The sequence below is a fragment of the Lynx rufus genome, unplaced genomic scaffold (assembly GCF_022079265.1).
Source record: "Lynx rufus isolate CCGP_SWC_20201006 ecotype Redwood Valley unplaced genomic scaffold, mLynRuf1.p SCAF_8, whole genome shotgun sequence".
NCBI lineage: Eukaryota > Metazoa > Chordata > Mammalia > Carnivora > Felidae > Lynx > Lynx rufus.
This window is the reverse complement of record NW_025814896.1, coordinates 68953368-69097546: the sequence shown is the minus strand read 5'-3', so window position 1 is coordinate 69097546 and position 144179 is coordinate 68953368. Positions and strand designations below refer to the sequence as shown.

Here is a 144179-nt window from a genome sequence, read left to right as displayed (position 1 = left end):
CTAATGCTCAACATAATGTTTTTGAGATTCACCCATATCATTACATGTTTTGGTAATTATTTTTTTATTGTATAGAATTTTCCATTATTTGAGTATACTGTGATTTGTTCATCCATCCTTTTGCTGATGGACTTTGGGCTTTGTGTGCGTGTGTGGGGGTGGGGGAATGTATGCATAGAGAGTTCCTAAGAACATTTTTGTATGGACTTTTTATGAACATGTGTTTGCTTATCTTGAGGAAATACTTAGAATGGAATTGCTGGGTTCTAATAAATCTGTATGTTTAACTTTATAAAAAAAAACTGTCAAATAGTTCTCTAAAATAGTTTTCATTGTATACTCTCACCAGAAATATGAGAGTGCCCAGGTGCTTCATATCATGCCAACATTATCAATCTTTTAAATTTGAGCTATTTTGGTGACTATGAGACAGTATCTTATTTCAGTCCCTATTTGCATTTCCCTTGTGCCTGATGATGATGGGCATTTTTCAAATGCTTATGGGTCTATCTTTGCTTTTTGAAATTCATTCAAGTCTCATGGTCTTTTTAAAATTCACTTGTTCTCCTTTGTGTTATTGATTCATATGTGTTCATTAAATGTTTTGAATGTAAGTATTTTGCAAAATACATGTTCTGAAAATATTTTTCCCAGTCTGTGATTTGACTTTGTTTTATTAATGGCAGCTTTTGATAAAGTTCTTATTTTGAAAAGATTCACCCTTCCCTTATTATTTTTCTTTTTTTAATTAGTGCTTTTGTGCCCAGTACATTTTGCATATTGCCGAATAAGAAGTTATTCTAATAAGAAGCTCCTCCTAGATGCTTTATTTTTTTTAGCTTTTATGTGTAGGTCTATGAATCATCTTAAATTATTGCATGTAGTTTGACTTTGGGGTTGAGGTTCATTTTCATCCTCCAGATTCTTAATACTATCTTTTTTTTTATTATCGTTTATTCTCAAGTTAGCTAACATACAGTGTAGTCTTGGCTTTTGGAGAAGATTCCTGTTATTGATCACTTACATAAAACACTCAGTGCTCATCCCCACAACGGCCCTCTTCAATGTCCATTGCCCATTTCCCCACCCCCAACCCCCCACCCCAAGAAGTCCAACTTTCATTCTCTGCAGATGGTACTCTACATTAATACTGTTTGTTCAACTTCTTTCTCCATTGAGATGCATTGATACCTTTACTGACAATCAGTGGACCACCTATGTGTTGATTTATTTCTGGATTTCCTATTTTACTCCATTGTTCCATCTACTATTAAGCCACTACCACACAGTCTTAATGTAGCTTTACAGGATATGTTGAAACCAGGTATATAAGTCCTCTGACTTTATCTTTTCCAAGATATTTAGGCTATGCCAAGTCTAATTTCCTCATACAGTTCAGATTTGGCCTATCAATTTCTATAAGGAAATATCTGGGATTTTTATTGGACTGCATTAAACTTTTAAAACACATGCAGGAGAATTGAATCTTGATAATCATAAGTATTCAAATTAATATTGTATACTTCTCTCCTTAGGTCTTTAAAAATGTACCCTAAGTGTCATTTTGTTTCATTATAATAATCTTGTATTTTATATGTGCCATTTATTTCTAAGTACTTTATGGTTTTTGGTACAATATGTATGGTATTATTTCATTTTTCCCCTATTAATTCTAGTTTTAGAACAGATACCTTAGGATTTATACATAACCACTATGTTGCTTCTAAATAAAGGCAGTTTGCTTTTTAATTGCCTGTAAGCCTTTTGCTTTTTCTTCTTGCCTTAAAGCTCTTGTTGAAATGTCCTGTACAGTGTTGGTTAGGAATTACAGGGACACATCTTTGCCTTGTTCCTGATATAAGGAGAAAAAACATTGAATATTTTACCATAAACTAAGATGTTATTTGTGGGGCTTTCATAGATATTTTGCTTTTCAGTCTGAAGATGTTTCATTCTAATCCTAATTTACTGAGAAAAATTTTTTAATCGAACCGATGCATAAATTTCTTCAAATTTTTTTTCTGTATCTTGTGATTTTTCTCTTTTACTCTGTTACTGTGGTAAATTACATTGATGAAATTTCAAATATTACAGCAGCCTTCATATCTGAAACATACTCTAATTGGTCCTTATGTGTTAACTTTTTACAAAATAGAGTATTATTGGGTTTGATTTGTGAATGTTTTCAGAGATTTGTGTCTGCATTCCAGAGAAATGTTTGGTCTGTAATTTTCTTAAAATCTTGGTCGCTTTTATGTCAAGCATATGCTGGTTTTATCAAGTAGCATTCTGTTTTCTTGTATTTTGATTTATATAAAACCTGTATTATTTCTTGGGTATTTGATAGCATTACCAACGAAGATAAATTAATGTTTGAATTCATGAGTAACTTGTTAATTATTGAGTTTCTTACGTTCATTTAATGATACTCTCACTCTGACCCCTAACAGAAATTATCAGGGTAATTCAGTTGGCAAATTATAATGTTTTTAATTATAAGATATCTACTATGGCTGTCTTCAACTATTGTTTATTTGCAATTGCTTTTTAATGTTCTACATCATTTTCTGAACTTCCCTATATAAAATTCTTCATGGTAAGGGCTTGTCTTCTATGACTGGTAATAATCAAGATTCCTAGCATATTGCCACGGTGTCTTGAGTACTTGGTAAATTCTTACTCATTTGATCTTCTATCAAGACTCTAAGGAAAAATGTCCTTTATTTGTCTTTAATTAATTCTTTGAAGTATCAAGAGAGTCCCCTTAGTTCCATTATTATTAAATTTGCTGATTATCAAATCTCTGTTCCTCATTAAAATTGATTTTTATCATATCCATTACTCATTCCACAATAAAAATATGATGTATCACCAACTTCTATAAGCACATTCCTTAACTTTTGCAAATTTAAAATTATTGTTTATTCATTTTTTCCATCCATTTACTTCTAAAACAACCATCTCTATATCATCCATTTTATTCCTTATTGGATTACTTGCAGAAAACTATATTTAAGATAATTTTCAGAAATAGAATAGAACATAAATGTTAAAAAGACACCTTGAGAAAGTAAGTTACTCAATTATACATAAAGAACTGTACATAAAAAAAAAACACACACACACACAAAATTCCATCCCCTTACTAGGAATGATTCAGAAATGGTTGTGTGATTCATTTCTGGCCAATGGGATGTGGAGGATGTGGGCAGAAGTTTAGTGAAGAGTCATTTTAACCATTAAAGGATAGCTTTGGGGGAGCCTGTACCTTTACTAATGTAAAGAAGAAAAAATGTATATCTTCCTCTTCATCTAAGTTTCTCTAAGACCATTAGAGGAGCTGTCTTACATTGAAATTGCTACTGTGATTAGCAGATGGGAGTAATAACTAGAACCTGGACACCTGATAATAATGAATTTCTCAGCCAACTAATCTTGAACCCTGCTCTATCCCTCAACTTGATCTTTTGAATTAATTAATTATATTACTATTTAAGCCTCTTGTAGCTAGAAATATCCCCAATGTTACATTTATGATTCAGAACATATAATGAAAATGTACATGGTGTATGCATGTGCATGTATATCTTTTGGATTTAGGGGACATCACTTTTTGAAGTGGCAACATTTATGCACAAGTAGAGTGGACAACACTGGAAAAATGTATGTGACATAGCAGAAATAGGTTTCAGAAAAATTAGGAAAGATCTTTACAGACTTTAGAAATTGTGGTTTGAGTATCGTATTTAGGGAGGAAGCAAGACTGAAAAAGATGAAGGAGAAAACTGGCTCAGAGGAAGTGGGTAGATAATATCACACTGATTTTAATATGGATATGAGCTGCAGATTAATTATTTTAAGTACAAACTTGAGACTTCTGTTTCCATGGTTTATATAATTTCCTATGTGGCCAAAGCCAAGAAAAAAATGACTGAGTGGATGTGGTATTATATCAATAATTGCTATTTACTTAAATAGAACATACAAGCTGAACTTATTTAAGTCATCAATAATTGCTATTTAGTTCTCATTTTTATCTTTATTTTTATTCTCAGTGTCATATGGCTCTGAGTGTTGTAGAATTTTGATGAGCAGTAAAATCCTATCTCAGGAAATTTGACAACAAGGAAAGCCTTTTTATTAACCTACTGTAATAAAGATTTGGAAGGTAAGCAGAACAATATATGTATTATGTAATTGGCCTATTTAATCAACCTTAGTCATATTCACAATTTTCAAAAATAAAAACATCTTGTTTCCAAAGCTTGTCTAGGATTTTGAAGAAAATAATCTGGAATGTATTCTACTTTATGGCCACTGCAGCTAAACCACAGAAACTCATACGTTTTCAGTTTGGTAGAACTAAATTTCTCAAGTGTGATAGCCATAACCATACTCAATCTGCTCTTCTCTGTAATGTCATTTTGCTTTGTCTAATTTTTCTTAGTGCTTATTTCAATGATAAAGTTTCGGAGGTGGAAACTATGTGGCCATTCATATTGCTACTTTTCCTTTAAGGCTATAAGATTCTTTATTTTTTGGGGGCGCCTGGGTGGCTCGGTCGGTTAAGTGTCCGACTTCGGCTCAGGTCATGATCTCACGGTCAGTGAGTTCGAGCCCCACGTCGGGCTCTGTGCTGACCCCTCAGAGCCTGGAGCCTGTTTCAGATTCTGTTTCTCCCTCTCTCTCTGCCCCTCCCCTGTTCATGCTCTGTCTCTCTCTGTCTCAAAAATAAATAAACGTTAAGAAAAAGACTTTATTTTTTCAAAAGGAGTCAATCATGGCGAAGGGTTTTTTGAGTAACAAAACCTGGACAATGGGTCTATACCCATTGTTTGTTTTCCAAGAACAACATGACACAGGCAGATCATCTCAGAGTTTTGCAAGTCCAGAAATTGCCATTTCTGCTTCTTCCCAGCCCCTCACTTGGTGGAGGTATGGGAAGCTTTCTGTTGCTGCTACCAATTTCACTTGTCATCTGTCACCTCTTTGTGTGTGATAGAATGGAATTACCAGCAAGCAAAAATGTTGCAGTTGAGGCCACCTTATCCTAATCTTCCCAGTATTTATCTCTGTAGGCACAAGACAACCTGCAGGGTTTTACATACTCATTTTTGAGGTATATATTACTTGATGAATTTTCACAAATATGGAATTTATAAAAAGATTTTCTACTTCAAAAATGAATGGAGGGGTAATGACAATAAAACAACCCACCACCAAATCTAAAATGGGGTCAAAGCTGACAGCTTAATATATAACAGAGCAGAGTTTATGCTTTCTGGGTCAGGAAAACAGAAAAACAGTGCGGAGAGAATTCATCTACAATTTAAAAATACTTCACTGCAAATGTGCCTTCAAATCTGTGCCAATTGTTCTTGGATCATGAGTCATTCTGTAGTTACTTTTCTAAGGGAAGGAGAAGGGCTTTCTTGTTGAAAAGGAATATCGGCTGGTTCAGTTATATAGGCGAGATGTGAAGCAGGACAAATGGTTAAATATTTCATTTTGTTTTGGGGATTTTTGTCATTATTTTGTACCTATGTTTCAGGCTATGTTTGTACCACTGTTTTCAGCTACAAAGCAGTCAAATAAATACAACATGCCTCACAGAGGGCTTTTGAAAGATTGAGCAGTGAATAGGACACTAGGCTGGAATAAGGATGTCTGGACTCATTTCCTCCTGCTATCCCAGTGCTCTTAACCTCTGTGACTCCCATGTGCTTAGTGTCTAAATAAGATTAATAACCTGGAGATTCAGGGAGAGTTTGTAGACATTCTTTGCGACCTGTGAGAGAAGACATAAAAACAAGTCAGAATTACAGCTCTGTGATGTAGAGTTTGTAGAATGTTATTAAAGCAGAGGGAAGTCATGAACCTCAAAAATAATATTTACCCTTAATTTGTGACGTAATTAAAAAAAACTCCTGTTCCTATCAAAACTGAGGGCTGCTATGTAGAGATTAGCTTCCACTTTTCAAGGTCACTCCCCAAGTGGATTCTGAACCAAAGCAGAATAGAAAGATTTCAGTAACTATGAGGTTAAAAAAAGAATACGCAAATGGAATTCAGTGAGACTAGGCACTAGGCTCCATGGAGGGCACTGAGCTGATGGAGATTGATATCTGCACTACACTGATAGAAAGCCTCAAAGTTCATACCTATCTTGGTACATGATGTACCTTGACTGCGTGGAGTGTACTCCCTGTACATGTAACAAAAAAGAGAAACCATTACAGTTCATGTATGATAATAAAAATGGCAATTACACTTAAGTACACAGCACTCTGTACCCATTGAACTGCTAAGCTTTTTGTTTTACTGTCTGTCTTGGTTTTCATAACACATGATACAGGTATTTTATCCTCTTTACAAATGGGGAAACAACTAAGGTATAGCAAAATTGAATAATTTATAGAATGTCACACTGTTAGCAAGTGCTAGAGTAGCTCTTGAATACTGAAGCCTGTTTTCCTGTCCCCAAGATGGCACATTGAGTCAGATATCCCCACTTCCACACATATGGTCCAATCATGTGGTACAGCTGAATGGACAGACAGAATACCAAACCCTGCTAATGGACTATAGCTCGGAGGGGAAACCAGAGGTCTCTGAAGGGAATAACAGTACATGACAGCCAACATAACCCCAAATAGAGCTGTGAAGCATGAGCGATATGAAGAAAAATGGCATGAAATTATGTGGAGATGTGACCAGAAATGAAGGAGAAAATAAGGAGAGGTAGAGAGAGGAAGGGAGAAAGGTCAACAGATATATAAATACATACACATATATATACATACATATGTGTGTGTATGTGTGTGTGTGTGTATATATATATATATATATATATATATATATATATATATAATTGTCAAATTGGCCAACATACAGCAATATACAGTGTGCCCTTGGTTTTGGGGATAGATTCCCATGATTCATTGCTTACATACAATACCCAGTGCTCATCCAGACAAGTGCCCTCCTCAGTGCCCATCACCCATTATCCCCTCTTCCCCCCACCCCATCAACCTTCAGTTCTCTGTATTTAAGAGTCTCTTAGGGTTTGTGATCCTCCCTCTTTGTTAGTTACAAACAGGATTAGTTTCAATTACAATCAAAACAAAAGCCAAGGAAAAGTGGCTTAAGTTTTTTTTTTTTTTAAGTTTACTTAATTATCTTGAGAGAATAAGAGAGTGTATGCATGCACCTGTGTGCACAACAAAGCGAGAGAGACAGAGACACACACAGACACACACACACACACACACACACACACGGAGAGGGAGAGGGAGAGGGAGAGGGAGAGGGAGAGGGAGAGGGAGAGGGAGAGGGAGAGGGAGAGGGAGAATCCCAAGTAGGCTTCCTGCTGTCAACACAGAACCTGATGCAGGGCCTTATCCTATGAACTGTGAGATCATGATCTGAGTTGTAATCAAGAGTTGGTCGCTTAAATGACTGAGCCACCCAGGCAACCCTAACTAAATAAGATTTTTAAGTTTTTAGTTAAATTCTAGTTAGTTAACATACAGTGTAGTATTAGTTTCAGGTGTACAATTTAGGGATTCAACACTTACAACACCTGATGCTCATCACAACAAGTGCAGTCCTTAATCCCCATCATCTATTTTACCCATCCCCCCATGCCTCCCCTCTGGTAACCATCAGTTCTCTATAGTTAAGAGTCTGTTTCTTGGTTTGCCTTTCTTTTTCCTCTATGATCTTTCATTTTATTTCTCAAATTCCACTTACGAATGAAAGCATAGAGTATTTGTCTTTCTCTGAATGACATTTCACTTAGTATAATACTCTCTTGCAATGACATGGATGGAGCTAGAGTATTATGCTAAGCAATATTTTTAATAATTTGTCATGCTGAAAGTCTGTACTTAAGTGTTCAGATTTTTTTAGAGCTGCTAACATGACCGGAGATCCAGGCTTCAACACGTGGTTACAGCTCTAAAATGATGACACAGTTTTCAGCCTTGTATCCACATATTAGACAGGAAGGGAAGGAATTTTTTTAGAGGCATATTCCACCTCCTACAAGTTAACTTCACATAGTTAAATACATTTCTAATTATGTCAAGGTGGCCAGAGCATAACCTCATAACCACAGCTAATTTCAATGAGGGCTGGAAAAATTACCTTTACCAAACATCCATGTGCCTAAAATTAGACTTTTATTACTTAGGGAGAAGAAATCAACGTTGGGAGGTAGATGGTAGATTCTGTATGAAGAAAGCATAAAAACAGTAAATACAAGGTATCAAGGAAAGAACAGAATATGAAACAACACACACCCAAGACATGCAGGGTATTACTTCACAAGTGCTCCGTGATGTTAAACAAGTTAGAAAAAACACTAATTTTCCAAAATGAGATATTCATTTCCGAAGGAGATTACAAAGGAAATTGCAGAGGTAAGAAAGACAATTGACAAGTCAAACTAATAAGGTGAAAACAAACAATGGAATGCATAGATCTGAAATAGCAGATAATAGCATGTCCAAAAGACTTCAGATAATCAGAATGTTGAGGAAATAACCAATAAATAAACAAATTGGAGAGAATGTAACAGGTACAAAAGATGACCAGTAAAAATCTAACCTGACCATAGCTTGTGTTCCTGGAGTAGAAATCCGATGGATAGAACAATACTGGGCTTGAAAAATAGGATATAAAATTTCTCTAAGATAAAATAAGTTTAGCATTTAATACTGAAATGATGTAACCTAATATAGGAAAAGAGATATAAAATAATTACCATTACTGTTCATCCTTGTTATTCTGAGTGAACTTTTCATTCATCTAGGTGGATGGAGGCATTAAAAGAAAAAAAAAAAACAATTCACTCTGAATTCATCTGAATTCAGATGAATCCACCCTAGCATTCAGTGGCAGAATATAACAGAGAAGCATCTATTTAGCTTATGAAAAATAAAGTGTGAACCAAAACAGTAAACTCTGCAAAGACAGAGCTAAAATACAATATCAGCAGAGAAACATCCTCAAACATAAAAGAACCAAGGGAATGTAACATCCATGCTTCCTTATTGAAAAAAGGAAAAAAAGGGGAAAAAAAGGAAATCCAACCCATTAAAATATGGATAGAAATTTAAAAATTTGGAATGGTAAACTGGTTAACTTATAGTCACCATTGAAACTATTTAAACACTGAGTTGAAACTAAAGAGCCATGAGAACTATGATTATAGAATGGAATGTGAATGTTAAACACTGATAATATAAAATCAATAATTTCTAAAACTTAGGGGTGAGATAAAAGTACTAAAATAAAAGTGATTACATCATTAGAGTAAAAGCTACATCGAGACCTCTAAATTAAAAAAAAAAAAACTTCATCTTTTTTTATAGAAGTATAGTTAACATACAATGATTGGGGCTCCTGGGTGGCTCAATTGGTTAAGCATCTGACTTCAACTCAGGTCATGATCTCATGGTTTGTGAGTTCAGACCCTGCATCAGTCTCAGCTCAGAGCCTGGAGCCTGCTTCATATTCTGTGTCTCCCTCTCTCTGCCCCACCCCTGCTCATGCTTTCTCTCTCTCTGCCTCTCAAAAATAAATAAAAAATGTTAAATTTGGGGAAAAAATACAATGTTAAGTTAGTTTCAGGTGTACAATACAACTATTGTATATGTTATTCAGGGTTCATTATGATAAATGTGTTCTTAATCTCCTTCACCCATTTCATCTGTATCCCCATTCATCTCCTTTGGCAATCACCAGTTCTCTGTATTTTAGAGTCTGTTTTTGTTTGTCCCTTTTCTCATTATTCATTTGTTTCTTAAATTCTACATGAGAGTGAAATCATAGAGTATTTGTTTTGGCCTTTGACTTACTTCATTTAGCATTATGCTCTCTAGATCCTTCCATATTGTTACAAATGGGAAAATTTCATTTTTATGACTAATATTCCATTGTGTATATATACCACATCTTATTTATCCATTCATCTGTGGATGGACACTGGGTTGCTTCTATATATCTGGCTATTGTAAATAATGCTGCAATAAACATAGGGTGCATATATTTTTCAAATTTGTGGTTTTATTTGTATGTATACCCAGTAGTGGAATTACTGGATCATTGGATATTTTTATTTTTAATTTTTTTAGTAACTTCTATACTGTTTTCCACAGTGGCTGCATCACTTTACATTTCCACCAACAATGCACAAGAGTTCCCTTTTCTTCACATCCTCACCAACACTTGTTACGTCTTCTTTTTTTCCTTTTTTTTTTTTTTTTTTTGGTGGTTATCAGGTATTATCTCATTGTGGTTTTGGTTTGCATTTCCCTGATAATCAATGATTGAGCATCTTTTCATGTGTCTGCCTGCTGTGTGTCTTAGCAAAAATGTGTATTCATGTGTTTGGCCCATTTTTAATTGGATTATATGGGATTTTTTGGTATGGAGTTGTAGAAGATTTTTAAAAATATATTCTGGATATTAACCCCTTATTAGATCATTTGTAAATACCTATTCCAATTCGATATATTGTCTAAAAGATGTCATCTTTGCAATCATCTTCGTAATCTCTTTTAAATCTTTTATGGTGCTTTGAAAAACACTACCTATCATGGTAAACATTGATCTCATGTTGAACATTTGATTCAGTTTCATTTCTTTTTCCCATTGTTTAAGTAAGATAAAACTTAGTTTTCATCAGAAATAGCATTCTAATCATCCTAAATACATATATCTTTATTTGCAAGGACACTGACCCCCCCCCAAAGCTGATTGTTCAATAATTTTTTATGGGTGGTAGGATTCAGGGATTTTTCTGGTAAATTAAAACATTGTTCAAATTTTTGTTCTTATAAATCATTGAAATAGGACAATAAATCATTTTCAAAAAGGAAATAGGGTGGTCAGTGAAGGTCTCCCTGATACAATAGCATTTAAGAAAATATCTGAAGTAAGAAAGCAAGAGTAAAGATACCAAAAGATTAATATACTGGACATATTTGAGGGACTTCTAGAAAGCTGGTGTGATACAGTAGATTTGACAAGGTATAGAGCAGTAGAAATTGAGATTATGTGGGATCTTATAAATCCTTATAAGACCATGGGATTTTATTCTGAGTGAGATGGGAATCAACTGGAGATATTTTAACATAGCAATTGTGCGTTCTGGCTTATATTTTAAAATGTTCCCTAGATTTCTTTATAGAGGATATAATGTAGGGCAAGACGGTAAGAAAGAGGCAAGACAAAGTGCTGCTGTGATAATTCAGGTGTGAAATATTGTAGCTTGAACCACAGTGGGTAGAGGTGGAGTAGAAGATAAAAGTTTAGATTCTGGACATACTCTAAAGGGAGATCTCATGTCAAGTGCCAATGTATTGGATCTTAAATATGAAAGAAAATGGACAATAGTAGCAAAACTTTTGGCTGGAATAACCGGAAGCATGCTTCTACTGTTTACTGAGTTAGGGAAGCGTAGAGAATGAACAAGTTTGAAGGCTTGAACGTAATAAATTCAGTTTGAGAACTTGAAAGTTTGAAAATTTTCTTTGATATGTAAGTGGGGAGGTTGAATAGCTACTTAGGTTTAGGAGGATGTCATTCATGGAAGGGTTCTGGATTAAGGCCCTACGTTTGAAAATCATCAGCCTGTGAATGCTAGTTAGAGCCTTGGGATTGAGTGAAACAACCAAGGGAGTGTCTGTAAAGAAGAGGTCCATGGAGTACAGCATTAGCAAAACAGACCAAAGTGGAGGCCCTAAGTAAGTTGTTGGGAGAACCTAGAGAGTAATTTTCAGGACATCCAAAGATTAAAGAATTTTAGGAGGAAGGAGTAAGCCACTATATCAAATGATGCAGAATACAGGGAGATGAAGACTGAGAATTGGATGTTGAATATTCGAATTTGGAGATGATGGGTGACTTTAACAAGAGATGCTTTAGCAGAATGGTGGGAAATAAAACTGGATTAGAAAGGGCACAAGAAAATAAAAGGAGAAGAATTCAATTCTAAAATATAAATATGGTTAGTTAGGTATTTGATTATTTCCCCTCCTCTTTCTCACTTGTTTCAGTTTTGAATTCTTCTCGGATGACTTATCATTTCCATTTCTTTTTTAATGTAACCTGTTTGCTTAGAATTTTACTCAAATTTATTGTCCTACATTTCTGTTGAGAATTTTATATATCCTGTCATATATTTCGTTTGTTTCCAAAGCTGTATCAATTTCACTGCTGTTTGTTCCTTTTTTTAATCACCCTATTCTTAATTAATTGTTGTGATATCTTCTCTTTTATGAGGTATCTTGTCTTGCATTCTCTCCGTGGTCTACATTTCTTCAAGTTGCTTTTTTCCCTTTTTCTATGTTTTGATTCCTAATTTACATGTGAAAAACTATCCATTGCCATGGACTTATATTTAAGAGTCAGGCCCTAAAACATTTATTACAAGTTGCCTACCTGTGAATGCTGTCAACTAAGAACATTGCTGGTAGATGATCTGGCTGCAAAATTTCGCTTACGAGTTTTGCATACATTTAGGTCTTTTTCTTTAGGGCTAGTTAGATTTCTTACAAAAATGTTTTTTTTATGTTCTTCCTTGAAGTTTTAAAAATACTGTTTTCAGAATTCTAGAGGAACCAAATTTGGAAAGAGAAATAGGGATTTCATGTAACACGTAAATTTAACTTAATTTGCCTATTTTCACAGTGGTACAGCAAATCACAGTTTTGCCTGGTAACCTCCTGCCCAAGAATTCTCTATTATTCTTTAAAAATAATTTTTTAAATGTTTTTTTATTTATGAGAGTGAGAGGCTGAGACTGAGTGGGGGAGGGACAGAGAGAAAAGGAGACAGAATCCAAAGCAAGTTCCAGGCTCTGAGCTATCAGCACAGAGTCGAGATGGGCCTCGAACTCATGAACCATGAAATCATGACCTGAGCCAAAGTCAGATGCTGAACTGACTGAGCCACACAGGCGACCCGTTCTTTAAAAATTATTGATGTTAAATTCTCATAACTTAAAATTAACCATTTTAGAGTTGACGATCCTTTGGCATTTAATTCATCTACAATATTGTATAGTAGCCACCTCTATATAGGTGCAAAACATTTGCATCACTGCAAAAAAGAAATTCTATACCCATGAAGCAGTTACTCTCTGTTTTTCCTTCTCTCCATCCTGTGACAACCAACAATCTGTTTTCTGTCTCTATGTATTTATTCTATATATTTTCTAGAAATGGAAACATACAATAAGTAACCTTTTGTGTCTGGCTTATTTCACTTAATATAATGTTTTCAAGGTTCATCCACGTTGTACTATTATCAGCACTTAATCCTTTTTTTGTGGCTGAATAATGTCCGTGTGTGTGTGTGTGTGTGTGTGTGTGTGTAATTATTTGCTGACCCATGTATGTACTGGTAAGCATTTGGGTTGATTTCACCTTTTACCTGTTGTGAATAGCACTGCACTGAAAATTCATCGTACATGTATTTGTTTTCAATTAGTTTGAGTGTATACCTAAAAATATATTTAAGAATATATATTGAGCAGTAGAATGGATGGTTATATGGCAACTCTATATTTAATTTTGTGAGCAAACGTTTTCCATGGTGGCTGAAACATCTTATGTTCCCTCTAGCAAAGTTCGAAGTTTCCAATTTTCAACATCCTTTCCGACACTTAGTTTCTTCCTGCTTCCCCACTACCCCTCTTCCCCCTCCCCCTCTTCTTTCCTCTTCCTTTTCTTGCTTTCTTTTTTTCTTCCTCTTCTTCCTCCTCCTCTTCTTCTTTTTTCATTTCCTCCTCTTTCTCCATGTTGCTTCTTTCTCTTCTTCTCATTCTTCCTCTTCTACTTTTTCCTCTTCTCCCACTTTTTCCTTTTATTTTTTCTCTTCCCCCTCCCCATCCTTCTTCTCCTTCTCCTTCTCCTCACTCTCCCCCTCTCCCTTCATCCTTCTTCTCCTTCCCATCCTCCTTCCCCCCAACCTTCTTTCCCTTCTAATCCTCCTCCTTCTTTCTCTTCTTCTTCTCCTTCTCCTTCTCCTTCTCCTTCTCCTTCTCCTTCTCCTTCTCCTCCTTTGTCTCCTTCTTCGTCTCCTTCTTCATCTCCTTCTTCTTCTCTTTCTTCTACTTCTCCTTCTGTTAGAGCCTTGCTAGTAGTCTAGTAGGTGTTGAAGGTGAAGGTGGTATCTGTTGTGGTGGTTTTAATTTGTATTTCTTAAATGACTAATCATCAGTATTTTTTATTTGCTTATTGGCCATTTGTATCTTTGGAGAAATGCTTATTTAAGTTCCCTGTCCATTTTATAATTAGATGGTTTGCATTTTCATTGCTGAATTTAAAGTGTGCATTGTAGGGCCACCTGGGTGGCTGAGTCAGTTAGCTTCTGACTCCTCTCAGGTCATGATCTCACAGTTTGTGGGTTAAAGCCCCGCATCAGGCTCTGTGTTGACAGGTCAAAGCCTGAAGCCTCCTTCAAATTCTATGTCTCCCTCTCTCTCTGCCCCTCCCCTACTTTTTCTCTTTCTCTCTCAAAACAATAAATAAACATGAAAGAGGGCATTGTATATACTTGATACTAAACCCTTATCACATATTTTATTGGTAGATATTTTTACCTAATCTGTAGGTTGTGATTTCCCTTTTTGATAAGGTCCTTTGTACATGTTTTTAATTTCAGTGAAGTCCAATTTATGTCTGTCTTTTTTTGCTTATACTTTTGGCATCAACCCATTGCCAGATCCAGGGTCGTGAATGTTTATCCCTATGTCTTCTAAGAGTTTTATGGTTTTAGCTCTTATTTTGGGACTGTTATCTATGTTGAGTTAATTTTGGTGTGTGGTGTGAGGCATGAGTCCAGTTTGTATTATCTTTTTGAGAACGTATTTCTCTGGTCTTAAGCTGAGGTTAGGATTATGTTCATCTGCTATGTGGACACTTGGAAGAGATTTGGGGGTCTAAGACTGATCAATCCACTTGTTTCAAGTACTACTTTGAGAAGTACTTGAAGTGAACTTTATCTGAACATTTTGGGACCTTTAGCACAATTTGTGCTGCCTCTTAATTTTTCTTATTGCTGTCCTGGGTCTTGGCTATTTGCATTTACTAAGTCAATTACCATTTGTCTTTCTGTTCTGGCACTTCCAAAAAGATTTTGTTATCATCTTCTGTTATTTGTGTGGTTTTTTTTTTGGTTTTATTCTTTAATTATTTTACTGTCCTTATAATGGACTTTTAGCAAGGGAAGAGATAATGAGTTATTGAATCACTATCTTTTGCTTAAAGACTCCCCATTGTGACTCCTAGTATAATGTGCCTTTTTTTTAAACCTTTAGTGGGTAGAATTTCTCTTAGATATGTGAAGAAAATTGGGGAAAAGCAAATTTCATTCTATGTTAAAGTTTCAGAGGTAAACCATATTACTTACCCCTTTGGAATCAACATTGTCTATGTCAGTTGGAAACAGTGTGCCTCAAGAATTTATAAGCCTCAGGGCACAGAGTTGCAATTTTTTTTCCCTCTACTGAATACCTTCATGGAACTTTGTTTACCTGTTAATTTGGAAAGTACATTGCACTTTTTTTTTACGTGAGAGAAACCCTTTTAATCAATGTGGTGTAGAACTTCCTGTCATAACCAAATAAAAAAAAAAAGTCAACAAAGTGGTGAAACCCCACTGGAAGTCAAATAGATAAGTTTGTTTCTCTTCTGAACTTCTATAATTCTTCTTGAAAGAAGGAGAGAGTGCTTCTATTACTTTAGAAGCCCCACTAGAATCTGGAAATTATTTTGCAAAGAAAAGGTCACTATACAGATAGTTAAACTTAAATAGTGGCATCAGATCTTACATAAAAAATTTGATAAAAACTCGGTGTTTTTACTTTCATAAAGAAATAGATTTTATAATTTTCCTAAAAGATGTGAAATGTACATAGAAGGAACCCTTAAAGAAATATGTAAATATGAAACAAGACATTGTCCTTGGGTGATATTTTTCTTCATTGTTTTTGTATTCTTCGAGATGTTCTACAATTACTATATTTGTGGGTGTGTTTGTGTGTGTATGTTAAATCAAAGCCTCAATATTATTTTTCACAGCTTGCCATCTAAAAAATATATTTCTGGCTGTTAATAGGCTCATAATAATTTTTGCTATGATAAAACACAGAAATTGGCAATAATTCAACTAAAATTTATTGAGTATATATTATGTATAAGGTACTGTGCTATGAACTGTGGCAGATATAGAAAGAAAAAAAGACATGATTCTTTTCCCTAAGAAACTAGTTCACCACTGAATTTAATACATACAATAATTGAGGTAATAAAAGGGGTTCTATGAACTATGGCACTGTTTTGAAAATTGCCAGTGCATGAGAATCACCTGGGGAAATTATTAAAGATGCCAATTCCTTATCCCTTCCCTAACAGACTAGGAATTTACATTTTAGGAAGCACCCCAACAGGCTTCTAGTAGATGATCCTTCAAAGAACAATGAAATAAATGATAATGAGATGAGCACTGATTGAAAAGATACATATATTGATATGGCTCTTTCTTTTTGCCTGTTACTAGGATTGTGTTTGGGTAACTTGTTTAACCTGTCATGTTCAAATTATGTGAATGCAATGGGGCGCCTGGGTGGCGCAGTCGGTTGGGCGTCCGACTTCAGCCAGGTCACGATCTCGCGGTCGTGAGTTCGAGCCCTGCGTCGGGCTCTGGGCCTGGAGCCTGTTTCCGATTCTGTGTCTCCCTCTCTCTCTGCCCCTCCCCCGTTCATGCTCTGTCTCTCTCTGTCCCAAAAATAAATAAACGTTGAAAAAAAATTAAAAAAAAAATTATGTGAATGCAAATTGAGACCATCATACTTACCTACGTTATAGGGATACTATAAGCAATGTAGATATTATTACTAATTTAGCTAGTCCTCTGTCAAATACATAGTAAGTGCTCTCAGGTATATAGTATGGCAATATCGTGTTGGAGAGGGAAGAAATGCTGAATCTAATGAAGATGGGGAAGTAGAGAAGCTTCATGCAGAAGGGGATTTGGATTAGGTCTTGAAGGTTGAGCAGAATTTTGATAAAGTGATAAGGAAGAAATACATTCTAGTCAGCAAAAACATGGTGGGAAAACTAGGTGTGATTGGGAAGCTCTGAGCTGTGGATGATGATGAGCAGAGAAAGCTTTGATTGTCATGGAAGACAAATGTGAAGACATACCTAGTGGGCAGGTCATAAAACACCTTGAAGATCTACCTAATGAGCTTTAAAGTACTATTAAATAGTTGTAAATTTAATGTAATTTGAGCAAGGGAGTAATTAGGGTAGATAGGGTTTTAACATGATGATTTGCTGCTCACATGGAAGGTATGTTTAAGGAACAAGAGAGTAGAGGAAGGGAGACCAGCTCACAGACCATGGCAGTAATTCAAATAAACACTTAGGAATGTCTGAACTCAAGCAGTGAAGAAGAAATGGGTGGGAGGTGGGGAGGGGGGAGGTAGACATGTACGAGGGCCATATCTGAAAGGATAGCTGGAACTCATACAGAGGAGATATGGAAATTGAAGAATAAGCAATTTAAGTTGACCAGTAGGTTTTGAAATTGGGTGAGTAGCAATACTGTGATACCATGTAGAAAACACAGAACAGAGTAAGAGAAATTGTCCAAGAAAAAATATAAAGACTTCCATTTGGAGCATGTTATATGGCTGTCCTAGTAGAACAATCCAGTGACAATATCCAAAAGGAATTTAGTAGTGCGGGGGTGAGGTTACAGCTGAAGAATTGGAGGAATAAAGAATCAAAGGTTATTCTCAGGATGGCATAAATTTGAAGATGCAGGAGTGGATGTGCTTTTTCTAAGCATCGTCATAATAATGCCAAAGATTTCATAGTGCTGTGTGCCAGGTAATGTCCTAAGCATTTGCCATACTTTAAATCATTTATGTCCATAACAGCCTGGAGAGGAAGGCACTGTTATTGTCACACTTTTACAAAGTGTGACCCAGAGGGAGTCAGTAGTTGTCAGAGGTTACACTTGTATGTACATAGTAGACTCAGGATCTGAACCCATACAGACTGGCTCCAAACTCTTTGTTCTTAACCTTGATACTCTGCTGTTCTCAGTAGAAAGAGTAGTGTGGGAAAACATACATCCAAGGCTGGAACCTTCAGGAATATTCATTTCAAGTCTGAGTGGGGAAATCACACACCCCAGCGTTAGACTGGCATGTAGGGCAGGGCAAGACAACCAGGTGGTCAAGATGCAAAGGGAAGAAGGAGAAGGGGAACAAAACTGCTGGTTGGTAGACAAATACTACACAAAGGACAAGAAAAATGACCTTACCTTTGTTTTTCTTACAAGAGAAGGGAAATATCTATGGCGATTAAAAATAATTTTTTGATCAATAGAATATGATTTTGAGAGGGGTCTTACCTTTTGTTTCCCCCTACTTTTTAACAAAGTCATATTAAAGGTCACTTGTAGCACTTAATAAAAAATATGTTGGATATAGAAGGGTAGCAAAACTAAGTCTATGAGAAAACTAATCATCTGGTTGCATGTGCTGGATATTGCAATCTACTTGGCTCTTCTCTTGCCACCTGGTTTCTCCCCAGTACCTCCCTCTATGTGTCTGTCTTTCCACAGTTTTTTGTTTTTGTTTTTCATTTTTTTTCATCGTACACTCCACCATGATATCTGTTTAATGCCTTCATCTGGTTCATATGTAAAAGATTTATCTTAGCCCAAACTTAACTAAAAGGAAAACTATTTCAAAACCTCATGAGGCTGCTTTCAGAACAATCCATATTCTGTATATGTAAACACCTTCAGTATTCAGTGCCAGAAGTCCTTTTAGGCAGTATTTGACTGCCAGTATTTGGTTACTGATTCCATTTGTCCATTGTGAGGCATGTGTGCTATAGATTTGACCCCTTGCCTAAAGTGTCTTCATTGTAACATATTGACCCAGTGCATTCTACCTTTAGGAGCTCAAATCAACTTCTTGTCCCTGGAGAAAATTTTGAATCCAAGCATGGAGTACAGGAGAAAATTGAGATTTAGACTGGTCATCAGAGCAGTCTAAAATCAGTCTTGACAAAGATCCTGTATTAATCTCAGCACTTTAGTTTTCTACGTAGTGCTGGGGCTTTTGGAGTTGCCCTGTACAAAGCAGGAGTTAGCTAAGTGTTTCTACCTCTTTAATCCTAAGTGAGTTAATTTGCATACCAGTTCCACACTTGACAACAGACCAAAGTTATTCTCAACATAATTTGTTTTATTTTATTTATCTTAAAGTTTATTTATTTTGAGAGAGAGAGAGAGAGAGCATGCATGAGAGCGAGTGAGGGAGGGGCAGAGAGAGAGGGAGAGCGCGAGTGAGATAGGGAATCCCAAGTAGGCTCAGTGCTGTCAGCCACAGAGCCCAAAGCAGGGCTTGATCTCACCAACTGTGAGATCATGACCTCAGCCAAAATCAAGAGTTGAGTGCTCAACCAACGAAGCCAACCAGGCGCCCCTCAAGGTAGTTTAAATATCCCTACTCATTTTCTCTAGGTTACATCCATTTCCAGCCTTCACATCTTTTCATCCTGTCTTAGTTCCAGCCTGCATCCACCCAAATTTGAAATTCATCCTTTACTAGATTTGATTAAAAAATCTGTCCATATCTATATTTCATGAGAACATTTTTGCTGAGGATTTATAGAAGCAGTTGTGGAAAGGCTTTTTAATTTACTCTTGTATACTGTTTCCCTTTCTTCCTTACCTACTTTCTCCTCTCAACTTACTTTTATTCTTTTTTTTCCCCTCTGGTAGAATTTTATTTGTTCCTTTCTGTAAAATCTCGGCCATTATTGACGCCTTTAGTGTCTGAGATTTTTGTCCTAAGAACAGTTTTTGCTGCTGGCCTTTCAAGAAAATACAGCATTTTCCGTAAGAGGCACTTTTATGTATAAAATTTTCTCCATCTCATCATACTCATGAGACCTATTTCTAAGTTTCTATAATATGTACCACATGACCCTGTTGTGCTCTTTAAGTTGCCCTCCAAATGAACTCCCCTTGAGTTGTCTACCTTGCCTGAGTAGCGAGTTGCTCTAGATCTTTGTCAAGTTAGTCTATTGACTAATGGTATCACCATTCTGCTTGTGTGATTGGGGAACTCAACTGACCTCAAACCCTCATTTGGTCGCATATCCCTGAGCACCCCTCTCTTCTTCTCCTTAATTCAATGTTCTGACACTTGGCACTTGACTAACCTCAGGGACCTGGTGAATTTCCAGACTTCACCTTCCCCATTTTTGTTTACCTTACTGTTTACTGAGTCCAAGTTCTGATACCATGGAAATGCTCAATAGGTATTTATCATCAATGATGAAATCATGCTACTCTTTCTGCTTCAGGAAATCCTTGGCCTGGTCACTGCAAAGTGTGTTTTTCCTAGGTTACTCTACTGCTTTGCTAAGAGGGCATCCTGGGGTATGTTTTAATGTTATGGTCCAGAACATACATTACACCCAGGCTCTGATGACATGAAATAAAATTTGGGGACAAAATCCACAGGAAATGAGAGCTAGTTTGAACCTAGATACTGTTTGTTTGTTTGTGGTTCTTTTTCTTTTTTGTTTTTGAACTAAGTTTCTTGTACTCTTGCCTTAAATATAGCAATGAAGAAAGTTGTAAGTACCTAGTTTTATGAATAAGAATATAATTACTTTAAACTGGTTTGATGCCTCTTCTCAAGAGTGCCATGCTGTATCCCAATAATTCTGTGTATTTACCTTAGGGAAATTTTTGCCAGTGTGCAGAAGGAAACATGTTCAAGAATGTTCATAGCAGGGGAAGGCAGAAAAATGGCAGTGCCCATAAGGCAGACTCTGTTAAGGGGTGGGGAATGACTGGTAGCAGTTTGAGGGACTCTGGGCTGGGAGCCTGGATTCTCTTGCCCTTACTGTTGTGGCCTCATCTTGGAGCAGTGGGTCTCTGTAGCACCTGTTGCACATGTTGTGCCTATAGCAGCTGCCGGTGGCCTCCAGTTGGCCTCTAAGCCACAGAAAGAGATGGCGGTCTCTATTACAAAAGATCAAGATGGAGAGAGTTTGTATTCAGACCATGAGCCTTGTACTTTGGATGAAGCCTAATGACCGGCAAAGAAGAAAGCTGACTTCCATGATGAAGAGGAACAGAATATACTGCTGGTGTAGGATTTGGAAGATATATGGGAGGAGAAAGTTTTACCCTTCAAACCTGGAGCTCACATTCCAGAAGCTGATAAAAAGAATGACCAAATCTCACTGCACCAAAAAATAGACAGGAACCTTGTTCTGCTGGTCAAAGAGAAGCTTGGAGATCAGGATGTTTGGATACTCCTACAGGAAGAGTGGCAACCCAGGGAGACCTTCTGAGGAACAGCTGAGTGAATACTGGCCACACTCTCAGAAAAGGACATGGAAGCCAAGTTCCTGGCAATTGTACCCTGTGGCCACTACAAGTTCAAGTTCCCTCAGGCCATGCAGGCAAAGTAGGCTCAGGGCCAAATTATTCTTTTTTTTTAAATTTTTTTAACGTTTATTTATTTTTGAGACAGAGAGAGACAGAGCATGAACAGGGAAGGGGCAGAGAGAGACGGAGACACAGAATCTGAAACAGGCTCCAGGCTCTGGGCTGTCAGCACAGAGCCCGACGCGGGGCTCAAACCCATGGACCGTGAGATCATGACCTGAGCTGAAGTCGGACGCTTAACCGACTGAGCCACCCAGGTGCCCCAGGGCCAAATTATTCTTAATCAAAGCAATGCTGTTAATTATTCCCACACCAGGAAGAAGGGCCATCATGTTAGATCCTTAAGGAGGAGCTGGGTGACTATTTGAAACTGAAATACCTGGCCCAGGTTAGGAGGTTGTTCTTGGGCCTCTGATAGACTGCGGCGCCTGACAGCAATACTTTGACAGTTCTACAACTGGGGCCTCAAGGACATTATGTGGTTGCCCCATCTTTGCAGGGAACAGCATACAACAAACTAAATTGAGAGAAATAAGTGAATTGATTCTTGGTGGAAAAGTGTTCATAGTATTGGAGGTAATGACAAAGAACTGAAAATAGCTCAAATATTTCTGTGCCAAAAAATCCATAAATAAACTGTATTTTTATACAGCGCAATATTATATAGTGAAAAATTAATGAACTACATATACATACATTTACATGGATGGAACCAGAAGTAATTTCAGTAAAGAAGTGAGTTTTAGAAAACTATATAATAAGTAAAATAAGTAAAATACTCTTTAGGCAATTAAGTATATTTTTCCCTAGTGACTTAACCAGAAAAATGAGATTTCCTGCAATTAAGAGGAAGAAGAGATGGAATTAAAGTCAATATTTTATTCTATAAGACTCTGTCACAATGAATTGTTCTTCCCTCCCAAACCTGGGAAACCAACAGTGTCAATTCTTCTTGTGGGAAACCTGTAAAACAACTGTCCACCAAGAAGAGAACACTGGAGAACGATATGGCTAACCATGACCGGGTGACTTCTCTTGGCAGTTTTTTCCTCTAGCCTTGAGCTGAAAAATTCCCTGAATTTGGGACACAATAGGGGGACAAAGAATGATCTGCAAAAACAGGAAGTTTAAGGAGGAAAAGTATACTTAAAATATACAGGAAAAAGAAAAATGCAAACCCCATCTCTGCTAAAACATTTTATTTTATTTTTTTTTTAATTTTTTTTTCCACGTTTATTTATTTTTGGGACAGAGAGAGACAGAGCATGAACGGGGGAGGGGCAGAGAGAGAGGGAGACACAGAATCGGAAACAGGCTCCAGGCTCTGAGCCATCAGCCCAGAGCCCGACGCGGGGCTCGAACTCACGGACCGTGAGATCGTGACCTGGCTGAAGTCGGACGCTTAACCGACTGCGCCACCCAGGCGCCCCTCTGCTAAAACATTTTAAAAAAAGCACCAATAATCAAAGGAATGTAAAACAAAAGTAGTTAACAAGTGGATAAAATTGGCAAAAACTAAATTAGACTGTGCATTTTAACACTGTGTATTCACCTACACTAACAGAGAACTAAACTGATACAAGGCTTTAGGAGACATGAGTTTGTAGCAATGATTTTTAAAAACATTTATTTTCTGTGACTGGTAATTCTAATTTCAAAAGTAAATGTAATTCCAAGGTTTTTTATTATTATTAGTGATGTGAAAGATTAGGAAAAGTATGATTGTCTGACAATTATAAATAGTGAAAAGGTTATGGTTGTGTATCCAGATGTTGAAATATTATGCATTATCTTTTAAAATTGCTGAAAAATATTTCAAGGCTTGAAAACGTGTTCCTAATATAATTATAAACTGCTACTATAAACAAGAAATTGAACTATAATCTTCATATGATGTCAACTATATAAATATATATGAACATATTCATGAAACAAGTTTTCCTTCAGGCGGTCACATTATTGCTGAGATTCATCTAATTTATAATTTCAAGGTTTTCCAATTTATCTAAAGTGAACAGTTCTTTAAAAAAAACTTAAATAATAAGAAAGCAATAAACTTTTTAAAATGATGTATTGCAGGCCTTAGAGGATTTTCCTTTCAACTTGTTCAGCTAAGCCTTCAGTGTGTCAGAAAGAGCACAGGCCAAGCGTCAGGAGATCTAATTTTGCCACTAACTAACAAGCTTTGTTAGAAAATCTCTTTGAGCCGATTTCTTTGTCTTTAAAGTGTCCAGCCTATCTCAGAGGGTTTTTATGAGGATCAAATGGCATAATGTATTTGTAATCTCTTTAAAAGTATAAAGTACTCTACTAATGCTGGTAAGACAAAACACTCTCTTCCCAAAAAGGGATGGGAAACTCCTAGGTAATGTTTCTCCCAACACTTGTCAGAAGATCACAAATGGTGCTATTTGAAAGGGTACAGATATGATTCACCTACCTTGTCTTGAATGAAATGAACTTCAGTCATTCAAACGGACAAAGTGGACAAAGAATCCAGGGGCAGAAATATAAAATTTAATTCTCCAGAGTCAAACTAAGTTCTGTCACTTGACTTAGTATTTTAGGATGGTAGCAAGGTGGAAAAGTCTAATATGTCTCTAACCCAAGTGGAAATAGGACATATAAAGGATAACAGAGGAGCAGGAAAATACTATGAACACCTCACTTGGGCCATCCTTACTTGAGGAAATAAACACTTCAACGTTCTTAACTTAGTCTTGATGGTTTTATGGCACCTTAAAATAATATAGTTGGAATATCATGGGCAGAGTAGGAAAAGGGATATGGTTCTGGGGAAACCTGAGAAAGCAAGGGAAGTTAAAGATATATCTAATATGAACTTGTAGATAAATTTGACTTCCATTTACAGGTGATGGAAGGAAGATTTAATCTTTAAAAAATTTTTTTAACATTTATTCATTTTTTGATAGACACAGAGTGTGAGTGGGGGAGGGGCAGAGAGAGAGGGAGACACAGAAACCGAGCAAGCTCCAGGCTCCGAACTGACAGCACAGAGTCTGACTCCAGGCTCGCACTCACGGACTGTGAGATCATGACCTGAGCCGAAGTCGGACGCCCAACCGACTGAGCCACCCAGGTGCCCCAAGGAAGATTTAATCTTAAACCTCCAAGCTAATAATTCAAAGTCTCCATTCTGTCAGTCTGTGTCACAGTTGAAAGCCAGGTGATTAATACAAGAATTGGGTGTGCTAATTATTATGGAGAGTACAGAAACTAATTCTCCGACAGCCTGGAAGTCTTACTCCCCAAAGAAGAAAGCGCTAAAATCATAAGTCAGAGTCACTGTGATACCCAATAATGTCATGGTTTAAAACTGATGTTTTTCATAATTAGGGACATCTTCATTTCATTAGATAATGTGGAAGACATTATGGAAAAATCATGTTTATTATAAAAACCAGCACAATATAAGGTTACACTTTTGCTAGTGACTTAGAAGGTGAGTGAAATTCCTTAACCTGCCTCTAAAACTGTGTTGTGTTGCTAAAGTTGTGTCATGTTTTCTTTTGAGTAGAAGGGATAAGATGATGTTTCTCATCTCCATCACATTCATCACCTAGCAAAATTGAGACAGAAATTCAGATTCCATATGTGAGAATATAGAGTCATTTTGTATAAAAGCAGAAATACTAGAAAGATATTTTTAGCATCTTATGTTCCTGAGAGGTATTTTAAGTATATTAAGTGTACCTCTGAGTATTCAAAAACCACAGACGACACATATATATCAAAGTGCATAGTTATTCTGGTATGAAGGAAAACATGAACACCTAGGAAGTTAATATAATCAAGGTGAGTTGGGACAGTATAAAGAAAAAAAATTACATGAATATGAAACCCTGATTTCACTGAAGATTAGTTTCATGAATTCATTTTTTAAAAACTGGATATTTTACTAGACTTGGTGGCACTTTACATACTGGAAATTTTGAAATCAGTAACGTTTTGAGATTAAATAAAAGAAACCATGCACTGATGATTCAGAAATAAAATAAGCCGCATATTATTGAAAATGACAAGAGAGGGGGGCACGTGAGTAGCTCAGTGGGTTGAGACTCGGACTTTGGCTCAGGCCATTATCTCACAGTTCATGAATTCGAGCCCCACATCACACTCTCTGCTGTCAGCACAGAGCCCACTTTGAATCCTCTGTGACTCTCTCTCCCTACCCCTCCCCTGTGATCACTCTCTCTCAAAAATAAATAAACATTAAAAAATTAAAAAAAAACAATGATATTTCTCCATCTCCTCTAGTGCAGATAGTTCTAAGCCAAATTAAGGAATGGAATCAAATACTTAATAATAGGTCTAGTCTTGAATCAAACAAAATCCTAAGAAGAAAAGAAACCAAAGGATTTGAAACTTTTGTATGTTAATTTGTGAAAAAAAAAGTTATTACTAAGAGGGACTTGTGAAATTTTTAAATTTCATATTGTTGTGAAAAAGAGAAGTATGTGTCTAAAAATAGAAGTCCTAAGCCGTGGCATTGGCTCTGCCTTTTGGCAGCTGGCTGGCTGGCCAAATCTCTCTGAGCCCCAATTCCATCACTATGAAATGGGCAGCAAATAATACTTCCCTGACAACTTTAAAGGGTTTTTATAAGTATCAAATACATCAAATGAAATAATCAGTTTGAAATACATTAAGCTGCAATGGGTTCTACAGAAGTAAAGTAGCACTGAGGAAATAGATTGACTTAACAATAGATAAACTTTTTAAGTACATTTTAAAATTATTTGTGAATGAAGTTTTGTAGAGATAATGCAATTTTAAATTTTAGAAGGATATGCTATTTAAAGCCATCTTGATGGAAATCAGCTTGTGAAATTAAAAAGTATATTTTCATATACTCAATTCCTTTAAAGTTGGCATATTAATACGTCTAGTCTATGCAGCATTCTGTACCATAGTAGAATTACAAATTAATACTCTGGAGAATGTTACCTTAAAAAATGAGAACCTTTATACTTAGTTTTTTGTTGTTTTTTTTAATTTTTTGAGTACAGTTGACACACAATATTACTAATATTAGTTTCAGGTGTGCAACATAGTTGATGCTCACTGGTGGTGTAGTGGTGAAGATTCAGTGCTCTGAATCAGTTGCTCATACTTTGTTCAAGAAGGTCAAAATTACTCATTTGATTTGGATCTTAGCAGTTTTTGTAAACAATAAGCTGATGAACTTTTTAGGGTATTCCAGAGGGACAAAGTAAAAGATACTTGGAAATGCCAACTTAGAACCTTTTAGCCCATGTTAAAATTCTTTTGTTGGCTGATAATTATTTTGGGAAGCTTATAGTGTGTACGCCATGTTGCTCTTATGGCCTTTTGGGTTCAAAGAAGTCTGTATTTAATAAATATTAATTTTAATAATCTTAGAGGTTAAATTATTGGTGTGAACTTCTTTAACCCCATAACAGCCCATTTCATTCTTCTAAAGAGAGTTTGTTGTGTACCTGGATGGTTTTCTCTTTTATATTTTGCTTTAAAAATTTTTTTTAAATGTTTATTGGAGAGAGAGAGAGAGAGAGAGAGAGAGAGAGAGCGCAAATGGGGGACGGGCAGAGAGAGAGGAAGACACAGAATCTGAAGCAGGCTCCAGGCCCTGAGCTGTCAGCACAGAGCCCAACACGGGACTCGAAAACACGAACCCCAAGATCATGACCTGAGCTGAAGTCAGATGCTTAACCAGCTAAGCTACCCTGGTGCCTCATCTATATTTTGTTCTTAATGAAAAATGTAATAGTAGGAAAACTTGTTACAGTTTCTAATACATAAATAAGAAATGTGGAATTCAGCTTTTTTTTTCTCATGACATTCTTTGTGTATGTGCTCACACCTGGTGAGCTTCTGGAAGATCATTCACTGAGGTTGCTCTCTGATGCCAGTCTCTAAGCTCAGCTCTTAGATTCCTCATACATTTCTTAGCCGCTGGTTGAGTTAGGATGACATATATAAATTTTTGTGTAAATTATTTGGTAGACAAGATATGTTCTAATGTGCATGATACGTCCCACGTGAAAAATAAATGCTTACACATAGCTAAAATCTGTCTGAATACACATCTACCCCCACAATCAAAATAAAATAGAAATGCTCAGGAAATACAACTTGTGCTGTGATTTTAAAACTGAAAAATTACATACAACACTATTTATTTTCACACAGTTTGGATGACCTAGCAAAAATTACTGAAAGCTGTGTGTCAGGTATTTTTTGCTTGATTTCTATATAAGTTGTTTTGGGCTTGGATGACTTACAAAAGTAAAAACTTTCACATTTCCTGCAAACAAAATTATATGACCCCCTTAGAAATATTTTTGACCTCTATGTATTTCTTCCTTCTGACTGATTGATGTTTGTACTCAAGGTAACAATCAGTAGTCTAAAAGTCAATCTTACTGTGTCTTTGGGGCACATTTTCATTGAGGAAGAGGAGAGAAAACGAAACAAATACCAAAGCAGCTGTAATGTGAGGATAAAGACACTAAAGAAAATAAAATGAGTAACATTTCATGCCAGACTTTCTCGTGCTTGGTTCTCAATGAATGTCAAACTGCAATAATGTGAAGAAAATTGTCAACTACTGGAGACTGATAGAACTAAAGAGAAACCGTGCTGGAGGAAAATTAAATGTGTACAAAAGCTGGCCAAGAAGCATAGGTAGAGAGAGTAAAATAAAAAGATGAAAAGAGGAGTAATGAAAATGTGACGTGCCAAAGGTGCTTAGGTGAGGAAAGTTTGAAAACAGATGTGGTAAGTGATTATTCAGTCTATTTGGTGTTTATTTGTTTAAAGGGTAGATTTTGAAGTATAAGAAGGAAGAACTTGATGGGAACTACTTTCACTGTCTTACTTTTTAATATATAAATGTTTTTTTCATGTATATCTGCAAGTACACATATATACATATATGTAGATGTATTTTTGATTTTTCCTTTAAAGAACAAGCAAAATACAAAAATTTTCCCTGCACATCTGAACTGTTAGCATCTGGCACATACAAAATGAATGTTCCACTAAGTACTTCTTCTATAAGGCTCCACTGATTTGAATGAACTAGCCAATTGGAGTTTGTCTCCTCTTCTCTCTGGTACATTGATTTCAGCCTGGACATATTGATCCCAGACTTTCTAGGTGGTTCACAAACAGCTCAGGTTAAATTAACTTGAGGACAGTGTTTGAAAATGCAGAATTACTCTCACTTTTTCATGCTTGTTATTAAGCATTGTTTCCAGAAGATCAATCTTTTAATTACATTGAATCTCCCTACTGGTGGCTCTCAGTAACAAGTAGTATATTGTGCAATGATTGGAAAAATAAAGAGGGGAAAAAATGCATTATAGCACATTGCCTTTCCAAAAGTAACGCCTCCAGGCTACTGAATACAGTCTGGTCTTCACCAGTATATCTAAGATTGTGGTCCTCTCATTATCAGTATACCAAAAGTTCACCTTCATGAGTTCACACTTGATAGAACTTATAATAAATATCTGCTAATATTTAGCATGTGTTGTGTAGTGGGAGTTGTCTTTAAGCATGTTAAATATTATCTACCATGAGGTTGGCTCTGTTGACCTTCCTGATTTTAGAAGTAAGGAAACTAAGGCTCAGTGATACTCAGTAATTTGCCTATGACCTTATAACAATAAGTGGCAGAGCTATGTTAAATTTAGTTCTGTCTACCCTCCAAGGTAATGATATTAATTCTGATGCTATTCTTTTTTATGTAAAATATTTTTCTTTGAATAGCTTAATGCATTGCCATATTTTTTATTCTTTGTGTTGAGTCATTATTTCTGGTATGTAGTAAGTGCAGGAATCATAGCACTTTGCAGATGGGAAAGCAGAAACAAAGAACATTCAAGTGGCTTGAATAATATACATAAGAGAGGAACAGAATTAAATATATCTATTCTCATTCTGAATGTCATTTTGTTTAAGAGATGCATTTAAAATGCTACAAATTCTTTGCAAATCCACACTTGTCAGATGGAGTCTAGTCCCTCTCTTCTTTGAACTGGTTGACTTGACCAATATGATATAGTGAAAGTAATGTTTTTGTACTTCTTTTTTTAAAAATTTATTTTAATGTTTATTTTTGAGAGAGAGACAGAGCATGAACGAGGGAGAGGCAAGAGAGAGAGGGAGGCACAGAATTCAAAATAGGCTGTAGACTCTGAGCTGTCAGCACAGAGGCCCACATGGGGCTTGAACCCACAAACTGTGAGATGATGACCTGAGCCAAAGTCAGATGCTTAACCAAATGAGCCACCCAGCCATCCCAATGTTTTTGTACTTCTCAGGCTTTGGGTTTTTCTGTTTGTTTTATTTTTTGGTTGTTTTTTTGTTTTTTGTTTTGTTTTGTTTTTTACTTCCAAGGCTTTGTATAAATCCCAGCACCTTCTGCCCAGACTCACCCCAATCACTCTGGGGAAAGCCAGCTGCCCTGGAGGAAGCTACTCTGAGATAGACATTCTGTGAAGAAGCGCAGGCTAGCCATATGGGGAGGCCACAAGGGTCAGAAAAAATAGCCCTGGCTAGATCCAGCTATTGTAGTCATCTCATCCCAGACACCAGACAAGCAAATGAAGAGGCAGTTGTGGACCTACGAGTCCAGCAGCTATAGTGTGGAAGATAATCTAAGAACCCACCCAAAGGCCAAAGCAAAGTATCTCAGGAGAGCTATCCCAGACATATCCAGTTATTTGAGCCATTCTATTTAGGCCCTAGCAGGACCAGGAGAGTATACAGTGGACAGTTGTTCCACAGAATTCTGGAATGTAATGGTGTTCTGCTATCTCACAAGTTTAATCTATCTGCTCCATAGATGAGGTGTTCTATTGTGGGCCTTAAAGGTTTAGCTCTTGAGCTATAATAGTAGCCACAGATTTCCCAGGAGGCATTATCCTGAGATACTTAGGGCTATGTCCTCAACCAGATTTGAAAATCAATTACAGGCTTTCAGTCCCCTGTGAAGTTAAATAAGGGGTACGGATTCTTCTCATCAGACTCTTTTTTTATGATTCAGGCTTTTCAAAATGTGGGGACCTTAAAAAATAGTAAGAATCAAGTGAGATGACAGACTTAGGTGTATTTTGAGAGGAGACATATGAATGCATGAATATGGAGTTCTGATGATGGAATGTGCATATTATACACTATCATATCTAACAGGAATTTTTAATGCTTTAGGTGTTAATAGTGTGCTTTGAGGTACATTTTCTCTGCATAAACCTGACCCCACTCCCTTTGAATCTTACTGCCATTTTTCAGGACTCATTTATGTTATTCAGATACTATGATGGTGAGGGATACACATTGATCCAAGAGAATCTGGGAGGTAACCCTCTCTTTAATGGAAAGTGTGAGCAGATATTGTAGGCAGGCTTGATTTCATACTTCTAAGCATCTGTCATCAAAACGTAGACTTAGGATATCACCCACAGGCTAATATCCAGTCACAGGAGCTACAGAATATATTTATCTCTTGTACATTTAATTCCTAACCTTTGAAATGTCTGAGAGCTACATTTTTCTCAGATTGGAGAAAGGGCTAAAGAGTAACTCCGTGCTATACAAAACGAAAGAAGAAAGATGTGCTGCCTTTTCACCTGTGTTATCTCTTTATGCTGATTCTAGTTCCACTCAAATATAAGCTGGGATGAAATAGCAAGTTATAAAAAGTATTACTGTCACTGGAAACAGAAAAGTAGACAATGCAGAATTTTTGAGGACATTCCCTTGGAGATTCTGACCTATATGGAGTCAAACTTTAGCTTTTCTTTTTGAGGAGTTGGTGCAGCAACTTTTGGTGTATTTCTATTACCTGATGATTATCCTCCCAAAATGTCTGGTACTTATTTATCAAAAATCTGCCTGGCTTAGGTGAAGGGTGAGCAGTACTTGTAGGATTTCAAAGTACTGAATCTACATCAGGCTTCTGAAAAGATTTTGACACGGACCATGTGCCACTGTACCTAAAACCTTATAGATTGGCTAACATCTCAAAATTTAATGATGTACTGGAATGAACTGACATGGGATCGAAGGATTCACAGATATATCAAGCACTGAGAGTAGGAAATACTGTAACTTAAGTAGAGTGGTGGGAGAAAAATGCTTCTTTGCCAAACATTAGCTTTATCCAGAGCATTTCAGTCAAAAGTTGAACTCTCACTGGCCTCTCCCAAAACTCTTTCTCTAGCCCACAAGTTAGGAATAAAACTTAAGAATACTAGGACAAAAGAGCGCCATAAGGAATCTTCTGACCGACTGGTTCTTCAAGTATAGTCTATTGTTGATCTCAAAGAGAGAAACATGTGTCCATGGGCACGAGCTGGTCTAAAATACAAGTCACTCATGTTTATTTAAAATTTTATCTCAGCTTCAATTTGAACATACATTCAAGAGCTCCAAAATAAACATAGACAATACAGACACAATTACCGATGTAGGAGATAATATTTTGAAGGTTTTTTTTTAATGTGTGATAAAAGAAATATTAACAGGTAGAATAATTGGTCACTGGAGTCTGATTTGAAAATGACTAGATTATCTCTAAGAAGTACTATAATTAAATTGTCTGATTAAAAGCTGATCTAATTCCCTTGTCCTGAGAGCAGCGACCAAAATCTCTAACATAATGTACAACACCTTGCAAGGTCTCAGACCTGTCCATATCTCCAGTCTCCATTTATATCACTATCTTTCTCTCTCTGCACGTGTACCCTCTAGCCTTCTTTTAGTCCTTATAATGGTCTATTCACTCTCCTATTCATTATCACAGCCAGTTTCACATTGTTTCAGCCACAGTAAAAATTAAACTAACCATATTTCACTATCCCCCTACAATATTGTCCCGATGTTTTGCTTCTTCCCTTTCCTGTCACCTTCCATCCTACCATTTATATTAAAATATAAGAGCAAGACAAACACTGTATTAAGAAGTATAATTCATAATATTCTAGATTAAGTGAAATCAGCATTATGTGGAAATTGCAGTCTTCAGTGCAGCCCATAAAAAGATGTTAATACTGTATTCCATGACTACTGTAGCCACTTTACGAGGGATCTATCCAAGAAATACAAAGACTGAACCCAGAAAATGTAGCAATGTCTTTTCTCTATATGTTAGAGTACAGAATGAGTTGCTAGACTACAGAATGAGTTATTTCAAACTGCAAAAAGTATTTTGCATGGCAAGGAAACACAGTAGTACAGATGATACAGAGTATAGATATAATTCCCAGTATTTAGTCTGTCAATCAGTTAGCTGGTCATAAAGTAGAGGCAAATCTCTGTGTGATATACATACTAATTTCAATCTGGCAACTCTTGCTGTTCTGGAAGATAATTTTAAGTCATACAGCAATGAATGTGTATATGGGTAGGTTCCTATGAGAAACTAACAGAATTTCATTGATGGGAGTGCTATAAAATTTATAAATAAATTTAAGTGAGGTATTTTCAGGAGTAAGTAAATAATGTAGCTAGTGACAATGGATATAGCAAAACATGTAAACATGGGGTATGTGTAATTGAAAGATTAATCCTCTCATTTTTGTCTTAATCCCATGTACATGGGACTAAACCTTTGGGGTCATTGCCAACCCTTGCTCAACCACCTTGAATTTTCAGTTCAAACTGAGCTATTTCCTTTATCTCTCTTGGTAACTAGACATCTAACATTATCTTACATGGAGTATCATGTTTATTCTTGAATCCAGATTGAAATTTTGATCTTTGAGTGTAGTTTAATTTGTCCCCTTCCTCTGAGCAAGAAATCAGGCAGGAAGTGAGTCAGTCTGTACTTGGGAGCAGAAGGGTCTCTTACATAAAATTTTTGAACATGGAGCAAAGGTGTGTGAGTGTGTATGTTGGGGAAGGTAGTGGATGATAACAATAGCTGTTACTTTGTGAGATTCTGGTCCAGAGGGTGATGAGATAAAGATGTAGGGAAGAAGATGGATGGAGAATAGGTAGGCAATGGCTGGAGATATACACTAGAAGCTAAAAACAGCCTGGGGATTCAGGCTAGTCAAGAGTAAGAGCCAGTGAAAGGTAATTGGACTTACATTGGAGACCAAGGTCCTGTGCTCAAAGCAGCTTTTTGTATGTTATGCAGTACCTTAGTAGAGGGGCTTTATTTACTTAAAATGAGTGGATTAGGTGTAAAAGCTTGGATTCTAAATGATTACCACCCTATGGACTCTGACCATAGGACGTCCATGCCCTAAACTGTCTTTCCTGGTGGTTGGATCCTGAAGTCTGCCAGTCTATCGGGACTTACCATCCACATCCTTCAATCTCCATGTCCTCAAGTTGTATTGTCAGGTCTACTGTGCTTTCATAAATTCAGACTTGTTACACATTCCTTCAGCTCCCTTCATATTATCCTTATATCAATGGCCATTGTTTTTAAGAAAATTCCAAACTTATTATATAGCTGTAGTAATTGACTGTGTAGTATTGGTTAAGGATTAGATGAATAGATCAATGCAATGGACTAGATAATCTAGAAATACATCCATAGAAATATACATAATTGGTTTTTGATAAAAATGTACATGAAATTCACTGGATAAAGGGTAACATTTTCATGAAATGGGGCTGGAGCTGTTAGATGTCAATAATACTAATACTAATAATAAAACAAATCCTGACCTGAGTCTCACACTGTACACAAAAATTAACTCAAAATGTATCATGGATCCAAATGTAAAACGCTAAACTATGCAATTATCAGGAAAACTCAGGAGAAAATCTCTGCACTAGGATTAGGCAGAAAGTTCTTGGAGTTCACATCATAGACACATTCCATAAAATGAAATATGGATAAATTAGATTTCATTGAAATTTAAAAGTGTTGTCTTGTGAAAGACTCTGTTGGAAGAATGAAGGAAGGAGAAACAGAATAGGAAAATGTACTTGCAAACCTCATATCCAGCAAAGGACTAGTATCTAGAATATACAATGAAATCTTAAAACTGAACAGTGAAAGATCAAAGGGCAAAACAAATAAGACATTTCATTGAAAAGGAAATGCAGATGGCAAAAAAAACACATGAAGAGATATTCAACATTATTAGCCATTAGGGAAATGCAAATTAAAACCACAATGAGATATCACTATATATCAAAATCGCTGAAATAAAAAAAATAACATTATGTGCTGATAAGGATGCAGAGAAACTATATCACTCTATATTGATGGTGGGATTATAAAATGACCTTGCTTTTCTTAAGAAGAGTGTTGTTAGGTTTTCGTGTAGTTTCCAAAAAAACATCATATGACACAGCATTTACACTCCTTAGGCATTTGTTTTAGAGAAATAAAAAGTTAGGTTTATACAAAAACTTGTATGTAAATTTTTATGACAGTTTGACTCAAAAATAGCCAATAACCGGAAACAACCAAGATGCCTTTCAGTAGCGAATGGTGAAACAAATTGTGGCACATCCATATCATGGAATGCGACTTGCCAACAAACGAAGATACTATTTTTACACCCAACAAATTGGATGAATCCCCAGAGAATTATGTTGAGTAAGAAATAATCCCAGAAGATTATATAGCATGAAATTCTACTTATACAGTTGTGTTGGAGCAACAAAAATTTTAGAAATGGAGAGCAGATTAGGGGTGCAATAGGGAGAAGGGAGGTAGATGTGGTTAGAAAAGGGTGAAATGAGGGAACATTGTGGTACTGTATCAATGTCATTATTGTTTGTGACATTGTACTGGGGGAGTTATCATTGGGAGATGTTACCTCTGGCAGAAATTGAGTAAATGGTACACAGGATCTCTTTGAGTTATTCCTTGTAATTACCTATGAATCTATAATGTCAAAATTAAAAAAAAATTAAAGCCTCTAAATGCAGTGTGGAGTATTATTTTAGGAAAGCAGCTGCGGGTAATAGGAGGTAGTGAACTAATGGAGGAAAATAATGGATGTTTAAGTTAAGTTAGAGGCTTTGGTATTTGAGGACTATAACAGTTTGAAAAAAAATGGGGATGGTATAATCAATAGGATTTCCTGAATGTTTGGATGTAGGAGTAAAGGTAAATAAGGTGTTATGAATGAAGTCCATCTTTGGGGTTTGAATAATTGGATAGTGCTGATGGTAATCACTATTCATTTAAGAATAGGAAAAGTATGAGAAGAAGCCAAACCAAAATACGTATATGTGTGTGTATATAAAATGCCGAAATGTGTGTACGTTTGTGTGTATAGATATATGTATATATAATGTAAGTAATATATATGAAATATATATATAAACATACAATAATAACGTCAGACTTTGGAGAATATAGTGCTGTAGTCTCTCTACTATGTCAGAAAGGAGGGTGGTGCACTACATTTACCACAAACTATCTTTAACTGCTGCTATTATTCATTCAGCTTTTTGTCACAAACTGTATTATCTAAGCAGTAGATGTTTGCAGTGGTTGTAAAAACTTTTATGTATCTCACTGCTTAAAGATCTCATTTTATTTTACATGCACTAATGAAAGTGGTGAATTATAATGTACAGAAAAGATGAGATTTTTATGTGAGTAGTCATCCTCATTTTACCTTTTTTGTTAATATGCATTTTATATATTATACTTTCATTAGATACATCTGGTATTGATTGGTGCAAACATGTTATGTTTCTGACACACCATGGACAATCACACCCTACTCATACCTCCCCACCTCAGTCCCTGCTGCTGTAGGGGAAAAGGAGATCCATCTTACTTCACCACATTTTGGCTAACTGCCCTCAAACCCATGAACAGAATATCTAGTCCCTAAACATTCCAGTTGATTTCATTGGTGTGCAATGAGAGAAGGGATGAGCATCTGGAAATTGCAGCTCTCTCTGAAAGGCATAATTTTCCATTAATTTCAGATGAGAGCTTACTGGCTCTCAACTAAAATGCACTGCTGAGTTCTTCTAACCTAAAGACAAATAAGGGTGAGGCTTTAAATTTTGAGAGTAGAGATTATTTGAATAACTGCATATTCTTGGATCAAAATCATACATATTCTGACATAATTATTTTTAAAAACATGAAATCATATTATTTGTAATGGAGAGGGGTAAACACCATTGCTTGCATTTCATATTGTATTTTCTCCCTCTGCTGGCCAAGTGCTACATCAACATTGAAATAAACAAAGAAAGATGTTTTCTTCTGCATTGTATAATTAGGCTCTAAAACTGGAAACATCTATTGAAAGGAAGTGTCATAAAATGTCTTGTATATTTTTCTCACCTTCAGTGCCCTGCAGCATTCTCTGCACTCTCCCCTAAAAACAAAACAAAAACCTTCTGCCCTCAGGAAAGATTTATATTAGTAATGTCTACTTTGGTGTAATTTTAAGCCAATAGGCCCCCTGGAAGAGTCGATTCAATTTCACGAACATTTATTGGTTCTATATGTGTCAGGTGCCCTACTAGTTGCTGGGCACATAAAAGTGAATAAAGTACTGTCCTCTATGCCTCAGGAACTCACAGTCTAGCAGGGAAGGGAGATTCATAAACACTTAAAGTTCAACATAAATGCTGCAAGAGAGAATTGTACAAAGCACTGGGAAATTACAGATGAAGAAAGAATTTGTAGCCTGAAGAGTTAGGGAAAACTACAGGAAAAACAAATAAACAAAAGTCAGACAATAGTGATCTGAAGCTTAGAGGATTTTGCCTGATATATTAGGGTTGGTTTTGGGGGATAATGAAACAGGATGGGCAAAGGCATGAGGGGATGAGGCTTCATTTAGAGATAGCAGTGACTAGGCATTTGGCATAGAGTTAGAATTTGTGGGTCAAATGGTTGGAACACAGGCCAGAAAGTTAGGGTTGGACAGCAATTTAATAACCTAGATACATATTCTAAGGAATCAAGACCTTGCCTTATGGGAAATAAGGGTTCACAGTTATTTATTTTTTAATGTTTATTTAGCTTTGAGACAGAGCGAGCGAGCACACGCACATGACAGGGGAGGGGCAGAGAGACAGTGAGACACAGAATCCAAAGCAGGTTCCAGGCTCTGAGCTGTCAGCACAGAGCCCGACACAGGGCTCTAACTCACGAGTCGTGAGTTATGACTTGAGCTGAAGTCGGACAGTTAACTGACTGAGCCACCCAGGCACCCCTGATCACAGTTATTTTTAAAGCAGACACTTAACATGATGATATTACTGTGTTTGCAGTCTTGGCTTGATTTTGTTCATTATGAAGGAATTTGCAGCATTGGTAAATAAAGAAGGAGGGATGGAGATTTTATGACAGATGTCTTTTTGAGACATGACACATCATAGTAAGTAGAAGCTGGGACTATCGGCATTAAAGGTTGAGATTCAGGTCTTGGCTACTTTTCTCCATTTATTTACATTCAGTCTTTGAACACTTAAGGAAAGGAATTCATGTCAAGTTGACAGAAGTGCAGGAGATGGAAGGCATATTATTGCAATGTAATTCCATAAATGCCTAATGTGCAAGTAAATATTAAGAAAATATGAGAGTATGCTATTTCTAATTTTCTGAAGGACACTTTTAGATTGGTTGATGCATAAGTAACATGATTTTCTTGGGACTGCAAGATCTCAATTTGCTTCTGAAGTCGTACTTTTAATTCTATGTTGTATTAGAAAAAAAACTGTAACATGCAGATAGAAATGAAGGCCAAGCATCTGAGCTGCTGCTATGTTAGTGTTGTATCCCTGAACATGGACTCACTGTCACTTAGGGTCTTGGGAAGTTTTTTGTTTTTATTCTGTCTCTGCAGCAAGAAGACCTTGTCACATTTCCAAAAAGGAAAGATATTATTTTAGTGGCTTTTCCCCCTCTCTTCTCTCTTTCTCTTTCACAGCTAGTTGAGCACATATCCATGGTTAAATTAGTAGTATTCAGAGAACCAAACAACCTGTAAAGAAAACTAACCATGCCTTCAGGAAATATTTGATACCTAAGTTGCTTTGGAGGTCAAGTTTTGCCTCTTTTCCAAGAACCAATTTTAGGCTCAAGAAAGTCAAGTGACTTTCTTCTCTCTCAGTGATCTCACCAATGAAGAGTTTGTGTTAGATGATCACTGAAGTCCCCTCCAGTTCTAAAATTCTGTATTTTTGATATCCAAACAGAGTGTCCCTGTTTGGCTCTAAGAAATTATCCCACCCTTTGTCCGCAGGTCCTAAACTGGAAAAGAAGTGCTATAGATGTCCATCAGACAATGTCACAGCAGGTGAACCCATCCCAAACACCCTGAGTCCAGACAGCAGTATCATTGGAGACCAGCAAAATGTAAGTACAAATATTTGAACGTTTAAGAACTGTTAAGTAAAACAGGTTTTATACTATTAACAAAAATCTTTATAATGACAAGAGTTTTAAAAAGGTATGAAGTTGTGCTTATTTTAATGTCAGAAATTTGACATTAAAATATTAAAAGTGGGTTAACTCAATTATTTTTGGACATGTCTGCATGTTTTGTTTTGAGGTGGTAATATTTGTATGAATAAAGAATTTAAAATGACTGACTCAAAGGGACGCCTGGGTGGCTCAGTCAGTTGGGCCTCCCACTTTGTCTCAGGTCACTCACGGTTTGTGAGTTGGAGCTCTGCATCAGGCTCTGTGCTGACAGCCCAGAACCTGGAGCCTGCTTTGAATTCTGTCTTCCTCTCGCTCTGCCTCTTCCCCACTCACACTCTGTCTCTCTCTGCCTGAAAAATAAATGAATGTTAAAAAAATATTAAAAAATAGATAACTCCTAAATTAGCACACCTTTTTAAAAGCAAATTTATTTATCTTGGCTTAATTTCAGCAAAATGACTGATTTTATAATCAAGATTTTCACATAGCTTGTGTTCAGGTAACACTAGTAATATAAAGGATAAAAAATAGCATATATTCAATGTGTATAAATTATGCTTACAACAATAAAGTGAAAGATTAAAAAAACGAAATTGTTTTTCATGTTTTAAGATTTTCCTCTATGATACGCACATTTTCTATTAAAATAAAAATATTACATTATAGTTGATGAATATAATTTTAATTAAACTGTATCAATAAGGATAGGATATTTAACTGTTGAAGTAGTAAACTTATTAACTTTTTAAATACAAATAACAAGATTTACAATTCTAGTGTTCAAACTCCATCTAAAAACAATGGAAAATATCAGTATTAGTCTTAAACTTGTTATTTCTACCCTCCATATCTATAAATTTAAGGATAATATTTATTTAATATAAAAAATGGTTTATAGCTCTCCCCCCTGTAACTATTAGGAATACCACTTCGAGTATTCAGAGCCACCAGTTAGAATATCAAAAAAAGAAGCAAGAAAACAAACACTTGGCACTGCTGAGAAATAATAATTTGGGGGCACATGGGTTGCTCAGTCAGTTAGGGTCCAAATTCGGCTCAGGTCATGATCTCATGGCTTGTGAGTTTGAGTCCTCTGTTGGGCTCTGTGCTGACAGCTTGGAGCCTGGAGCCTGCTTCAGATTCTGTCTCCATCTCTCTGCCTCTCTCCTCCTTGTGCACACACACACACACACTCTCTCTCTCCCTCTCTCAAATACAAAAAAAACATTTAAAAAAATTTAAAAGGAAATAATATTTTGTTATGGAATTTCTTATATTTATGCAGTCTCAGAGGATGTATTCAAACAGGTTTATTAATTTGATTTTTTTTTTGTTTCTTAACCTAAGCACTTGTACATTCCTGCATGGGCAGTGGCACAACCCATAAACCTTTATGGCATTTGGATGCAGTTGCCTTTTTTTTTTCCTGAATGGTGTTATTTATAAGAATTAATGTTTGGCAGAGAGGGAGGCAAACCATAAGAGACTCTTAAATACAGAGAGCAAACTGAGGGTTGATGGGGCGGGGGGGGAGGAAAAGAGGGGGAAATGGATGATGGGCATTGAGGAGGATACTTGCTGAGATGAGCACCGGGTTTTGTATGTAAGTGATGAAACACAAGAATCTACTCCCAAATCCGGGAGCACACTTGATGCACTGTTAGCTAACTTGACAATAAATTATATTTGTAAAAAACTTAAAAAATTTTAATAAATCAATTAAAAAGAAAAAAAATGGGATTAGGTTCTGCCAGACTTGAGCACTCAACTCCAAGCGATAGATGCCTCCATGTGTCTTTAATACATTTTTTGTGGTCATATGTTTATAATATGTGGACCCTGTGAAGTGTGGTGCCTGAGTCAACATCTCTAGCCAGATCTAAGAGTGGGACCCCAGCATGGTACAGGACAGTCTTGTATAATACGTGTTTATATTCTAACATTATCGTCAGTCATGCTTTCCTTAATCCTCTAGTAGCTAGATGTATTTTTGAGTGCATGACTTTGAAATTACTTCTTGAGTTGATTTTTCTGGCAGAGACCCCTCCTCTCATGTCCTCAGTTGGGTGGGAAAATTAAGGGCAAAGTGGGAGATCATTGTGCAAAGTATATAATGCTATAGGGTAAAAGGTATTGAATAATGTGATGTGACTTTTGTATTTTATACACTATTAACATATAATTTTCAAAAGAAATGCTTGTATAGATTAGAATGACTTAAATTTGTTGTTTGAAAATGGGTCATTTTACGACTGTTGAGTCTTATGACTGAAGGCAGTCAGGAAAGATATGAAAAGTTGGATCACTACAATTAAGTGATGGATGGCCATTTAAAAAATGATTAAAAGGTTAGAGAAAATTAATCATGAGAAGAAGTAATAATTAGAGAAATTAATATTCTCTGATCTGGTTGGTCAGTCAGAGAAGAAAACCCTCCAACTTTAAGTGGGGAACTATATTTTGGGTAAAATGGAACACAAGTCAATATACCCATCATGTGTATTAGCCAGAGTAAACATGATATCCTGTTTCTCATGGCAAAAACAGCCCTCCTTAGGAGTTAGTCATGGCTATGTTTTATAGTTGAAGTTTGAGTCAGTGACTGACAGTACTGAAGTTATTAAAAAGCAGAAAAAAAAACCCACGGAGTTAGAACTGGAAGGACCTTAAAGAAAACAAATAACTAGTTTCTTCAGTTTAGACATTAGGCATCTCTACTCCAATAGGCTTGAATTAATTACATTTAAGTTTATTTAATAGAGATGTATTTATATGAATTTTGTTCTAATTGGTAATTCTAAGTGAGATAGGAACCTAGTTATTTTAATTGTGCTTCTAAGTTAATGGTTTCATTTTTATAAGCTAAATGCATGAACTCCACATTTGTGGAGTTGAAAATCTTGAAATCTAATGCATCTGTTGAAGGTTGTTCTGTCTTTGTCTTTATTTTAAAGTAATTGGTACTTGCTCTCTCCTGCAGCATAAAATTTCAAAGTGCAGAAAACACTCTGCAGCTGAGATGTGAAAGGCTAGTTAAGAATTGCTCTCGGGGCGCCTGGGTGGCGCAGTCGGTTAAGCGTCCGACTTCAGCCAGGTCACGATCTCGCGGTCCGGGAGTTCGAGCCCCGCGTCAGGCTCTGGGCTGATGGCTCAGAGCCTGGAGCCTGTTTCCGATTCTGTGTCTCCCTCTCTCTCTGCCCCTCCCCCGTTCATGCTCTGTCTCTCTCTGTCCCAAAAATAAATAAACGTTGAAAAAAAAATTAAAAAAAAAAATAAAAAAAAAAAAAGAATTGCTCTCAACTCTTAAATATAGTAAGTGGCAGCAAGTATGTTTATGAGGAAATTAGAAGGGAAATTTTATAAAGCTCCAGAGCTGGTTGAGATTTTAGCACAGATGACTGATAACCCAAATATCAAAAGAAAAAAAATAACAAGATAAATAACATCTCAGGATATTATTTATCAAGAATTCAGTGACAGTTTGGTAAACAAAATATTAGGCACCAAAATTTGAGGAAGCAAGTTTGGCTTAGGTACACACCTCAGGAAGGGTCTTACTGCATTATACCTGTCTGAGGTGAAGCAGGAACTAACCATGGTTTATCTTCGCGTAAACTCCTCATTGTTGGTGTAAACCTTTGTGTATGGCTATGGGGCAGACAGAAGCTTGAGCATTTAAGATGAGAATATTTACCTCTGAACCTCACCAATTCCTTCTTCCCCTTTTCTTTCTAATCTCTGCATGGCACTTCCATTCGTCTAATACCCCACTTGCCCAGCAACTTTATTCTAACCCCCTCCTTTTCCTCACACTCGACCACCAAACAGTTGTTTTGGTAATTGTTAAAAGTTCCCTTATCCATCCTTCTTTATTTACCTCCCCTGTTTCTGCCTTAATTCAGATTGATTCATTAATCAACATTTATTGGGATCTACTCTGTCAAGCTTCATATTAGGTATCAAGCCTGCAAAGACCTATGAATCACAACATCAGCAATTGACAGTCCAAAATTCTCCAGCCTATTTAAAACAAAATATAAAAGAATTCACAGATGAAGTGAGGAAAGGAAGAAAGATTAAGATATTAGTGGATGGCTGTTGATTTCCTGAAGGATTATTAAGATGGTGTCCTAATTATATTCATTATCTCTGGAGTACTTCACCTCAAGACATCTACTAGAGTGCAAGTAGAATGCCTGTCCAAGATGTAGATCTTTTCATGGAAATCTTTTCAAATTCTTAATGGTTCCCTACCATCTAAATAATAAAGCACAGATTAGTAAGCAAGATTACTGAAAGCTCTCTGGGGTGTTGTAAAGCCGTGTTTCTCTGTCCCTAACTCTTGCCATCTCTACACTACACTTGAAATCTATACACTTTCTGCTCTAATAATGGGTAACTAAGGTTTCTCATAGTTTTTGTGCCTCTATACCTCTGAACACATTGTTCCCACTGTTAGAATGTCCATTCCTTGTCCCTTGTTGCAGACCTTTTGTGACCCAATTTATTGAGTCTTTTTCTTAGCCTTCCTTCTTTCTTCCCCACATGTTGAGAAAGGTGAACAATCTCTTTTTTGAGTTTACTTAAATATTTGTCACATTCAGGGCAATTAATTACTTTTTACCTGTCTCACTCACCTACTTGGCACATATCTTACTCATTCTTTAAAGCATTCCTAGGATTTAGGAATACACCTAGAATATAACAAACCCTTAATACAAATAGGTGGCAGTAATAATACTCAAATGAATGAGGAAATTTTATAACATGTCTCTGTTACTCTATTCTGATTTTATTTTTTTAATTTTTTAATTTTTTAATTTTTTTTTCAATATATGAAGTTTATTGTCAAATTGGTTTCCATACAACACCCAGTGCTCATCCCAAAAGGTACCCTCCTCAATACCCATCACGCACCCTACCCTCCCTCCCAACCCCATCAACCCTCAGTTTGTTCTCAGTTTTTAACAGTCTCTTATTCTTTGGCTCTCTTCCACTCTAACCTCTTTTTTTTTCCTTCCCCTCCCCCATGGGTTTCTGTTAAGTTTCTTAGGATCCACATAAGAGTGAAACCATATGGTATCTGTCTTTCTCTGTATGGCTTATTTCACTTAGCATAACACTCTCCAGTTCCATCCATGTTGCTACAAAGGGCCATATTTCATTCTTTCTCATTGCCACGTAGTACTCCATTGTGTATATAAACCACAATTTCTTTATCCATTCATCAGTTGATGGACACTTAGGCTCTTTCCATAATTTGGCTATTGTTGAGAGTGCTGCTATAATCACTGGGGTACAAGTGCCCCTATGCATCAGTACTCCTGTACCCCTTGGGTAAATTCCTAGCAGTGCTATTGCTGGGTCATAGGGTAGGTCTATTTTTAATTTTCTGAGGAACCTCCACACTCTGTTTTCCAGAGTGGCTGCACCAATTTGCATTCCCACCAACAGTGCAAGAGCGTTCCCGTTTCTCCACATCCTCACCAGCATCTATAGTCTAGGGAATTAAAAGCAAAAATGAACTACTGGGACCTTATGAAGATAAAAAGCTTCTGCACAGCAAAGGAAACAACCAACAAAACTAAAAGGCAACCAACGGAATGGGAAAAGATATTTGCAAATGACATATCGGACAAAGGGCTAGTATCCAAAATCTATAAAGAACTCACCAAACTCCACACCCGAAAAACAAATAACCCAGTGAAGAAATGGGCAGAAAACATGAATAGACACTTCTCTAAAGAAGACATCCAGATGGCCAACAGGCACATGAAAAGATGCTCAACGTCACTCCTCATCAGGGAAATACAAATCAAAACCACACTCAGATATCACCTCACGCCAGTCAGAGTGGCCAAAATGAACAAATCAGGAGTCTGTTCTGATTTTAAAAGAACAGTTCTTCCTATGTAATATTTTTGTTGAAAGCTATATATTAATGTGTACTATTAAGTTGAGCTATAATTTTGATATCTAACATTTTATATTGCCTATTAACTGTTGACAAGTATATCCAATTGAATTAGCCAAAACTGAAATATCATAAATTTCACTTCAAATGAGATATTAGGACATTAATGCAGTCTTAGTCTGAACTATATAGCACAAGAGAGTATCAAGAAGTAATATAATGTAAGAATGCCAAACAAGGCATTCTCTCTGGTACAAGGGAACCTGAATGAATGTGAAATTTCCCAGAAGGAAAATACTAGGGCCAATATCTACATTGGTAGAGTCTTCATAAGTATTTTGAAGAGAACATCTATGGATGTATCTCTCCGACCTATTCAGCCATGTTTCTGGTAAAAGAAAAAGTTCTAGACTTAATGGTAAACAAAGAAACAGGAGCACTGTGATCTAAGCACTAGCTTCAGATCAATGGAATATTATCAGTCAGGGTCTGGTCAGGTGATAGAAAACACACTAATAATTTTAAAAGAATTTAAGATAGTTTTTATATTAAATTTTCTAACAAGGTATAAAAATATTAAGTAGGTAACACAAAAACCTCTAAGTTATCATGAAATAGCTACCACCACTAGAGAATAAAGGGAAGAACTTGGAGTAATATAAAACAAATTTTTTAGAGGAAGGTCCCCATTGGGACTAAGACCCAGAACTCTTGGCATTTACCTGCTCTTATGGAAGAAATGTTGCTTTTGAGATCAAGTATTGCTGGAGTAATTGACAAGAACAACAAGCAGGGAGGGAGTAAAAGGAAGGAGTAAGTCCTTTCCCACTCCTCCAGCCTTGTTGGTTTTCTCTCTTGCTCCCTACTGGGTTAGCCTAACAGAGAGCCAGATCTCAAAGCAAAAATGTGTTTGCAGAGTCCCAGCCTGTCATCTGAAAATGGTGTTGGAGTGTGGATTTGGAACTGAAGAGTACTAATAGCCTAATAACTAGCATGAATATCTTAATGGCAACTGATGGGAGGACAGATGGGGTATGGAATGAATACATGTTACCATACCTCAAAGCCATTGACCATGGATAGGAGTACCTCTCTTTCTGCCCACTAGTTGCCCTCACTAATCCATAGCCAGTAGTGTGTCCCTGCTCTCTGCAGCCCAAACTGGGTCTGAGAATCGGGTCTAGATTCACTACGCTGTACTGATAATCAGCTGTCTGGCACCTGGTTGCCTCATAAAAACCAAGCACTTCATATTATTCTCGGACAAAGAAATAATCTTGGCTATATAGTGGTGCCAGAGGAGTGATCTGAAGAGCCAAGCGAGTCCTGAATTATTGATTTCATGTTCAACAGTTTCTCAATGAACAACCAAAAAAGAAAAGCTAACAAAGTAATCATTATCGAACTTGTTCCTATCATGCAGAAATATTAATACTAGCAACGACTGTCATCCCCTCTTATGGGTGGGAAATGGGGTGGAGACATACACACTTAAGTCCCTAAAGAAAGATTTAAAACCCTACACCAACAAAAGTCATTAAAGGATGGATAATTCTCGAACAGGAAAGAAAGGAAGGCTTTTAAACCCCATGTTCATTGAATCATTTTGTAAAAAATTACTGTTCTTTTCCATCTTTGTGTATCTCTTGTTATTTGAGGGTTAGAAGTCACCCATCTAAGAATTGAATCAATACCTGCCTTACAAGACAACTTAACCTTGAGTACTGCTAATGCTTCTACAATCCCCCTTTAAGCTAGTTAAAACTTCCAGGTAGTCAGGAAAATTAATATAAGCTTACTATCATTGAGACATGAAGAAAGCATAACAAACCTAAACAAACCAGACAAATGATATCCTACTAGTGCTTAAAAACCTACACTTAAAGTCATTAAGGCTTTTCCTATCCAACCACAACTTACCTTTCCAGGTTCATTGTACACCTTGCTTCCAAGGATTCTGATAAACCAACACTACTGTGTTATGCCATTGTGTTAAGATAAAAATGTAACATGTTATTCCTATTCCCTGGGACTGCAAGGTTTTCCTATCCCTCCTCCCTGGTGAAAATCTTTTGAACTGTCCTCAGTACTCCCACTGAATCAACTCGTCTATGAAGTTTGACATGATTTTCTCCCCTTTCTTTCTTTGTTCTCTAATAAGATCCATGTAACATTTGTATCTTTTTAATTAGAATTACACTTCTTCAATCTAGGATGCCATTGATTGCAGTGTGCCCCATTACTTTACACACCACTAAGAAATAGAAATGGTTCACATGAAACTATGGTGCTTTCAAATGCATGAAGCTTCTCAATTTCAGAGTTGATAGAGTGGAAATAAAAGGCATATTTTAGAATTAATAAAATGTGGTAGTTGTGTATAGGACTGCCTTCCTTGCTGTATTGCTAAATTGTGAGCTCTATGACAGCAGGAAAAATGACTTAATATTTTGTCCCTAATGTCAAGTGTACTGTTTGATTCTTCAGTAAATTCTTATTACAGTATGTCCCCAATTAAGATGCAAACTGTAATTGTATTGTTAGCAGTACTTTCTTAGCCTGGACTTTGTTCTGTGATCACAACCGATAATGCGTAAGGTACAAATAAGTGAGGCACTATCATAAGAACCAGACTTTCTTCTCTCATAGCTTCATGACTTTCATGCAGGGCTAGTTATATTTGCAGGGTGACTGAGCATTTATGTATGTAGTTTAATTTTAATAGACATGGGAAAGCTTCTAAATCGGCCACCTGTTGCCTGAAAACCCCACTTTCAGGTAATCCTTCTCTTGTAACAAAAGGTACAATTTCCTGAGGGGAAATCTCATTAAGCTTTATCAGGTAGAATCATTAAGGGAATTAGTTCACTAGGTCCCCCTTCAACAGCAACAAATAATAGCCAATTCAAAAATAGTTCCTGTAAAGTAGAGTCCTTCAAGTTTATTTTTAGCATTGCTCAAGAAAGGCAGATTTGGACAAGAGGTTTCAGAGCTAAGGATTACAGGAGGATACTGTGGGTGGCAGACGAGAGGCAGAAGTGGAGGCTGACCACGGAACAGCAAGGCCAAAGACATACCTTGGTAAGAGCCTGGGATCAGCTGGTATGCTACTCTGGGAGATATGTTTCTTTCTTTCCTTTAGTCCTTTTCTTTATTTCTATTAATTGCTTCTATTCTGCATTCCTGCCATTTACAACACCTATTGACCTTACTTGAATGCATATTGCTCTCTGATGTTCCTTTAGCCCTTTTCTTTCCAGTGCCTCTCTCTTCTTTTCTCTCTATATCCCCATTTCTGGAACTTCTGTGTGTTTTCTTTTCCTTCATATTAGTTTCCTAGAACAACAACTGTACTGGGGAATGAAATACATATCATCCCATGATACACATAGATCTGGAATTTTCAGCTCCTTCCTCAGCCTGAGCCCTGTTATTTTTCCCCATGTCAGCTTCAGTGCCATTGACTCTAATTTAAGTAATATGGGGAGTAAACTCTTAAGTCAAATTAGGTTCTCTGAAATATGTGATTTTTTCTTTTTTAATTCCACATACCTTTTATTTCTTTTTTGTCTTTATAGATATGACTATTTGGACTAAATATGCCCTTCCATGTCATATAATTGGCTTGAAATATTGTTTTTGCACCTGTGTGTGTTGTTTTCCTCTCCATATTTAAAGTAGTTAAATAAAAAATACCCTGTTGCTTATCTCTGGCAGCCCTATATATCAGCCAGCACCTCTCTACTTGGGGAAAAGAGTCCTGACAGATGTCTTCTATGTGGCCAGGAGGGCATACCTGTCCACATCATGAATAATGCCTTGCATTATATGACACCTTGGACCTACTCTAAATACTTTTACTTATATATTTTTTTCATTTTTACCACTTTCTTGTTTAGTTGAAATTTCTGACATTTCTGGTACCTTTTTAGTCATTCATTTTTGTCTTTTCTAGCCATCATTTCATTTCTGAATAGCATTCATATAGGTTTTTATCGCTATAATTCTGTATAATCAAACCAGCAATTCTGAGAATTTTTTTATTCTAAACTATATTTCTTTCAAAACATACTCCATTAGCCCACCTCTAAAACTTCTATTTAATCCTTGGGAATTGAATTGCTGCTAACATGTCTTGCAGAGTTATCCCCAGTAATTTTATAATCATAGCTCTCCTAATGTGATCACTGGGTAAACACTCTGACATCTTTCCTTTACTTCTTTTCTTGACAAGGCATCATCACCGTCTGGATAATTATTATTAAGTTTCTTTTGTTCTGTCTTCCCCTCAGAGATGGCTTCTCTTCACCTTCCCCACCTCCAAGTCTGACATTTCTCTTATAGAACATTTGGGAATCAACAGCTCTTACTCTGAAATTGGGAAGGCTTTGAGCACTCCTCCTTTTCATTCCTTCTCTGGGCCCTTCATTTTCTCCCTTTCTTGTGTGCTGATTATTACTAATTATTCACTGACTGTGGTAGGTAGAATTCTAGCATGGCCCCCAAGATTCTGACTAGCTTGTGTGGGGAGGGTAGGCCTATGGCCATAATGGGGTGTGACCACTCCATGCTGTGGTTAGATAATGTGGCAACAGGGATTTTATAAGTGTAATTAAGTTGTAATCAAAAGGAAGATTAGTCCGGTGTGCCTGACCCAGTCAGGTAAACTCTTAAGAGAAACAAGAAAAGTACCACCAGAGGATGTCTAGCTATCCGTGAAGGGGACATAGGGGGAGAGGGCCATATGTCAGGAAACTCTGGGCTGACGTTAGAAGACAGGAGTGACCCCCAACCAATAGTCAACAAGAAAATGGGATCTCAATCTTAAAAATGCAAGGAATTGAATTCTTATAACAACCACTTGAGCTAGGAGAAGGACCCTGAGCTCCAGGTGAGACCCAGTCTGGCTACCACCTTGATTTCAGCCCTTGTAGACCCTGAGCAGAAAACCCAGCTATCTTGTTACCAGATCTCTGACCTACAGGACAGGCTAAGTTAGTTACAGTTTTATACAACAATAAAATTTTTAAAAAACAACAAAAAATATGTTATTTCTTCTCCTTTTGCTGCCCATCCTTCATTAATGATTTCCACTTGTCCTAACTGCAATTTCTTGGAGACAAAATGCCTTAAATCTACCAACACTCAACTTTTCCCTTGGGCCTGTTCATGTTCCTCCACTTTGATCCTTACTCTGTATCTTTATTCAGCCTCTCTCTCTACACCTCTAGGAATGTGTGGATGTTTCAATTGCTAAAGTAACAGAATTAATCTGTTTCATTTTTTTGCTTTCCCTCATCAGCAACATTCCTTTGTCCTACCTCTCATTAGTAATCAGAGTTGAGTTCAAGAGTAAGCCTGTTGTGATGACATATTTAGTGATACTGTAGTGAGATTGATTGATTGATGGATTGATTTACTGATTCATTTGCTTTTTCATTCAACAGAATATCAACCTAAAATTTCAGATAATCTCCTAGGCACTGTTACAAAGATAAATGAGACACACATTTTGGTTCTAAATAATTCATGTTAGGGGTGCCTGGGTGGCTCAGTTGATTGAGCACCCAACTTCAGCTCAGGTTGTGATCTCGCGGCCTGTGAGTTCCAGCCCTGCGTCAGGCTCCGTGCTGACAGCTCAGAGTCTGGAGCCTGCTTTGGATTCTGTGTCCCTGCCTCTCTCTGACCCTCTCCCACTTGTGCTCTGTCTTGCTCTCTCTAAAATAAATAAATGTTAAAAAAATTTTTAAACAACTCATGTAACAATAAAAATAGGGTGGTTTTGAGAATCAAAGAAAATATTACATAGAACTTTAAAATGTTGCAAATTTAAAAATCTTAATGTTCATATTTGGAATAAGATACACACATATATAAGGAACAAACATCTTAGGCATTCACAAAACAAATAGCAAATCACTTTAAGAGAAAAACTGAGGAAGAATATAAATTCAACATGTTTTATTCCTAAAAATATCAATTGGTGTTTTGTTTTTCTTTGAAGAAGTTCTTCACAATATTTTAAACAGCGGTTAAATGTAGAACAATATATCAAGTGGTCAGGAATGAGTATGGGGGGGGGCAGAATAAAGGGACACAGTCTTGCCCTATAAAAGCATATAGTCTATTTTCTGCCTAGTGACTCCATTGCCTGTCCTCATGGGTGATTCTATAGAGTGTTGTACCTTATCCATGTAAGTATTTTTGTGCGTACAACAGTCCAGGCACATACCGTAAGCAGGGAATTGGTTTGGTAGTAGCACATCATTGTGTCATTTTCTGTCAACAAGCATGATTTGACTTGCACCATCCTGTGTAGGCAGAGGGTGTGTAAGTTATCATAGCCCTAGGATATGCAGTTAAGCATGAAGTTACCAGAATGGATATCAGTGAATTGGGATAAAAAACAGTACAGCCTCAACAGAAAACCAATATATTTCATATGAAGAGTATGAATTTTCCATGGAAATGAGAAAAAAGAATTCCTAAGAGAACTTATTTTCCTTGTCTATTTATTTCTGCCCTGTAGGAAGATGATAATGGGAAATATTTTAATAACATTGTAGGCTTTAACAAAGGCAGCACTATTTTTGAATGATAATACTTTTTCTAGAGTCATAAATATAATCAACGTCTCACTTTTAGAATATGTCCATCATCTTGAAACCAGTGTGGCCGTGATGTTTAAGTGACTGAGCACTGAGTGTACGTGAGAAGGCAATACAGCAGTGTTCAGTTATTTGTGCCCTGTAGTGTAAACCGGCTCATCTAACATCTGTGAAAACATGTGAAATCACTAGACAAGAAAAGGTCATTGTGTGCAGCGCATGTATCCTAGGTAACAGTTTTTATCTAAATCAACATTTCTTAATTGTTCCATGTTGGAATTGCTAATTGCTTATTCCCCTTCTAACCTAGTGTGTTAACAGCAAAAGTTAGCATAAACAGTTTCATTTAGGCGGTCCTAAAAGCTAAAAAATACACCTCAAGTATTGCTATAATAAAAATCCATGATAAATGTTTTAAAAGTCCTAGTTTATGAATCATTTGATATGACCAAGTTTCAGTATCAAAAAAATTTTTTTACAATCGCTTTAAATTGGATGTAATTAGGATCTGCTCCATTAAAAGTTAAGGCACTGCTGTTAGACTCTGCACAGTTGTCCTTCTAACTAGATTGTAGTTTGTTTAGTCAGTGAAGCTGGTTATTAATGTCTCATGAGCAAAAGGACTAAAAGTCTTCACAGAGATGTAATCAGAATGGGAGCCAAAAAGCCACAACCCTGTTAAAATAGTTGCAATCCAAAACAGAACATTATATGGAATAACTTCACAGATAAAAGTTAATGGTTGAGGGGCGCCTGGGTGGCTCAGTTGGTTAGGCATCCGACTTCAGCTCAGGTCATGATCTCACTGTTCGTGAGTTCGAGCCCCGCGTCGGGCTCTGTGCTGACAGCTCGGAAGCCTAGAGCCTGCTTCGGATTCTGTGTCTCCCTCGCTCTCTGCCCCTCCCCCACTCACGCTTTGTCTCCCTCCATCTCTCAAAAATGAATAAACGTTAAAAAAAATTTTGAAAAAAAAAAGTTAATGGTTGAACTGGGAAGGGGTCTTCTTATCAATTTTGATTTATACAGAATCATATCATTAGTGTGTACTTTGTTTTATTTTGTTTGGTATTGAAAGAGACCTTAGATTTTATGTTGTACAGAACACTGTAAAATATCCTCATATATAGTCCTGTGTATGCACATATGTGTCTACATATGTAATTATATATACACATATACATCCGTGGTTATACACACCTGAGGAAATTTCATTCTTCTCCCTATTCAAGTACTACCTATAATCAGTTTCCAGATTCATTTTCTAGGCCAAAACTTTTGTTGAATATCCAGACTTGTCTGTCTTGCATCTTACTAGACAGCTAGACATCCCACAAATATCTGAAAACACGTCAAGTCCAAAAACTAATGGCATCTTCAGGTTTACCTGTCTTCCAGTGTACCTTATATAATGAACGCTACCACCAACAACCATGTTTCTCATGACAGAAACTAAAGAGTGTCTTAGAAACGCTCACCATCAAAACCTCCATGCCTATCAATCACCAGATTCTGACAGTTTTCCCTCTGAATTCTTCTCAAATACATTATTTTTTATCTTTATTTTGAATTCCTTAATTTCAGCTCTTTCCATGTTTTAACAGACTATTTCTATAGATTCCCTGTAACCCTTCCTCCTTCTAGGCCAAGTTTCATTTAGATACTCTCCATGTGGATATGATCTTATTAAAAGCAAATCTTAAAAGTCAAAGTAATTTTTAATGACACTTTAGTATCTTCACAATAAAATTTAGCCTCATTAGGAGGGCATATATAATGCTTGCTTCACTATTACTCTTTAATAGTCCATGTTCAACTTCACCTGATAGCATTCCCTCTTGGAGAACACATTAAGGAACAATGACTAAGGAACCAGAGCCAATAGGGAACAACAAAATCTGGAAAGGACAAACTAAAAACAATTAGCAAAATAGTATATGTAAACCCAACTAAATAAAAAATTGCATGAAATAAAAATGCAGCAAATATTCCATCTATACAACAAAGAATTTAAAGGTGGATAAAAAATTAGGGTTTGATAACATGTCATCTATAAGACATATATTACATATAAAGATGGAGAATGTTTCAAAGGAAAGAATGGAAAAAATATGTCAAACACCAAAATAATTTGCATAGAATAGCCATATTGATATACATCAATATTAATATACAATATCAGATGAAGTATATCTTTTTTTAATGTTTATTTGAGATGAAGTATATCTTTTTTTTAATGTTTATTTGAGAGCGAGTGGAGAGGGACAGAGAGGGAGACACAGAATCCGAAGCAGGCTCCAGGCTCTGAACTGTCAGCACAGAGCCCACTGCGGGGCTCAAACCCATGAACTGTGAGATCATGACCTGAGCTGAAGTCAGATGCTTAACTGACTGAGCCACCCAGATGCCCCTCAAATGAAGTATATCTTAAGACTGAGTATTTCTTTTTTCTTTCTTTCTTTCTTTCTTTCTTTCTTTCTTTCTTTCTTTCTGAGAGTGTGTGCACATGTGCATAAGTGGGGGAGGGGCAGAGAGAGAGAGAGAGAGAGAGAGAGAATCTGAAACAGGCTCTACATCCAGTGCAAAGCCTAATAAGGGGATCTATGTCATAACCATGAGATCATGACCTGAACCGAAATCAGGAGTTGGTGCTTACTAGAGCCACCCAGGCATCCCAAGACAGAGTATTTCTAAAGATAAAAAGGGGCATTGTATGATAAAAGGTACAATAAGGAAGACATAATACTCTTAAATGTGTGTGCAACTAAGTGAGCTTCAAAATACATGAAGTGAAAACAAACAAAACTAAAGAGTAATAGACAGTGATATTTTAATACCATTCTCTCAGTAATGACTAAAAAATTTAACCAAGAATAAGAAGATGGAAGATACAAGTTAGATTGCCAACTAACCTGTCATAAATGACATTTGCAGGCAACTTCAACAAGAATAGGAGTATAATTTTTTTTTTTTAAAGAGAGAGTGCAAGTGGTGGAAGGGGAGAGGGAGAGAGAGAATCTCAAGTAGGCTTCCACACCCAGTTTAGGGACCAACATAGAGCTTGATCTCATGACCATGAGATCATGACCTGAGCTGAAATCAAGAACTGGACACTTAACAGACTGAGCCACCCAGGCACCCCAGGAATATAACATTTTTAAAGTGTCCATGGAATATTTTCCTAGACAGATCATATGCTTGATCATAAGCAAGTGTCAATGTGTTTCAAAAGATTGAAACATTGGGGCACTTGGGTGGCTCAGTCAGTTAAGAGTCTGACTCTTTACTTCAGCTCAGGTCATGATATCAGGGTTTGTGAGTTCAAGCCCCACATTGGGCTCTGTGTTGAGAACATGGACCCTGCTTGATATTCTGTCTCCCTCCCTTGGTATTCTGCCTGTTCCCTTGCTCTCTATATCTCTATCAAAATAAATAAAAATAAAGCTTAAAAAATTGAAATCTTAACATGTTCTCTGACCAGGATATAATTAAGTAGACATCAATTACAATCACTATAAAATAAACAAATACTGAAAAATTAATGGACTTCTAAATAAGCAAAAGAAGTATCAAGGGAAATTTAAAAATATTTAAAACTCAATAACAAGATAACCAATAGATCCAAATTTGTGGGCATGCTTCTAAACAAGAAACTTGGGGGAAATTGAGAGATTTAAATGCTTAGAGGATAAAAGAGGAGAGAAATAAACCCATGATCTGAGTTTTCACCTTAACAGGTATTTTAGTCTGCTTGGGTTGCCATAACAAAATACAATAGACAACCCCAGAATAAAGGGAAGAAAACTGACAAATAAGTTGAAAAAATATTTTAACTCTTGACTACATCAACAAAAATATTTTGTCTCTAGATTTAAATAATCCTGTCAATTGATGGTATTCATAGTTCAGTATATAGAATAAATTACTGTTCATAATAGATTCTTTCCCCCAGGTTAATCACTGATGACATATTTATAAATTATTGATTATTGTGTGTTGTACTTTAATAGAGAATTCAACCTTTTCCCCTCCTAATCATGCTGCTTAATATAAGGAATTGACAAGCACTCAGTTTTATCATTAATAGGTGTTGACCACATTTCCTCAAAACTATGTAATCAGCCTCTATATCATCTTACCAAGAGAATGGGTATTTTTAGAAACAATATCAGAGAAAGACTAAATTTGAATCTTCTTAAAGAGGAACTTAAAAGTACTCTTAACAGTTAACAAAAGCTCCAAAAGATTGATCATTGGGCAGATATTTCTCAGCTAACCCAATATTGTTTATTGTACAATAACAAAACCAAACTCACAAAAACTGTATTCATTGGAGATGATCTATAGGGAATCTCCACAAGATGTTCCAAACCAATAGGCTGCCAAGCCACAAGCCATGACTGCATAAGATGTACCATAAAAAAGAGACCCCTGCCCCATCCCCCTCAAGAACAAGATCACTGATGGTCCCATGATCCTTTCTATGGTTTTATTCTCTAATTGTACTTTTAAAAGATACTCGTATCATTCAGTCATGGTTCTCCCCAAATCTTTATGCTTGATAATTACCAGATATTTGATTCTTCAGGTACTGGCAGTGTTGAATAATACAAATCCAAATTAAAATTACAAAGTCACTGGTTATCCAAGGCAGATATTAGCATATATCTCTGTTTTAGTTTCCAAATGTTTAGTTTACCAAGTGTGATATCTCCTCAATGTCTAGAATCTTAAATTCTGCTCTTTGGGTACCATTAAACTACATATTTTAAAAATGTGATCATTCAGCAGTAAGAACAAGAAGGTCCAGCAATTCTTGAAATAAAGACTATCATATTAATATTTGACATACAATCATAAAACATGGAGATTCAGTGAAGATCTGGAATGATCTTATTCTCTTAAAATAATGGACTGTCCTCCATCCTAAGCTAAAGCATAACCAGAAGTAGGACTGGGACTAAGAAATACAATCAAAACTACATCTTGCAAAATGTATTATGATTTGCAAATAAATAAATAAATAAATAAATAAACTGTACCAAGCCATACTGTGCAACACAAAGGATCTAAGCATTTACAACTACATGGATGGAGCTAAGCTGTATTATGCTTAGCCAAATAAGTCACTCAGGGAAAGACAAATACCATATGATTTCACTCATGTGTGGAATTTAAAAAGCAAAAGACATAAACAAAGAGCAAGGGAAGGAAAAATAAGAGCAACAGAGAGGGAGGCAGACCATAAGAGACTCAAATACAGAGGACAAACTGAGGGTTGCTGGAAGGGTATTGGGTAGGAGGATGGGTTAAATGGGTGATGGGCATTAAGGAGGGCACTTTTCTGGATGAGCACTGGGTATTATATGTAAGTAATGAATCCCTAAATGCTACTACTGAAACCATTATTTCACTCTATGTTCACTAACTTGGATTTAAATAATAATAAAAAAAAGAAAACAGATGTACACAAGAGGAGAAAAAAAGAGAGATAAGCTCAAGTTACTTTTAAAACTGATTTTCAGGACCATTCTATTACAAGAAGCCTAGAGCAACACTAACTCTCCATGTTAGTGTTTTAGGTTTCAAAATTTGCAGGTTTTAAAGAGAAGTTAACTGTTTCACAAACTTGAATAGGTTACAAATCTTGACCAAGCTCTTCCCAATACTATGCTTAATAATTTCAACCTAAAATCAGCCTGATGATTTAAGTAGCCTTAACATCTCTTCCTTTTTGAGACCCTACAGAGACTCTGTGACGATAGTGTTCTCTTCTGTTCAGCAAATTTACTAAATTCAGCTTAATACGACCAAAATGTTTCCTTGGTGGTCTTTGCATGGTAATTCTAACATTGAGTAAATTTAGAATGGATTTAATAATAAAAGTAATAGAAGGGAGGAATTTTTTTGCTTAAAGATTAAGTAAATGTATAACCTCATCACAGCTTTATTGATACTCTGATCTTCATGCTGTATTGAAGAAATGGGGGGGGGATTAAACTCCCAAAATATATTGAAGTGGAATTTACCTGTATCCCTAATTGTCCACACATGAATGGTCATTGATTTTGTCTGAAAAATTGACTGTCCCTGACAGTCTATAAAAATATTTAATAAACATTCACAAAAGTTTTCCAGTTTTTCCAAGAACTTCTTAAAGTAGTTATCATGGTCCCAACTATAGTAATAAGATATCTTAATATAGATTATAAATGGACTCTAGTGTTGGTAAGTCTTTAAGATGGACTTTACCATTTGGGATCCAGAGATATAACCATAAGAAACATATGGAGAACTCTAAATTTTCACAGTATGTTATAATCATTATTAAGTTAGTTTGTGTCATACCCCAGTGAGACAGTAAATACTGCTACTCTTTAACAAATGAGAAAAGTGAGACATAATGGTCAAGTTTCATTTCTTATCTATTGTACAAATTAAGTTTTTTCTGTCCCTCAGCCATTTTAAGAGTAAGCACAGACTCTTGCAATATTGTTATTTGTTCAAAATCACAAGTGTCTAAACACAGACGACAGGTTCACAATGTTTAAAACATTAGTGCATCAGTGAGAATGATCTCAATGGGATTTTAATATGTTTTATTTATAGAGATCAATATAAACCCTAGTTGTCTATTTTAGTAGAAAATATCATATAAATAAACTGCTCAGTACACATAATGGCTCCATTAGTAGCAAAAGAGTTCATCTTCCAAGAAAACAAAAGGTCCCTCCACTAAACTACCCCAACAATTGCCAGTTAGGCTTTATAAAATGATGGTTTTTTATTATAACCTCACACAATAAAAAAAAAAACTTTTCCCTGATTTTCTTTTTTCCATTCTTGTAACAAAGCAGCAATCAGAGAAATTGGTATGGCATTGGTATGGCATACATGCAGAGCAGAACTTATTTTTTTATTTGATAAACTGTATTTACCATAAAAATATTTTATGAATTTTACACACATGGTCTCATGTAATACTTACAACCCTCCTGATAAAAGCTGGGTATATTCTAGTCTATGTATATACAAGTGGGGAAGCCTGAGACACAAAGTGCTTCTGCTACTTTCATGAAACAAGCAAGGAATAGTGGGGGTAAAAGTTCATGCCTTTCACTCTAAGTCAAATAACAGCTTCAACACATGATTGTGTCTCACGTCTAGAACTTTTTTTCCAAAATTCAGTGGCCATGGTTCTTAGTAAAACTTGTCTTGGCAAGAATAAGTTTGTGATCACAAAATATGAGTACTATATATTAGTTCAAAAGCAAAACTTTCAAAAAACTGTTGCCATATTAAAGATAAATGTCAAAACTTTTAGGCCACTATAATACCCTTTAGATGTATTAAATGCCATTCTGATGGTCTGTTTCTAAAGATAAAACTTTGATGCTAGGAATATATTTTTTCTTCTGGATTTTAGATTTCCAGAAAGGTAATATAATTCTCTTTAAAACAGCCACATGGTTTTATATTCTAATTAAACTTCTCTGTATCAAGTTTAGAAAAATGGGTCATCCTTATCATACCCGAAGCAAGAGATTATCAGATAGTTTATCACACTGCCTTAAAATATATTTTAGTTATATTATCATAACCCCTAGCAATATTAGAGAAACTCCTGGATTCGCATTTCTTTTTTTTTTTTTTTTTCAACGTTTTTTATTTATTTTTGGGACAGAGAGAGACAGAGCATGAACGGGGGAGGGGCAGAGAGAGAGGGAGACACAGAATCGGAAGCAGGCTCCAGGCTCTGAGCCATCAGCCCAGAGCCCGACGCGGGGCTCGAACCCACGGACCGCGAGATCGTGACCTGGCTGAAGTCGGACGCTTAACCGACTGCGCCACCCAGGCGCCCCTAGATTCGCATTTCTAACGTACATCTGAACCAGCTCTCCTTCATCAAACTACATGATTTTGAGTCATGAATGGGGTCCACTCTTCAAAGGCACTTATTTTGAGAGATTTTTTCGTAACTGGGATATAAAGCAACTAAGAGCGTATCATTTAGTAACTGATGTACTTGAATTATTAAACATGCCTCTTACCTGAAGTCTCCTGTAGTGTGTTCCACATTTAAATAGGGCTATAGAATTACGTTTATGTACAATAAAATAGAGTTTAGAAATTAAATACATGACTAAAATATTTTTAAATGTAAGAGGGAAAAGAATATTCTAATCAGGAAAATACATGGTGTTTTGTCTTAGTTAAAAGTTTAATAAATAAGAGCTATAACAGATGAGCAAAGAACACGTTACTCATTGAAAGAAACCTCAGAAGATGATAACACAAATAACATTTACTGAATGTGCTGGTCTTTGTGCTTAGCATTTTACATAAACTCTCTCATTTGATTCTCACACAGAGTCTGTGAGGTAGTCAGTGTTGCTATCTCTATTTTACATGTGTGAAAATACAATTAAATCTATATTAGTTTGCCAAGGCTGCTGTAACATAGCACCACAGATTGCATGGCCTAAACAAAAGAAATACATTGTTTCACAATTCTGAATGTTAGAGGTCCAACACCCAGGTATCCTCAGGATTCGGTCCTTCTGAAGGTTGTGAGTGAAGACTATATTTCAGATCACTCTCTTTAGCTTGTAGATGTCCATGTTCCCTGTATGTGTATTTCTGGGTCTATATTTCCCCCTTTTTAATAAGGACACCAGTCCTGTTGGGTTAGGACTCACCTTAATAATCTCAATTTAATTTGGTTACCTCTGTAAAGATCTTACCGTCCAAAGTGTTACATTGTCATATACTGGGGATTATGACTTTAACATGTGAATTTTGAGAGGACACAATTCAACCCATGACAGTTATTCTGTAGTTAAATTCAATAAGTATTTTTAAAGCCTACTATGTACTATGAAGTATATTCAGTATTTGGGAGAGAAATAAATAATACCATCGTATCTGGTAAGAGATAGGGATGTGTTATCCTCCTCTTCAAGATGATGTCAAGACTGACCTACCTGTCTGGACTCTGACAAGGAGCCAGAATCCAAAAAAAGCTCTGTGGAACCATGATTATATCAAAGAATTCCAACCAAGAAAGATGGGTGAGCTAAGTCAAAAAGTTTAGAAAATAGGGAGTCCAATGCCTGGAAAGACAAGAGCCAGAGTAGAGGTGGGACCCTGTGAGGACCCAGGTGAATGAGGTGGAGATCAGATAAATGAAGTTTTGATCAAGCAAGATCAAAGGGTCTTTGTAAATGAGCTTAGAATTTCATTAATTGGCAATGGTTACAAAAGTTGAATGATGACATAATTTGTTCTCCAACTAGAAACATGTTTTGGAGTAAAAGAGAGTGCTATAAAGAGGTCATTGGGGGAAAACAGGCATAAATAGACTCTGTTTTAGGTAATCAAGGAAGAATGGTCACCTTTGACAACAGAAATTTTATGATTTGGGAGGGTTAGCCCAGCTTCAGGGTTTGAATTGCTTAGAAACAAGAAAACAGTGTAATGTAACTTTATGAGCACAGTACATCCTACATATGTACAAAGAGAGCATAGAGGAGGGAATGACAAACAGTGAACATGATGACAGAAGAAGTAACATCTGAGTTAGGGTTTGATATATTAGAATTCCATCTATGAATAAAGATGAGGAAATGTTTTCAAGAAAGAGGAACTAACATGTGGAATAGCATGGAGACAGCAAACATTACAGTGAGTTGTAGGATCTTGCTTAGGTTTAACAAATATTATGGAAATACCTATCCTGTGAAAGATTCTGGTCAAAGAGAGAGGGTCAGTGGTTAACAATATGGTACTGGTGCTGACATTCTTTTGGGGGAAGATAGACAATTTGGAAAAATGGTTCATTTTTATTAATATTCAAAGGAAGATAATACTAGTTCCTTTATTGTTATCTTTTAAAATATGCTATATTCATCTTCCATTTTCATAAATGCTTAGTAATATTAGAAGAATGCATAGTATCACATCTTTAATATATGTCTAAATCAGCTCTTTTCCAACAGACAAAATAATTTTTTAAGGTTTATTCATTCTTTTTTTTTTTTGAATTTTTTTTCAACGTTTATTTATTTTTGGGACAGAGAGAGACAGAGCATGAACGGGCGAGGGGCAGAGAGAGAGGGAGACACAGAATCGGAAACAGGCTCCAGGCTCTGAGCCATCAGCCCAGAGCCTGACGTGGGGCTCGAACTCACGGAACGCGAGATTGTGACCTGGCTGAAGTCGGACGCTTAACCGACTGCGCCACCCAGGCGCCTCTAAGGTTTATTCATTCTTGAGAGCACAAGTGGGGGAAGGGTGGGGGCAGGGAGGCCCCAGAATCTGAAGCAGACTCCAGGCTCTGAGCTGTCAGCACAGAACCTGACGCAGGGCTCGAACTCATAAACTGTGAGATCATGACCTGAGCCAAAGTCAGTCGGCTAACTGACTGAGCCACCCAGGCGCTCCTAGACAAAATGGTTTTTAATAATAAACGACTGTATAATTCCAGGTATGTGTATGTGATACCTAGAAAATAAAGGAGAATAAATATGCATAAACTGTGAGAAGCTTGGGCTGACATTTTAAACAGGGTGGTCATGGTATTTGTCTAACTTTAGATTGGCTCCCTTCTCTATACTGTAACTGTTTTGATCTTTTCATCACAATGATCTGATAATTTCAGGATATCAAGAAATATGAACAAATTAAATGATTTCAAGTGCCATTGTTTCCATACAAAGTACAAAACACATCAATGTGTAGTTTTTCCTAGTCTGCCTTATGTGTTCTGCCTGGAGGTGTGTGATTTCAATTGTCCACATTTTCCTATCAGAACTGATATTCCTCATTCATATTTGATGGCAGATGACAGATTTTACTTGTTTGTTAGTAGCAGAAAACATAATTTTTCAGTAGGAAAAATGACTCATTTAGAAAATGGAAGGCATCCTTTGGCCTTTGATCAAAAATTTTTAGGGGCACAATTTATAGACTCATATCAGAATCAAGCCAATAGCCTAATCCCATGGCAAAAACTCTATTCAATTAGTTCATCTAAGTTCCTTGCTTTTTCCTTACCTTCCTCCCTTCTTTCTTTTTTCTTTCTTTTCTCTTAAGCTTCCTTTCCCTCTTTTGCTGTCTCCTTTTCAGTTGGTCAGTGTATTGGAGAGAGCAGCCGATAATAGCAAATCTAAGAAGAGATCTAAGAGAATACACAAAGTATTCATTCCACCTTGAGACAGATGTAGTCATGTTTGATACTATTTTGTACTTTTCTTCTGCTTTAAATAAAGAAGGCCCAGTGATATCAGATGAAGAAGGGCTACAATTTCTCAACATCTCTCTTTAAGAAGGGGATATGGTAGTTGGAGCTGAGGTGGTCAGGCTTCCTGTGGAGATTCTCTACATGATCTCTATGAGTGGTTTCAGGGGATTCTAAACCAATTGATGGTGCCATTGTAATTCTGAGGCAGACTCTGGCAGGAGACTGGTGGTACTCAAATCCTGAAGGGTCCTGAATGGCAGGTGGAAACCTGAATGCTAGAAAAGATGGGAAAACAAGGCAAAGTTAAAGCTCCAAAGAAATAATAACAGATTTTGATTTTAGACAAGTTCCCTTTGGTAAGAGTATGAAGAATGCATTAGAGGTATAGTAGTGTATTTAAGGAAAAGATTACCTCTGGCTGAGTAATGGAATATAGTGACCCGCACTGAGACAATGGTGGTGGGAGAGAAGAGGAAGAGATAGATATAAGAATTAGGTCTTCTTTCCACAGTATCTTACAGAATGTCTGGCAATAAATGTCCCTGAATAAGTGCAATAGAATTTCTAGGATTTGGATTAAAACTCTTGGGGAAAATGGTAGTGAAATGTTTTAAATATGGCCCTCTTTAAGCTCTTTTTACTGACGAGTAAGATTTAGGTTTTATTATTTAGTTATGGAGTTACATGGCCATTTCCCACAAATACCATTCTCTTACATACAGATGAACAGTTGTCTTCCTTGCTCTTTAACTCAGTCATATAAATAATTTCACAATTCAAGCAGGAATTATTAAGACCAAAATCCTAACATGAGTCTTAGATCTACATAGTTTCTCTCCTCTTGTTCTTGCCATACTATAGATGTGACCTAGTAAAGTGCAACCATCTATTCCTGATTCAAAACAAGTGTTTTTAGATGGCTCTTCCAACTCAGCCAACTAGATCAGAAATTTTAATTCCTTCTGGAACCAGGCAAATAGACTGTGGCTGTGTCCTGACCAGTATGCTTCTTTTCCTTATTTTTTTTCCTTTCCTTTTCTTTAAGATATGATATTGATTTAATAAAAGAAAGTACACCTTTAATTTTGTTACTGACCATCTGAATAGACCTTCATGTGTGTTCAGTTCCTGTTTAACTGCAAACAAAAGCTTCATTCAGTACTGGCTCTACAATCAGAGCCATGATAATGTGACCACCGCACACTGCTTTATGTTTTCATTATTTTCTCAGCACCTAAATAAAGTGTCAAGAGTTTTAATACTTCATGAGAAGTATTCTGTAAATTATAGTAATATACTGTACTTCTTTGACCTTTTCAATATTGTGTGATTTGGTTGGCTGGCCTCTCTATTTATAGCCCTGCTGAGCAGAAGGGAAGGAATGAATATCCTGCTGCTAATGAAAATATCATATATTGAAAGAGTCAAATGATGATACTGTCTTGGTCCAGATGACCATATTTCACAAGATATACAGCATTAGGCATTGTAATTCTGATAAATCATTCTGCTGACAAAAGGTATAATGAGATTAGAAAATAGCCAAAAATTAATTCATTTACTGACAAGGTTTGTACCCAGGCTAAAAAGAGTGTGAACTTTTAACAAAATCTCATTAGAATCCCAAGTTTAAAGTCACATTCCTTTTCATACCCTGCCAATACTTAAGGTGGTACATTTGGAATTTACACTAGTAAGTCTGGTCGAGAATGATGATGGAGAATTTTCTCTTACAGCCTTAAAAAGCATTGATCAAATTACATTTTCTCTTATTTTAATTTGGAATTTTCCAGCTTAGTTTTGCCTTTTGAGATTAAGGAAGGCATTCTTTAGCTTTTACATTAAATGGTTTTAATGGTAGAGAGAATGTAATAGAAAACATTCTGAAAGGATTGTTCATATCATTGTCTTTCTGGCTACACATGTCTGCTGATTCATGCTATGTTGCCTGCCTAAGGAATATTTAATGGCATTTCTAACACTCATAGGCTATTCATGAAACAAATCTGTATCACTGTTATTCAACTTCTTTCAGACTATGCTTTTACCTTGCGGGAAAGGGAAGGAATTCAGAAGCCATTTTTAATCCCAACAGGGGAATCTCTTCTGCGTCAATTTGTGTAACTACTTTGCCATTATTTAAAAGTAACTTTTGACCCGAGAAAGCTTGGAAGAGAAGATGGACTTTCTGGCAGTACTTGTTACTTTGTCATGATACAGTACATTAGTGTGTGCATGAGGCTGTCCCATCATATTAATTAATATGATCACCTGGCTCCTTTCACAGGCATCTGAACTCTGCCCTAAGACATCAGTGTGTCATCTACAGACCAAACTTTGAGAAATGTGGCCCTGCACACCTCTCTGTTCTCAATTGTTTTTTCTTCTTTTCTTTTCTTTTCTTTTCTTTCTTTCTTTCTTTCTTTCTTTCTTTCTTTCTTTCTTTCTTTCTTTCTTTCTCATTGTAAACGAAGAGCTTTCACTTTCAAGGAGACTTGCAACTTCCCCTTCTGAGAAGTTTCAGAGATTTGCTCTGCTGTACAAGTTCATTTTCAATTAGTGTCTTGGATTTACTCATTTGAAAAGCTTATGGGAAGCCATTATGTATTAAAGGATTTTAGACAGGTTAGGTATGATTTATAACGGAAGGTGGAATTAGACAGGTTTAGTTTGATTAAACAGCACATCTGTTGGGGTGGTGGTGGAAAGATTTATGAAGTAAAATCAAGTCAAAGAGAGGAAAATGAAAAAGCTACGTGTAGCATGAAAAAGGATAAACGGAACCTATGTGATTGGAGGTACTTAATCATATCTGTGACTGGGTCTACCTGAATTCCTAGTAGATGCTCAGGTACTTTTGTAACTTTGTCTCATTTCATCCTGGCAGTAATCATCCAGGATAAACTTGCTATTCTCATTCAGAGAAGAATGAACTGAGATTCTGAGAAGTCAAATGACTGGCTCAAGGGCAAACAGCCAGGCTAGGACAGAACCATGATTCACACACAGGTTGATGTTATATTCTTCCCGCTGTTAAAGTACATGTTCTTTCCATGTCTCAATAATGCTCTGCAATTTGTGAGTTCATTTTTCTCAGACTGCTCACATGTGGCAGTGTTATGAGTCTCATCTGAAAGGCTGAAGACATTTCAGTATGCTCATATACAGAGAAACCAGTGGGGATTCCTGCTTAGAGCATAGGTTGTGTCCCAACTGATAAGAGACTTATAGGGTAATATAGGTCTCTTCAGTACCTAATATCCAGGTGCCTCTCTCTTTAACTAATCATACATTGACACACATCTGAAAAACAAATCCTTATTATCCATAGGTATTACTTACTGCTTGCTTTGCTGCAGAAAAGATTTCAGTTGGTTTATCCCCGGAAATGCTATCTGATAAGGGCTTAATTATCCTTCTTAGAAATAATAATACTTCCACTTGGATACAGAAGATTTTTAATCTTTACTAGTTACCTGATTGGAAAAAAAAATAACAGCACAGACTTGAAAAACTGTGAGAAAAAATAAATTGATATTTTTAGTCAGCAAAGCATTCCTAACAATGCATAGAAAGCTTATCACCTCGTCTGTCTTTAAGATTGGTCTTGTACAATTAACAGTTATAGTGATTTTTCATTTATCATAAAGTACAGGCCCCAGATCAGAAGGACAACTGGACTAATCCAAATTAACTAATCCTTTTATCTCTACTGCCAACATGGTACTCTTTTGTTGAATGTGAGAGGAAACTCACAACCACTTTAAGAGAATTTACTGAATATCCGTATGATATCTGGGCAAGATGTTCATGCTTAGGAAGGTCTTGTGAAATCAACTTTGGATATCCAAGTTAAAAATATGTTTTAAAGAGAATGTATGTATACTATAATTACCATATTTGCTTCAAGTAGATAGCTTCTAAAAATGAGAGAGAAACAGAGCATCATTATTCTTTGTTTGTTTCTCTAATGCCATTGATTCCTGCACACACTTAAGGGATTATTCAAATTTTTTGGTTATTCAGGAATTTCACAGAATTAAATACTATTCAAGGTAAGTAGGCTATTAACCAAGGATTATAAAGTTGATTTAATGTTATATGAGGTAATTCCACTTTGCTGCAACAATATTTGACCTGTGTATGAGGTTGAATCAAGTTACAGTAAATAGCATAGCATAACACAGCAAAATCATTTCCTGTATTTTCTTTACAGCAATAACAGAACAGTTATTTTTCATATGATCATTTGTAAAATTTCAGCATCATGTATTGGTGCTATTTTACTTTTTTTTTTAATGTTAATTTATTTTTGAGACAGAGACAGAGCATGAATGGGGGAGGGGCAGAGAGAGAGGGAGACACAGAATCAGAAGCAGGCTCCAGGCTCTGAGCCATCAGCCCATAGCCCGACGCGGGGCTCGATCTCACGGACCGCGAGATCGTGACCTGAGCTGAAGTCGGGTGCTTACCGACTGAGCCACCCAGGCGCCCTGATTGGTGCTATTTTAATGCTACATGTGGGAAGTGGCTACAGAGGATGCATGGTTCCTGTCCTTAGGAATAAAGAGAAAAAACTAACAAGACTAAGAGAATATCACCTACAGGCAAAATCCCAGTAGGCTGGGCAGTCTTTTTAAACACTGTTATGTCCACTGTGGATCATGCATGGCTAAAGCATTAGAGAAAATCTGTGGGATATGAGTTCTCAGGACTTTCTGCTAGGTGTTTCTATTGGATAATATTTATCACCCCTAGGTGATGAGCCCCAAATACTTAATTATTCAATAAAACCTCAGGCAGCCCTTGCTTCAATGGTGAGCATATGGAACATTTCCCGTTACCTATCTGTGGGCTTCTTTGATTATGAGCTCCGTATAGTAAAGAAAACACATTTGACTGCTGCTAGAGCTTAGTGAAGAGATTGCACATAGTATGAGTTTTCGTTTTCTGTTTTAAGTGATTTGGTACACTTAATGGTACCCACTAACCATGTTAGAGATAAGTATCTGTCAACAGTTTTATAGTAACCAACTCCTGTCAGGATCTATAATTTCACCACAGAAAAAAGTCTCTCTGGACTGAGATTTGACATGTAAAATCTCAGTCTAAAGGGAGACAGAGTAGAGAGAAAAAAAAATACATTCAGGAACTTAAAGTGAACTCTTTAAGTGCTAGATGATTCTAGCCACACACTTCTCCACAAGTGCCAGAGATAACTTTATGGTCCTAACCTTTATTTTAAATTAGGGAATCCATAAGAGAAGAATTCGGTTTTCTGGAAGATATATTTGATATGCAAGAAATAATTCTTGTGCATAAGTAGAGTTTAAGAAGTGGAATTTGAACTCTTTCATCAATTTCATTATTTTATCAAAAATTCTCCCACCTCAGGGTAAGCAGTTGGCAAGTTTATAGGTCAATCAGCAATACTTATGTGTTAAATAGTTGAATGCATGCTTAATGTCTCGGTTTTACTGTTTAAGAAGTTTACATCTAGAGTGGTAATATAAATCACAAAATCTAAAGAAAAATACCCCAAAGTTTGTAATATGTTATAAATCATCTCTTCTTTTCTCCTAGTTATGGCTTTATTGTTTCCTCCTGAGATTTCACAATTCTACCCTATTTCCTTCCCCAATTTCTTCACAAATTACTTTCCTCACTTCCCTGATTCCAGGCTTCAAATATTGTCAAGGCTTAGAAAAGAAAAATAGAACCATTTTAAATAAGTAAGATTGCTAATAATAAGAGCTTAAAGAATGTCTGGCCTATACAACATTCTCCATAAATGGTACATGCATATGTTTGTATTATTAGCCTTATTATCATTTTGTTACTATATATAAAAAAGTCCAATCCAAATGAAAACAAAACCCTTGAATTAGCAAGGTCCAGATCTAATGAGAGTGAGTATTTTGGTAATCAATAATGAAATCAAAAGAATTGGGCATTTGCTCTGGGCAGAAGTGCCCCTGTCATTCAGGATTTATACAGTCTTAATTATGGTGTATCTACCACAAGACTCATTCTCCTATTTTTTATGCTGGTGCTGGCCAGAACAAGAGGAATATCAGAAGCTTCTTTGTCAAAGGGTAATCTAGAACTTGCTCCATTGCTCTAATCTGCATTCTGAGAACCTAAGAAGGTACAGAACACTCACACAGTCACCAAACATGACTTTGCTGTCTCTACATTGGGATGTCCTTTCTCTCTACTGCTTAGCACATGGTATCCTCAGTGAGACTGGAGCTCTACCCTAGACCCCTAATTGGAATCTTGTGTAAATTTTGCCAGTATCTTTTCTCTCCCCTTTTTCCTGCTGACTAGGCTTTTTCCTCCAGATACTAGAGAAATACCCAAACATATTGCTACCCATCTCACATTCAGTGTTATGAAGCTGATAACTGCCTTGATTCCTTTGTAAAATAGGACCTCATGAGTATCAGCTCTAGTCTGAATAAGCTATAGTTTGCCATGCCTATTTAGACATTGAAAATTGAATAGTTTTTCATTGCACATGACATCCGATCCGATATTTGGATTGGTTATTTTAGCTCAGATTCCAGCTTCTTCTCTTTCCCTAATAGACTGGAACCAATCTTAGAATTTCATTTACTGTTGGGCAGAGACAGATCACTATTTTGAGAAATTCAAAGCTTATAAAATGTGGAAAGGGAGCTTCTTTTAGAGCAAGAATACATAATTTTAAATACAAATTTAGTTTAGGAGCCCAAGCAAGTGAGGGGATTGACCCAAAGCTTAAGCTACATTAGCTTCATGGTAAATATGCATCTGTGAATTAACAGGGTAATTAATGATGCTCATATATTTCTCTCCTAGAGAAGTGTAGCAAACAAAAAATACAGTTTATTCAGCCAAAATAACTTTTAAGCCTTTACTTTTAAATATGTAGACTTACAGGAAAGTTACAAAAATAGTACAGCTAGTTCTTACATACAATTTACTCAGTTTCCTCCAATGTTAATATCTTACATAGCATGATATAATTATAAAAAATAAGTTAACTTGGTACAGTACTATTAACTAAACTATATACTTGATTATTCAGTTTTCACCAGTTTCCGCACTAAGGTCTTTTTTCTCTTTCAAGAGTCAAACCAGAATGGCGCAGTGCAGTTCATTATGCTGTCTTAGTCTCTTTCAACCTATGATAATTCCATAGTCTTTCCTTATCTTTTGTGACATTGACACTTTCGAAGAGTACTATGCAATTATTTTGTGGAACATGTCTCAATTTGTTTTGTTTTTTTTTCTGATATTTTCTAGTGACTGGGTTGAAGGTTTGCACTTTTAGCAAAAATATTACGTGATATACCTTTCTTCTCAGTACATCATATTAAGAGGTAAATGATGTTGATTTGTCTTATTACTAATAATGTTAATATTGGCCCCTTTGGTTAAGATAGTGTCTTCTGAGTTTCTCTGTGATAAAGTTAATAATTTTTTTCCTTCAAAATATTGAATATCTGCAAATATTCCATTTCTCTTTAAACTTTTCCCACTAAATTTAGCGTTCATTTGTGAATTATTTTATTAGAACTGCTCTGTGGTAATAATGGTGGTTTGCTGTTTTCTTTATTCCTTCTGCATTTATTAGTTGGAATTCTTCTGTAAGACAGCAATAATACTAAAGATGAGATACACTATTTGTTCAATTACCTATTATACTACTCAGGGCTATTTATTTTCTTTTCTAGATTATAATTTAGTATTATTATCCATTCAGTTTCTCAAATTATTCTAGCTTTGGTTATTGGCAGCTCCTTCAGTCTTGCCTCTGTGTTAAAAACAATTTTTGAAATAATTTATCTCTGGTGTTTTTTTAAGCACCTTGAAGAAGATACTTCACAATAAAATTTCTTAAACTTTATGTTCCCTACTATTCAATGTCTCTACGTATAATAGCTACACCTACACCTAAATCCTCAAGCTTATGCCAATCCTTATCACTCCTCCCGTACCAGTGTGCTGCCTGTAGGCCTTCTGTGTACTTGACTTTCCATTACAAAAACCCAAGAATAGTCCCTCCTAGCAACCCTGGAACATGTGAAGAATGGAGAAGACTGGCCAGGCAAGCATTTTCTTTAGGTGCCAGACAAATGTGGAAAGAATGACTAATTTCACCCCGCCCATATACACATACCGGACCTATGACTAAGTCCTTAACAAACTTATCTTTAGCTTGCACCATTTACCTTATTGTCTATTTTAGAAATGAAGAAATTGAATTTAAGTGACTTGTCCAAAGTAGAACTGCCAGTAAGTGATCTCCATGATGACATGTTGCAGAGTTGGGCCAAGACTACTTTAGCTGTGTGAGTTGTAAAGAATGACTGTACTTGAAAAGACAGGAATTAGGGGAGAGGAATTATCGATGAGCTACAGGATGGGCAATTTCACGAAAATAAATAAGAAATGATTATAAAGAGATTTCCCCAGTGTCCCAAGTTCAGTATCATCAGACTTGTTCATTCAATAAGAGGTTTTGTGAGGACATACTTGGGGGCATAAAAACACAAAATGAATATGGAGATTTTTAAAAGTTAAGCAAAGCAATTCGTAAAACTATCTTCACTTGTGAGGGAAATGTTCATGTATTTCTACTTCTAAGTAGAACTGAAAGTTTGACAGATTTTGTTTTAGATCACTTTGAATGTTCTGTCACAGAAGGAGAGAGTCTGGGCTGGTGGGCCAGGGATACCTAAAGCTTCTTGAAACAGTGATAATGATGGAAGTTAAGTCCTTGATTTTTGAGATCCCTCACTCCAGATTTCACACAATGATGAATCACCTCATAATCTGTTTCTTTCAAAAGGTATGATTACAATTGTCCTATCCTTCATTACTTTACATTATCATGATTTATTTGAAAATGTTGTGAATATACAGTGATTTATGCTTATTTTTCATAATGGTTTTTGAGGCAAACCTAAATATATATATATATATGTATATATATATATATATACATATATATACACACACACACACACACACACATATAAACATATAAAGTATATAAACATATGATGTATGTTTATATTTTATGGCATAAAATATTCAAATCTCCTTTCAATGTCCATCATATGTATATGGCTTGTCAAGGGTGGATGGTATTGAGTCTTATTTCCATAGGCTATCAACTTAGGAAGGTAGAAAATATTTAATTTTCATGAAGAGACTGTCAAAGTTCAGAGAAAATATTACAGAAATGAAGAAGAACAGGGATATGCAATGATGCTGTGTTATATAAAATTCACAAGAGAAAAGTCTGAGGCATAACATACCACATCATATGGTATACACAGATGATGCCTGTATGTGTGGTAACTCTGTTATAGATTATAGAATGGGGGAAGATATTCTCTGTCTTCCTTGGCTCCCTAGAATTGCAGCTTCTCCATAGAATTGTATCACTTTCTAAAGTCTAGAGCCAGTTTTCAGAAGACTGTGATCTAAACTGGATTAAATCTGTGAGGGATTTATGTAAGAAAAGCGTTTAAAATCCATTTTAGGAATGAGATAAAGACTTGGACATTTTGAAGTGATTGTGTGGAGGTAAAGAGCAAGTAAGATTTTCAGGCAGAGGGAATGACTTAAAAAGTGAAAGTCTGGGACATATAAAAGGAGTAGAGGGTAGTATTAATGCAAAGTAAGTTTGGGAAAGTGGGATGTAATGAGATGACCAAACTTGGAATTTGCGTTTTATTCTATGAGAAGAAAAAAAGTCAAAGAAGTGTTTTGTTTGTTTCTTTGTTTTTTGTTTTTTGGGTTTTTGTTTCTTTGTTTTATTTTGTTTTGTTTTTTGAGAGAGAGAGCGTGAGAGATGGTTGGATAGTTTTACTTTGTGTAGTCTGAAATTTCCTCCTTGAGTTATTTATAATTTTGGAATGAGTTGGGTTTGTTTGTTTGTTTTGTTTGTTTTTGTATAGCATAAGAACATGATCAGAAGTATACTGTGAAAATTTGAATCTGATGTTAAGATGTTTGGAAAGGAAATATATTACAAGCAGGAAGAACAGGTAGGAAGTTAGTCTAGATAGGAGATAATAAATATTTTATTTGAAATGTTAGTTAAAATATGGAGTGGGTAAGATGGATGAGAAAAGTATCACTAAGTTAAAATCTGCAGGGATGATCTGCTTGTGAATTATTAATTTGTTTTTATTTTAAAGAAACTAGTAAAGTTATTTTTATATTAATAAGAAAAATTGAATCTATCAAGACTTAAGATTTTAATTTAGTTTTCACAAATCATTTTAAATGCATATTTAAGAAATATATTTTATAAATGGATAAAAATCTATCATTCATTAAGAAGATACTAAAATTGACTTGTACAACCCATATTGATATTTTAATTCTGAATCTCTCACACATGATACTTCCTCTGTATTATCCATTTGCCATTTTAGCATGTATTTGAATACCACATTTTACTGAAACATTAGTTATATCACTAAACTTAATTTAATTTTATTATTTGTGTATCATATCTATAATTATGTAGTAAGGTAATTCATTCGAGATTGGAAAGAAATAATTTTTACACTTTTATTTTCCTTATGGCATCTAGAATAGTTGGTTAGCCATAGCAGATGAATTTGTATGTGCTTATTTTTTAACAGATTGCATTAAAGATTGAGTTAATATGGGTAAGTAAGAAACTGTCAGTGTAATAGATGTAGCAGCAGCAAAATATTGGGTATTTTTCTTTTTGAAATTGTCCCAAACTTTATGAACATTGATGTTGGTAAAAATGAAGGTTTATTGCAAAAGAAACCTTTATTCTCTCTTTTTTAGGGTAGAGATTGTAAATTGCATTACATTTTATCATGAAATATAATTGGCAAGTTTCAGAAACAACATAATAATTTGGTATTTGTGTATACTGTTAAAAGATCACCAGAATAAGTCTAATTAACATCCCTCATCATACAAATCTATCAATTATTTTTTCCTTGTGAAGGGTGCCTTTTAAGATTTACTCTCTAATTCTATTTTTTTTGAAAGAGAATTTATGAGGGAAACTTGAAGTATTATATTTCCATTTTTGAGTTTAATCATGTGGATCAAGAGTGATGAGTCATGGCAGGTCAAATAGAAGGCTATAACATTTTGAAACTCCTAATAGTAAAGTGAGTTTTCTAAGATTTCTGCAGGATAATGTTAGATTCCAGGATCAAACTTCCCAACATTAAGAAGCTAAAACAATATGATATCATTAAAATTCGAGAATATTGCTACTAAACTTTTTACATGTATATATATATATATATATATATATATATATATATATATGTATGTATATATATACACACACACACACACACACAAACACACATGTGTGTACACACACACATTCTTTAAATACACACACACATGCACATGCACACCTTCCTATCTCCTTGCTCTGGAGACACAAAACAACATAGATCTTATATTTTAGATGGGAGAACTTTATTAAAACACTTGGTTTGAAATAGTTGTGTGAGAAACCTCCTTGGGTACATAGTAATGTCTCAAAATCATTTCTTCATGAAAAGTGTATATATACACTCCATTCTTAGAAGAAGAAAACGAATTTTATGTTGTTGTTCCCTCTTCTCCATCAGTAGCATTCATTGAATAGTATCAGCACAAGAACCTGCCCTCAAAATGATTTTGTAGTTAGCCATTATCAATCTGACCTTCAAAATATTGTTAGGAAGTGTTCTTGGCTTCTGTTTACATATTAAACACAGTTAATAAATATTAAACACTGTATAAGCAAAACTACTCCCTTACAGACCTGGAACAAAGGAAACCTTTATTCCAAGGATTTACCATATACAAAAATTGTATGACATACTGTTGGATTTGTGTATACAAGTTGTTATTCTTAAAGAGCTTCCAAAGTGGCAGAGATAAAGCATGTATATAAATCACTGTGAAGGTAGCACATGCTAATATATGAGTAGGTCATATAGTTAGAACTGATAATAAATGTAAAATTTTAAAGAAGGAAAACATCAGCTCTAGTTGGGCTTCTCAAAAGCCTTACAAAAACCAGGAGTCATAGAAAAAATAGGGCATCAAAGTCTGTAGGATTTAGAAAGTTAAATACTAGGACATTGGGAACTAAGGGCTGAGAGAATAATAAGGCTGTCACAAATATGGAAAAATCCAATAGAATTTGGAGTCTTAGAGAAACTGGGCCTGCTTGTGCCGCATTCCAAACATTGACAGATTTAGGTTTTGAATAATTACTTTGGGCCTGAACTATACCTGGTGCCACACTTCACAATTAAAATTTGATCTTGATCAACCTCACTTTTTATTTCTGGTGTACATCCCTGGTTTGTCTCACCAGCTTGATGCCTATTCAGTCCCCTCCATTTTTGACCTGGGCTCCTTTTTCTTTATCTATCATAGAATACTTGGAACTACTTCTCCTTCTGCTTAGTGTCCTACTGCCCTGTGGCAACCTCATACACATGATAGAATGGCATATATCATATTCAACTAAGGCTAAATTGATTCACTTGTTGGGAAGAGAAAATTTGTATGGTTTTGTATTGAGGAAAAAAGTTTCAAAAGTTAAGGAAAAACACCAGAGAAGACCAAGTCCTACAGATTTCAATCAATAGGTCAAAATCACTTCATTTTTTGTCATTTTTTTACAAACTATACTATATTTTACTTATGTTTCCTTTAAATTGACTCATTTGAAGATTTTCCATTTACCTTAAGCAACATTATGCATGTAATCATTGATTGAAGTAATAACTAAACTTTTTATCCTCACAAAAATATTCAAATTATTGTCTCCTCTTAAAACCAATGTTGTGTGTTTCATTCTTTGTTAAATACTGTTACAATTAATGAACAGATATTAAAGCTTTAGCCAGAGTATTTTAGCAAGATGGATGTATATAGGATGATTAGAGGTAGGAAAATAGAAGATTAAGGTAAATATAGAATCATGATTTAAAATCGACCTATATTAGAGTATTTGTTGAGGGAATAAAGAGAAGGAAATAATATATGAGATGTGACAGGAAGCTGATAGGTATTACTGATAATTTGAAGTGGTTGGCAAATTTAAAGTGTTAAAGAAATGTTAAATTTTGAGTCTTGGTGTCTGGAAAAAATGGTAGTACAATCAATACAAATGGAACTATCTGGAGGAAGCACTGGTTTGTGAGAATAGATATTATTTTAGTTTGGGAGTTATTAAACTAAGGATCTGGTAGACAGGAGTAGAGCTCCTGGTTAATGTTGATATGGGTGTCGGTTGTTTAGTGATGATAGATACTAACCATAGCAGTAGGTGACATCCCTGAGGGGGAGACTATGTTGAAAGGAAATAGCAGATGACTGAAGAGAGAACTCTCTATCTATTGTGTGGAAGGAAGAACAAAAGGCTGCAATAGCAACAGAGAAGCAATGATCAGTCATGCAAGGGAAGAATCAATATAGTGTGCTATTATGCACACTGAGAAGAATATCATCTAAAAATGGAGTAGTGGCTAAAAATTAAACACCTTATGTTTTGGGAGCACTTGAGAATGTACAGAATGCTTTTGAACAAAGTGGGCATCAGGATGGGAAGGAAAGGTATCTGGTCGTAATGTAAAGACTTGATCAAACACCGAATGTAGGACAGTTGGTAATAGGTAAAGATACTGATAAAGATATCTGAGAGCAAATGGCCTGATAAAAGGGCTATGTTTTAGCCATAGAAGAATGGATAGTGGGATAGGATGCAGCTGGGGAGGACATCCAGTAATGGGGATGTAATCAGGGTGGGATGCTATCTTGGTGTAGGAATAGCATTATAGATTCAGTAACCAATTTTAGTGTACAAGATTGAGCTTTGGTCAAAGGAACAAGGCTGAATTACAGTTCTTAAAATTAAAAAATAAGGGCAAGATTATCAGCAAGTTTGACTTAATACTGACCCTTAGGATCCTGAACCAGGACTTTTTTTCCCCCCACTAAAGAGATTTCCCCAGAATTTGGAACAGGATTTAAAAGATAGGTAAGAATCACATGACTTTACATAGGGAATAAGATTCTGCATAAGCTGGAGGCACAATCTTAAGGTTCATTATTTTGTTTTATCCTCATAACAGCTTCAAGGTATATAGTTAGTGTCAGAACCAGAAATAAAAACTACATTTCAAAATTCTTTTTGCAGTGCTCACATGAGCAGAGTGAGGTCAAGGAAAATGAAAGACACAATTCATTAATGGTGGTAATTCCTGTTGATGGTTTCAGGGGAAAAAGATTCATGGGAGTCCAACAGGAAACAGCACAGAAGTTCAGAGAGGTGAGGGTGTGAGGGTACCCTAGTAGGGGTGAGTAAATATGCCAATACATTAATTAATAGGAATTTCCAAAATTGTCTTGAAACCTATATAAAATGATGTTTTTGTTTTTGGTAATTCTAGTACTGTTGATTTAAAGCTTCAAATAGCACGGATAGAATAACTTCTGGAAGAAACACTAACTTAAATAGGTCCTCCCTTTCTAGACACTAGATGAACTTGGTTGGCCAATCCAAGGTATTTTTCTGTGAGGTAGAAAGTAATTTGCTGTTACAATGTTTTGTTACTACTGTTAGTACATGTTTAATTAATGAAGTGTCCACAAGATAATCTGTCAAAAGCTAACCTATGTTTCTCCAGACTTTGTTGTTTAGTGAGAGTTCTTTTCTATCCAGGAGGTGTTGACCTCCCAACCAGATCTGTGCCCTAGTGTTTTGTCTTTTGTTTGCCTTGATTTAGTGACAGAAAAGGAAGGAAATAGGCTTCCACTGAATCTTGTGTCAGGAGGTATAATATATTAGCACATGTTATATGTTTGGACTGTTCTCTGAAGAAAAGACCATGTAATGAAAAGGTCCTAATGTCCTCCAAGATCCACTTTGTCCTTGGTGAGCTCAGATCCATCTGTAGAATCCAGGTTAAATCCCCTGTTCCTACAGCACCAGCATTCCTAACCTGATCCTTTGACAAGAAGTGTGATCTCAAATTACTTGTGCTAACTGGTTAGTTTTCTCACCTATTCTAGTTTCCACCTGTCTCCACCTGTGTCATGGGACTGCTAAAAACGTTAGTGGCAAAAGAAGCTGATATAAAAATTAGAATTCCCCATTTTGACTATGAGAACAAACTGCTTTTGAGTTCTCCCTTCACTAGGATATTAGTTGTGCCTGGGTACAAGGAGTCAGTCAAAGACACAGGGAGACAAGAAGATTTTATAGAGTGCCAAAGCCGTGCTGAATTTATTTCTTTTAATTGTGTTCCATATTCCCCTTTTATGAGTATACCCTTATAAAATGGTACATAATATTTAATGAATACAGGCCTATAAGATCTTCTGGATTTAAATTCTAAGTATGCCTATGAATGGAGTTCAATAAAATTATTTTATTGGTTCAAAGGAATGCACCCACAGATGCTTTCCCACTTCTTTACAGTTTAATTTAAAAAAAAAAAAACAATCTGCTATGGGAACAGAGTAATTAATGTTGTCTGTCTCACAAGCCAAGTCTATTCACCAAATTTACAGCTAAAAACGCAACTCCAATCAATTCTTACTGTGTCTTAACATCATGTTTTTCATCCCTATCTCATTCTTTTGTTAATTAAATAAGATTTGTTATTTTCTGGCTCACAATTCAAAGAGCTCACAGAACTTGCCTAGTTCAGAATTCAAGGGCTCAGTACTATTTTTATATTGAGAAAGAATCAATTTAGTTTAGAAGAGATTACGTGCAGAATAACAGTCTAATCAGAGACCTGAGGGCTGTGAAATATTGTTACATTTCTGTTTCAAGTTATTCCTCTTGTCTTTTTTTTTCCCACTGCATTAAACTGTGATCAGAGTAGAGAATGCCTTTTATAAATGGTTTAAATGTCAGGAGATGATCACTAAGAAATGCAAAGGTTGATAAACAGCATTTGTGCAGACGGGTTAAGTACCAGGTAAAAGTCCATTAATGCTTTTTAATAATACATACTCAATTATAACTCACCTGGGCCAGACCATCCAGTCATCAAATGACAACTGCAACTTGTGTACTTGCTCCTTTAATAGACAGCACATATGCCCTCTGCAACTGCTTTGTTCAAACAATGCCCTGTGGTCATGTGTCAAAGCTTGTTTTTAAGTACCCTTACTCCTTTTCATTCATTTAGGGGTCCACACTGTCTGACATTGTCTGACCTCCAGGTTCTTCTTCCAGAAGCTCTTGCCTGAATTAAAATTGACAATTCACGTACTGAAGCCCATGTTCAGTGCTGTGAATCAAGATTCCGTTTTTCAAAAGAGTATCTACTAAGGAAAGAGAAGTAAAATAGAAATAAGTGCCTTGAAACCAGAAGATGCAGTCCCTTGGATATTTTGTGGGGAAAAAAAAAATTTCCTGTATCATGCACATTTAGCTAAAAGCATTTTGCCTAAATGCCTGAAAGTATCTTGGGTGAAATAAGTATAAAAATCTTCTTAGAAACACTAGTAATACAAAACTAGCAATAAAATGAATTCTACTCTAGCTGGTTGGTTCATTGGATCAGTTGAGCACATACCTCAGTGTGGTACATAGAGGTAGAGCCATCTTGCTTCATCTGAGCAGAGGTATTTTTAGCAAAGAGAACTGGTACATGAGCCTAGAGGTGGAGTCAACCTTGCATAGCCTGGTGAGTGGAGTCAGATTTTCACACTAACTCTTGTGTAATGATGAGTTGCATTATAGGCACCTCTAAATGAGATTAACGAAGAGGAGAAATTTGACAGTTGGTAAATTTCTTCATCCATTTCTTTGAATCACTGTAGGCTTACTACATGGTCTAATATACTCCTTTGTCCTGCTTTTGATGAAGGAACCATAAAAAGTACTCCTTTCTGTAGCCAAATAATAGTAGGGAATGGAAACATAGTATCTTCTTCTATCTCAGACCTTGTAAAGAAGACTCTATGTCCCATCCCTGTTGTTATTACTGAAAATGAACCTAGGTATTTCTTCCTGTCTCATCTATTCCTCTATTCCTCGTTAGTTTGTTCATTCCTGCATTTACTTAGTGCTTGATATATTTGCTCTTTTCCTCTGTGTTATTCGTTTTCCTTGAACCCAAAGATAGATTTATACTGAATGAAGATTGTATTCACCTTTTGCTTCAAGTGATTCAACTCTCTTGCTCCAAGACCTAACCCCTCTTTAAAACTGCTTAGCTGGAAACTACAGCCAAGATACTCCAGGCTTCTTTTAGTGTAGAGGTTGGCAGACTATAGCCTTTGGGCTAAAAGCTGGGCCATAGTCTGTTATTGTTTTTTTTTTTTAATTTTTTTAAGTTTATTTATTTTTGACAGAGACAGAGTGCAAGCATGAGCTGGGGAGGGGCAGAGAGAGAGGGAGACACAGAATCCAAAGTGGGCTCCAAGCTCCAAGCTGTCAGCACAGAGCCTGACACGGGGCTCGAACTCAAGAACTCATGAGATCATGAGATCATGACCTGGGCCAAAGTCAGACGCTTAACCGACTGAGCCACCTAGGAGCCCCCATAGTCTGTTATTGTAATAAAAATTCGTTGGAACACAGTCATGCCTGTTCATTTATATATTGTCAGTGGCTAAGTTTTTATCTGTTTTGGCAGAGTTGAGAAGTTGTAACAGAGACCACGTGGCCTGGAAAACTTCTTTACAAAAAAGGGATGCCAATCCTTACTCTACAGGGTTTGGACAAGAAGATGGAGGGATGATGTTTTCATTGCCTCCATCCAGAAAATTGTGTCATGACTCCCCTTGTATAGAGGAAGCCATTCCCAGGCCAGAAATGAGTTCCATTTTTTCTTAAAATAATTATTAGATAATGCAGATAGTTCTAGGTCATGATTGCATTCCCTTTGTGTTATACTTACATATTTTGTTATTCTAAATTATTTTTGCTTAATCACTAAAGAGGTATTCATCATGGTAATAAGAGGAACCAGAAAAATTTTTGTACTCAACTGGCTTATGGCAAATGAAACACAAAGGCAATTGTTTTGTCAGGAAGTTTCACAGAAAAATGCATATTTCTGCTTCCTATTAAAAGTTTGAGTAGAAGACAGCCTGGGCCTGCATTCCCACTCAACAACAGTGGATTGGGGATGAATAGATATTGCCCCCATGAGCTGGGCCCGCACCCTGTAGCATGCCCTGGTCATCCTCATTCCACATATGCATAGGCACTTATCTGATCCATGTAATTGCTCCTGTGGACACCTATGTGTGGGGCCCGATCTCTTCTGGTTTTCAGCACTTGTTGAACATGTACAAAGCCACACTTGCCAGGGCTATTGTTCTAAATGGATAGCTTAGAGCACTGCTCGACCTTATATCTCTTCGACTTTATGAAAACCACATTTGGATTATAAGCTTGGTGAGTTGCTTTTCATCAAATCAAGGCACTTGAGAAGAAGATGTTTAATAAAGCCAGAACTCTGAAATACTAGACTTGGCTATAAAAGTCCTTTGTTCTAATGAGTCAAAGAAGAAATAGGAGCCATTAAAGCCTGACCAGCAAAGATGTGTTGTTGTTTTTATGTTTATTTATTTATTTTGAGAGGGAGAGGAGAGAGGACGGTCAGAGAGAAGAGAGAAAGAATCCCAACTGGTCTCTGCACTGCCAGCAAGGAGCCTGAATTGGGGCTCCATACCATGAATTGTGAGATCATGAGCTGGGCCGAAATCAAGAATTGGACACTCAATCAGCTGAACCACCCAGGTGCCCCAACATGTGTTTTATTTGCAGGACAGGGCAGTAAATGGGAAACTATGCACGTGAGTATTTATAAGTTTTAGAAGCCTAGAAAGAGTAAGAAAGCAGATGTTCTGCCTGAGGCACCCTAAAATAAAGTACTTTCAGTGTTCCTCTGAGTAACAGAGAGATTATCCAGGGAACTGATGGAGTTTTGCAATCCCTGTTCCATAGGGAATAGCTCTGTGGTCTCCAAAAGGAGACCTGACCCATTTTGCTTGGTGGCATTTTATTGCTTTTTCCAATCTCATCAGCTCATCCATGTGGCTCTTATTTCCCATCCATTGGCTTGTCTTAGGCAGAAGAATATGTATGGGGTGGGGGTAAGGGTATGAGTGAACTCTTGTACCTGCTTGAGGGAGATAGAGCTTGCATACTGTCAAACGAAGTCAAGAAAATCAGAGTCAAGAAGAACTATGGGAGCATCAGGAGAAAGGAAAACAAGAGGGAATGTTGCCTAACTCATTCTCAATGATGATGTTATTTCACTTATGGGCAATATGGCCAAATCTAGCTCTCACCCTTCCCCCCCGTTTCTTTGTGTCTGTCTGTATGTCTCTCTCTCTCTCTCTCTCTCTCTCTCTCTCTCTCTCTCTCTCTCTCACACACACACACACACACACACACACACACACTTATTGCAGAACAGAACTAAATGTCAGCTAGACAAGAAAAAAGAAGACTCAGCCCTCAGTGATAAGCAGACATTTAATATTCTATGCTTGAAATCAGTAGAGAGGAAAAAGAATGTTCAGGGTGCATATTTTTATCAACATTTTCTCAGTTTTTTTTTCAGGTTAAAGATGTCCTTTGTTCATTATAAGATGCTAATACATCTTTACTGTGTCAGGATGTAGATTCCTCATCTAATATGGAGGAAACCATTCCACAATTTTCAAAGGGTAGGAATTTGTCTTTTTTAAAAATAATACATATTTGTCTGCCAGTACTTAACATGTACATTCCTAGTATCTGTATACAAAACTGAGTTTTTCAAGACCTCTTGTGTGATTTTATAATTACAGTGTGCAACCATACATATTTCATGCTGCACAAGTATTTAAGAATAAATGAAATGCTATGTGTAATGAAATCTGTGTTATGAAATGTTATGAATAAAATAATTAGATCTAGATGAGACCTACATGAAAAGTTGTTCATATTCATTTCATTTCTGAATCTCTCTTCAAAAATATTTCACAAGACCTAAAGCACAGAGAAGCAAAATGAGGGAAGTGTAATGGTTCTGGGGTCATGCCCTTGATTATTCCATTATTTAAAATAGACATACAGAGGGAAACCTAGCAGGTGACACTTCTATAAGGAAGAGAACCAAGGGATTGTGGTATTATGGAAGACAGGAAGAGTTAAGTTTCCTTTGGTGCTGTGATACTAGGTAAGAAGATAGATTTGGCAAGATGGAGATTGCTGTTGGCCTTGGTAAGAACAGTGTCAGAGAACTAGTGGGGAAATGCATACTATTGAGTATTTAGGTATACTGTTAAGTATATCGGAGGCATTTTGTTGTGACATTTTGTTGGGAAGGAGAACAAGAACATAGGACACAGGTAAAGGAAAATATAGGATTAATAACTTTCCTTTTAATAGAGAAATATAAAACTACTTTTGTATACTAAAAGGAATAAACCACTAAAGATAAATAAGTAAAATAGACTGAGGGTGATAATTGAATAAGTTCTTGTGAAGGCAGGTGGGGGTGAAATCCAAGAGAAAGGAAAAATGTTGGCCTTTAATGAAGGACAAGAAAACTGTTGTAATTGGAGGGAAGTCAGAAAGAATGGTTATCAATACAAGGAAGTTGATAGATTTGATGGTGATCTGATCACTTGTATTTTTTTTTCCAGTGATTTAAGAAGCAAGAGATCTTTCTTGGGAGTTTGACACAGATGTGAAACAATTGTTTCAGAGTAAGAGCCCTCTATGATTGTTGCATCAATTTGAAATTAATGATCATTAATATAAAGTTAGACCCATTAGCAATTTTACCTTGAATGTGGGCTGTAGGCATCAACTAGGTTGATAATCAATTTGATCAGACTTAGGAATTTATTTTTAAGACTATATTCTTCAATTAATCTTTTCATATAAAGTTGTTTGTTGCCTGAAAATCCAGTTTCATGAAGAGTCAAAACCATAATGCTCACAGGGAAGTGAAAAACAAGAATAAGCCCAGATGCAAGTTGGTGTGATTAGGTTCCAGAGGGCCTTGCTTTTGAACATTTAAGAAGGCTCTATGACTTAGGAGGAGTTGGGTTTTTATCACAGACTTCTGTGTATTCCATCACCATGTGTGTCCACTCTAGTCCTGCAGGGAAGAGTCTCTTAGCAGGAAGACTTACTTTTAGAGTTATATTAGTCTGCTCTGGCTGCCAAAACAAAATGCCATAGACTGGAATAGAAATGTATTTTCTAACAGTACCGGAGACTACGATGACCAAGATCAGGGTCTGCCAAGGTTATGTTTCTGTTGAAAACTTTCTCTCTGGCTTGCAGAAGGCTGCTTTCTCACAGGGTAGTCCCATGGCCTTTCCTGTGAGTGTACACAGGATCAGGGTGCCACCCTCATGACCTCATTTAATTTTAATTACTTATCTCCAGATAGTCATTGTAGGTGAGAGATTCAACACCTGCATTTTGCTGGCACACAATTCAGTCCATAGCAAGGTTTTTGCAGTGTCTTAGAATAGCAGAGTGGATGAATGCTTTGGTGACCATGGTCCATTCATCGCTGGGTCCTTCATAGAACTGAGCCTGCAGTAAAAGCTCATCATACTGGCGTTATTGAGTGAGAAGGAATAGTTTAGTGTACACAAGGTCTACGTGCCCTGTAGGTAGTTTGTTTTCTTTTCCACCTCATAGAGTGTATATCACTGTGCGTGTGTTTCGTTAGATTTGATTCACTGGGGTTTTGTTTTGAGTTTTGCATCTATGCCCATGAGGGCTATTGATCTTCATTTTGCTTGGTTTTGGTAATAAGGTAGTCTGTCTCATAAAATAAATTGGGAAGTGTTCCCTCCTCTTCAGTTCTGGAAGAGTTTGTGTAGTGTCAGTATTATTTTTTTCCTTAAATGTTTGTTAGAAGCCATCCATGAAGGCATATCATCTTGGAATTATCTTGAGGGAAAGCTTAAACCATAAATTCAGTTTAGATCATTGGCAGATCTTGGGCTGTTCACCTTCTCTATTTTTTCTTGAATGAGCTTTGGGAGTGTGTCTTGAAAGGAATTTGTTCATTTCATCTAGATTATTGGACTTGGACTAATTGTCATAAAACTGTACATAGAGTTTCCTTATCTTAATAATGTTTAATAGTTTATATATTTAATATTTATATTAAATTTTATTACATTTAATTTATATTCTATTTTTATTTTCAGTATTTAATTTAATATTTAATATGCTCATATTTTATTAGAATCAATAGTTATTTCCCTTTCTCATTCCTGATAATGAGAATTCGTGTTTTTTCTTTCTTTTTTTTTTTCCTGGTCAGTATGGGTTTGCCAATTAAATGCTCTTCCTAAAGAATGAAGATTTGGTTCTGTTCATTGTCTCTCCTATTTTTCTGTTTTCTGTTTTATTTATTTCTGCTCTAATATTACTTATTTTCTTCTTTTTCTAACTTTGGATACATTTTATACTTTTGTCTTTTTCTTCAGGTAGAAACGAAAAGCATCTTAATTGCCATTACGTTTTTCCAATTTCTCAGGCCAAAAGTTTAAGTCCTCTTTGGCACTCCTTTTGTTGTCACACCTTTTATCCAACACACCTTGGAATTCTGTTGTCTACATTTGTAACCTAATCCAGTACTTCTCACCCATCTCCAGTGCAATACTCCTGTTCTACTTCATTGTTATGACTTGTCTGAATTATTACTGTAGTGTCTAATTATCTCCCTGCTTTTTATCCTTGCCCCTCTATATTCTCAATGCATAGCCAGAGTGATCCTTTAAAAACTATTCAGATCAGGTCACACTTCTGTTCAGAATCGTCCAATACCTTCTCATCTTCCTCAAGCCAAAGTTCTTTTTATGACCTATAAATCTGTAGATGATGTGGCTCTCTATTAACTCTCTGGCCTGATGACTTATAGTACTCCTGTCTCTTCATCTGACAGGCTAACCTTCTCACTATTCTTCAAGCACAGCAGGCATGTTCCCTCTGCATATGTCCTTTGCACTAACAATTTCCTCTGACTAAAAAAATCTTTCCTCAGATAAGCATGTGGCAATACTAATTCATCTCTTCCAAATCTTGGCTCAATTGATCATTTTCAGTTACATTTTAAGTTTTAAACATATATTTCCCTCCCTTGGAATTCTTGTCCATGGAACTCAGGCCTAACCATGCCTGGTTCTGTTTTGTTCCATGTAACTTACTGTCTTCTCCATGCTACATTTCCTTTATACATTGTTTTTTTGTTTGTTTGTTTTTTTCTTACTTCCCCTCTAGAATGTCAGCCCCATGTGGGTAGATGGTCTTTTCTGTTTTGTCTGATGTATTTCTAGTGCCTGAAATAAGTTAAAATCAAGAAAATACTTGTGAAATAAATTAATGACAAGTTTTAAATGTCTGCTGTGAATAAAGCCATTCATCTTTTATTTGGATTTTCAGGTCACTATAATCATCAAATTTATAAGTAAGCATGTGTATTTCTGGTTATTGCCTTGATCTATATTGTAGGCACTCTCACTCAGATCAACCTCTGATCTCTTTGTCATGTTATGTGTGCCCCTCTCCTAGCTTCAGTGGGCTTTGCTTATGCTACTCCTACCTGGGACTCTTCTCTGAACAGTCCTTGAGCTCCTGAAGCTGCTTTGTCCATGTGGAGCCAACAGCTGGAAGTGCCCTTAGCTAATGCAGGTATAGTGCTATGACAGCCTAGCTCACTGCCTCTGGTGAGAACAAACTTTGAGGTATAATTTGTACTACAAAGTTTCCCTGTGTCATCAGGCTGATATGACCATAGCGGGACTTTGTCTGTGTTTGTACTCTTGCTTGGATTCTTTTTCTTTCCTATTCTTCTTCCTGCATTTACATCCTAGTTTCTCCTGGGGCACTTTTTTTTCTTTTCTTTTCTTTTTTAATGTTTATTTATTTTTCAGAGAGAAAGAGACAGAGTGTGGGGTGGGGGAGGGGCAAAGAGAGAGGGAGACACAGAATCTGAAGCAGGCTCTAGGCTCTGAGCTGTCAGCACAGAGCCCAACGTGGGGCTTGAACTCACAAATAGCGAGATCATGACCTGAGCCAAAGTTGGACACTCAATCGACTGAGCCACCCAGACACCCTATCTCCTGGGGCACTTTCATAAAAAGTCACTTATACGTAAATTCTTATTTCAGAGGCTGCTTCTGGAGCCTGACTTAAGATAGTTTATCTAGGAGCCTCACCCTAGATAGTCTATCTATCTAGGTTATATTTCTAGAAGATTAATTGGTGGGAAAGGTGGAATTTTATTTCAAAAGTTCTTGACCCAACACTAACTTCTAATGAAGCCTCAGCCTCAAGGAAAGGAAGTAAAAGGGATTATATGATGTCTTTTTTAGTTGGTTGACAAAAGCATAATGAATGTGATCCCCAGCAGTTTCACGTATCTCAGAATTGTAACATTTTCTGAGTTCTGAATCCAAAGGGTTTTTCTGTAAATGTTTCTCTGTTTTCTCATTCAACAAATATTGTTTTAACAATCACACACATGCGCACGCACGCACACACACACACACACACACATTTTCTGGTTTCTGTTTATGGAGATCTTTATAGTTTCGCCATGGAAATTAAATGTATACATATGAGTACACTTAGGCAAATGATAATGGGTGTATCCTTACTATAGTCTAGCCCTATTAGAGGAGGAAAATCCATATTATTTGGAACATGGTTCTTGTCCCTTCAGGTACCTGGAGGGGAGCCTAGACAAAGGATGAATAGAGTAGAAATATTTATTATTGGGCTAAGTGGCTGACCAGGAAGAGAAGTATAAAATATATTTTAAAAAATCATGACTTCCCCTTTTTGAATCCTGGAGGGGAAACGGGTATTATTATTGCTTTTCTCTGAATATTCCCTGAATGTTCAGTATTTAATTCTTTGAGCAATTATGTAGTTGCAATTATCCCTATGCAGGTAAGTGAGATCATGGGGTGGAAGAAGAGCTCTTGTGCTACCTTTCTCTTAAAAAAGGTGCTTACAACATTTTTTTATAGCTGACTTCTTCACATATACCACGTGAGAATACAGCTGTATCTGTTAAATGGAGCAAAAAAGAACACCTTAGCTGCATTAATGAGAATGTTTCCTTTAAAAAAAAGGTTGCAGAATTACTCTTCTACTTACTTTCCAAAACCAAATCTATTTAATGTTCACTAAATATTAAGGGTAATTATTTGTCTACAATTAAAGTAAGAAGCCTTTCTCTTTGTTTATATTTTAGATATCTCTGTTTGTTTTTCAATGAGAACCACAGCCTTGAAAGCTCAGAATACATGGAATATCTCTGTGTAATCTTCTTTGATTAGAACTGTTCAATCAATATGATAAGGCAATTGAGAAATACTTAAAACCACCAAAGTATTCAGCCATATATTTAAAATTCTAACTATTAATTCAACTTATTAATTCCCATTAAAAGATAGTCCTTTAAATTTTCTCAAGGCTGTAATATATTAAGCAACAGTCTAATGGGGTTCTTCTGTAATGATTCAACAATGCATGGTTGGTTCTCTTCCTTTCTCTCTCTCCCTCTCCCACTTGCCCCATTCATTAATTATGTTCTTGGGAGGGTAAATTAATCTCGGTGCCTCAGTTTCCTCATCTCTACAATGGGGAAAATAATAGTATGATTGCTGTGAGGATTTTCTCTAATCCAGAATTTACACCGATCAAACTCTCCAACTGCAAACTCCAAATTGCTTATGAGTCGGATTATCTCTACAAAAACCTTAAAAGCTAACGGTCTAGAGAGGCCAAGAGAGACTAAGAAAGGAAAAAAGAGAGTAGCACTTCACATTTCCCCCAGAAACTCTTAAAGAAATCTCTAACATTTTTGTGAACTCTTATAATGTCTCCCTCATGTTCCAAAGTCTTCAGTGGCTCCCCATTTCCCACAGAGTAGAAACTTGTGGCTTGATACTTAAGTATTTTATTAATATCGTCTCCATTTTTCAGCCCTGTTTACCATCACATCCTTGTGCTTCATTCCAGTGGATTACTTACTGTATTCTGAAATTTCCTAATGTTACATGCATTTCCTGTTTTAGTTTTAACCTGTTAAAATCATTTGTATTTGAAAACTCATCCCATATTCTCTCTTCACAGAGGCACAAAGACTTTTTTCAAGCATTTACACACACCCACACTCATTCCCCATCTTCTTCTTCTCAGCAAACACAGATGAATTTGTTATGCCCTCTTCATCACTGTACTTCATAGCAATCTTGTGCCTGTATCATTGTGACTATTTGTGCCTATATCTTTGTGCTAAATTGTGACTATATCTTTGCAATACAGTCATTTATATTCTTCTCTCCCCTTTATTAAGTGTAAAATTGTTTGAAACAGAGATGATGCTCACTCATCTCTGTTTCCTTGGAAATGCCTACTGCAGTGCCTTGTAATAAGTAAGACCATGATACATATTAGGCAATTAGAATTAAATCGAGCCATTCTTCTCCTCACTGAGCAATTCAGAATCCAACATTGCTCACACCCACCATTCCTCAATAATCTACCAATTGTGCAAAGTGAAAACTTGGTCTATAGCCTCCCCCTCCTTATTAGCTCATGTACTCAGCATCAGGAGCCTATCTGTAGTATAAATTGCCAGAAGGGGAAAAAGGCTTTGATTACAGTTGTCGCTTTTTCTCTTTGTTGGCTTCCACAGGGTTTGTCTCGTTACTGAGGCATTCTCCCAGTAGTCACATACCCAGCTAATGTTTACACTTATAATTATTCACGTCATTAGAAATTTATTTCACCTCTCATTAGAATACACTAAAACTAAAACGTTCATACTAAAATAGAACAACAAAACCAATAAGGCATCACATACAATCTACTCAGATAATCTGATAAGAGCAGAGGGGATTTAACTTCAAAGGGAGAAAGACAAGTGAAGTTAAGACAATTCTGCCAGGTTATCATGTTGCCTTAAGTAATTTGTTTGAAGAGAATGAGTGCTGGTTCTAAAGTTGACGCTATAGAAAATGAAGTGAGAATTAATCATAGGAGGGTGTCATGGTGCTGGAGAAAGTAGAAACCAAGAGGTAATTGACATTTTTCTCAAAAGGGCCTCAGATTAACTATGCCCACAGAGAGTTTGGGGAATTGTAACCAGGACCTAATAGTAATAGTGACATTTCTTTGAAAAGAAGATTTCATCATCCTTGCTATTTGGAACTCAGGAGTTGAATGCTTCCAGACCCTGTAGAAACTATGGCCCTTCAAGGGAGAAATAACTCAATTATTTTTTGAGATGCTTACGAAATCTTTCAGCAATACAGAGGGACTTTAGTCATTCATCCATTCTAAAAATATCTAATGAGAATCTACTATATGGCCTACGTGTCTTCTAGGGACTGAGGAACAAAACATTAAACAAAATAGATAAGACTCCTTGCTTGTAAGGACTTATTTCTAATGGTAGGAGACAGATATGAAAATAATATAAGTAAAATATACAATATGTTAGATAAGGATGGACACTGCAGAAAAAAAAAGATTTCACACACATATTCAAACAGAATATGGTAGCTAAGCAGATATCTGAAGAAGGTAAGGGGAAACAGCATTTGCATCACTAGGATAAAAGAATTGCATGCAGAAAAAGTATAAAGGAACTCAGCAGTGAGCATGATTGGTTTGAACAAGGAAAAGCAAGGAAGCCATTCTGACTGGAACAGAATGAGTGAGAGAAGAGTAGTAGGAAATGAGGCCAAAAGTTAAGGGAGACCCAGATCTTAGAAGGTCTTATAGGTTACTGTTGGGACATTGACCTTGGTCTGATTGGTAGAAAAATAAAGTTTTGAGCAGAGGAGTGACATGTATTTATATTTTGACACAAATCACTGTGTGCTTTGTTGAAAAAAGCAGGAGGGCAAGGTTAGGTTATTACAACAATCTAGGCAAGAGAGGTCATTTCTTGCACCAGCTTTGTACTAATGGAAGCGGTGAGAGTTTTTGGAATCTGGATTTGTGGATGGATCCAACAGGTTAGTGTGAAAAAGGATTCAACAATGGTTAGAAATTCTTACTTTGAACAATTAGCAGTGTTGGTAAATGGAATTTTCATAAATGAGATGAGGAACAGATGGACAGATGAGAGTAAAACAGGTTTGAGGGGAAAGAATTGCATAAGGTAGGAGTGCTTCGGGTTTGTGCAGGGAACTACAAATAGTTTAGCTGACATAAAGCATGGTGAGCATGAGTGGAAACCATAGGAAATACAGTTGGACAGGTAGCATGGGATTACATTCCATAGGCAGTGGGGCCACATTGGCGCTGGGCAAAGTCCTTAGGAGTCCTTTACAGTTTGCTAAAAGCAGGTCTTATTTTCTTCAGTATAAAACCTTGACACGTGGCTTGTCCATTCACATCTCCAAGGTCGCACTTCAAATTCAAACAGAATCTTCCTGTCCACTTTAAAGGACACATTCTGTTAAAAGACCCCAGGGACTCAGCCAGCTTTGCATTAGTGCCCTTTGGATGACTCTTCCCTGAGGCCTGGAAAGGAGGAAAGGAAGGGGGCTTCCCAGCTCTCCTGCTAATTCTTTTTGTTGCTATCAGAGGAAAGAAGAGGTATCCCACATTTCAGTGTTGATCACTATAGAGAAACAGCTAAGAGGCAAAACCAAAATAAAGTAAAACTCATAAAGTCAAGCTAAAGAAATCTTAGAAAAGTCTTCTAGGACTGGTATCTACTCTTTAGAATTGATTGCCTTCTTAGATAACCAGAAGTGAATTGCTGAGATAATGTACTTTATTTGATATTCCCCAGTTCCACATTGACTTGTGATGCTCAGCTATAACTATATGATATGGTACCATTTTTATTATCAGTGAAAATAATGACTCAATGTAATAGGGTGTTTTCTGAAATAACAGGGATGTGTGACAAGACCCAGAAGCCAGTGCCACATACCACCTGGTTAATTGGATAAGAAGGGTTTCAGTGTCAGAAGCCCCTAGAGGACGGAGACAGGTTGCTCACGTAATGTGGATGGGGTACAGATTCACTCCCTTCATTATTTTAGGCCATTGAACACTGGCCAGACTCAAAGCATTCCTTAATAACTACTCTGACAGCTAGTTGAAGTCTAACCACAAGTGAGTAGAAATTTGTGATTTTGAAAAACTCATTCAAGTAGGTAGAATAAAGTGTGCTGCTTTCAAAAGCAATTCAGTGTACTAAAACTTAAAGTCAAGGCAATGAAACATAATAGTCTCAGAACTGAAGTACCACTATTGTTGGGGGGAAAAACTGTTTACTTTTACTTTTCGTTCTGTGTCTGTCTCTGCTATTGATTTAATGTATGACCTTAGTCCAGGCAATTCACCTCCCTCTGTCTCATTATCTTTTGAACTAGAATAATAGCATCAATTTTCCTTTTAAGGCATGATAGGAGGAATAGGTGCTTATTATAAAGAAGACTCAGTTACTGAAGCACTGCTTACATGAATATTTTCACGAATAATGTTGAAGAAACATTCTGAGTTACAAGCATTTGGATATGGCCTTGAAGGAACGTCTTGTCTATAGTTTAATAGGTAAACCTGGCTAAACCACATCATGAAGGATTTTTTGTTGATTCCCTTTTGCTGTTGTCACTGTGGTGAATAATCATGTGGTGAATAGTCACTCTGACTGAATGAAAGAGTACAGGGCCAAATCTCAAGAAGGGATCTACGTTTCACCCAGAAAATCATTCCTTTTTAAAACCCTTAGTTATGAAGAGATACAATATGATCTGCAAATTTTTCTCACAGTACTGTCTGCATTTGTGCCCATTACCATGTGATGCCTTTCAGGAAATAACAGCTAAATGAAAAAGCAGAAACAAAAGTTTAATGAGTATTTACCATGAGCCAGTGTTTTATTAAATCCTCACAGAAATTGTACTATTTTTTTTTCCCATTGTATAGTTGAGGAAACAAGCACCAATAGATTAAGTGATCTACCCAAGGTCACAGAGCAGGTAAATGACAGCGAGGAGCTAGAATGAGAGATTGGTAACGATGAGGTGGGGAGAGAGAGACAGGAGAGGGAGAGAGGGACAAGAAAAGAGTATAAAGCTGCTTAGCACATAGATGTTTAATAATGCTTGTCCTTTCCCTCCTACCACCCGCATTCCTTTCTACATGCATATTAATTTATTTGGTAATTATTACTTATTTCATCTATTTATTTGTGGTCACATGTTCTGAGTTTGACCATGTGACCAGAATTGTGCTGATCACTTTACAGACTTTGTTTCATTGGCTCTTCACCATAGTTGTCTAAAGAGGATCTTACATTTGCCTCTACTTTCTGGATGGAGAAATAGGCTGAGCATGCAAAGTAAATTGTTCAAGGTTATAACGCTAGAAAGTTGTGTTAACATTTCACATTTACCGAGCACCATTGGTATGTTTATTTCTTTCGTAGAGTACTGTTAAATTTGTGGTGTTGGACTAAGAACACAAAGATTGCATTGGGGCACCTGGTGGCTCAGCTGGTTAGGCATCCAACTTTGACTCAGGTCATGATCTCATGGTTTGTGAGTTCGAGCCCCGCGTTGGGCTATGTGCTGACAGCTCAGAGCCTGGAGCCTGCTTCGGATTCCGTGTCTCTGTCTCTCTCTGCCCCTCCCCCACTCATGCTCTGTCTCTGTCCCAGAAATAAATAAACATCAAAAAAAATTTAAAGAACACAAAGATTGCAAATTCCTTGTGAGACAGAATCATGTCATGTATACCCACAGCATTCCCTGTGTGCCTAGGTTAGCTGCATAAAAAATTCTTGCTGACTGAGCTTAGAGTGAACATTTTTCAGCAATTTTAAAAAATGTTTAAATAATTTCCTTAACATCTAGAAGATTAATATCCTGGATTATTCAAACCACGATCCATCTGAAAGTGAAAAGTTGTTCTATTTACATAGGGACACTAGGCTGAGCTAGGGCTGCTGTGGGCTAATCCAGATGTATCATTACTCAATGGACACCACACAACCAATACGTAGAGGAGTTTTCAGAACCTAAACATTTTACACAGGAAGAAATTGTGGGAAAATGTTATTTCAACACCTTATCATTCCTTTCTCAATAGCTCAAAGTCTTTCACTTTTTCTCTTGGCAGATACAGAAATTGGGAGTATTAAGCTCTTCCTAGGAACTTCTCAAATCTTTATAACTTAGCATTTAGTAACAACTGATATACTAGCCAAATAATTTCTACAGGTTTAAAGAGTGGATGAAAATCTGCAGCCTGTCCAAGGTTTCTAAAACATCAAGCATTTGGTAAATGTATATTGCCTTTATGTAAGCCATTTTAATTAATTAGCCTTCATTTTTATATTCTGGACACACAGCCAATTAGCTATATATCTATATCTAGATATCTATATCCATTTATCTGTATCTATATCTATCCAGATATGTATCCATATATCTATATGTATCTATATATATCTATGTTTATATGTGTGTGTGCGTGTGTGTGTGTGTGTAGTACAAACGGAATGACTACAAATTAAAGCTGAAATCATTTGTAAAGTGTAATACTAAGGTCGTCTTTATCTATACTGAATAATAGGCAAAACAAAGGTCACCAGCATACACAAGATCAGTGTTCACTTGGAAAAAATAAAAAAGCAAGAGATTGTGCAAAATTTCCCTGAGCTTCAGTTATGCCAAAATGATTTTATAGCATGTAGAAAACTGATCTAATTGTGGCTTAACAGCAACTAATGACTGGTAAGGGCTCCGTTTGATAACAAATGTTCCTGGCATTCTTGCTTTAGAAACTACCGTAGGCATAGCTTATTAAGGAATTAGTCCCTGACTAGGTGAGGACTAAAAGCTCAGTCATTGCATAATGAAACAGTTATTTTCATGTAGCTGCAGGAAAATCCAGTAAATCTAAAAAAAATTGGGAGGTGATGTGTGGAGGCAGGCAAATGGAACATCTAGTACAGTTAGGCTACATAATTTGAGATGAATGGTGTCCACTGGGAACCTGAAAAGACTACAAAGCTCAGAACTGGGTGTATAGTTGGCATGAGAAAGAGTAATCCTCTGTTTGTACTTTGTGTTTGATAGCTGAGTTGCATTTAGGGAAAGATTTATAAAGTCCTCCTGTGACTGTTCAACTAGAATCTGTGGACTGAATGCCTCTTACAGAGGCCTGCTACCACTGGCCATACAAGTGCGTACACACACACACACACACACACACACACACACACACACACACACACCTTGTGAGCCTTAGTAATGCCTCTCTGTCAATAATAGATCCTAGCAATAATTCCGGAGGTAGAAAGGCAAATGTTTCAATGTGGGTACTTTATTTATGGCCAATTTTAATGTTACCCATGTCTTCCTGGCTTGATAGACTACATGGGTTAATATAGAGAGGCTTAGGAGGCTTAATGGCCATGTAATAGAAAAATAGTTTTCCATCTTCTAAATTCTGCTTCTACAAAATAGTGGCATTTTCTTCATGAAAAGTTGTAAGGAAATGAACTAAAAATAAGATACCCCTTCTGAAGAACTGGCCAGTGAATGTGACTCTTCAAGAGAGTTCTCCAAAAGCATTTGATATCACACAACTGCTCCATAGGACATGTCCTGATTCAAATGTTTTAACACCTGAGGTGAAACGTGCCTTCTGCATTCACAGTCAGGTCCAGGTGCTTTCATTCTGAGCCTACAGAAAAATTCTTTCCAAAAATACCATTTGAAAAGAATATTGCTACCTATACCATGAAAACACAAAAGTTTCTTTATTAAATAGCTACATGGGAGACTTAACTCATCCATGATCTTTTTTTTTCTTGAGCTCTGACTGAACTAGATATAGCCACTGGGCCATAGGATGAGAAAATGAGCTTAGGTGGTTCATGGTTGGTATTTTGAAAAGTTCCATCCCTTAGTCTCCAACCCCATACCCTCCTCAACAAAAATAACAACAGCAACAAGAGCTCTACGTGTTATGTAAATTGCTTCCTTTATTTCACCAGAAGATGGTCAAATCCATGGGTTTTATTATTCACTGAATATGTAGCACATGCAGTACTAGAGCAGACTAAGTACTAGATAGGCAGACTAAGACAGTGATGAAGGGATGAACAGTTCAGAGGTACCAAAAAAATAACAAAAACATTTTTTTTCCAAAATACTGATATTTTGGATTTTGAAAGAAATGATCACAGGAAAATTCAAACTTTTGTTTGATTTTCTTATATTTATTTTACAACTGCATTTTTTTTAAATATCAGATTTTGTCCCATAATCCTGTCAGGGTTTAGGGACTCTTAATTTCTTAATATGATCGTATTACACACCACAGTAGACTTTGTAGGTCCTTCTTTGCATTTAGATGTGAATATCAAATCTAAGCTCAACATTCTATGCTTCAATCTATTGCCTCACAAGTCCCTGTCTCCCCGTTCTGTTATCTCCCCCTCCTTGATTGGCTCCATAGATCATATCATGCTTCCTTTATGGACTTTATCACACTACATCTGCTTAAGTGAATGTGATTTTTCTCTGTAAGATATCCTTTTAATATCCTATTTAAAAATTCCAAAAAGTCATTCCCTATGAAAAAAATCTAACTGGATTGATCAGATAAAGCACAACTTTGCTGTGTCCAACTTGGCCATGAGAAGGTCAGAGCTATATTTGGTTGATGAACAACCAAATAAAGTATAACAGTATCAGTAGCAAGTATAGTATGTGCATCAACAGTGTGCTACGGGAGCCCAGAGAAAGGAGCATTTATCAGCAAGGACTTGTATGAACAGAAACTGACTCTGGCTTTGCTGTAGGGGGAAACACGTCAGAAGAGAGTGAGACAAGGTAAAGGCTGGAGAACAAAGCTTGAAAACTGGGCCGGACACAGACATGCAAAGACCATGCCGCAGAAGAAAATCTGGTGTGTTGGGAATTGCTACCCTGATAGTCGATCTGGTCTGCATCCCTCAGTCAAAATCCAAAGTGCTGGGAACCGGGAGCTTAATCAGTCTTTAATCATATACTAGTCCTGGTCTACAGGGGTGGGGACATGGAGAACTTGGCCTGCTAACTTCAAGTTTTAAGAGTGAGAGATGACAGAAGCAGGCCTTTGGGATCCCTCTCCCCAAAATACTATGCATGATGGTGAATTATCCTAAAAGGAGAACAATATGCTGGTAGAAAGGTTAGGATTTTGGATATTGATCAAAAAATTAACTGACGTCTGTCTTCTCAGTTAGAGAATAATAGAAGTAGAGAATACAAGAAGTATTATTTAAACTGCCAAGTCAGGGTTTGCAAATGGAAGGAAATGAAGAACATTTTAAGTGGAAAATGTAATATATGCAGAGACATAGAAAGCCCAGTGCTTTCAGTAACAGGAATATATTTGCTATGGTGAGATTGTAGTCTGCATGTGAAAGAGATGAAGGAGGTGAAGCTGGAGAAATAAGAAAAAGATCACAGAAATAAAAATTTAAATGTATTGTTTTGTGATGTGGGGTCTACAAAGCATTTTAAACAAGGGCTTGTCAAGGTCAGATTGATGTTCTAGAAAGATCATTTGGGCCTCAGTGAAGAGAGTGAGCTTCTGTGATTGTCTCAGATTTAATCTTGTTTCTTTAGACTGTGGTTACAGATGTTAAAAGTGGCAACTTATGTCTGTTTTACAGTTTATATTCTCTGAATTCTTTGTTTCATTTAGATACTCACCTTTCTGATGTGCTAACTCTTGATATTAACATTCAAAAGAACTTACTTAGTGTCATATAGCTTATTTTGAGTATTTGTTTTCTATTGCTGCTGTATACATTACCACACACTTCCTGGTTTAAAACCACGCAGATTTGGGGCGCCTGGGTGGCGCAGTCGGTTAAGTGTCCGACTTCAGCCAGGTCACGATCTCGCGGTCCGTGAGTTCGAGCCCCGCGCCAGGCTCTGGGCTGATGGCTCAGAGCCTGGAGCCTGTTTCCGATTCTGTGTCTCCCTCTCTCTCTGCCCCTCCCTCGTTCATGCTCTGTCTCTCTCTGTCCCAAAAATAAATAAACGTTGAAAAAAAATTTTTTTTAAATAATAAAAAAAAAAAATAAAACCACGCAGATTTATTACCTCCTAGTTCTATAGGTTACAGGTCTGAACCAGGACGGATCTTACTGGGCTAAAATCAAAGTGTAGGCTGAGCTGTGTTCCTTCTAGATGCTCTGGGAGAAAATAATTTTCTTGCCTTTACTAGTGTTTCGGGGCTCCTCACATTCAATCCTTCATGTTCCCCCTTGTCCATCTTCAAAGCCAACTATAGCTGGTTGAGTACTCCCACTCTGCTTCTGTCATTGCATTTCTTCCACACTTTCCCACTTCCAAGGATTCTTTTGATTCCATTGGGTCTACTGGATAATCTAGGATAATCATCCTATTTTAATATGCCCTGATGTGCAACCTTAATTCCCTCCTTTGCTATGCAAAATAACATATTCACAGGCTCTGGGGACTAGGATGTGGATAGCCTTGCAGGGCCAAAAGAATATTTTGCTGAATATCCTCACGAGCAGAATCTCGGGATTTCCATGATGCAATCATGGGACCAAATCTGCCTCCCTCATTTTTCAGCATTCAGGCTGTGTTAGGTCCATGATGCTGGATATAAGTTCTTTAGCTCCCAGGTCTGTTTCTCTCCTTCTGCATCACAATCAATCATAATCCTCCTGGTCTAGGTCTCTTGAAGAGGTGCAGGATACTGCCATAAAGTCTTTTCATAATTACAAATGATATACCAATTATTCTAATTAAAAGGAAGGCCCTTCCTGTAAGTATTCTTATTTTATTCTTACACCAAAGCTCTGAATGGCTTTTATTTTTGCTATGTTGCCGTTTCTCAGGTGAGAAAACTAATGTTCACAGAAGCTAAGGATAGAATTAAGAGATGGGGCCAAAACTGAATCTGCCTTGCAGGTGCTGGATCTGCCTCGCTTCCCCCCATAGCAGCATCTCTTGGGCATGTGGCTGCTGGGCTCATGTATTAACATGGTTCCTCCATAGAATCCCTGCCATTCATAAAAGATCCTTGTGATTTCCTACCCACATGTTCCAACGCCATGTGAATTTCTCCTGCCATTAGTAATTCTCTCTCTACTGCCAGAGCCCCCAGTAGCCTGTCTCACCAGTATTGTCAGTGTCTGCCTTTGCAGGTGAACGGATTTGTTCTGGCTCCAGCCATGGTCTTTTCCTCTTCAGATGGGAGGAAGGGAGGAAAGGGAGAAGGGAGGGGAAGCAGGTCCTCTTAGAGATATGGAAAGCTTTAGTGCTCTCCTCTCAATGATACCTGCTGTTCTGCTTTTGTTAGAAATCACCACCAGCCTGGCAATATCAACCTGCAATCTATAGTCACAATCAGATCACACTCTTATTTCCTGGGATTCTGAGAGGGACTGAGGCTTCAGAAAGTTATAAATACCACACTTTACAAACTGAACTCTATGCCCATGGAGAAACCCCCTGCAATTAGCAACAGGACCTTCTGCTGACTAGATACAAGGCTTTCAAAGAGTTCAGAACATGTGTTGTCAGGGGTTTATCACATATCCCCTAAGCTTCCTTAAATTGTTCCAGCAGCACAAAAGACATTAGATACAAGTTGGGTCCTTCTTAATGACCCCACTTTAACATTATATTTGTAAAGTATTTTAAAAGTTTCACACTCCTTTGACTTACATGATTTTGTTCCATTCTCACAGCATTCTGAGCAGTAGGCCAGGCAATTGCAGGTGTCCTTTTACATAGATGAAGATGTTGAGCCCCCCCCTTACATAAGCTGGTGAGTGGCAGAGCCAATAATAGAATCCAAGGTCCAGGTTCTAATTCAATTCTTACTTTCCTGTACCATATTGTTCCCAACATTAGCTTCTCTCCCCACCCCTCACCTTTGTCTCCCTCTCTCTCTCTCTCTCCCTCTCCCTTTTGATGGCTTTCCCACCTCACTGGAAGGGGCTTAAAGGAACTGAACTGTCAGTCAACTCCGCATCACAGAGCTGTCTTTTAAAAATAAAACTTTCAGTGACAACATAGTTATCCAAAGTATATTTGCATTAGCCTGGTCCATTATTCTCAATAAAAATTCTTCCTTTTCCAATTACTGGCATAATCAATAAATATGTATTGTCTGCCAACTTTGTAATGGCACTGTGCTAAGTGCTAAAAGGGATTGCTAAAGGGAAAAGGTAAGGTTACTGTTGTCACAGGCTTCTTTTGAGTGGGGAGAAAAATTGGAATGTTAGAGAACTATTAAATGTTTGAAGAAACACTTGCTGATTATAAGTGCAATGGAGGCTCAAAGAATGGAATGAATAGAAATGGGGCTTTAACTGAGCTTAAAGAGTTTAAAGAGAAAGGAGGAAAATTGGCTTTGTTTTAGTTTGTTTCATTTTTGTTTTAAGATAGGGAACACCTTTAAGATCTGAAAGAGATCAAGTCAGTACAGCCATCATGAGGCTCTGGAAGTTTTCTGATTTTGAAAACCTTAACCTTAGATCCACCTTCTCACCTTCAGATGGATGACAAAGCTTCAACTTACCCCCTCGCAAAACTTTGCCACTGGAGTCTTGCCAGTAGTGAGTCCGCCAACTGCTCAGTTTTCAATGTGAGTCTAAATGATCATGCTGCCCCTGTACCAATGCTTCTGGGTCCTCATATAGACACATTCTTGTAGGGAATAAGACAGGTTTTGTATAAGACAATGGTCTACTACTTTCCAAAAGAAAATAAACATGTATATTAAGTAAAAGCTTTGTTATACACAACCTATCTAAAAAGTCTTGGTGCACTAATATTATGGGAGGCTCCTAAAATGTTTGTAATCTATGTTTTTTCTTCCAGACCCCTGGGAAGATTGTCACTCATTGTTGCCTTCTTAAAATGAATAGGGTTGTTCTGGCCAATGGGTTTTAGGAAGAAGTGACATGAGTGGCATGTGTCACTTATAGATCAGAGCATTTCATTCTGACACAGACCCTCAGATACTCTTCTTCACCATGCCCTGACAACTTGCAAAATCCATCTTAATTTCGGGAATGGGGGATACATGGAGCCAAGCTTCTTTTCTAGGTGTGGTTAATGGATACTGTGACTCAGAAATTCACCTTTGCTGCTTATACCCCTAAAATGTTGGAGTTAATTTGTGGCATAACGTAGCCAATTCTGAATACCTGACTTTAACATTTTTTGGAAGAAGAGGTGAGATAAATTCAGTCTACTTCAAGTCAGTGTCTGATTCTTACCTGCCCCTCTTTATTTTCCTTAAGAGTCCTTGACTTGTATGTTCGTTCTAGTGTTAACTTCAAGAGTAAAATAGCCAGTTATTTTATTAGCAAAGATGAGTTTATTCCAGAATAGCAATTCAGGACAAGCAAACTAGGGAAGGACTGTAGGCAAGTTCACAAGACAGACGGAAGGTAAGCTTTTAGTAGGTTCTAGGGGAAGATTGCGGAGGGTAGTTTGGAACCAAAGTTCACTGACGAAGAACAAGATTTTGAAGTTGTGGCTCTTCCTTACTGACTGCAAAAGGTGGTTAGTGCACTGTTGCTGGGCAGGGAGGGATCTTTGTTCTCCCTGCTGCTTTCGCAGGCTGCCGAGAGCGCCCCCTTCAGGGCTCCCGGGCTCCATTTTAAATGAGGTTTCTTTTACTCCTTTTCAAAGGAGGCATAATGGGTACAGGAGTGTTTCATAGCCCCTATTCAGTTGGCAGTGGCGAAGAGAATTATCATATCAAAGAATTTGGACCTAGCCATGGGAAGCTGGACTGTGAAGCATAGGGTCAAGATACACCTCTGTGGACCACCTGAACAATTGTATATTGTTCCATGTTTTTGCATCAAATGGGCTCATCTCTCCTTCTGCCTGCTTATAGGAAGTACTGGATACCAAATACCCTAAGGAGGAAGTTGGCCAAAACAGAAATCCACCTTTTCTAAATGGGCTAATATGTGTAGGCTGAAGAATGGAAAACTTTAAAGTTCTTATGTTCTTTTTCCTTCCTACTTCCTCACAGTGCACTTCCTTTCACTCTCCCTTAAAGTTCTCGCTGCTCCTGCTTGTTAGATACCATCTTCATTATTAGAGTACACTTTGTTGCCATAGCAATGCGTTCCTACTCTCACATTTTATTGCACTTAGAGTTGCTACAGGCAAAAGATAGTGGGGAGGAGAGAGCATGATTTTATTTTCTTTCAAGTAGCCAGGCTTTCTCCTGATCTGAGAAACTGTTAACTCCCCCTAAGAGGGAACAGTCTTTTAGCCAGGAATAGCACGGGTGGGGCATTGCACAGAAAGACAGATGGTTGCTCTCTAGGCTGCGATTTGCCCAGGTCACAATGCTGGGCCCAGGTAGGATTACATCATTCTCAAATTAACTCCTTCCTTTTAGGCTTAGGCATTTATACTGAGAGAAGAAAAAAAAAAGCAAGTAGGCCCTCCATCAGTGATAAAGATCAAAGAAGAAGCAGAAGTTGCTAGGTTGTACTAAAGTGCCTTTATAAGTCACAAAGTACAGGATTTCAGGATGAACATGAACTCCAAAGTTGTAGTAATGATAACAATACTATCTTACATGTGCACAGTGCCTTTGACTTTTTAACATATTTTTACATGCATTGCATAATTTTTCTGTTGTTAAATGGCACCCCCTTAATGAAGACTTCTCCATGTTTTCAATAATAAAATTTATTGTCAAATTGGCTAACATACAGTGTGTACAGTGTGTTCTTGGTTTTGGGGGTAGATTCCCATTGTTCATCGTTTACATACAACACCCAGTGCTCATCCCAATAAGTGTCCTCCATTTTTCATACTTATGTCTTGATTCATCCATTTTGTCAGTTTTCAACCAATACTGCTATACCTCTTACTGAATTATCATTTGTATTGTACAGACAGCATCTTAAACTATCTACTTGTGCTATTTTATCTTAAACTATCTAATTCTGCTACTATTTTACTTTATATACACCGGTCGTAGCCCACCAGACTGGTCTGGCTATTAGAGAATATATTCTTAGACAGCTCTTGTGTCCCATAGGGGGCCACTCTAATGTGAGACATTCTGTGAACTTTGCAAACTGTTCAAGATTCAGTTCTTCATCTAATATTGTAACTACGGATTAGACACTTAGAACTTTGAAGTCATCTATGTGTCACCAGCCAACGACTTTGGTTATTTGTATATTAAAAAGTACAATTAAATTTTCCTCTCTTAGCATATTAAACATAATCAAACTTTATAAATACTTCTTAAATATTTTTGCAGGATAAAAATCTGCCACTTTCAACTGTAATTTTTAAATGCTCAATATGTATAGACAAGCTGCTGTATTTTATATAAATGAATGTATTCATAGAACAAACTTTAAATTTCAGAAAACAACACAGATTGTAGGAGTTTAAATTCCTGTTCATATTCCAGTAGAAATGAGTAATGTGTCCATTTTGGGAATCGTGGCAAATGATTGAGGAGGAGTGCATTTCTACACTTGCTTGAAATTGCTATTTTGTGGAGAAGCATTTGTGGTCTGGTGACTCAAGACTGAGAGATAGGTAGCTATCCATTCTCTATTCCGAATTCAGCTTCCATTGCTCCCTCTGTCCTGTATGCATGCTGAGATCTTGTCTAGGTAACACTGCCCTCTACTGGGTGGAACCAGAACTCCTCCTCAGTCTTTTAATCCAGTCCCAAGGTGTTGTGGAATTTTGACTCTGAAATTTGAGGGATTATTTTACAGATGAGGAAGCTGAAAGCCAGAAAGTATAATGGTCAGGGCTGTGACTCTTGACAATTTATATCAGAGACCAGTAAAAAACAAAAACTCTGCTTTCCAGACTCTTACATGGCTAATAGTCCTCCAAAAGTACAGAGTAGAACTGAGGCTCTGAACACAGCACACAACTAAAACTACAAATGTATTACTTGTCCCTATAGGAATATTTGTTAAGTAACCAAATGTCTATTGCTGCATGAATTACCTGTGCTATTTAAATCTAGGTCAGGTGAATTATTCAGGATTTATCATAGACCTTTGCATTATTCTTAAAACTGTTAGAGAACACTGCTGGGGTTTTTTTTTTTTTTCTGTCTTTTTAAAATATTTCCCCATTTGCTGTTTCTACATGAATGTATCTTCAAATGGAAATTTGTCCTAGGGGGCTATGGAGCTTTTATTAATGGCACATTTTAAGAGCAGAATTTTTCCACCCAGAAGATCTTAATTGGTGACCTTCTTCTTTCTCACCCATTTTTATGAGGTATTAAGTGTTTAGCTCTACTTGTGTAGAGTTGGCCAATGAAGAGTTGGAGGAGGCAGCCCTCACATAAGAAGAGGGGATTTGAGGGACCAAAGTACCACATGACCCAAGTCACAGTAACTCCTTACCTTTTGTTAATTCAAGTCTATCAACTTCCCCTTTCTAGCATACAGTTAAGAATCTAGAAGTACATAACCAAGGAAGAAAAACTCTGTTACCTAGAGCTCAATTTCATCAGTGGCACTCATGCTGTTACTTAATGTCTATATTCTCCTATTTCACACAAATTGCTTAAAATTGGCCCAATGGTATGAAGACAGCAAATGAAGGAGTAGGGGCAGGTGTGTGGCGGGATGAGCTGTTAGAGACATGCACACACATGTAGTCCAGAGTAATAGCTCGTGGCATGACAGAAAAGAGACAAAGGAATAGACATAACTAAATGTATTATAATATCCAGATCACTAGCAACCCTTGGCAAGAGAACAAAATTCACACTCACACCCCTCAGGAGAATCTAAATAGCTAATTTTATAATAATGACATAGGCTGGTTAAATAGTGTTTCATTTAATCCAACTTATAGGGAAGAACAGCTCCATATTCTCTGTTTATTTAGATTTCTATTCAAGAATAGTTACACTTAATAGGAATTGCATGAATTCATCCTCAGCCATTCAGGAAATTCAAATGTCCAGAAGAGCCATGAAATTAAGAGAACTTGATGATTTTTTTTCTCCTGGCTCTTTGGAATTCCCACATTAAAAAATGAAATTGTTTTATTCAGGTCATTCAACAAAAATATAGAGAGTGCTTAAGCTATGCACCAAGGAGTATTCTAGTCACTAAACATGCTATAGGTATCAAACAGACATAACTTTTGGTGCTCAGGACCAATTGAGGAAGGAAATACAATAAAATAAGTAAATAAATATATACAGAGTCTGAAATGGTAAAAAAAAAATAAGGAAATATAAGAAAAGGTAAACACTAGTGAGTCTGGAGAGAAATTGAAATTTGAAATAAGACAATGAGGAAAGTTTTCCCTGAGAAGTGCTTTAGGGAAGAAAACTTAAAGGAGTTTAAGGAGCAAGCCATGCAGGTGCCTGGGGGCAGACTCTCATACCATATATCCTGATATAGTGCAGTCCCTCCATTATCACATTTAAACTCTATACTCTGACCATTATCTCTTTTATTTTCAGTTCTCTTCTCCTTCTCCCTGACTCCAATAGTCCTTGGACCTGATGTTGATCTTAGCTCCTTCTCACTCTCTCATTCTCCTCAGGGCCTCACTTTCCTGGTCAACTATTATTACCATTCCCTAACACTTATCCTAAATTCTCTTGCCCCTTCTTGCTTCTCTGTACTCATTTAGCAAAACCTTAGCCATGTTGATTTCCAAATTATCTTCTACTTTGTGCCTATAGCCTATCTCTAAATTATAACCTCTAACCTCATCTGAGCTCTCAAAACTACCCAGAAATCATACCACAGCATTTTAGTCCATTTCTTTCTCCAAAATCCTAAATAAATATTCTACGCTTTTTCCTTTCTTATTTGAACTCCAACTCATTCTCAGTGCTATGACCATGCTTCCTATTTCACTAAGAAAAAGGATTCATTTAGAAGAAAAGTCCGGTAAGCCCCACCACCATACCTATCCAGCTGCTAACATCACTGCTATATTCTGTCCTATAATGGTGGATGAAATGTCTGTGCAGCCAATGCCAACTATTTTGGGCTCCCCATGTTACCCTATTTGCCTATCCAAAGGCATTCCAGAGTCTCATCCTGTATTATCATTTTTTTCTTCTCTACTGAGTCCTTCTCTTCAGTCTATGAACAAACCTGCTTGTCAGGTGTCTTCTTAGCTACCAACTCATTTATTTGCTCCTTTACATGAAAACTCTTCAAAAGAGTTGCCTATACTTTGTGTGTCTAATTTCTCTGCCTCTCATTCTTCTCTTGAAATGACTCCAGTCAGGCTTTGCTCTCAGTAGCCTCTTATACCATTTTCTCAAACTCACCAACAACCTCTGCTTTGCTAAATCCAGTGACTAGTTTTCAGTCTTCTTCTAGATTGACTCATCTGTACTATCTGATTTTCAGTATCTATTTGCCTTTTCATCATCTGTCAATGCTTCTGTTTATTACCTATCACCTGGTAGGTCCTAAAGGGATTTAGGTGGAAATGCACTGGAGACTGGAGCCCTAAATCTATGGGGCACTATAATAAAAATCACATTGGTATAGCTCTTTACATTTTCAAAATATTCTATATACTATCTACTTTAATATTTACAGTAATCCCCAAAGACTTTTTTTTCCAGATGAGAAATATTAAGAAGGAAGAAGTGACAATGATAGGATTACATAGGTTTATGTAGCTTCTCAGAGGCAGAAGCAATCCTGTGTTGAGCATTGGATAGTAGGGGTTGAGTGAAAATGAGTGGTGAGGAGTGCTGAAGACAGAATCTTGCCACAGAAAGGGGAGGATTAAAAAAAAAAAAAAAGAATGGAAGAGACTAAGTTTATCCTATTTGTCATTTTATGCCAGACTATTTTAAAATATAAGACATGGAATTTGAAAAGTTTAAAGTAATGCAGAAGAAACCTTAAGCCTGATTTTAAGGATAAAATTAAAAGTCATTGGGCTCTGCCTTCACTCCTAATGAGAAATCACCAACAATGCTCTGAATTACAATTTTTGCTCTCCTCTTGCAAATACCCATTGATTTAAAAAAAAAAAAAGTTCAAAGACTGTGATGGGCTGAATGTTTGTGTCCCCTCCAAATTCACAAATAAAAGAGATTCCAAGGAGCTCTGTGTGCCATCTCCACTATGTGAGGATTCAAAGAGAAAATAGCAATCTTCTCAGGGGAGGGCCTTCACCAGCACCTGCTCATGCTGGCACCCTGATCTCAGACTTATAGCCTTCAGACAGCTAAGGAATAAACTTCTGTTGTGTATAAGCCATTTAGTCTGTGGTACTTTGTTATAGGGGCCCAACTGGCTGAAACAAGGACATTTCAATTTAGTGTTTATCTTAGTCCATTTAGGCTTCAATAAGAAAAATACCAAAGAGGGACGCCTGGGTGGCTCAGTTGGTTAAGTGCCCCACTTCGGCTCAGGTCGTGATCTTGTGGTCCGTGGGTTCAAGCCCCATGTCAGGCTCTGTGCTGACAGCTCGGAGCCTGGAGCTTGCTTGGGATTCTGTGTCTCCTGCTCTCTCTGACACTTCCCAGCTCATGCTCTGTCTCTCTCTCAAAAAAAAAAAAATAATAATAATAATAAATTTTTAAAAATTTAAAAAAAGAAAAAGAAAAATACCAAAGACTGAGTTGAGTGGCTTAAATAATGGAAATTTATTTCTTGTAATTCAGGAAGATGGGAAATCCATGATCAAGACATTAGCATATTCATTCTCTGGTGAGAACCTGCTTCCTGGTTCATAGACGGCAGTCTTCTGGGTCCTCACAGGGCCCAAGAGGAAGGGATTGCTCTGAGGTCTCTTTTACAAAGGCACTAATGCCATTCACAAGGGCTCCACCCTCATGACCCAATCACCTCACAAAATCTCCACCTCCAAATACACTAGGGATTAAGTTTCAACACACGAATTTGGGAGGAACACAAATAAGCTGTCCATAGTATTGCCCAATATTTTTCAATCTGAGTCTCTTATATTGCAAAAGGATCTGAAACTCTCTAGAGTTCTGAAAGAATGACCTGAGAAGGTTGCCGCCACCAGTATGTGTCTTCAGACACAAACAAGTCTAGGCATACGTAAGAGACTAAAAAATGTTGCTTGTTAACCACCCCCAGGCCTACCCTCCCCTATCTCTCCCCTCTGTCTGTCTGTCTGTCTCTCTCATGCTCAAGTAACCGGTGTCTTTTGTATGGAAACAGTTGCTTGGCTTCAGCTGGTAACACATTCCACTGAGTATCCTCCACGCAGATTAAACCTTTGTCTGTCTTTGATCTAAAGCTGATAGAGGAGAACACTTAGATGAACTAAATAATAAAGAGATCCCATTACTGTCATTTACTTCCACACATAGAAGGATAAAAAGGCCATCCTCGCATGAAATTGTAATGCTGATTACCTTTCTCTGCTCACTTTAAATCCAATCACTTAGCACAATCCATCAGCATTCAAATACACTGAAGATTGCAGTTTCCTAAATTGAGACAACACAATTCAGTGCCTTGATACTGCTTTGCTATCCATTATGGTAGCCATAATCTCCAGTATTAGAGGAGGGATGGTATATTAACCTAAATACTGCTCAAGGGACTGGGCTGCTTTTCACAGTTTTTTTTTTTTCTAATTTATTTTCCTTTATTTTATACATTCTGTAAGTGTAGAAAGAGAATCATTGATGTGGGTGCTGTACCCACTCTGGCTTTTGCCTCTTGCTCACCATTTAAAATTTTACTTTTTCAGTTCCTTCCAAGATGTTTGATTTTGATACGTCCTCAGTGTTTTAAGTAATTTACTTTTCTGAATCTGATAAGTCTCATTATATATAAAAGGATGATAATAACACCCACCTCAGTGGAGTATTATGAGAACTAAGTAAGATAATATGAGTCACTTTAACTTGTCTAACTTGTCTTCTTTTTCATTCACCTGGGGTTACCCCAGAAGTGTCCATGTATGAATCAAGGATATGTTTCAGTTACAAATGCATATTTTCTTATGTTTTCCCCACACACGTCCATTTTCCCCCCACAGAGATCATTATAATGGAAGAAGAAATACTAAAAGAAGACATATCACCTACAGTCCCACCACTCATAATAAATATTTATTCATTCATTCAACAAGTATTTATCAAACATCTCTTATTTGCCTAGTGTTGATCTACATTTGTGTGCACTGAATAAAACATACAAAAATACTTGCCCTCAAAGAACTTCCATACACCTTTCAATTTTTTTTTGTTTTGTTTTCACTCCTTTCCATTTCTCCTTTCTATGTAGACATATAATATATAGTTGCATGAACACTAATCAGAATTCTAATTATTTTATTTAATATTAAATTTTAAAAGTTTCCATGTTGCAAAACTGTATAATTATAATACCAACATAATACCTCTTGGAGTTGATATACAATAATTGAATTGCCCAGTCCCCAACAGCCCCAGCACCCACCTCCAGCTGTGATGAATATCCATGTATATTTTCCTTCTTCTACTGATTTCCCTTATATAACTACATCAGGGTGGAATCAATGGGTTAAAGTATAAGAACATCATTATATTACTCAGGTAAAGTTAAGAAAATAGTCTACTCATCACTCTCTGGTGGATTCTTGCTGCATAGTTCAATGATAGTATGTAATTTAGTACTCAAATGTGTAAAACATACATAGCATGCAATAGAAATTCCAACTACATTAAGAGAGGAAGGAGTATAGAAACAAATTCTAGCTATATTAAAAAAAAAAAGACAATGAAGGTGAGCTTTCCAAAGTAGAGAATGTGTGGCCCAGTGTGGAAATAGATAATCAGAATAGGTAGAGTGGGTTGAGGTTATGCAAAGGCCACAGATGTGGAGTGGATAAATTTGAACATAAGTTAATAAATAATGGAAAGTCCTTGTCATTCCTGCAACAGAAGAATGGCACAAAGAAAGCAGTGTTATATAATGTGTAAAAGCTATTATCATGCTCTAGGGAAGCTGAGGAACCTGGATACTGCACTGCATTTTACTGAGCTTTTACATTTGTTATTAAACCCAAAATCTTACTCTCACTGTTCCTCAGGGCATGAGGGAAACACACACACACACACACACACACACACACACACACACACACACACAAAACAAAAACAAAAACCTAAAACACAATGGGATCAAGCCCAATGTGCCGATGGAAAACATCCTAAATGGGACATGCTCAGTCAGCACAGCTTTCTACTAGACCCTCAGATGATGAAGAAGCAGAATTAATAATCCCCAGTAAGGGATGGCAGCTCTTTATGATGGAAAAGTTCTTCCAGCTCCTGGACTATCCAAATGCACCCCTCCATTCCAGGTAATTAGGCTAATAGTTATTAAATGAGGCAGCGTTAATAATCCTCTGTTATTTCAGCCCAAGGGCCAGAAAGTATAGTTAAGAGTATGTTGCTTTTTGTGTACCTTTTCCTTCTCTTTAAATCAAAGGTTATTAAAATGGACAAACTGAGCAGTAGGCTGAAAAGTACACACAGCTTCTTTTGGAGGATTTAGGTGTGGTAGTGATTAGACAGCATTCAGCATATTTGTCTCCAGTTGGTAGAGTGGAGAGACACATTCAAATTAGATGAACATGTTTTGAGGCCAGGACTTATTCACTTGATACTAGTTTATCCCCAGCTAACTGTGGTACAGTGCCTGGATTGTTACCTGACACATAGTATGTGCCCAACCAACCTTTGGCTAGTAAATGAAGGATCCATACCTAATAGTTGTTCATTAATATTTGATAATTGCCTCTTTGTTTGGTTTACATGTGTTTGGTCTCTGAATCTTTGTGACTGGAAGTTGGTAGGGAAAAAAATTTTTCCCTACAGTGAGGGAAGCTTTGGAGAGGAGGAGAAGAAATAAGTATGAATTTCACCATAGGGAAATGTGCCCTAGGGGCCATCATTATCTTAATCTATTGGAAAGCCTCCTATCAGTTGTAAGAATAGTTTTCAAAGCCCTAATCTGAAATAAAGAGATAAATTAAGATGCTATTGTTTTGTACAATGTTCCCTTTTCAAAGCCAAGCATAGTAACTAGTAGATAAGATACTTCCAAGCATATTTGATAAATGAATGATTGAATGAATGGAATATGGGCCCTTCCTTCAGGGATTTCACAGTGAGGATATGAAATAGAATTCCACTAGAGAGTTGTACAAACTTAGAAATATTTTATAGTCTATTACTCCATTAGCAGTCAACTCTTATAAATATTCCATCAGTGATGAATCCACCTACTGAGCCATTTTCCAGAACAGACACTTCAGTGTCCATAAAGATATCTTGAAAAACTCTGTGATTAATTCCTAACTGTATCTAACACTATGTAGGTATTGACACAGTGGGAGAGAAATTTTAAAACACACACACACACACACACACACACACACACACACACACACACACAAGATCAAATAGGAACCTTTCATTCTCAGATGGTCTCCCTGAAATACATGACCACAGCTTAAGAGTTAGCATCACATGTGTGAAAGATAGGTCTAGTTACAGCTTTAAAAGCTCTTGTTATGCAAAATTATCTGCAAGTATAGCTCACTACTAAGATATCCTGGTACCTAAACCAGATGGTGTAAGATTTGCTATCTCAAATATGCAGCACACATGTCTACTGACTTTTGTTAAGTGAATAACTGGGAATGTTAGGTAACAGTGCAAACAACATAAACACTCTTGAAGTCATAGAAAATTCTATGAAAATAAATAGCCTTCTAAAGATTTAAAATGTTTAAAACCCCTTAAGAAATGGAACACATGCAAAAATAAATATAAGAAATGTTAAACTGGCCTTGGATTAGCATGCTATAATGCAGCGGTAGCTGTAGTAAATGAATCCCTTGGTATCTGAATAATTAAAAGCCAGGGTAGGATTTATAATCTAGGACAACTAATACACAGAGCTGTAAATGCTGGTCTCACAATAGGGATTCAGCACAACTATATTGATGTCTTCCTATAGAGGCTTATATTCTTTTCTGCTTTATTTTAGGACAGGAGAGTACATAGATAGGTGAATCAGAGATCTGTCTATATTTATAGTTCTATTTGATACCAGAGTTTATATTAGAACAGTATCAAACACAGAAAAAGTTAATTTGCATTTTGCATTCTTCATTTTCAGTGCTTTAAAAACATTTCTATAAGGTATCATTCCATGTTAATTTCATTTTTCCTCACCAATTAGTTCCTGAATTAACTCATTAAAAAACAAAACAAAACAACAACAACAAAAAAACATTTACTGAGTTCCCACTAAGTGCAAAAAGCCCCGGCAGGCTTTGAACATGTAAAATGACTGTGATGTAACCCCTGCCCTGTTGGAGTTCAGAGTCTTTTGGAAAATCATTCAGTTATTTGTAGTGACGCAGGAAATAGTAGTATGTTTAGGTAAGGGCAAATCCTTTGGTGTGATTGCTGTGGACACAAAGTATGAAGGAAATGTAGGAAATTAAGCTGGAAGAATTATTAGACAATTTCCTGTTAATGGAAGATCAGTGGAGAGAATAATTTGAGTTTTGAATTGGAGTGCAAGAAATAAGAAATGATGAGGTTATATTTTAAAATAATGACCTTGAAAGCCATGGAGAGGATGGATTAGAAGAGGGAAAGACTGAAGACAGAGAGACAATTGGGGAAAATTTTGCAACTTTCCAAGGATACTGAGTTGTGAACTGTGGCGGCAGAAATGGGAATAGAGGAAATATTTGAGAAGCATTTCTGAGACAGAATTGACAACAATCTTACCAAAGAAGTATGGAATTAGTCAATCAGATGCATATGGATTATGACTAAAGATAGAAGAGTTGATGAGATTCTAAACAGAAACATAAAGTGAGAAGAAGAAAAAAAGGCTAAGGCTGAACTTACATAAAGCCCAGTATTTAAGAGACCAAGAAGAAGAAAAAGAAGCCACTGAAGAATCTAGAAAGGAGCCATAAGTGACACTATGCTTTATTATAGGTAAACACAGAGTACAATAAATTAAGAATTATTACTTAAAACTGGAAGAGATCTTCCAAAGCATGTAGGCTAATCTTGTTACTTTAATGGTGAGAAAAACAACTTGCCCATTTATACTTGTCTTATTGCACAGTTGAGACTTGAATCCAGTGTTTTGGCTCCACAGCCAATTTTGTTATATATCTTTCTTAATACTTAAAGATTAACATTGACTTGCAATCAGATCTTTTATCTCTTGAGTCTTATTTATATCTTCTGGAAATCAAATTCTAATTAAATATTGGGTTTTCTTGATATACACAATCCAGCCTTGATGTGGCATTTAGGAAATCTGAGTTCAAGGCAAGTGACACCAGACATGTTTTTGAGTATCTCTGCAGCTTAGTTCCCCAGCTGTAAAATGAATGATCGATCTACATGACTTTTTTTGTAACATTTAGTTATTTTGAGAGCCAGAGAGATCGAGTGAGTGCTCGCAAATGGGGGAGGGGCAGAGAGAGGGAGACACAGAATCTGAAGCAGGCTCCAGGCTCTGAGCTGTCAGCACAGAGCCTGATATGGGTCTCGAACTCATGGACCTCGAGATCATGACCTGAGCCAAAATTGGATGCTTAACTGACTGAGCCACCCAGGTGCCCTAAACATGAGTTTTACCATTCATTTTTATCTCTGGGATCTTAGCTATCCAGTAGTATATTGATTAGCAACCATCACTGTATGTGTCCCAATATGTGTGGGGACAGTAGTTCTCTGGCAAATGAAAAGCCACTCCAAGACTCTTAAAACTCTGGAGAACCATGATGTGGACGTTCAATTAGATTCTTACACTATAGCTGGGGAGTGGTCTGTGGCTTTTGCTGGTGACAGTCCTTTCTTCTCACATGAGCCTGACAGTAGACATAGGTTATTTTGCTACGTCTGCTATTTTCCTATTTTTATGTCTTTTGGGAAAATAGCTGACCAAATTAAGCTTTCAGCATATTTAAAAAAATTGGTGATAAAGCTCAGAGCTGCAACACTGCCCCAATTTCTTATTCATGACTTGTTATTTAAAAAAAGCTTGCATCTTGCAGTGATATTACACAATGCTGATCCTCCTTGAAAGAGAGAGAATTTGATTCACCTCTGTCTGACAGACTGATATGTCAAAGAAGACAGAAAATTTCCTTTGTCCACATTCTCAATCCATCTAGGCCATCTCTAAAAGTCCCTTCCTGCCCATGACACACTAGAGAAAGCAGGTTAAAAAAATTGAGACGGGTGTTATGGTGAAAAGGGCTTTTAATGATGTTTTGACATTTTCTGGGATTAATGTTTTGGTAGAACAAACTGAGAGAAAACTCAGGAAAGGATACAGGAAGCTTTAGAGATTTGTATATGAACTGCCAGTAACGGTTTTCTATTAATAAAATTATGTATAATAGGAAATAATGCATTTAAAAATATAACACATTTTTACAGGATTGTAATCTCCATTTTTTAAAGTCCTAAATTTAACATATAAACCTGGACCTAGGGAGTATCTGTTCCATTAAAAATGGTTGAAATAGACTAAATAAATGTACACTGATATTTAAAAAAATATATTAGAATTGGATTATCAAGTGCAAACGTGGAGTTTCTTTCCCTGAGGTATTTAAAAAACAGAATGAGGACTCATCTTTCCAGAATTATTCGGATACCCTCTTGCTTAAAGGACAGCAGAACTGTTTGACCTCCAGCAATTTATCCTAATATTTGAAGTTTATGATTGCATATTACTGTATTGTTATCTCATTTAAAAGATGGCCTAAATGTCCCTTAAAAACACATGCCTTGTATATAAAGGTTTTTGTTTGAGGCCTTGGAGCAAAGGCTGAAATATAGAGTCTTCAGAAATATGAAAGAGGGCGGTGTTCCTGAAGCATGAGGGCACAGTGGTATCATTAGGGAGAGCTAATGCCCTAGCAGTTTGCTCTCCTTATGCCCAATTTGATAAATGGTAATGAGCATCTGCTAGTCTCCAGTGTAATGGGAACCATTTGTAGTGATTACAACCTGAAAGAACTTAGGGTGTGTGTGTTTGTGTGGGAGGGGGCTTTCTACCATGCATCATGCACATGCATACAGACACGCACAAATATATACCCTGAATCTCAAATACTACATTCATCTATTGCAAGGTCAAATTAATTACAGCTAAATTTACTACAGAATTCTAATGATGCAGTGACTTCCTGTCTAAGAAGGCCTTATTATTTTTTTCCTCCTACATTAGCACTTTTCTAGCCAATTCTAGATGTAGCCCTTGGCAGGTGGTGCCCTTTGCAAGCTGATGTTGTCTGGCTCAGGACCGGACTGTCCAGGTGTTGTAGTTCCATGCTTGGCTGCATGAGTACTAGTGGGTGTAGCCTAAACTACATGCATTATTGACCAAAGTGGTTCCCTGGTATCCCAACCTTCCCTTCTCTTGTTACATTATCTGAAGGAAGACCATGACTTAATATCTCCAAATAGTTTCAGTAATGGTGGACAGAGCTTTACATGGGCCAGCTGCCTTGAGAGAGAGGTGATTATATTGGCTAGAATTAAGTAGCTACAGGTGTCAACACCTGCTGCATAGTTAAAGGCTGCCTACATGACTACTGTTTACTCTCATCTTGAAACAAGTCATTTGGTGCTGAGTCAATGGAAATGAGGTCTTTGTCCTTAATTTGCCTACCGTAATAGGCAAGCAAAATACAAGCCCAGCAGAATGAACACCCAACTACTTTGGCTTGTCCATTCCAAGAAGAAGTGTGCATAAAATTTTGAGGTTAAAATCTCCAAAAATTCATATTTTAAAAAACAAAATACAATTTAAAATTTCAAAGGTGAAACAATACTAGCATTTTAAAATTTGGTATTCTGAAATAGAACCATGGCCTTTCATTTTCCATTGCTTCTACAGCTGTTTTATTTTTACTTGGGATCAAATTGATATGAGAGCTTCAAACAGCAATTATTTTGCTATGGGATGCCTTGCACCTCACCGAGTATTTGTTGAATGAATGAAATCTATTTTTCACTCACCAGTTTACTGAACCTTATTGCAAAACCCACGTCTTTCTGGTTCTCATTTTCCAGAGCCCAGTTCATGTATCCCATCTTAGAATTCTTCCCCAGTAACATTGTTTGCTGTACATTCCCACAGCACTTTCCTGTTTCCTCAATTTCCTCTATTACTCCTCAACCTGAGGCTCACAGACTGTTAGCATCAATATCAGCAGGGATGATTAGAAATGCAAAGTCTTGGTACCATTCCTAACGTGTTGGATCAGAATCTCTATTTTTTAACTCCTCAGAATTTTATATTTGCATTAAATTTTGAGAAATTCTGATATAACACATGTTGGTTCCACAATGAAATTGAGTGTATGTATGTATGTGTGTATGTATGTATGTATGTATGTATGTATGTATGTATGGCTTCCCAAGGGAATAAAAACACCTTGAGATCAAGTTGTTGTTGTTTTTTTGAGAGAGAGAGAGTGCACATGCATGAGCATGAGTGGGGGAGGGGCAGGTTGAGGAGAGAGAGAGAGAGAGCAAGCAGGGGAGAGAATCCCAAGCAGGCTCCATGCTGCCAGTGCAGAGCCCCATGCAGGACTCTGTCCTAAAAACCATGAGATCATGACCTGAGCTGAAATCAAGAGTCAGACACCTAACCAACTGATCCACCCAGGTGCCCGAGGTCTTCTTTTATTTGGAGCTACTAGTCTACCTTCTCCTCACACCTCCACTCTTATAACACCTTCCTGCAGGGTCTTTCCTGCCCCACTCTATGGACCAGATCTTGCTCATATTCATCAAGTTTTCCTTTTCCACCTTTGTCCCTCGCAGTTTAAAAGCACTGGTGTTTGTTTTGTTTCTGAAATCAAGTCTCCACTTCCTTCCACAGTTTCGTCACTAGTTATTTACATTTTACCCTGGGCCTGATTCTCTCCTGAAAACATGCCTAGTTCTCCACTTCTCCTGAAAAGCAGGCACTGCTTTGTGCTTTGATTACAAACTGCCAGAGGGCAGGAGCCAGTCTCTTCACGATGTGAATATAGCACATAATCATGTACCCAAAGACCCTTAATCAATGATTTTTCGCCAGCTATGCCTTCAATTAGATGCAGCTGCTTTCGAAGCTGTGTTAACTCTTTTAGGCCTCTAGCATTTAGTAAATAATTGTTCCAATGCATGAAATTTGTCCTACCAACTTGAAAGAATGAATACCTCTCCCATGGAAATCTAATTTATCCAGGTAATGTGTAACTCACCCAACAGATTTAGCTCCTTGTGTTGCTGTTGAATTTAGACTCATTTTGGCAGAAGTAGAAATCCCCAGCTCTGTACAAACTGGTGTTTGAATCTCTTTGGTGGCATGCTTTTTCATTATTTTGGAAAAGACTTTCTTTGCAACCCTCCTGGCCCTCTCTTTACCTCATTTACAAATGGAAATTGTAAAATGACTAAGAATAGAAGAAGCAGTGTAAGCAGTAACATATTATACTTTTATTGATTTCTGTCTGCCTATTTCAGAGAACCTGCGGGCAATCCATACTGGATTAAGTGGCCTTGTGTGAATATTGAGAACATGGTCCTCTCTGTTTCAGTAAAAAAGACCTGATTGTGCCTCTAGTGTTCACTGGTGGTGGAACAGGGGTGGAGGAGAGAGTTGATTAATATGTATACTTTACAGAAAGAGAGTGAAAGGGAGGGAGAGAACACACATGATAACGAGAGATACAAGCAGTTCCATGAGAAATGCACAGGTTTTTGTGATTACCTAGGTGTGAATCCTAGGTCTGTTACCTACTAGCTGTGGGAATGAGGCATTTTCAAAAATCCCCTGCATTAAAAAAAATGATACCTATGAGAACCTCAAATCTCGCATCCATGAAATGGAAATCATATTCCTAACTCTGTTCATAGCCACCGTACACTTGTGCAGGCTTCATACTGCATGAGATACCTGCTGAGGGGTGGGTGTGGACTAAAATCTATCCCTACCACTCAACAAGACATGCACCCAGGCAGAGGACTATCTCTGTCTGGAGGAACAGTTTTTTTTCTAATGGTCACAAAGGTACTTTATTATAGGTTAGCTCATAAGATGACCCTGTTCCTACCATTTCTTATGAGTTAAAAATGATGGTAGGTAGGGGTGCCTGGGTGGCTCAGTTGGTTAAGCATCTGATTCTTGATTTCGGCTAAGTTCATGGTCTCACAGTTTGTAAGTTTGAGCCCCACATTGTGCTCTGTGCTGACAGTGTGGAGCCTGATTGGGATTCTCTCTCTCCTTCTCTCTCTCTGTCCCTCCCCCGCTTGCAGGCTTGCAGGTGCTCTTTCTCTCTCTCTCAATAATAAGTAAATAAACATTATTTATTTATTTTTAAATGTTTTTATTTATTTTTGAGACAGAGAGAGACAGAGTATGAGCAGGGGAGGGGCAGCGAGAGAGGGAGACACATAATCTGAAGCAGGCTCCAGGCTCTGAGCTGTCAGCACAGAACCCGACACGGGGATCGAACTCACAGACTGTGAGATCATGACCTGAGCTGAAGTCAGATGCTTAACTAACTGAGCCACCCAGACGCCCCAAATAAACATTTAAAAAAAAAAAACAGATGGTATGTAGAACTACGAAAGAGTTCTTGGCATTCATGAAATGTTTTGCCAATTTTCCAGTCCTTATTTTGCCTCTCTCAGAATACAGATTTCATTTTCCTTATCCGACTTTCTCCCTTAGGCTAGAAGCCAGGCTCCCCTACTCTTCCTGGACCCATGTCTTCCCAGCTGTACCCCTAGGGAGGTGATCTCTCCCCTCACTTGCAAGGTAAAAAAAAAATTTCTGCAAAGACATCTGGTAGAACTGTCCAGAGTACAGGTCCATAATGGCAAAGCATTTTCCTCATCAGTCCTCATCATAACCAGGTGAGGAGCAGGGAGATATACAGAGCTCAAAGAGGGGCAATTGTCTTTTTTCCCCCAGATGATAAGTAGTATGAGCTGGAGATAAAACAAATATTTCTGCCACAATTCTTACAAATATTGAGCACTTCCTATATGCTTAGACTCCTGATAATCCCAATGATATATACACAGCAGAGGTAAAATTTGTTTGAAAAGATGAAACACACAACGAATGGAAAACCATTACATCCAGATGACTCAGCAAATGCAGAATAAAAATTACAGGAGTAATTAGCATTGTCTTTGATGGAGATCATTTCTTTCTGGGTCACATTTTCCTTAGTTGAAACATGAGGGGTCTGCATCAAGCCATTGTTAGGTTTCTTTGGATTCTAATGTGTATGACTCATCCACCATTCATTCCGGTTATCCATCCATCCCTCCATCACTGGGTTAGATGCTTGAGACACTTGGATCCTAAGTCAGCAAGTGTTTTTGAGAGCCTACAAATACAAGGCATTATTTTAGCCATAGTAGTATATGTAAAAAAAGGAAACAACAGTTCTTTTCCTCAAATTGTTTCCAGTCTAGTTGGAGTATATAGTATATATACAGAAAGAATTGTGTAACAGACATAATTACATAATAGAGGACATTGCAATAGAGGCAAGAATAGTTCATGAATGGCTAGGATGTCTGGTGAGAATTTGGACTTCAGAGTGAACATGATGATGCATCAGAAATGGCTGGAGATGGCTCCATTGAAGAGAAGAGGTTTTACCTCCTCTGGAGACTGAGAGGGAACAGCACCAATTGGGCAGAGAGGACAAGTATACATCCTCTAAGCTGGAGAAAAGGCCTAAATTCTCCACCTCTCTAATACTAACTTTGGATTGTTTTGGTTTATAGTTTTTTCCCCCTCTGTTTTACTGTTTTGTTGAATGTATATCGTGTAAAATGAAAAATGCTGACATATACTGTAAGTATATGTCAGAAACAGAAGTTACCTGAAAACATTTGAGGTAACTACTAATTGTGTTCATCTGCTAATTAGCACTTTCTTTGTCACTGATGATAACACCAGATTGGATTTCCCACAGGGAAATGGAAATAAAACAAAACAAAAAAATCAAGAAAGCAGAATACCAGTTGCTAGGGGGATATTAGAAACAAAGATACATGGAACATCTGGGTATCATGCTAACATTTGAAGAGGCTGGCCAATGAGCAATTCAGTACACCTATGTCCAAAATAGTAAGAGCCACTACCTTTAAAGCAGTGCTGATTCTAATTGACTACAGATCCATATGGATCTAATAGCTCGTTAGAGATAATTGGCATCTGAATAAAGGTGGTACAGTGAGTAGAGGAATGGGCTGTGTAAGGAATTTGATTACTTCGGAGGATCTAGTCATGAGCATGGAGGAAAGCCAAGTTTACTTTTTTTAAGCATTTATTTAAATTCTAGTTAGTTAACATATAGTGTAATATTGGTTTCAGGAGTAGATTTTAGTGATTCATCACTTTCATGTAACACCCAGTGCTCATCATAACAAGTGCTCCCCTTAATATCCATAAACCATTAGCCCATCCCTCCCCCAACTCACTCCCCTCCAGCAACCCTCAGTTTGTTCTATTTAAGAGTCTGGTTTGTGGTTTGCCTCCCTCTTTCTTTTTTCCTTTTCTCCTATGTTCATCTGGTAGGAGGAAAGCCAAGTTTTTAAACCAACACTCTAAACACGACTGTGTTAAAATGGAAAACACCTGTTTAAAAGTTATCAGACACAGTAAGGCATTAGTTACTCAAAGACCTACATGATTTGCTTTGGAACTGAATGTCACAAACTGACATAGTTCCATAAAATGCACTAAAATGATCACACCAAGGAGAGGTTGGTAAATTCAGATGGGGCTAAATTTGCTCTTTATCCTTCCAATGTCACCTAATCAACAAGAAGGGATCCTTCCAATGTCACATAATCAATAATCAACATGCAAACAAAATGTCTGGCTTTTTGCTTTTGTAGGAAGGGTGGTCATGTACAACAGATGTTTAAGGATCTTGCTTTGTTATTTATCACCATGTGTTTTTTTCTTGTTCCTTGTTTAGTATTTCAGTCATCTGATTTCTTTCATTGCATTTATTCTATTATCTTCTCTACAGCAAAAGGCACATAGTTTATTTTTTGTCATGATTATCAAGTAGACCATTAAGCAGTTGTATGCATTTGTGTTACAGAGACAGAAAAAAGTTGTTCCATGCCCTCATGGTCTCACATTCCAGTAGGTCAGAAAATCATTGTAGGACTGTGCAGTCTTTCCTGTAAGAAGATATTACAGAGTAGTTATTGGAAAAGGAAGAGAGAGAAAGGGAAGAAAGAAGAAAGGAACCAATCAGCCAAACTGGATAAATCTTAGCATCAGGATTAAAGAATAAGAACTTAATAATGAGAATTAAGGACATGAGGGCAGAACCCCCATAGAATCTACGAGGAACACACCAATTCAGAGTACACATATAGGTGATGATAGGGCATTATGCGCAACCTATAAATTGCAGATCTTGAGTGCCACTCTGAGGGCCTAAATAAGCGTTTTAGCAGCAAACTCTGTTCCTTCATAACTAAAACGTCTCTGCTTCTGGGACGCCCGCATAGCTTAGTAGGTTAAGCATCCAGCTTTGGCTCAGGTCAGGATCTTGTGGTTCATGAATACAAGCCCCACGTCAGGCTCTGTGCTGACAGCTTAGAGTCTGGAGCCTGGTTCAGATTCTTTATCTCCCACTCTTTGTGCCCCTCCCCTGCTCACACTCTGTCTCTCTCACTCAGGAATAAATAAACATTAAAAATTTTAAAAAAGGGGCGCCTGGGTGGCTCAGTCAGTTAAGCGTCTGACTTCGGCTCAGGTAATGATCTCACGGTTCGTGGGTTTGAGCCCCGCATCAGGCTCTGTGCTGGCAGCTCAGAGTCCGGAGCCTGTTTCAGATTCTGTGTCTCCCTCTCTCTCTGCCCCTCCCCCGCTCATGCTCTGTCTCCCTCTGTCTCAAAAATAAAATAAAAACATTAAAAAAATTTTTTTTAATTTTAAAAAGTAAAATATCTCTGCTTCTAAGTGTAGCTGGTGTCATACATCCAATGGAATAATTTATTTCAATAACTTGTCAGAGCAGCTTCCAAACAATAGGATTGCTTGAGATTCCTTTCTCAGACCCTAGAATTAGTCTGCTTTTATTCAAGAACTGGCTTAGTACCTGAAGCTTATTTTTGGCAAGGCTGTTCTTGACATTGCCAGATTGACATCCTGTAGTCTTAGCTCTGTCACGAGAAGCACACAGTATCATGTATGATCCCTGCGCTGGCCTTGCCATACATCACCGCCTGCCCACATGGTGCCTTGAGAAATAGTCCTCCTCATCTCACCAAGGGAAGAATGCATGTAATGCTGAGCAGTTGAAAATATTTATTTTTATTGAATCATTATATAGTATTAAAAGGTAAACAAAACCAATAAATAAATATAGACTGGAAATTACATTTTTAAGCTTTACATCCAAGCTGATTTCTTTTTCTCTCTCCAGCCATATTCACCTACTTCCTTGTACAAACCTTTAACTTCAGCCAAATTGTCATAGCTGTTTTTATAGTTCCCTGTCTCATACTGTGTTCGTGCCTCATTATTCACCTGGTGTTATTTCCCCACTTCCTCTACCCCCAGTGTACATTCCGACAGCCCTTCTTGACCTGGCAAAAGTCTCACCTTTGCTAAAAGCCTGCACTTAACCCTTCTTTGTGGCCTAGAGAACATCTTGTATGCATAGTTTGTCAGTTTAGACATGCATTGCTGTCCTCTGTTCTTGCCATTGTTATCTGAAACTATTGTTTCATTTTTTTTTTTTTTGCTGTAACACACATTTTTGCGATTTTATATTGCTTCCCTGATATGTTTAAAACATTTTTTGAAGACATATATCTTATTGTAGATTTCTATATCCTCCAGGATGACCCCAAGCTTGGGTCATTGGTCAAAACATCAATAAATGATGTTTATGGTATGTTTATCTTTTTATTATTTAAAATTTTATCTCATGGTATACTTGGCTAAAGAAGTTCTGGTAAGGTGAAACTTTGAAAATCATAGGATGATGATGACCAATAATTGCCATGGTTTCTACAATGTTGGAAGAAGATATATTATTTTCAGGATTCTAGGAAAGACCACTTTTTTATAAGTAATTCCTGCACATCACATGCATTACATATTTTCTAAATCATATTTACATATTACATGCACTATGCAATTTCAATTCCAGACAGGTAGAGTCAACGTTTTTTCTCCTATTGAATTCGACTATAAAACCTGAGTAGAATTCATGGCTCAGCTATTTGAAAACTCTGAATAGTGAAGAGCAAGAGGTGAATCAGAGAAGGATAGCATAATTTGATGCACCCTTGAACCAGGAGTGAGTTTACCATTTTTTTTTCCTTGCAGATTGCCCCCAGTCTGAAATCAATTCATTTTGAAAGGTGGAAGTGAGCATCATAGTACAGATATGAGAGATGCAGGAAAAGCTTGGAGGCAGGAGCGTGAAAGGGAATCCTAACACTCAGAGTGGAGGAAATCCCTTGACTTTCTCCCCTTCTGTTCACTCACATTCCAGTCACCAGAAAATTCCATGGTGTAGATATCAGTGGCAGTGACAGTAGTCAGCAATGGAAGGCTACAAGAACCAGAGCTCTAACAGCAGGAAACATTATTTACTTTTAGTGGAGCTGTGGCACCTAGAGGTTGGGGTCAAACCAACCTCTCTCTTGGACTCTCTTGGACTGCCTACTAATTTGCCCCAGATGTTGTATAACCCTAAAAGAAGGTGGTTTCTTTTATGCTATTTTGAAAATTGAACAGCAAGCTATAGGATAAATCATCATTTGCTGGGAGATAAAGTTTAGGAGTAAAATCACAGTATTATTTAATGGTTTGTCCATAAAAAGCACTATAAGCATAGTGGCTCTTGTGCACATGAAATCTCTAATATTCATGTAAATTATCTAAAATAGAGTTTTAAAAACTCCATCAGCATTTTGAATATTATCAAACATTTTCCCCAGCACAGTATAATTTTTTTTAAAAAATGTGTGGCATCTAAGTCCACAAAATAGAAATCATTATACTTTCTTTTGCCAGAAAAAATAATTAAGATTTATATTCTTGATTGAATAATGCAACTATATATGAACGCTTCTCTGATTACAAGTGAATACTATAGTTAATGGACCCTCTGCATTTAAGTGTGCATATAGGAGTATGTGAGTGGATTTGAGTGTATATGTAAATAAATATAGGTACACATATGGCTGTAGATCAAATAATATTTTCAGCAGAGGCAAAACAATTAGGTGACTCACAAATGCTGGTCCTGTTTACACTCGTGTCTTGAAGGATTAGGATTTGTTAGCTCATAAAAACCTCTGAGTTTATTACAAGTATCAATTAAATGCTGCCTAGGGCTGAATCCATGATGTGAAATATAATGCAATGTGAAATTGAATCATACCTATGAAATGTGAAAAATAAAATTTGTTTGATTACTAATACACTTATAAAAGTAGGCATGCTGAATTATAATAAGGTTTGAGTTTGGTAAAAATAGGAACAGACCACATTTAATAGTCATTAATTGTATGTGAGTGTGTACAGATATATATTATATATGCATATAACATGTTCATTTATAATAGCATATCTAAGTAATGTATTCTGTAATAAATGTAAAATAAAATTGTCTGACAATCACCTCTATTTTTGAGGAATTCAAGTACTTCACAAGGGTAGAATTGAGAAGATAGACTTTGATATGCACATATCTGCAATACATGCTCATAACTTGCTTGATTTTATTTCACAAGCTTTTTTCACACAGAATATTACAAAGCTCTGATACACCTTCAAAAATGTATGAAATCCATCACAGAAATTCTTCAATTTATAGTACTATAATGTGGGAAAAATGGTTGTGACAGCTTTGGTTCACTCTTGATATATATAAATCTCCCAGACAAATATTGAAATGTCGTAGCTGAAAATCTAAAAGTGGTGACATCCTTAAATAATAAATTTATTTACTGAGTCTTGAATAGTCCCTGGTAGAAATAATTTGGTAACTGGGCACTCATCAAGCCTTCAATATATGTAACTATTTTTTTTTCTTTTGGTCAGTAACAGAACCCCTAAGAATTAATCATAGGCACTAAGTAGAGTTGTAATGTGCATTTGCAAGCAGAAGTTGAGAATGAAGTTGAACCAAGCAAGAGATTTTACAGACCTAAATAGAAGTCCTTTTGTTATACCCTTGAAAAACCGATTTCTTTGACATTCTGAAATGAGTGACAATTTTAAATAGTATCCTGAGATGATCCAGGTGTACATCTCCTGGGGAACAGTTTGATCAAGTGGCTCCATCCGTACATGAGACCACTTCTCAGGAAGATCATCTCCCACACTTGTGGGAGATGCAGGAGAAGCTTGGATGGAGGACACAAATCTGTGTCTGGAAAAAGCAGCCAAACTACATGGTAGATGTAAAGAACAAAAGAGAGACTTCCCTGAAAACAAAAACATTTCTCTAGACCTATCAAAGTTTTTAGAATTATATATCAAAAGTTGGGGCGCCTGGGTGGCGCAGTCGGTTAAACGTCCGACTTCAGCCAGGTCACGATCTCGCGGTCCGTGAGTTCGAGCCCCGCGTCGGGCTCTGGGCTGATGGCTCAGAGCCTGGAGCCTCTTTCCGATTCTGTGTCTCCCTCTCTCTCTGCCCCTCCCCCGTTCATGCTCTGTCTCTCTCTGTCCCAAAAATAAATAAACGTTGAAAAAAAAAAAGAATTATATATCAAAAGTAGAATATTTCAAGTCTCCCCAAGTCCCACCATAATATACATAAAAATAGCCTAAGAAATGTTCATACCACACCACCATCAGTGGAAATTTTAGAGGAATTTCTGCATCACTAGGGGTACTCTTGCCATTTTTTGGACAGCCTTATTGTGATATACCTTAAATACGATAAACTTCATGTTTTAAACTATGAGATTTGATATGTTTTGAAAAACCATAGCTACAATCAAAATAGTGAGCAGATCCCTTGCTTCCCAAAGTTTCTCATGCCCCTGCAATACCTCTGTCCTATTTGTCCTTATCACCTCTTTCCCAGACAACAATTCTGCTTTCTGTTACTATAGATCAGTTTGCATTGTGTAAAGTTTTATATGATTAGAGTAATAAATCAGGTGCTCTTTTGTGTCTGGCTTCTTATGCGCATATAATTATTTTGACAGATTCATCTGTGTTTGTCTATCAGTATTTTGTGCCTTTTTATTGCTTGACATTATTCCACTGTATAGATATACCAGTCTGGCCATACACAAGTTATTGGTCATTTGGTTTGTTTCCAGGTTTGGCTATTACAAATAATCAGAAATGAACATTGTATTCAAGGCTTTATGTGGTTATATGATTTCTTTCAGGTAAATAGAAGGAGTAGAGGGGCACCTGGGTGGCTCAGTAGATTAAGCATCTAACTTCAGTTTAAGTCATAATCTCATGGTTTATGAGTTTGAGGCCCGCATCGGGCTCTGTGCTAACAGCTCGGAAACTGGAGCCTGCTTTGGATTCTGTGTGTCTCTCTCTCTATCTGCCCCTCTCTCGCTCACTCTCTCTCTCTCAAAAATAAATAAATGTTTAAAAAAATAGAAAAGTATATTCATTAAAAATAGCAAGGATTAGAATAGCTTTTTAATACATTAAGTGCACACTTTACTTTTTAAGAAACTGCCAAACTGTTTTCCAAAATAGTGGTACCATTTCGGTTTTTCCATACTCTCACCAACACTTGGTATGATCAGTCTATTTAGCTTTTAACCATTCAGCAGGCATGTAATGGTATAGCATTGTGGCTTTAATTTATATTTCTCTATGACATACGATGTTGAGAATCTTTGTCTGTGCTTGCTAGCCATCTGTGCATCTTCTTTGGTGAGCAATCTGTTCAAATAGTTTGCCCATTTTTTAATTGGGTTGTTTGTTTTTTTTATTATTGGTTTTGGTATTTTTTTTATATTCTGCATTCAAGTCCTTTATCAGCTATGTTTTTCAAATGTCATTTAATCCGTGCATGTGAAATCTATTTGGCTGATGGTCCCTAATACAATCTGAGCAGCTGAAAAAATTTTACTAAAGGCTGATCTCTCTCTTGCAAGTACTAAAGGATAAAAAGAATTCTAAACCTATTAGTATCGAGTGAATTAGTCTTATTTCTAAGTCTTACATTAAAGCATTTTTCTGTAGTGTAGTGTTGAAGGGCAGTTTCTACAGCTACTCTGCTTGAACTCAGATTCACTCAACTACATCTTAGCTGTGTGATCTTGGGTAAGTTTTTTAACGTCTCTATGCCTGCTTTTGTGAAATGTATTTTTAGTAGCTGCCTCACAGTGTTGTTGTAGGGGTTCAGTGTATTTATGCGCTTACAGCATGCAGTGACTGCTGTTCAACATATACTCACTATTGTTTAATAAATCCATTATTATTATTCACCGACTCATGCTCCCTAAATCCTATGTAAGACCTCATTTAGCTTTGCCACCCTCCCAGACTGATTTCTTTCCCTAAGAAGAGTGTACTTCAGAGGCTACAGGCTGTCAGGAGAAGTAAATATATGTTCTTAAGATGGGAGTTTCAAAGAAATTGTATGAATTAAGAAGAAATCTCTGGCCAGATAGTGTCAAGAGAACCTGCTGATCAGGATCAGGGTATTTGGGCATGGGGCAAGGAAGAGTAGCACATTTTTATATTTTGCCTTCTGTCAAGGCAGTTTATTTAAATTCATCAATTTGCTTCCCCAGCTGGATCCTGACACTAAATTTAGTTTAACTTGAGGATCCCTGAAATGATACTATATCATTCAGAGTTGGGAAAAAGTACATAAGTAGAGGCCTTAAACTTTTGTGGTAATACAATTAAAATGGAAACTCTCCCAAAACATCTGCTGATTGGTCCTTTTTCTCAAAAGAAAATTCCAAACTGGCAAGTGGGTAGTTTGTGGAAGGAATACATTCAGGAACTTCACTTCCGGGGAAAAGAGTGATTCACTTTGGTTTGAGCCCAAATACAAATAATTTTGAAATACTTTCCCTTAGCCTAAACAAACAAAAACAAAACAAACAAAAACAAAAACCAAAAGCGAAAAATAAAAATAAAAAAACACACACACAGAGAGAGAGAGAGAGAGAGAGAGAGAGAGTGTGACAGTGTGAGAATGGGATAAGGGATTTGAGGTGAGCTAGGCTGGGAGCCATATGGAAGGATATGAGAAGACATGAGTCTGACATTTGGGGAAACAGCAGGAAACATTTTTTAATAGTCAAGTGAGCTTTGTATCAGCATCAAGAAATACTTAAAAATACATCTTTTCTATAGACTATGAGTTGCGTGAGGGCTGAAGACCATGGTCATTTTATTCACCATTTCATTTCCAGTGCCTAGCACAGTGTTTATTATGTAACAAACACTCAGTAAAGATACAAAATATGTATTTTCAAATGCTCAACCTTATCCCTTTCTCTACACAATGCAAAATTCAGCTAAGTTTTCCTTCTTTTCCTAAATCTTGACAGATAAGGTATGATTTGGGAATAGTTTCATTTGCCCCGAAACACTACAACATCATTTCCTCTCTTGGACTAAATGTTGCCATGGCTAAAGCTTCTACAGTGCTTTAAGGATCCACTTGCGTGTATATCTATATGTATAGATATATACCACAAGGGCTCTTAACCAATTATTTAGAGGATACCTAATGAGCTTACTCTAGACCAGGATGAGAATATTTAAACTTTGAGAATATTCAAACCTTTCTTTCCCCCTTTGATTTTACTTCTTTTATTCTGTAACACCAGTTACCTAGAGCAATAGAATTTGACATTTAGACAAGATGCCTATTTGGGAAGAGCTGAGGTTGGTAGTGAGCTCATCCTATCCAGGCCGGAACAGGTGTTCTGGACCCACACCTTCTGGATAACTGTACCTATTTTTATGACCACAGACTCAGGTGGTCTCAGCTTATATATGTGAGCACTGTTGATGATCTAAAAGCTTTGAAATACCTCATGGCTTATTGTTAAAGTCAGAACTATAGTAACAGAGGGAAGAAAGGAAGAGAACTAACATATGTCTAGTACTTGCTATTGCAAAGCACCGTGTTAGGTACTGTAAACAGATTTTAAAAAGATTGACCCACCCAACAGCTCCCTGACTTCTTTTTTCTTTTTTTTAATAACTACCATTTCATGTATAAATAAATTGAGGCTTAGAGAAGCCTAGGAGCACATGGCAAATCAACTGGTAGATCCAGAATTCATCTCCAGGTCTTTGCAATTCTTTTGACTCCATGACACTGTCATTATTTTTTAGATGACATCTAATAAATGCCAGGAGAGAGTACAAGGCACCCATAACTGTCAGTTATAGATACGTCTCTTAACTCTTATTTTTAAATCGATTAGCTTTTTAAAAATAATTCAAGTGTCATTTTTAAGGTGCGGTAGAGAACACAGTTTGAAAAATTGTGCCATGTTTTATCAACATAAGTGTTCATTACATAACTTATAATTTTTTAAACTTGGGATTTATTACAATAATTTTGTTTAAAATTTGATATATTTATACTAAATTCTGCACGATGCTATAATTGAGGAGCTCTGGGGCACATTTTGACATATATTATCTGCATACAAGTGTTCTGGATATAGATGGGTAGGTAGACAGTCGTGCATACTAAATTTAAATGATGTATTAATCCCTTGATGTATACATTTAATGTAACTTTATATGTCATCTGCATCTTCAAAGTCTCCCTGAATCCATTTGTGCATTTAAAATTGATAGATGGTAGGTTTAAAAGAAAAAAAGCCAGAAGTAATATTTCAAAGCAAATTTACCAATAGAACAATTACATGATTGTGGGGAAAAAAATAATTGCATTTTGTATAGTGTAGCAAACAAAAGTGCAATCGTCATAAAAGTGAGCTGTCTTCTGATCTTCATCTCAGTTGTGAGAAGAAAATTTAATTTTCTTCAGAATGTTGTTTGGATAATTTTTCTCATAGTTATGAACTAACATTTTAAAGTATAAAACTATATGGGACTGGTATGGACTACATTGTGTCCCCTCACACCCCATCCCAACCATACATTGAAATCCTAATCCCAGGGGCACCTGGGTGGCTCAGTCGGTTGGGCGTCCGACTTCAGCTCAGGTCATGATCTCGCGGTCCGTGAGTTCGAGCCCCGCATTGGGCTCTGTGCTGACAGCTCAGAGCCTGGAGCCTGTTTCGGATTCTGTGTCTCCCTCTCTCTCTGACCCTCCCCCATTCATGCTCTGTCTCTCTCTGTCTCAAAAATAAATAAACGTTAAAAAAAATTTAAAAAACAAAAGAAATCCTAATCCCAAATGTGATTGAACTTGGAGACAAGGCCTAAAAGGAACTAATTAAGGTTAAATGATATAAAGGTGGGGGCACTGATCCAATAGAATTACTGTTCTGATAAGAAACAACAAAAGAGCTCTCCAGAAAGGGAACAAGTTCTCACCAGAATCTGACTACGCTGGTATCCTGGTCTCAAGACTTCCAACTTTCAGAACTAAGAAGAAATACATTTCTGTTGTTTAAGGAACCAGTCTATGGTATTTTGTTCTGACAGCCTGAGCAGAATGAAACAAGGACTGTAAAAACATATCCTCTACCTCCAATAATTCTTTATACAAACTGCAGCCCAGTTTGGTTTCAGCTGGAGAAGAAATTAGAGACAATAGAGAGATGAATAAATTGATATATAAGTAGATCGATGGAAGAGTCAGTAGATGTATATTTCATTAAAGGCTCAGAGAAGAGCTTTAGTGACTTTGAAAATTTTTGAACGTCGTGCTATCAAATGTGGATCTATCCCAAGTTATTGACCGAGATACAAGCTCAGAAGTTACGCTTAAGCATTTGATGGAAGGTGTACCAATAGTTCACATTCTCCAGAGAGGCCATAATGACCAATGGAAATACTATTTTCAAGAATGTAATGACCTGCCCGATTGGCAGAGGCCTTGAAATACAACCTCAGACCTTTTAAAAGGGTTATTAACTGCCAGTAGGGTCTAACCTGAAAGTCATTATTGTTTTTAGAATCTGTAGACATATGGAAAAGTAAAGTAAAAAAGTAATTACCTGCTTTTGTGCTACAGAGTGAAAGGGTAAAAAGCCACACAAAATAACGGATGTGGCTGTGCAGGACTGACAGTGATGCAGAACGTAGGTCAAATAAGTAGCAGATAAGAGTTTCTTTAATGAACTTTTCAGCTAGCTATAAAAAATATTAATGTTATATCAACATTATGCTGGGTTCTAATGATGAAATTATGTATATTGGGAAAGGAGGGAAATTAGTAAACACTAGTCTTGTGTCTCAACTTATTTACCATAAGTCTATATCAAATGATTCACTGGAAAGATTCTTGAATGTTGTAGAAGAGGCTAGCATCCCTGAGGATGGGAGAAGTTTTTACAACTTTAAGTTTGTATATATATTGATGTAATTATCAAATATTGGTGACTGCATTTCGTGTGTAATATATGACAGTATAAGAGTATTCTTTTCTATTTAGGCAGTCAGTTCTGAGAACAACCTATAAACAGCTTCCCCCAAAGTCTCCCCTTTATTATCATCCATCATGTTTAGCTATTTTAATTTGACACTGGCTGCATCTTGCTGCATCTTGCAATTCCACATTGACATTGCTAATTTCTAGAATGTAACCACAATGTTTGACATGATGCAGTCAGGCAGTAATCAAAAGCATATTTTCTGAGCTTTCTCATAAAACCTCAGTGAATATGAGGGTCTCCTTTTTAATTTACATGTGGTTGTTTTTTTAAATATATTTTTAATCTATTATTGAGGTATAGTTGACATACAATGGTATATTACTTTCAAGTGTACAGCATAGTGATTCAACAATTCTATAGTGACATTGTAGTCACAATCTGTTACCATACAATGTTATTAAAATATTGATGATTGTATTCCCTCTGCTGTTTTCATCTCTGTGATTTATTTACTTTATAATTAGAACATTGTGCTTCTTAATCCCCTTCACCTGTTTTGCAACCAACCCCCAGCACTACCAGTTTATTCTGCCCATTTACGAGTGTGTTTTTATTTCTTTGTTCACTTTCATTTTTAGATTTCAAATGTAAGTGAAATTGTATGGTATTTGTCTTTCTCAGTCTTATTTCCCTTAGCATAGTACCTTTTATGTCCATTCATATTGTCACAAATGGCAACACTATTTTTTTATGTCTGAGTAGCATTCCATTGTATGTGTGTGTGTGTGTGTGTGTGTGTGTGTGTAAATACACACACACAACAAACTTTTTTACCCATTCATCTATCAGTGGATACTTGGATTGCTTCCATATCTTGGCTACAATGCTACAATAAACATAGGGATATATATATCTTTTTGAATTAGTGTTTTCATTTTCTTTGGGTAAATGCTCAGCAGTGTGATTGCTGGATCATATGATATTTCTATTTTTAATTTTCTGAGCAATCTCCATACTGTCTCTACAGTGGTTGTACCAGTTTACATTCCCACCACGTGCATGAGGGTTCACCTTTCTCCATGCCCTTGGCAATGCTGTTATTCCTTGTCTTTTTGATGTTATCCATTCTAACTGCTGTGATGTGATATCTCATTGTGGTTTTGATTTGCATTTTCTTGATGATTAGTGATGTTGAAGATTTTTTCATGTATCTATTGGCCACCTGTATGTCTTCTTTGGAAAAATGTCTATTCAGATCCTCTGCTCATTGTTTAATTGGACTATTTATTTGGTATTAGATTGTATAGGTTCTTTATATAATTTGGATATAAACTCCTTGTTGGATATTATCATTTGCAAATAGTCCCTTCCATTCAGTGAGTTGCCTTGACATGTTATTTTGGTAAAGTTCGAACAGTTTACTTTTACTTTTGTTTCCCTTGCCTGAGGAACCATATCCATAAATACGTTAAGTCTGATGTCTCTAGAGATTACAACCTATGTCTTTTTTAAAATTTTAAACCATTTTATGGTTTCTGATCTCCATTTAGGTCTTTAATTCATTTTTATAATGTTTGTTTATTTTGAGAGAGAGAACACAATAGGGGAAGGGGCAGAGAGAGAGGGAGAGAATCCCAAGCAGTTTCTACCCTGTCAGCATGGAGCCCAGTATGTGGCTTAATCCCACTAACTGTGAGATCATGACCTAAGCCGAAATCAAGAGTTAGACGCTCAACTGACTGAGCCACCAGGTACTCCTCTAATTCATTTTGAGTTTATTTTCATGTATGATATAAAGAAGTATCCTAGTTTCATTCTTTTGCATGTTGGTGTCCACTTTTCCCAGCACCATGCATTTAAGGGACTGTCTGTTCACCATAGTATATTCTTGTCTGCTTTGTCATAGATTAATTGTCCATATAATCGTGGATTTATTTCTGGGCTCTCTATCCTGTTCCGTTATCTATGTGTTTATTTTTGTGCCTCTACCATGTTGTTTTCATTATCACAGACTTGTAGTTTATCTTGAAATTTGGGATTGTAATACCACTGGCTTTGTTCTTCTTTCTCAAAATTGCTTTGGCTATTCTAGGTCTTTTGTGGTTCAACACAAATTTTAGGATTATTTATTCTAGTTTTGTAAAAAAAAAATGCTATTGGTATTTTATTGGGATTGTACTGAACTTGTAGATTGCTTTGGGTAGTATGGACATTATAAGAATACTAAGTCTGAGGGATGCCTGGGTGGCTCAGTTGGTTAAGTGTCCGACTTCGGCTCAGGTCATGATCTCATGGTTCATGAGTTCAAGCCCTGTGTCAGGCTCTGTGCTGATAGCTTAGAGCCTGGAAGCCTGCTTCAGATTCTGTGTCTCCCTCTCTCTCTGTTCCTCCCCCACTCACATTCTTTCTCTCTCTCTCTCAAAAATAAATAAAGATTAAAAAAATTAAAAAGAATATTAAGTCTTCCAATCCATGAGCATGGTATATCTTTTTGTGTCATTTTCAATTCCTTTCATCAGTGTCTTATAGTTTTCAAAGTACACATCTTTCACCTCCTTGGTGAAATTCATTCCTAGGTATTTTATTCTTTTTGATGCATTTGTAAATAAGACAGTCGTCTTAATTTATATTTGTTACTTCATTATTAGTGTATATAAATGTGACTGATTTTTGTATTTAAATTTTGTATTGTGTAGCTTTACCGAATTCACTTATTCTAATAGTTTTTTGTGAAGCCTTTAGGTTTTAGTCCATCAAAGGTGAAAAAAGTGAAATCTCTTTCATTAACATGAGAGAGTATCTTAAAAAAACACTCAAGTTAGAAAAATATGACAACACTTTCATTCATCAGCAAATAGTTATTAAGAACCTATGAGTTGCCAGCAACTGGACTTTCCATACTCAGTTCAAGAACTGAGTAAGAATTGTACACCTGATCCACTACAGACACTGTAAGTATTATCTAAAATAAGCCTCAATATTTAACTATCACTCCTTCTCTCATTCTCTTTGTCTCTCAATAGAAAAGGCAGAATGATAAAGTAATCAGAAGAAACAGATCATTAGGCAATTTCTGGTTTATAGTAGAAAGAACAATGGCTTAGGGACCATATTTCTGTCACTTACCAGGTACAGGATCTCTGACAAGTCACTTAACTCATCTGATGATAACAAAATAATACCCTGCTTAATAATTCACAGGTTGCCTTGAGACTCTTATTTGATAACATATGTGAATGTTTTTTGAAAGCTATCAAATGCTTAGTAAATGTTAGATATTACCTCATTTGGAAAATATTAAAATAAATATCAAAATTATATAAATGTGTTTGTATATTTGTTATATATGATTATAAATAAGTATGTATAGCATATTCTTGGCTTTTAACCTTCCTGGCAGCTTCCCAGGTATAATCTGAAACTGGCCCCTGTACTCCAGAGGGCAGGGAGAGACCAAAGAAAGTCATATCACTATATTTGTAGGTGGAAATTTTTATAATAGCAAAGGGAATTTACATACTGAGTATTGAGCAGCTCCAAGATGAATGGATCCCTGCACCTGTCCACCAGGTCTTAAGTTTATAAAGAGGCCCTAACTGGGCTCAGTCATGTATACCACAGAAGTATTTTCAACACCACACCACCATCTCAAGGCTCTGTTTTTGGAGCAGCATCTGGGAGCAGGAAAGGCAAATGGAACCACATTCCAAGGACAGGGGAGGGAGGGAGGAGACTCCAAATGCCCAAGTCCAATTTACTGGTCAATTGGTGGTCACATCTTTTTGATGATGTTTCCCAACACATGTATACATATAATGGAAACATAACTCTTCCAAATTTCTCTTTTCAAAGCAATTTTAACATTATTAAATCCCTACCAATTTGATGTTTTTCATAAAGACAGGGAGCGTAATGTAATGTAAATGTAATGAATCACATTTCTTTTTAAGTAAAGGTAAAATTCTTCTACATTATTATAGTAATATTATAAAGTATCCCATATGTTAGGTGTTATCAGTAATAATGTTCCCTGAATCTTATTTCTCTAAATTAATAGAGTACAATAAATGTGTTTTTTTTCTTAAGGAAGTCACAGTGTGAGTAGAGAAAATGGGTGTATGTGGAGAGTGTTCACTGTATTAAAGAATGTGTTCTGAAGGCCATTATTTCTGCAGAAGTTCAGAAAAAGAATCATTCAGCATGTATGGCAATAACTGGAGAAATCTTCATGAAGAATGTGTAGGAGTTAGGATTGGTTGCATAAAAGTATGAGGACAGACTAGTTTAAGGAAAATGATAAAACTTTGAAAGTATATCCTATCTCAGGGCCTCTGGGCATGTTGTTTTCTTGGAAAATTTCTCTCCTAGACACTTGCATGCTTTTCTTTCTCATTATATTTATATTTTGATAGTTTATCTAAGAGGTCTCTTCAGATAACCCTATCTAAATTAGTACTTCCCTTAGCATTAATCACCATATGATGTTGTAAACCTAATTGTTTATGTATATAATATCTGTTTCTCAACCAACACAAGAACTGTATGAAGGCATAAAGTTGGTCTGCTTCCTTCACTGTGATGAAAGGGAAGCTTGGGGATGGGAGTAGGCAGGTAGAAATGTGGAATTGTAAATGAAGCCAGGTCCAGGATGTAAGTAAAGAAGGGGAAAGGGTTGAAACCATGGAAGGTCAGTGTTCTGAAAGAAGTAGTTATTGAAGCCATTCCAATTCTCTGAAACGTCATTTGTTCCATGAGGATTTGAAGAGTTCATTGATGGTAAATAGTAGTAAAAGTTCTTGGAGTCACCAATCTGAATATCTATTTCAGTCATCAGTGCTCTAGATAAAGCAGGAAGAGGAAAATGAGTTTAGTATGTATTTAGTCCAAGATACAGCAGGTTGTGGTGATAAAACAAATAAATAGCATATGTTCATTTTCATATGATTTACCTTTTTTTCTCAAAAGTATACTAAAAAAACATCTAAGTGTTGAGTTTGTGGTTATTGAGTTAAGGTTGTACTATAATTAAGATGAGGAGAGATCTTTTTAGGATTAAATTCTGAATATTCCCTGGATCCTACAGAAGGAAAATAGGCTGGACTCTGGGCATTAAGCATAATAGCCTAGAACTTTGGAATAATCAGAGAAAATTTAAAAGAATTAAGTTGTTGGCAGAGTGCACTTAATAATCTCCTTTTTAAATGCTCGAAACAGCTGGACTCAGCCCTCCCCATTGCGACTGTCCCCTGCCACTCTTCTGCGAGGTTCTGCCACTTTGTCCAGATGTCATTTTTAAGCATTTAATCAAATACATACTCCCAAAACCAAGGTACTTGGACCATATGGTTGATGGTTTATCCAGAACTAATAATTTATTTACTTGTTTTTTTAAAAAAATGTATATAGTGGAGGCAGTTGTTATATCACTAGACTAAAAAGGATAGACAGATGGTAAAAGCCAGATGAAATACAAAGGTTAAGATATTCATAACCATGATCCCTCATGAGACTGAACACAAATCCAGGCAGGATCTCCCAATAGATCGTCTGAAGTTGGAGACTTACCACCATCCCTTCTAAAATTACATTGGTCAGGTTATATCTATTTCTTCCTATTTGTGAATCTTCCACTCCAGTCAGACTGGTGGTCTTATCACTTGCTGTCTGTTGATCTTTCCTTGTACCTCACTGCCTTTGTGTTTTTGTTCTTGCCAGTATCTTTGTTTCTAACTCCATCCTTTGGTATCTTCACTGATCCAAATCTGACCATATTCCAACACCAAGTTCAGGTGAATCCTGAATCCTTCTCTGACCACCCTGACCCATTATCAATCTTTCCCTTTTGCAGATACTATAGTGCTCATTGTCTGTACATGTCATTCAGTAATGGTATCATTTCTCTTTTTCAGTTAACTTTTTTTATCCCCAGGTTTTCTCTTTGCAAAAAAAAATTGCATTCTTTTGTGTTCTGTCTTTTGTATCTTCTGGTACCCACTATATGCTTAGTTCTTCATCTTATGCACACCTGGTATTCAATAAATATTTGTGATTGATGGAAAAAACAGTTAGTATTATTTATTTCTAATGAAAACAAACTCATGTTTAAAGGAATATAATGATTTCTTCTTAAACAAAGCACCATAATGTGAATACCATTAACAGTGGCCCTAGGGGCTGCAGTTTTGTACTGTATTATTTTTCTGTTTAAAAATTAATAATCTTGTACCATAGCTGCTGCCTTTTAAAATTTATTGGCATTGATTGGGATCTACTCTGGACTGTGATAGATAGCTTTGATTTGGGGCTTGGAGCTATAGTAGCAGTTGAGAATAGAAACAAAGCACAGGTTTTGTCAATAGGTCAAAGGATTGAGAATATAATACATTAATATTATCATTTTCATCTTCAGAAAAAAAGAAGACATTAACAAAGGCCATAAGGGATTTCAGAAACTGGTATGCATTCATTTAAACAAAGAAGGCATGTTTTTGAGGCATAGACTTGTGCTGTAAGAATTAAGAATCAGTGCTTCTGAATATATGTTCCTACGTATGTTTAGTATACTTAAGTGTATTTGTTTTACTTAATATCATATGCAGGAAAATTTGTCAGACATCCATTTACCTGCCTTCCTTTGCAGTTCCATTCACCCTAGTTCTTTTTTTTTTTTTTTTTACAAGCTCTCAGGGCCCCCTGACACCTGCCCCTCCCACTCCCCATAATGGAGTTTCTTTTCTCTGTTCCTAACTTCATACCAGAGCAGCTGCTCTTTCCAACAGTTGCCAGTTTGATCTCTTCCAACAGGCGGCTGCCTCAGCCAACAGCGATATTCACAGACTATATGTGCCACATCTCCCAAGAACATTTGTATTTATTTTCTATAATCCAGAGGCTACTTGATGAGCTATTTTTGAATTGTGGAGTAGGGTGATGAGAGAATTTTTGGAGGTTCCCAGAGTTTTCCTTTAGGCCACCATCTATACTTATTGGAAATAAAGATATATCTGATCTTAAATTAAGGATAAAATTATTTTTAACATATTTCTACTTGACTAATGATAAGCAAATGCTGGATTCATCACTGTATTTATCATTACATTCAACATTTTCAAAAGACTCAAGCTCTAATGCTTTAATAATGTCATTTTTAAACAAGAGTGCCTGAATTATTGACCCAAATGACACTAGATTTTCTGTTACATTAACTCACTGCATGCAAATGCATTAAAATTCTCTCAAAATTAAAATTAAATTTTAAAAATTAAAATTCCCCCTGTACCAGTGCCTTTTTGAAAAAGCTCAGTATCTTTCTAGCCCTGTTAATTTAGAGGCTATGAGAATTCCCTGTCTCTAGAACCTAGTCTATCTCTTTACTACATACCTGAAAATCTTCTGGTAATAGTTTTTAATATACATTTTAAAATGCATATTTTCTGTGACATTGCCAGCTCTATGCTGAACTGCCATGAACAACAAGTTGACTGATTCCATTTCTTCTTCTCTACCCCTATTACTTTTCCATTTATCCCACTTGTTGAGGAAGAAATAGGAAATAAGTAATTGTCAGAATAGTTCACATGCCAGAAACATCAGACAGAGGGTAAGGCATTTGGGAGGACTTGGTGGGATGCAAATGTTGTAGAACTTGGACCTTGAGATATTTATTTCCATGCTTTATAATCTTTAGAAAAGGGCCATAACTTCCCAGTGGGTTTCTCAGAAAATTTCTACCAGAGGATAGAAATCTATTGGAAACCCTTTCTGTTAACAGGTTTCTTTGCTTCTGGCATGGTCATCACCCCAGCAAAACTTACAGATCCCTTCTCAGTGGCTCTCTAGCCTCATTGTGTATGGAGTGAAATAGTCATTCAGTCAGCAAGCTAAAAAACCAGGAACGTTTTTGGTAAGATTGGCAATACACACCACTGTTGATCTTTTTTCTGTATCGAGATAATTTCCTCTGCATCACTCTATAGCAATCATTGAAAACATGATCTTTTGCTTCTTAATAAGCAGTATAGCTTTTTGTCCCTAGAAAATAATTTATCTTATTGAAGTACAAAGAATTCAGACTTGTGACTACTCAATTTTTTGTTTGTTAGAACAATTAATGGTATAATATCATCATATAAACATGGTTGGAACATAAGTGATAAAAGTTAACAGCTCGGAGCCTGGAGCTTGCTTTGGGTTCTGGGTCTCCTAACTACTGAACCATTTCTTTAAAAACAGAAATAAGTCTCTATTGAGCAAACATTCATCCATAGTTGTCACTGCATATAGTGTGGCATAGATTTCATGTTCTTTTCAAGACTACCGAAAATAAACCTTTACCTTTAAAAAATACTTCAAATACTAAATTTAATATTTATGTTCAATCATATAGACCTGAGGCAAATAATCTTAGATAACGGATTATTTTGAAAACAAAAAGTAAAAAAATCCATATGAACACTAATAAACTCTTTGCATAGATTTAAAAATAAATTATCTGTGGTACAGAATTAAGTTCTATGTAGATCGACTAAAACCTATATACTGGTCATGAGTCAGAATCATCTCAATTTTCTAGGGTGATTTTGACTGAAAGCCAGAAGAGCGAATTCAATCCAGATTGAGAGAGAACCAGTGGAAATGGTAGAGAGAGCAGTCTGGACTTGATATAAAATATTATCATTGATTCCTGATAGGCCAGATTTTTTTTTCTTTACATTTACAATCACTGTATTTTCTCCATGGCACGAGTATTAAATTGTTAGTTAAAATATGTGAAACTCAATGGCAACAGCAGATCTCGAGAATTAAATATCAAAGGGGTGGTGGTCAACATTTCTACTTTAAGAGGAATGAGCTGAGTAATATGTTGTCCTCTGTGAAGTCACTGATTCTTGCACCACATTGTAACATGCCTTTTAAAATATTTACTTGGAAGTGTAATATATGCAGTCACAGAAAAGGGATAAAACATATACTCACAGAAGAAGATCAAAAGAAAAGTCAAGTTTTCCATTTTTGACTTCCATTCTTCCTCATTCTGCACTTTTAACCATTGCTTTTAATTATTTTATTAGTGCTTCTTGATTCTGTGTATTGATTCTCGTCCCTAATGTATGATGAATTGAGCACATTTACCCTACCACCCTCTCTCTACACTTCTTTCTCCAACTTATCTTTTAATTTTTCTCATGTTTACATTTATAATGTTCAATAATATTCTTAATCCTGTATTTTCGGGTCCACTCCCTTTACTATCAGTTGGATTCCCACATTCTAAGATAAGAAAAACAAACACATCCACATTTCTATACCTCTCCTTTCTTATCTCCTGACTTTATTAGCTGTGTCATTATCTTATATTATCAAGTTTTATAACATTTATATTTCCTTTTGTAAATACATCAAGGTCTTCTGTTTGGTTTTAGTTTTATTCTAGACCTTAAATACCACTTATTAGACTATATGACACGATTGTGTAAGGATTACTAATTATACAACCAAATGGTATGACTGGATCTGTGAAGAAAGGAAATATCTTAGGTCACTAAATCTGTACCACATGAAGAACGTTCCAAGCATCAAGATCCAATGGATTCTGTAACTCAATGCTCCAAACTCCTGGAAATAACTGTTAAATACCACAGTTTGCTTCATGCAAAGACCATGATTTCACCATGTTGCCACTTTTGCCAAGTTTTTAATTGCCTTTTTCCCTATTTTGGTAAAACATACTAACATCTTGCACTTTCTGGTGATAAGAATCAGTTTTATTCTTGAGGACACTCCTTATTCTAATGTAAACCAATGATTTCTGGTTTTTCTGAACAACGATGATCCTGTGGGCCATTGAAACTCTTGGTTACTTCTACTGTTTGTTAAACCCTCTACCTTTGCTTGATTTTTCTTTCATTTTGCTACAGTAGCTTCTTAATTTTTCTTTTTGTTTTTAAGAAACAGGTACATAGGAAATAAACTTTCCTAGCTTTTAGAGACTTGAAAATATCTTTTTTGTCTTAAATTTATTGATATTTGGGTTGGGCACAATTTGTTGATAGTTGTGATCATCGTAACACTATCTAGGCATAGGTCTTTTTTTTGTGTACACGTTCAATTTGTGACTAAGGGGAAAGTCTCTCAGGCAAGATTTGATTCTAAAGCTGGATGTGCCCCTAATTGTAGGCATTTGTGTAAGTTAAAGATTGAATCACACTTCCTTTTACTCAGTCATAAAGTAAGCATGTTTAACCCTTAAGGTAAAGTGAAGACTCGACAATCAAATATACTGTACAATTGTTGCAAAGATTAAAACAACACATTTGAAGAATGCAGTAAATACTGGATACTATTTCATTTTGTTCAGCGCTAAGCAGATCCTTTTAAAGTGAACATTTTCTGTGCCTTTCCTAAGCTTTTTCTGTTTTGTTTTGTTTTGTTTTTCTTTTATAATTTTTTCCCATTTGTTTCCATAGCTTTTCATTCCTGGACCTCCTATTAAATAGATACGGTTGTTTTAGGATTCATTCTCTATACCTTTTTTTTTTTTTTTTTTTTTTCCTGGCTGTGTGTTTTTCTTGTTTATCTTGGAATATTTCCTTCATCATTGCTAGAATACTTGTTTTGCTTGTTTGTTTTGTCCTTAAGTGTATTTTTCATTTTCAAGAACTTTTTCCTATTGCTTGATTAGATATAAGATGGCAGCTTGTTCTTATTTACTTGGATACAACTTGCTTAAAATTTCTCTGTGGATGCAAATTAGAATTTTTTAAATGAAAATTATTTTCCATGAATTCAATGTTTTTATCCCTGTGGTTAGTTGTTCCACTTGTTCGTCTTGGCTCTTTGTCCTATTTGTTTTGTTGGTTTAATTTTTTTTTTTTTAATCAAGTGTCAGGTTTCATTGGTTGTCTGTTAATGTTTAGGATAAAGAACCATGTTGATTGACATAGGTAAATAGCTCTGGTTATCTCTCATTTGGTTTGTCCATTCCTCCTACATTCCTTTCTTCTAAATCAGTGAACTTACTATGGGCTCCATGTAAGAAGCTAGGTCTACTGAGGAACAGGTTTCTCTTTGGGGGCTATAAGTGGAAGTGTAGAGAGAGGCATACTAATATAGTAAAAAGTCTATTTTGGAAATGGAGCATTAGCATATTTCCCACTTGATCCCTCTGCTTTTCCTTTTTCTCCCTCGTCCTGCCACATTTCTGTTTAGAGTTGATTCCAACTATGCTTTGCTTTTCTCTTAGGATCATCAACCATCCCTGGGCTTTTGCCTTCCCTAGAAGTTAGCTATTTTTAACTTTATACCAAATATCCTACTGACCTCCACATTGCAGATAATGGTTATGGGACCACTATGACTGTTTTAAGTCTAGTGCCATCTGAAATCTTGATTCATAATAGAAAGAGCCTATTAGAGATGTTACTTGGTCTTCTTTCTGCTGGCTTCAGAACAAAATGAAAAGTTGTGGCACAGATCAGATACAGATCAATGTTTTCAATGCTTTATGGTGTTTATCCTTTAAACAACCCAGAGAAAAACTGCATACTACCTTTCTGTACATTTATTTTCCCCACACCCCATATTTCAATGGCTCTGGACCACTATCTGCTGTATAGAGCTTTTTGTTAGGATTCTTACTGGCCTCTTGAAACAAGGAGTGACTCCAAATTGTTTTCTCTTCTTTTTGCAATTGCACATTCAGTTGCCACAATGAAGATAGTGGGGTCTAGGAATTTGCCACTGTAACTTGTCATCCTTCCTGTCCATGTTGCCCCAGTTTCCAGGATTGGGCTTTTGCTTTGAGTTACCTTGGCCCTGAAACACATTCATGTCTGTTTATCGGCTCCCTGTGGGTAAACCTCTTGAATGAAAGCCACTGCCCGTCTAGTTTCTAGCCAACACCTTCCTCTAACCATTGCCATCGCTGTCCCTTGTCAGTATCCTTTTGGGATCCTATACCCTTCCATTGCCACAACCACATATCAACTTGGATTTGGTGCCTGGACAGCATGGAAGGAATGCTATTGTTGGATTACTACGGAGGTCTTCTCCAATTCAGCCCTCCATTTCGGCGACCATTTTGCTGTTCCCCATGCCCTGGAATCTGATACATAAATATTTCCATCAGATCCCACTGTTTGTCCAGGACTATTTTTCATTGTACATATATATTTAGAAAAATATTCACTGATAAGGAAATGAGCATTTTTCCCAGGGTATGGGCTCAGGAATCCCAAGAAAGTGACACTCAGTGCTGACCATCATATGGATTCCTGGAAGAAAAGCTTAATTCTGATCTGTACATTTCTAAAAAGAGAACTACATTGTAGAGAGCAGATCTCTAGCCAGCCAGTCTCATTGAAGAAAACAGTTGCTATGGGAAAATCAAACGTAGAATAATAGAGCCAAAAGTGACCTTAATAGTCATCTAATCCAAACTTCTAATTTTATAAGCTGAGATAAGAGGTGCTAAGTATCTGACTTAAGGATCTTAGCTTCTTAGTGACACAGCCAGAAATAAAACCCAAATCTTCTGATTCATAACAATATAATTGTGTCTATAAATGTACATTATGGGTATATAATTAACATTTCTAACAAAAATTATAAGCATGAAGGTACTTAATGTCCTTTGATCTCTTACTATAGACCAGACCCTAGACTATTATCTATCCAGTGTCTCATTCTGTCCTTAGAATAATTCCAAAAAATAGGTAGTATTATCATTCCCATTTTACAGATAAGGACACTGACAGTTTGTGCATTACAATAACTGTAAGTAGCTACCAAGATTAAAACCTTAGTAAGAGATGGTCATAACTCAGTATGAGAGCCTAATTTCTGCTATCATAAAGGGGGATGGGAGGACCAAAAGGCAACAGTTAAACAGGTTTAAAATTTATATTCTCATTTATGTC

General features: G+C 36.6%; 1 pseudogene; it reads left to right on the top strand.

The window, feature by feature from the left end:
* The first annotated feature begins 20858 nt into the window (after positions 1–20858).
* LOC124503908 (39S ribosomal protein L46, mitochondrial-like) lies at positions 20859–21530 on the top strand (annotated as a pseudogene).
* Positions 21531–144179: the final 122649 nt, after the last annotated feature.